General features: G+C 41.6%; 1 protein-coding gene across 1 annotated transcript; it reads right to left on the bottom strand.

Moving 5' to 3' along the window:
• Positions 1 to 52,386: 52,386 nt before the first annotated feature.
• Positions 52,387 to 114,770, bottom strand: MPZL1 (myelin protein zero like 1). The gene is made up of 6 exons (XM_082614246.1): positions 114,500 to 114,770; positions 73,477 to 73,643; positions 67,962 to 68,175; positions 67,089 to 67,221; positions 64,511 to 64,613; positions 52,387 to 55,237 (listed from the first exon to the last, which is right to left on the bottom strand). Exons 1-6 carry the CDS (start codon positions 114,588 to 114,590, stop codon positions 55,136 to 55,138), a joined length of 810 nt encoding a protein of 269 aa, XP_082470372.1. The 5' UTR covers positions 114,591 to 114,770; the 3' UTR covers positions 52,387 to 55,135.
• Positions 114,771 to 115,447: the final 677 nt, after the last annotated feature.

The following is a 115,447-nucleotide window of genomic DNA, read 5'->3' on the forward strand; positions in this document are numbered from 1 at the left end:
TCCTGTCTTACCCCTAGGTTCTTCATGACATTCATTTTTTTCTTAAATTCCATATACATGTGTTAGCATACGGTATTTGTCTTTGTCTTTCTGACTTACTTCACACTGTATGACAGACTCTAGGTCTATCCACCTCATTACAAATAGCTGAATTTTGTTGCTTTTTATTGCTCAATAATATTCCATTGTATATAGGTGCCACATCTTCTTTATCCATTCACCCAGTGATGGACACTTAGGTTGTTTCCATCTCCTGGCTATTGTACATAGAGCTGCAATGAACATTTTAGTACATGACTCTTTGAATTATGGTTTTCTCAGGGTATATGCCCAGTAGTGGGATTGTTGGGTCATATGGTAGTTCTATTTGTAGTTTTTTAAGGAAGCTCCATACTGTTCTCCATAGTGGCTGTACCAGTTCACATTCCCACCAGCAGTGCAAGAGTGTTCCCTTTTTCCCACACCCTTCGCAGCATTTATTGTTTCTAGATTTTTGATGATGGCCATTCTGACTGGTGTGAGATGATATCTCACTGTAGTTTTGATTTGCATTTCTCTAATGATTAATGATGTTGAGCATTCTTCCATGTGTTTGTTGGCAGTCTGTATATCTTCTTTGGAGAAATGCCTATTTAGGTCTTCTGCCCATTTTGGATTGGGTTGTTTGTTTTTTGTTATTGAGCTGCATGAGCTACTTATAAATTTTGGAGATTAATCCTTTGTCAGTTGGCTTCATTTTCAGATATTTTCTCCCATTCTGAGGGTTGTGTTTTGGTCTTGTTTATGGTTGTGTTTTGGTCTTGTTTATGGTTTCCTTTGCTGTGCAGAAGCTTTGAAGTTTCATTAGGTCCCATTTGTTTATTTTTGTTTTTTTTTGTTGTTTTTTTTTTCTTTTTTTTTTTTCTTTTTGCGGTATGCGGGCCTCTCACTGTTGTGGCCTCTCCCGTTGCGGAGCACAGGCTCCGGATGCGCAGGCCCAGCGGCCATGGCTCACGGGCCCAGCCGCTCCGCGGCATATGGGATCCTCCCAGACCGGGGCACGAACCCGTATCCCCTGCATCGGCAGGCGGACTCTCAACCACTGCACCACCAGGGAGGCCCCCTATTTTTGTTTTTATTTCCATTTCTCTAGGAGGTGGGTCAAAAAGGATCTTGCTGTGATTTATGTCATAGAGGGTTCTGCCTATGTTTTCCTCTAAGAGGTTGATAGTTTCTGGCCTTACCTTTAGGTCTTTAATCCATTTTGAGCTTATTTTTGTGTATGGTGTTAGGGAGTGATCTAGTCTCGTACTTTTACATGTAGCTGTCCAGTTTTCCCAGCACCACTTACTGAAGAGGCTGTCCTTTCTCCACTGTACATTCCTGCCTCCTTTATCAAAGATAAGGTGACCATATGTGCGTGGGTTTATCTCTGGGCTTTCTATCCTGTTCCATTGATCTATCTTTCTGTTTTTGTGCCAGTACCATACTGTCTGCATTCCTGTAGCTTTGCAGTATTGTATGAAGTCAGGGAGCCTGATTCCTCCAGCTCCGTTTCTCCTCTTCAGGATTGCTTTGGCTATTCGGGGTCTTTTGTGTTTCCATACAAATTGTGAAATTCTATGTTCTAGTTCTGTGAAAAATGCCAGTGGCCGTTTGATAGGGATTGCATTCAATCTGTAGATTACTTTGGGTAGTAGAGTCATTTTCACAATGTTGATTCTTCCAATCCAAGAGCATGGTATATCTCTCCATCTGTTTGTATCATCTTTAATTTCTTGCATCAGTGTCTTTTAATTTTCTGCATACAGGTCTTTGGTCTCCTTAGGTAGGTTTATTCCTAGATATTTTATTCTTTTTGTTGCAATGGTAAACGGGAGTGTTTTCTTGATTTCCTTTTCAGATATTTCATCATTAGGGTACAGGAATGCCAGAGATTTCTGAGCATTATTTTTCATCCACCTACTTTAGCAAATTCATTGATTAGCTCTAGTAGTTTTCTGGTAGTATCTTTAGGGTTTTCTATGTAGAATATCATGTCATCTGTAAACAGTGACAGCTTTACCTCTTTTTTTCTGATTTGGGTTCCTTTTATTTCCTTTTCTTCTCTGGTTGCTGTGGCTAAAACTTCCAAAACTATGTTGAATAAGAGTGGTGAGAGTGGGCAACCTTGTCTTGTTCCTGATCTTAGTGGAAATGCTTTTATGTTTTCACCATTGAGGATGATGTTGGCTGTGGGTTTGTTATATATGGGCTTTATTATGTTGAGGAAAGTTCCCTCTATGCCTACTTTCTGCAGGATTTTTGTCATCAATGGGTGTTGAATTTTGTCGGAAGCTTTCTCTGCATCTATTGAGATGATCATATGGTTTTTCTCCTTCAATTTGTTAATATGGTGTATCACGTTGATTGATTTGCGTATATTGAAGAATCCTTGCATTGTTGGAATAAACCCTACTTGGTCATGGTGTATGATCCTTTGAATGTGCTGTTGGATTCTGTTTGCTAGTATTTTGTTGAGGAATTTTGCATCTATGTTCATCAGTGATATTGGCCTGTAGTTTTCTTTCTTTGAGACATCCTTGTCTGGTTTTGGTATCAGGGTGATGGTGGCCTCGTAGAATGAGTTTGGGAGTCTTCCTCCCTCTGCTCTATTTTGGAAGAGTTTGAGAAGGATAGGTGTTAACTCTTCTCAAAATCTTTGATAGAATTCGCCTGTAAAGCCATCTGGTCCTGGGCTTTTCTTTTTTAGAAGATTTTTACTCACAGTTTCAATTTCAGTGCTTGGGATTGGTCTGTTCATATTTTCTATTTCTTCCTGATTCAGTCTTGGCAGGTCGTGCATTTCTAAGAATTTGTCCATTTCTTCCAGGTTGTCCATTTTATTGGCATAGAGTTGCTTGTAGTAATCTCTCATGATATTTTGTATTTCTGCAGTGTCCGTTTTTACTTCTCCTTTTTCATTTCTAATTCTATTGATTTGAGTTTTCTCCCTTTTCTTCTTTTTTTAATTTATTATTTATTCATTTATTTATTTTGCGGTACGCGGGCCTCTCACTGTTGTGGCCTCTCCCGTTGCGGAGCACAGGCTCCAGATGCGCAGGCCCAGCGGCCATGGCTCACGGGCCCAGCCGCTCTGCGGCATGTGGGATCATCCCAGACCGGGGCACGAACCTGTGTCCCCTGCATCGGCAGGCGGACTCTTAACCACTGCGCCACAGGGGAAGCCCTCCCTTTTTTTCTTGATGAGTCTGGCTAATGGTTTATGAATTTTGTTTACCTTCTCAATGAACCAGCTTTTAGTTTTATTGATCTTTGCTATCGTATCCTTCATTTCTTTTTCATTTATTTCTGATCTGTCTTTTACGATTTCTTGACTTCTGCTAACTTTGCGGTTTTTCTGTTCTTGTTTCTCTAATTGCTTTAGGTGTAAGTTTAGGTGGTTTATACGAGATGTTTTCTGTTTGCTTTGTGTTTTTTTTTTACATCTTTATTGGAGTATAATTGCTTTACAATGGTGTGTTAGTTTCTGCTTTATAACAACGCGAATCAGTTATACATATACATATGTTCCCATATCTCTTCCCTCTTGCGTCTCCCTCCCTCCCAACCTCCCTATCCCACCCCTCCAGGCGGTCACAAAGCACCGAGCTGATCTCCCTGTGCTATGTGGCTGCTTCCCACTAGCTATCTATTTTACATTTGGTAGTGTATATATGTCCATGCCTCTCTCTCGCTTTGTCACAGCTTACCCTTCCCCCTCCCCATATCCTCAAGTCCATTCTCTAGTAGGTCTGTGTCTTTATTCCTGTCTTACCCCTAGGTTCTTCATGACATTCTTTTTTTCTTAAATTCCATATATGTGTTAGCATACGGTATTTGTCTTTGTCTTTCTGACTTACTTCACTCTGTATGACAGACTCTAGGTCTATCCACCTCATTACAAATTGCTCAATTTCGTTTCTTTTTATGGCTGAATAATATACCATTGTATATATGTGCCACATCATCTTTATCCATTCATCCAATGATGGACACTTAGGTTGTTTCCATCTCCTGGCTATTGTACATAGAGCTGCAATGAACATTTTAGTACATGACTCTTTGAATTATGGTTTTCTCAGGGTATATGCCCAGTAGTGGGATTGTTGGGTCATATGGTAGTTCTATTTGTAGTTTTTTAAGAAAGCTCCATACTGTTCTCCACAGTGGCTGTACCAGTTCACATTCCCACCAGCAGTGCAAGAGTGTTCCCTTTTTCCCACACCCTTCGCAGCATTTATTGTTTCTAGATTTTTTGATGATGGCCATTCTGACTGGTGTGAGATGATATCTCATTGTAGTTTTGATTTGCATTTCTCTAATGATTAATGATGTTGAGCATTCTTCCATGTGTTTGTTGGCAGTCTGTATATCTTCTTTGGAGAAATGCCTATTTAGGTCTTCTGCCCATTTTTGGATTGGGTTGTTTGTTTTTTTGTTATTGAGCTGCATGAGCTACTTATAAATTTTGGAGATTAATCCTTTGTCAGTTGCTTCATTTTCAGATATTTTCTCCCATTCTGAGGGTGGTGTTTTGGTCTTGTTTATGGTTGTGTTTTGGTCTTGTTTATGGTTTCCTTTGCTGTGCAGAAGCTTTGAAGTTTCATTAGGTCCCATTTGTTTATTTTTGTTTTTATTTCCATTTCTCTAGGAGGTGGGTCAAAAAGGATCTTGCTGTGATTTATGTCATAGAGGGTTCTGCCTATGTTTTCCTCTAAGAGGTTGATAGTTTCTGGCCTTACCTTTAGGTCTTTAATCCATTTTGAGCTTAATTTTGTGTATGGTGTTAGGGAGTGATCTAGTCTCGTACTTTTACATGTAGCTGTCCAGTTTTCCCAGCACCACTTACTGAAGAGGCTGTCCTTTCTCCACTGTACATTCCTGCCTCCTTTATCAAAGATAAGGTGACCATATATGCGTGGGTTTATCTCTGGGCTTTCTATCCTGTTCCATTGATCTATAGTTCTGTTTTTTTGCCAGTACAATAATGTCTTGATTACTGTAGCTTTGCAGTATCCTTTGAAGTCAGGGAGCCTGATTCCTCCAGCTCCGTTTCTCCTCTTCAGGATTGCTTTGGCTATTCGGGGTCTTTTGTGTTTCCATACAAATTGTGAAATTCTTTGTTCTAGTTCTGTGAAAACTGCCAGTGGCAGTTTCATAGGGATTGCATTGAATCTGTAGATTGCTTTGGGTAGTAGAATCATTTTCACAATGTTGATTCTTCCAATCCAAGAGCATGGTATATCTCTCCATCTATTTGTATCATCTTTAATTTCTTGCATTAGTGTCTTTTAATTTTCTGCATATAGGTCTTTTGTCTCTTTAGGTAGGTTTATTCTTAGATATTTTATTCTTTTTATTACAGTGGTAAATGTGAGTGTTTTCTTGATATCACTTTCAGATTTTTCCTCATTAGTGTACAGGAATGCCAGAGATTTCTGTGCATTATTTTTCATCCTGCTACTTCACCAAATTCATTGATTAGCTCTAGTAGCTTTCTGGTAGCATCTTTAGGATTCTCTGTGTATATCATCATGTCATTTGCAAACAGTGACAGCTTTACTTCTTCTTTTCCGATTTGGATTCCTTTTATTTCCTTTTCTTCTGTGGTTGCTGTGGCTAAAACTTCCTAAACTATGTTGAGTAAGAGTGGTGAGAGTGGGCAACCTTGTCTTGTTCCTGATCTTAGTGGAAATGCTTTCAGTTTTTCACCATTGAGGATGATGTTGGCTGTGGGTTTGTCATATATGGCCTTTATTATGTTGAGGAAAGTTCCCTCTATGCCTACTTTCTGCAGGATTTTTGTCATCAATGGGTGTTGAATTTTGTCGGAAGCTTTCTCTGCATCTATTGAGATGATCATATGGTTTTTCTCCTTCAATTTGTTAATATGGTGTATCACGTTGATTGATTTGCGTATATTGAAGAATCCTTGCATTGTTGGAATAAACCCTACTTGGTCATGGTGTATGATCCTTTGAATGTGCTGTTGGATTCTGTTTGCTAGTATTTTGTTGAGGAATTTTGCATCTATGTTCATCAGTGATATTGGCCTGTAGTTTTCTTTCTTTGAGACATCCTTGTCTGGTTTTGGTATCAGGGTGATGGTGGCCTCGTAGAATGAGTTTGGGAGTCTTCCTCCCTCTGCTCTATTTTGGAAGAGTTTGAGAAGGATAGGTGTTAACTCTTCTCAAAATCTTTGATAGAATTCGCCTGTGAAGCCATCTGGTCCTGGGCTTTTGTTTGTTAGAAGATATTTACTCAGAGTTTCAATTTCAGTGCTTGGCATTGGTCTGTTCATATTTTCTATTTCTTCCTGATTCAGTCTTGGCAGGTCGTGCATTTCTAAGAATTTGTCCATTTCTTCCAGGTTGTCCATTTTATTGGCATAGAGTTGCTTGTAGTAATCTCTCATGATATTTTTGTATTTCTGCAGTGTCAGTTGTTACTTCTACTTTTTCATTTCTGATTCTATTGATTTGAGTCTTCTCCCTTTTTTTCTTGATGAGTCTCGCTAATGGTTTATGAATTTTGTTTACCTTCTCAAAGAACCAGTTTTAAGTTTTATTGATCTTTGCTATTGTTTCCGTCACTTTTTTTCATTTATTTCTGATCTGACGTTTATGATTTCTTCCCTTCTGCTAATATTGGGGTTGTTTTCTTCTTCTTTCTCTAATTGTTTAGGTGTAAGGTTAGGTTGTTTATTCGAGATGTTTCCTGTTTCCTTTTTTTTTTTAACATCTTTATTGGAGTATAATTGCTTTATAATGGTATGTTAGTTTCTGCTTTATAACAAAGTGAATCATTATACACACACATATGTTCCCATATCTCTTCCCTCTTGCGTCTCCCTCCCTCCCAACCTCCCTATCCCCCACCCCTCCAGGTGTTCTCAAAGCACCGAGCTGATCTTCCTGTGCTATGCGGCTGCTTCCCACTAGCTATCTATTTTACATTTGGTAGTGTATATATGTCCATGCCCCTCTCTCTTGCTTTGTCACAGCTTACCCTTCCCCCTCCCCATATCCTCAAGTCCATTCTCTAGTAGGTCTGTGTCTTTATTCCTGTCTTACCCCTAGGTTCTTCATGACATTCATTTTTTCTTAAATTCCATATACATGTGTTAGCATACGGTATTTGTCTTTGTCTTTCTGACTTACTTCACACTGTATGACAGACTCTAGGTCTATCCACCTCATTACAAATAGCTGAATTTTGTTGCTTTTTATTGCTCAATAATATTCCATTGTATATAGGTGCCACATCTTCTTTATCCATTCACCCAGTGATGGACACTTAGGTTGTTTCCATCTCCTGGCTATTGTACATAGAGCTGCAATGAACATTTTAGTACATGACTCTTTGAATTATGGTTTTCTCAGGGTATATGCCCAGTAGTGGGATTGTTGGGTCATATGGTAGTTCTATTTGTAGTTTTTTAAGGAAGCTCCATACTGTTCTCCATAGTGGCTGTACCAGTTCACATTCCCACCAGCAGTGCAAGAGTGTTCCCTTTTTCCCATACCCTTCGCAGCATTTATTGTTTCTAGATTTTTTGATGATGGCCATTCTGACTGGTGTGAGATGATATCTCATTGTAGTTTTGATTTGCATTTCTCTAATGATTAATGATGTTGAGCATTCTTCCATGTGTTTGTTGGCAGTCTGTATATCTTCTTTGGAGAAATGCCTATTTAGGTCTTCTGCCCATTTTTGGATTGGGTTGTTTGTTTTTTTGTTATTGAGCTGCATGAGCTACTTATAAATTTTGGAGATTAATCCTTTGTCAGTTGCTTCATTTTCAGATATTTTCTCCCATTCTGAGGGTTGTGTTTTGGTCTTGTTTATGGTTGTGTTTTGGTCTTGTTTATGGTTTCCTTTGCTGTGCAGAAGCTTTGAAGTTTCATTAGGTCCCATTTGTTTATTTTTGTTTTTTTTTGTTGTTTTTTTTTTTCTTTTTTTTTTTTCTTTTTGCGGTATGCGGGCCTCTCACTGTTGTGGCCTCTCCCGTTGCGGAGCACAGGCTCCGGATGCGCAGGCCCAGCGGCCATGGCTCACGGGCCCAGCCGCTCCGCGGCATATGGGATCCTCCCAGACCGGGGCACGAACCCGTATCCCCTGCATCGGCAGGCGGACTCTCAACCACTGCACCACCAGGGAGGCCCCCTATTTTTGTTTTTATTTCCATTTCTCTAGGAGGTGGGTCAAAAAGGATCTTGCTGTGATTTATGTCATAGAGGGTTCTGCCTATGTTTTCCTCTAAGAGGTTGATAGTTTCTGGCCTTACCTTTAGGTCTTTAATCCATTTTGAGCTTATTTTTGTGTATGGTGTTAGGGAGTGATCTAGTCTCGTACTTTTACATGTAGCTGTCCAGTTTTCCCAGCACCACTTACTGAAGAGGCTGTCCTTTCTCCACTGTACATTCCTGCCTCCTTTATCAAAGATAAGGTGACCATATGTGCGTGGGTTTATCTCTGGGCTTTCTATCCTGTTCCATTGATCTATCTTTCTGTTTTTGTGCCAGTACCATACTGTCTGCATTCCTGTAGCTTTGCAGTATTGTATGAAGTCAGGGAGCCTGATTCCTCCAGCTCCGTTTCTCCTTCCCAGGATTGCTTTGGCTATTCGGGGTCTTTTGTGTTTCCATACAAATTGTGAAATTCTATGTTCTAGTTCTGTGAAAAATGCCAGTGGCCGTTTGATAGGGATTGCATTCAATCTGTAGATTACTTTGGGTAGTAGAGTCATTTTCACAATGTTGATTCTTCCAATCCAAGAGCATGGTATATCTCTCCATCTGTTTGTATCATCTTTAATTTCTTGCATCAGTGTCTTTTAATTTTCTGCATACAGGTCTTTGGTCTCCTTAGGTAGGTTTATTCCTAGATATTTTATTCTTTTTGTTGCAATGGTAAACGGGAGTGTTTTCTTGATTTCCTTTTCAGATATTTCATCATTAGGGTACAGGAATGCCAGAGATTTCTGAGCATTATTTTTCATCCACCTACTTTAGCAAATTCATTGATTAGCTCTAGTAGTTTTCTGGTAGTATCTTTAGGGTTTTCTATGTAGAATATCATGTCATCTGTAAACAGTGACAGCTTTACCTCTTTTTTTCTGATTTGGGTTCCTTTTATTTCCTTTTCTTCTCTGGTTGCTGTGGCTAAAACTTCCAAAACTATGTTGAATAAGAGTGGTGAGAGTGGGCAACCTTGTCTTGTTCCTGATCTTAGTGGAAATGCTTTTATGTTTTCACCATTGAGGATGATGTTGGCTGTGGGTTTGTTATATATGGGCTTTATTATGTTGAGGAAAGTTCCCTCTATGCCTACTTTCTGCAGGATTTTTGTCATCAATGGGTGTTGAATTTTGTCGGAAGCTTTCTCTGCATCTATTGAGATGATCATATGGTTTTTCTCCTTCAATTTGTTAATATGGTGTATCACGTTGATTGATTTGCGTATATTGAAGAATCCTTGCATTGTTGGAATAAACCCTACTTGGTCATGGTGTATGATCCTTTGAATGTGCTGTTGGATTCTGTTTGCTAGTATTTTGTTGAGGAATTTTGCATCTATGTTCATCAGTGATATTGGTCTGTAGTTTTCTTTCTTTGAGACATCCTTGTCTGGTTTTGGTATCAGGGTGATGGTGGCCTCGTAGAATGAGTTTGGGAGTCTTCCTCCCTCTGCTCTATTTTGGAAGAGTTTGAGAAGGATAGGTGTTAACTCTTCTCAAAATCTTTGATAGAATTCGCCTGTAAAGCCATCTGGTCCTGGGCTTTTCTTTTTTAGAAGATTTTTACTCACAGTTTCAATTTCAGTGCTTGGGATTGGTCTGTTCATATTTTCTATTTCTTCCTGATTCAGTCTTGGCAGGTCGTGCATTTCTAAGAATTTGTCCATTTCTTCCAGGTTGTCCATTTTATTGGCATAGAGTTGCTTGTAGTAATCTCTCATGATATTTTGTATTTCTGCAGTGTCCGTTTTTACTTCTCCTTTTTCATTTCTAATTCTATTGATTTGAGTTTTCTCCCTTTTCTTCTTTTTTTAATTTATTATTTATTCATTTATTTATTTTGCGGTACGCGGGCCTCTCACTGTTGTGGCCTCTCCCGTTGCGGAGCACAGGCTCCAGATGCGCAGGCCCAGCGGCCATGGCTCACGGGCCCAGCCGCTCTGCGGCATGTGGGATCATCCCAGACCGGGGCACGAACCTGTGTCCCCTGCATCGGCAGGCGGACTCTTAACCACTGCGCCACAGGGGAAGCCCTCCCTTTTTTTCTTGATGAGTCTGGCTAATGGTTTATGAATTTTGTTTACCTTCTCAATGAACCAGCTTTTAGTTTTATTGATCTTTGCTATCGTATCCTTCATTTCTTTTTCATTTATTTCTGATCTGTCTTTTACGATTTCTTGACTTCTGCTAACTTTGCGGTTTTTCTGTTCTTGTTTCTCTAATTGCTTTAGGTGTAAGTTTAGGTGGTTTATACGAGATGTTTTCTGTTTGCTTTGTGTTTTTTTTTTACATCTTTATTGGAGTATAATTGCTTTACAATGGTGTGTTAGTTTCTGCTTTATAACAACGCGAATCAGTTATACATATACATATGTTCCCATATCTCTTCCCTCTTGCGTCTCCCTCCCTCCCAACCTCCCTATCCCACCCCTCCAGGCGGTCACAAAGCACCGAGCTGATCTCCCTGTGCTATGTGGCTGCTTCCCACTAGCTATCTATTTTACATTTGGTAGTGTATATATGTCCATGCCTCTCTCTCGCTTTGTCACAGCTTACCCTTCCCCCTCCCCATATCCTCAAGTCCATTCTCTAGTAGGTCTGTGTCTTTATTCCTGTCTTACCCCTAGGTTCTTCATGACATTCTTTTTTTCTTAAATTCCATATATGTGTTAGCATACGGTATTTGTCTTTGTCTTTCTGACTTACTTCACTCTGTATGACAGACTCTAGGTCTATCCACCTCATTACAAATTGCTCAATTTCGTTTCTTTTTATGGCTGAATAATATACCATTGTATATATGTGCCACATCATCTTTATCCATTCATCCAATGATGGACACTTAGGTTGTTTCCATCTCCTGGCTATTGTACATAGAGCTGCAATGAACATTTTAGTACATGACTCTTTGAATTATGGTTTTCTCAGGGTATATGCCCAGTAGTGGGATTGTTGGGTCATATGGTAGTTCTATTTGTAGTTTTTTAAGGAAGCTCCATACTGTTCTCCACAGTGGCTGTACCAGTTCACATTCCCACCAGCAGTGCAAGAGTGTTCCCTTTTTCCCACACCCTTCGCAGCATTTATTGTTTCTAGATTTTTTGATGATGGCCATTCTGACTGGTGTGAGATGATATCTCATTGTAGTTTTGATTTGCATTTCTCTAATGATTAATGATGTTGAGCATTCTTCCATGTGTTTGTTGGCAGTCTGTATATCTTCTTTGGAGAAATGCCTATTTAGGTCTTCTGCCCATTTTTGGATTGGGTTGTTTGTTTTTTTGTTATTGAGCTGCATGAGCTACTTATAAATTTTGGAGATTAATCCTTTGTCAGTTGCTTCATTTTCAGATATTTTCTCCCATTCTGAGGGTGGTGTTTTGGTCTTGTTTATGGTTGTGTTTTGGTCTTGTTTATGGTTTCCTTTGCTGTGCAGAAGCTTTGAAGTTTCATTAGGTCCCATTTGTTTATTTTTGTTTTTATTTCCATTTCTCTAGGAGGTGGGTCAAAAAGGATCTTGCTGTGATTTATGTCATAGAGGGTTCTGCCTATGTTTTCCTCTAAGAGGTTGATAGTTTCTGGCCTTACCTTTAGGTCTTTAATCCATTTTGAGCTTAATTTTGTGTATGGTGTTAGGGAGTGATCTAGTCTCGTACTTTTACATGTAGCTGTCCAGTTTTCCCAGCACCACTTACTGAAGAGGCTGTCCTTTCTCCACTGTACATTCCTGCCTCCTTTATCAAAGATAAGGTGACCATATATGCGTGGGTTTATCTCTGGGCTTTCTATCCTGTTCCATTGATCTATAGTTCTGTTTTTTTGCCAGTACAATAATGTCTTGATTACTGTAGCTTTGCAGTATCCTTTGAAGTCAGGGAGCCTGATTCCTCCAGCTCCGTTTCTCCTCTTCAGGATTGCTTTGGCTATTCGGGGTCTTTTGTGTTTCCATACAAATTGTGAAATTCTTTGTTCTAGTTCTGTGAAAACTGCCAGTGGCAGTTTCATAGGGATTGCATTGAATCTGTAGATTGCTTTGGGTAGTAGAATCATTTTCACAATGTTGATTCTTCCAATCCAAGAGCATGGTATATCTCTCCATCTATTTGTATCATCTTTAATTTCTTGCATTAGTGTCTTTTAATTTTCTGCATATAGGTCTTTTGTCTCTTTAGGTAGGTTTATTCTTAGATATTTTATTCTTTTTATTACAGTGGTAAATGTGAGTGTTTTCTTGATATCACTTTCAGATTTTTCCTCATTAGTGTACAGGAATGCCAGAGATTTCTGTGCATTATTTTTCATCCTGCTACTTCACCAAATTCATTGATTAGCTCTAGTAGCTTTCTGGTAGCATCTTTAGGATTCTCTGTGTATATCATCATGTCATTTGCAAACAGTGACAGCTTTACTTCTTCTTTTCCGATTTGGATTCCTTTTATTTCCTTTTCTTCTGTGGTTGCTGTGGCTAAAACTTCCTAAACTATGTTGAGTAAGAGTGGTGAGAGTGGGCAACCTTGTCTTGTTCCTGATCTTAGTGGAAATGCTTTCAGTTTTTCACCATTGAGGATGATGTTGGCTGTGGGTTTGTCATATATGGCCTTTATTATGTTGAGGAAAGTTCCCTCTATGCCTACTTTCTGCAGGATTTTTGTCATCAATGGGTGTTGAATTTTGTCGGAAGCTTTCTCTGCATCTATTGAGATGATCATATGGTTTTTCTCCTTCAATTTGTTAATATGGTGTATCACGTTGATTGATTTGCGTATATTGAAGAATCCTTGCATTGTTGGAATAAACCCTACTTGGTCATGGTGTATGATCCTTTGAATGTGCTGTTGGATTCTGTTTGCTAGTATTTTGTTGAGGAATTTTGCATCTATGTTCATCAGTGATATTGGCCTGTAGTTTTCTTTCTTTGAGACATCCTTGTCTGGTTTTGGTATCAGGGTGATGGTGGCCTCGTAGAATGAGTTTGGGAGTCTTCCTCCCTCTGCTCTATTTTGGAAGAGTTTGAGAAGGATAGGTGTTAACTCTTCTCAAAATCTTTGATAGAATTCGCCTGTGAAGCCATCTGGTCCTGGGCTTTTGTTTGTTAGAAGATATTTACTCAGAGTTTCAATTTCAGTGCTTGGCATTGGTCTGTTCATATTTTCTATTTCTTCCTGATTCAGTCTTGGCAGGTCGTGCATTTCTAAGAATTTGTCCATTTCTTCCAGGTTGTCCATTTTATTGGCATAGAGTTGCTTGTAGTAATCTCTCATGATATTTTTGTATTTCTGCAGTGTCAGTTGTTACTTCTACTTTTTCATTTCTGATTCTATTGATTTGAGTCTTCTCCCTTTTTTTCTTGATGAGTCTCGCTAATGGTTTATGAATTTTGTTTACCTTCTCAAAGAACCAGTTTTAAGTTTTATTGATCTTTGCTATTGTTTCCGTCACTTTTTTTCATTTATTTCTGATCTGACGTTTATGATTTCTTCCCTTCTGCTAATATTGGGGTTGTTTTCTTCTTCTTTCTCTAATTGTTTAGGTGTAAGGTTAGGTTGTTTATTCGAGATGTTTCCTGTTTCCTTTTTTTTTTTAACATCTTTATTGGAGTATAATTGCTTTATAATGGTATGTTAGTTTCTGCTTTATAACAAAGTGAATCATTATACACACACATATGTTCCCATATCTCTTCCCTCTTGCGTCTCCCTCCCTCCCAACCTCCCTATCCCCCACCCCTCCAGGTGTTCTCAAAGCACCGAGCTGATCTTCCTGTGCTATGCGGCTGCTTCCCACTAGCTATCTATTTTACATTTGGTAGTGTATATATGTCCATGCCCCTCTCTCTTGCTTTGTCACAGCTTACCCTTCCCCCTCCCCATATCCTCAAGTCCATTCTCTAGTAGGTCTGTGTCTTTATTCCTGTCTTACCCCTAGGTTCTTCATGACATTCATTTTTTCTTAAATTCCATATACATGTGTTAGCATACGGTATTTGTCTTTGTCTTTCTGACTTACTTCACACTGTATGACAGACTCTAGGTCTATCCACCTCATTACAAATAGCTGAATTTTGTTGCTTTTTATTGCTCAATAATATTCCATTGTATATAGGTGCCACATCTTCTTTATCCATTCACCCAGTGATGGACACTTAGGTTGTTTCCATCTCCTGGCTATTGTACATAGAGCTGCAATGAACATTTTAGTACATGACTCTTTGAATTATGGTTTTCTCAGGGTATATGCCCAGTAGTGGGATTGTTGGGTCATATGGTAGTTCTATTTGTAGTTTTTTAAGGAAGCTCCATACTGTTCTCCATAGTGGCTGTACCAGTTCACATTCCCACCAGCAGTGCAAGAGTGTTCCCTTTTTCCCATACCCTTCGCAGCATTTATTGTTTCTAGATTTTTTGATGATGGCCATTCTGACTGGTGTGAGATGATATCTCATTGTAGTTTTGATTTGCATTTCTCTAATGATTAATGATGTTGAGCATTCTTCCATGTGTTTGTTGGCAGTCTGTATATCTTCTTTGGAGAAATGCCTATTTAGGTCTTCTGCCCATTTTTGGATTGGGTTGTTTGTTTTTTTGTTATTGAGCTGCATGAGCTACTTATAAATTTTGGAGATTAATCCTTTGTCAGTTGCTTCATTTTCAGATATTTTCTCCCATTCTGAGGGTTGTGTTTTGGTCTTGTTTATGGTTGTGTTTTGGTCTTGTTTATGGTTTCCTTTGCTGTGCAGAAGCTTTGAAGTTTCATTAGGTCCCATTTGTTTATTTTTGTTTTTTTTTGTTGTTTTTTTTTTCTTTTTTTTTTTTCTTTTTGCGGTATGCGGGCCTCTCACTGTTGTGGCCTCTCCCGTTGCGGAGCACAGGCTCCGGATGCGCAGGCCCAGCGGCCATGGCTCACGGGCCCAGCCGCTCCGCGGCATATGGGATCCTCCCAGACCGGGGCACGAACCCGTATCCCCTGCATCGGCAGGCGGACTCTCAACCACTGCACCACCAGGGAGGCCCCCTATTTTTGTTTTTATTTCCATTTCTCTAGGAGGTGGGTCAAAAAGGATCTTGCTGTGATTTATGTCATAGAGGGTTCTGCCTATGTTTTCCTCTAAGAGGTTGATAGTTTCTGGCCTTACCTTTAGGTCTTTAATCCATTTTGAGCTTATTTTTGTGTATGGTGTTAGGGAGTGATCTAGTCTCGTACTTTTACATGTAGCTGTCCAGTTTTCCCAGCACCACTTACTGAAGAGGCTGTCCTTTCTCCACTGTACATTCCTGCCTCCTTTATCAAAGATAAGGTGACCATATGTGCGTGGGTTTATCTCTGGGCTTTCTATCCTGTTCCATTGATCTATCTTTCTGTTTTTGTGCCAGTACCATACTGTCTGCATTCCTGTAGCTTTGCAGTATTGTATGAAGTCAGGGAGCCTGATTCCTCCAGCTCCGTTTCTCCTCTTCAGGATTGCTTTGGCTATTCGGGGTCTTTTGTGTTTCCATACAAATTGTGAAATTCTATGTTCTAGTTCTGTGAAAAATGCCAGTGGCCGTTTGATAGGGATTGCATTCAATCTGTAGATTACTTTGGGTAGTAGAGTCATTTTCACAATGTTGATTCTTCCAATCCAAGAGCATGGTATATCTCTCCATCTGTTTGTATCATCTTTAATTTCTTGCATCAGTGTCTTTTAATTTTCTGCATACAGGTCTTTGGTCTCCTTAGGTAGGTTTATTCCTAGATATTTTATTCTTTTTGTTGCAATGGTAAACGGGAGTGTTTTCTTGATTTCCTTTTCAGATATTTCATCATTAGGGTACAGGAATGCCAGAGATTTCTGAGCATTATTTTTCATCCACCTACTTTAGCAAATTCATTGATTAGCTCTAGTAGTTTTCTGGTAGTATCTTTAGGGTTTTCTATGTAGAATATCATGTCATCTGTAAACAGTGACAGCTTTACCTCTTTTTTTCTGATTTGGGTTCCTTTTATTTCCTTTTCTTCTCTGGTTGCTGTGGCTAAAACTTCCAAAACTATGTTGAATAAGAGTGGTGAGAGTGGGCAACCTTGTCTTGTTCCTGATCTTAGTGGAAATGCTTTTATGTTTTCACCATTGAGGATGATGTTGGCTGTGGGTTTGTTATATATGGGCTTTATTATGTTGAGGAAAGTTCCCTCTATGCCTACTTTCTGCAGGATTTTTGTCATCAATGGGTGTTGAATTTTGTCGGAAGCTTTCTCTGCATCTATTGAGATGATCATATGGTTTTTCTCCTTCAATTTGTTAATATGGTGTATCACGTTGATTGATTTGCGTATATTGAAGAATCCTTGCATTGTTGGAATAAACCCTACTTGGTCATGGTGTATGATCCTTTGAATGTGCTGTTGGATTCTGTTTGCTAGTATTTTGTTGAGGAATTTTGCATCTATGTTCATCAGTGATATTGGCCTGTAGTTTTCTTTCTTTGAGACATCCTTGTCTGGTTTTGGTATCAGGGTGATGGTGGCCTCGTAGAATGAGTTTGGGAGTCTTCCTCCCTCTGCTCTATTTTGGAAGAGTTTGAGAAGGATAGGTGTTAACTCTTCTCAAAATCTTTGATAGAATTCGCCTGTAAAGCCATCTGGTCCTGGGCTTTTCTTTTTTAGAAGATTTTTACTCACAGTTTCAATTTCAGTGCTTGGGATTGGTCTGTTCATATTTTCTATTTCTTCCTGATTCAGTCTTGGCAGGTCGTGCATTTCTAAGAATTTGTCCATTTCTTCCAGGTTGTCCATTTTATTGGCATAGAGTTGCTTGTAGTAATCTCTCATGATATTTTGTATTTCTGCAGTGTCCGTTTTTACTTCTCCTTTTTCATTTCTAATTCTATTGATTTGAGTTTTCTCCCTTTTCTTCTTTTTTTAATTTATTATTTATTCATTTATTTATTTTGCGGTACGCGGGCCTCTCACTGTTGTGGCCTCTCCCGTTGCGGAGCACAGGCTCCAGATGCGCAGGCCCAGCGGCCATGGCTCACGGGCCCAGCCGCTCTGCGGCATGTGGGATCATCCCAGACCGGGGCACGAACCTGTGTCCCCTGCATCGGCAGGCGGACTCTTAACCACTGCGCCACAGGGGAAGCCCTCCCTTTTTTTCTTGATGAGTCTGGCTAATGGTTTATGAATTTTGTTTACCTTCTCAATGAACCAGCTTTTAGTTTTATTGATCTTTGCTATCGTATCCTTCATTTCTTTTTCATTTATTTCTGATCTGTCTTTTACGATTTCTTGACTTCTGCTAACTTTGCGGTTTTTCTGTTCTTGTTTCTCTAATTGCTTTAGGTGTAAGTTTAGGTGGTTTATACGAGATGTTTTCTGTTTGCTTTGTGTTTTTTTTTTACATCTTTATTGGAGTATAATTGCTTTACAATGGTGTGTTAGTTTCTGCTTTATAACAACGCGAATCAGTTATACATATACATATGTTCCCATATCTCTTCCCTCTTGCGTCTCCCTCCCTCCCAACCTCCCTATCCCACCCCTCCAGGCGGTCACAAAGCACCGAGCTGATCTCCCTGTGCTATGTGGCTGCTTCCCACTAGCTATCTATTTTACATTTGGTAGTGTATATATGTCCATGCCTCTCTCTCGCTTTGTCACAGCTTACCCTTCCCCCTCCCCATATCCTCAAGTCCATTCTCTAGTAGGTCTGTGTCTTTATTCCTGTCTTACCCCTAGGTTCTTCATGACATTCTTTTTTTCTTAAATTCCATATATGTGTTAGCATACGGTATTTGTCTTTGTCTTTCTGACTTACTTCACTCTGTATGACAGACTCTAGGTCTATCCACCTCATTACAAATTGCTCAATTTCGTTTCTTTTTATGGCTGAATAATATACCATTGTATATATGTGCCACATCATCTTTATCCATTCATCCAATGATGGACACTTAGGTTGTTTCCATCTCCTGGCTATTGTACATAGAGCTGCAATGAACATTTTAGTACATGACTCTTTGAATTATGGTTTTCTCAGGGTATATGCCCAGTAGTGGGATTGTTGGGTCATATGGTAGTTCTATTTGTAGTTTTTTAAGGAAGCTCCATACTGTTCTCCACAGTGGCTGTACCAGTTCACATTCCCACCAGCAGTGCAAGAGTGTTCCCTTTTTCCCACACCCTTCGCAGCATTTATTGTTTCTAGATTTTTTGATGATGGCCATTCTGACTGGTGTGAGATGATATCTCATTGTAGTTTTGATTTGCATTTCTCTAATGATTAATGATGTTGAGCATTCTTCCATGTGTTTGTTGGCAGTCTGTATATCTTCTTTGGAGAAATGCCTATTTAGGTCTTCTGCCCATTTTTGGATTGGGTTGTTTGTTTTTTTGTTATTGAGCTGCATGAGCTACTTATAAATTTTGGAGATTAATCCTTTGTCAGTTGCTTCATTTTCAGATATTTTCTCCCATTCTGAGGGTGGTGTTTTGGTCTTGTTTATGGTTGTGTTTTGGTCTTGTTTATGGTTTCCTTTGCTGTGCAGAAGCTTTGAAGTTTCATTAGGTCCCATTTGTTTATTTTTGTTTTTATTTCCATTTCTCTAGGAGGTGGGTCAAAAAGGATCTTGCTGTGATTTATGTCATAGAGGGTTCTGCCTATGTTTTCCTCTAAGAGGTTGATAGTTTCTGGCCTTACCTTTAGGTCTTTAATCCATTTTGAGCTTAATTTTGTGTATGGTGTTAGGGAGTGATCTAGTCTCGTACTTTTACATGTAGCTGTCCAGTTTTCCCAGCACCACTTACTGAAGAGGCTGTCCTTTCTCCACTGTACATTCCTGCCTCCTTTATCAAAGATAAGGTGACCATATATGCGTGGGTTTATCTCTGGGCTTTCTATCCTGTTCCATTGATCTATAGTTCTGTTTTTTTGCCAGTACAATAATGTCTTGATTACTGTAGCTTTGCAGTATCCTTTGAAGTCAGGGAGCCTGATTCCTCCAGCTCCGTTTCTCCTCTTCAGGATTGCTTTGGCTATTCGGGGTCTTTTGTGTTTCCATACAAATTGTGAAATTCTTTGTTCTAGTTCTGTGAAAACTGCCAGTGGCAGTTTCATAGGGATTGCATTGAATCTGTAGATTGCTTTGGGTAGTAGAATCATTTTCACAATGTTGATTCTTCCAATCCAAGAGCATGGTATATCTCTCCATCTATTTGTATCATCTTTAATTTCTTGCATTAGTGTCTTTTAATTTTCTGCATATAGGTCTTTTGTCTCTTTAGGTAGGTTTATTCTTAGATATTTTATTCTTTTTATTACAGTGGTAAATGTGAGTGTTTTCTTGATATCACTTTCAGATTTTTCCTCATTAGTGTACAGGAATGCCAGAGATTTCTGTGCATTATTTTTCATCCTGCTACTTCACCAAATTCATTGATTAGCTCTAGTAGCTTTCTGGTAGCATCTTTAGGATTCTCTGTGTATATCATCATGTCATTTGCAAACAGTGACAGCTTTACTTCTTCTTTTCCGATTTGGATTCCTTTTATTTCCTTTTCTTCTGTGGTTGCTGTGGCTAAAACTTCCTAAACTATGTTGAGTAAGAGTGGTGAGAGTGGGCAACCTTGTCTTGTTCCTGATCTTAGTGGAAATGCTTTCAGTTTTTCACCATTGAGGATGATGTTGGCTGTGGGTTTGTCATATATGGCCTTTATTATGTTGAGGAAAGTTCCCTCTATGCCTACTTTCTGCAGGATTTTTGTCATCAATGGGTGTTGAATTTTGTCGGAAGCTTTCTCTGCATCTATTGAGATGATCATATGGTTTTTCTCCTTCAATTTGTTAATATGGTGTATCACGTTGATTGATTTGCGTATATTGAAGAATCCTTGCATTGTTGGAATAAACCCTACTTGGTCATGGTGTATGATCCTTTGAATGTGCTGTTGGATTCTGTTTGCTAGTATTTTGTTGAGGAATTTTGCATCTATGTTCATCAGTGATATTGGCCTGTAGTTTTCTTTCTTTGAGACATCCTTGTCTGGTTTTGGTATCAGGGTGATGGTGGCCTCGTAGAATGAGTTTGGGAGTCTTCCTCCCTCTGCTCTATTTTGGAAGAGTTTGAGAAGGATAGGTGTTAACTCTTCTCAAAATCTTTGATAGAATTCGCCTGTGAAGCCATCTGGTCCTGGGCTTTTGTTTGTTAGAAGATATTTACTCAGAGTTTCAATTTCAGTGCTTGGGATTGGTCTGTTCATATTTTCTATTTCTTCCTGATTCAGTCTTGGCAGGTCGTGCATTTCTAAGAATTTGTCCATTTCTTCCAGGTTGTCCATTTTATTGGCATAGAGTTGCTTGTAGTAATCTCTCATGATATTTTTGTATTTCTGCAGTGTCAGTTGTTACTTCTACTTTTTCATTTCTGATTCTATTGATTTGAGTCTTCTCCCTTTTTTTCTTGATGAGTCTCGCTAATGGTTTATGAATTTTGTTTACCTTCTCAAAGAACCAGTTTTAAGTTTTATTGATCTTTGCTATTGTTTCCGTCACTTTTTTTCATTTATTTCTGATCTGACGTTTATGATTTCTTCCCTTCTGCTAATATTGGGGTTGTTTTCTTCTTCTTTCTCTAATTGTTTAGGTGTAAGGTTAGGTTGTTTATTCGAGATGTTTCCTGTTTCCTTTTTTTTTTTAACATCTTTATTGGAGTATAATTGCTTTATAATGGTATGTTAGTTTCTGCTTTATAACAAAGTGAATCATTATACACACACATATGTTCCCATATCTCTTCCCTCTTGTGTCTCCCTCCCTCCCAACCTCCCTATCCCCCACCCCTCCAGGTGTTCTCAAAGCACCGAGCTGATCTTCCTGTGCTATGCGGCTGCTTCCCACTAGCTATCTATTTTACATTTGGTAGTGTATATATGTCCATGCCCCTCTCTCTTGCTTTGTCACAGCTTACCCTTCCCCCTCCCCATATCCTCAAGTCCATTCTCTAGTAGGTCTGTGTCTTTATTCCTGTCTTACCCCTAGGTTCTTCATGACATTCATTTTTTCTTAAATTCCATATACATGTGTTAGCATACGGTATTTGTCTTTGTCTTTCTGACTTACTTCACACTGTATGACAGACTCTAGGTCTATCCACCTCATTACAAATAGCTGAATTTTGTTGCTTTTTATTGCTCAATAATATTCCATTGTATATAGGTGCCACATCTTCTTTATCCATTCACCCAGTGATGGACACTTAGGTTGTTTCCATCTCCTGGCTATTGTACATAGAGCTGCAATGAACATTTTAGTACATGACTCTTTGAATTATGGTTTTCTCAGGGTATATGCCCAGTAGTGGGATTGTTGGGTCATATGGTAGTTCTATTTGTAGTTTTTTAAGGAAGCTCCATACTGTTCTCCATAGTGGCTGTACCAGTTCACATTCCCACCAGCAGTGCAAGAGTGTTCCCTTTTTCCCACACCCTTCGCAGCATTTATTGTTTCTAGATTTTTTGATGATGGCCATTCTGACTGGTGTGAGATGATATCTCACTGTAGTTTTGATTTGCATTTCTCTAATGATTAATGATGTTGAGCATTCTTCCATGTGTTTGTTGGCAGTCTGTATATCTTCTTTGGAGAAATGCCTATTTAGGTCTTCTGCCCATTTTTGGATTGGGTTGTTTGTTTTTTTGTTATTGAGCTGCATGAGCTACTTATAAATTTTGGAGATTAATCCTTTGTCAGTTGCTTCATTTTCAGATATTTTCTCCCATTCTGAGGGTTGTGTTTTGGTCTTGTTTATGGTTGTGTTTTGGTCTTGTTTATGGTTTCCTTTGCTGTGCAGAAGCTTTGAAGTTTCATTAGGTCCCATTTGTTTATTTTTGTTTTTTTTTGTTGTTTTTTTTTTCTTTTTTTTTTTTCTTTTTGCGGTATGCGGGCCTCTCACTGTTGTGGCCTCTCCCGTTGCGGAGCACAGGCTCCGGATGCGCAGGCCCAGCGGCCATGGCTCACGGGCCCAGCCGCTCCGCGGCATATGGGATCCTCCCAGACCGGGGCACGAACCCGTATCCCCTGCATCGGCAGGCGGACTCTCAACCACTGCACCACCAGGGAGGCCCCCTATTTTTGTTTTTATTTCCATTTCTCTAGGAGGTGGGTCAAAAAGGATCTTGCTGTGATTTATGTCATAGAGGGTTCTGCCTATGTTTTCCTCTAAGAGGTTGATAGTTTCTGGCCTTACCTTTAGGTCTTTAATCCATTTTGAGCTTATTTTTGTGTATGGTGTTAGGGAGTGATCTAGTCTCGTACTTTTACATGTAGCTGTCCAGTTTTCCCAGCACCACTTACTGAAGAGGCTGTCCTTTCTCCACTGTACATTCCTGCCTCCTTTATCAAAGATAAGGTGACCATATGTGCGTGGGTTTATCTCTGGGCTTTCTATCCTGTTCCATTGATCTATCTTTCTGTTTTTGTGCCAGTACCATACTGTCTGCATTCCTGTAGCTTTGCAGTATTGTATGAAGTCAGGGAGCCTGATTCCTCCAGCTCCGTTTCTCCTCTTCAGGATTGCTTTGGCTATTCGGGGTCTTTTGTGTTTCCATACAAATTGTGAAATTCTATGTTCTAGTTCTGTGAAAAATGCCAGTGGCCGTTTGATAGGGATTGCATTCAATCTGTAGATTACTTTGGGTAGTAGAGTCATTTTCACAATGTTGATTCTTCCAATCCAAGAGCATGGTATATCTCTCCATCTGTTTGTATCATCTTTAATTTCTTGCATCAGTGTCTTTTAATTTTCTGCATACAGGTCTTTGGTCTCCTTAGGTAGGTTTATTCCTAGATATTTTATTCTTTTTGTTGCAATGGTAAACGGGAGTGTTTTCTTGATTTCCTTTTCAGATATTTCATCATTAGGGTACAGGAATGCCAGAGATTTCTGAGCATTATTTTTCATCCACCTACTTTAGCAAATTCATTGATTAGCTCTAGTAGTTTTCTGGTAGTATCTTTAGGGTTTTCTATGTAGAATATCATGTCATCTGTAAACAGTGACAGCTTTACCTCTTTTTTTCTGATTTGGGTTCCTTTTATTTCCTTTTCTTCTCTGGTTGCTGTGGCTAAAACTTCCAAAACTATGTTGAATAAGAGTGGTGAGAGTGGGCAACCTTGTCTTGTTCCTGATCTTAGTGGAAATGCTTTTATGTTTTCACCATTGAGGATGATGTTGGCTGTGGGTTTGTTATATATGGGCTTTATTATGTTGAGGAAAGTTCCCTCTATGCCTACTTTCTGCAGGATTTTTGTCATCAATGGGTGTTGAATTTTGTCGGAAGCTTTCTCTGCATCTATTGAGATGATCATATGGTTTTTCTCCTTCAATTTGTTAATATGGTGTATCACGTTGATTGATTTGCGTATATTGAAGAATCCTTGCATTGTTGGAATAAACCCTACTTGGTCATGGTGTATGATCCTTTGAATGTGCTGTTGGATTCTGTTTGCTAGTATTTTGTTGAGGAATTTTGCATCTATGTTCATCAGTGATATTGGCCTGTAGTTTTCTTTCTTTGAGACATCCTTGTCTGGTTTTGGTATCAGGGTGATGGTGGCCTCGTAGAATGAGTTTGGGAGTCTTCCTCCCTCTGCTCTATTTTGGAAGAGTTTGAGAAGGATAGGTGTTAACTCTTCTCAAAATCTTTGATAGAATTCGCCTGTAAAGCCATCTGGTCCTGGGCTTTTCTTTTTTAGAAGATTTTTACTCACAGTTTCAATTTCAGTGCTTGGGATTGGTCTGTTCATATTTTCTATTTCTTCCTGATTCAGTCTTGGCAGGTCGTGCATTTCTAAGAATTTGTCCATTTCTTCCAGGTTGTCCATTTTATTGGCATAGAGTTGCTTGTAGTAATCTCTCATGATATTTTGTATTTCTGCAGTGTCCGTTTTTACTTCTCCTTTTTCATTTCTAATTCTATTGATTTGAGTTTTCTCCCTTTTCTTCTTTTTTTAATTTATTATTTATTCATTTATTTATTTTGCGGTACGCGGGCCTCTCACTGTTGTGGCCTCTCCCGTTGCGGAGCACAGGCTCCAGATGCGCAGGCCCAGCGGCCATGGCTCACGGGCCCAGCCGCTCTGCGGCATGTGGGATCATCCCAGACCGGGGCACGAACCTGTGTCCCCTGCATCGGCAGGCGGACTCTTAACCACTGCGCCACAGGGGAAGCCCTCCCTTTTTTTCTTGATGAGTCTGGCTAATGGTTTATGAATTTTGTTTACCTTCTCAATGAACCAGCTTTTAGTTTTATTGATCTTTGCTATCGTATCCTTCATTTCTTTTTCATTTATTTCTGATCTGTCTTTTACGATTTCTTGACTTCTGCTAACTTTGCGGTTTTTCTGTTCTTGTTTCTCTAATTGCTTTAGGTGTAAGTTTAGGTGGTTTATACGAGATGTTTTCTGTTTGCTTTGTGTTTTTTTTTTACATCTTTATTGGAGTATAATTGCTTTACAATGGTGTGTTAGTTTCTGCTTTATAACAACGCGAATCAGTTATACATATACATATGTTCCCATATCTCTTCCCTCTTGCGTCTCCCTCCCTCCCAACCTCCCTATCCCACCCCTCCAGGCGGTCACAAAGCACCGAGCTGATCTCCCTGTGCTATGTGGCTGCTTCCCACTAGCTATCTATTTTACATTTGGTAGTGTATATATGTCCATGCCTCTCTCTCGCTTTGTCACAGCTTACCCTTCCCCCTCCCCATATCCTCAAGTCCATTCTCTAGTAGGTCTGTGTCTTTATTCCTGTCTTACCCCTAGGTTCTTCATGACATTCTTTTTTTCTTAAATTCCATATATGTGTTAGCATACGGTATTTGTCTTTGTCTTTCTGACTTACTTCACTCTGTATGACAGACTCTAGGTCTATCCACCTCATTACAAATTGCTCAATTTCGTTTCTTTTTATGGCTGAATAATATACCATTGTATATATGTGCCACATCATCTTTATCCATTCATCCAATGATGGACACTTAGGTTGTTTCCATCTCCTGGCTATTGTACATAGAGCTGCAATGAACATTTTAGTACATGACTCTTTGAATTATGGTTTTCTCAGGGTATATGCCCAGTAGTGGGATTGTTGGGTCATATGGTAGTTCTATTTGTAGTTTTTTAAGGAAGCTCCATACTGTTCTCCACAGTGGCTGTACCAGTTCACATTCCCACCAGCAGTGCAAGAGTGTTCCCTTTTTCCCACACCCTTCGCAGCATTTATTGTTTCTAGATTTTTTGATGATGGCCATTCTGACTGGTGTGAGATGATATCTCATTGTAGTTTTGATTTGCATTTCTCTAATGATTAATGATGTTGAGCATTCTTCCATGTGTTTGTTGGCAGTCTGTATATCTTCTTTGGAGAAATGCCTATTTAGGTCTTCTGCCCATTTTTGGATTGGGTTGTTTGTTTTTTTGTTATTGAGCTGCATGAGCTACTTATAAATTTTGGAGATTAATCCTTTGTCAGTTGCTTCATTTTCAGATATTTTCTCCCATTCTGAGGGTGGTGTTTTGGTCTTGTTTATGGTTGTGTTTTGGTCTTGTTTATGGTTTCCTTTGCTGTGCAGAAGCTTTGAAGTTTCATTAGGTCCCATTTGTTTATTTTTGTTTTTATTTCCATTTCTCTAGGAGGTGGGTCAAAAAGGATCTTGCTGTGATTTATGTCATAGAGGGTTCTGCCTATGTTTTCCTCTAAGAGGTTGATAGTTTCTGGCCTTACCTTTAGGTCTTTAATCCATTTTGAGCTTAATTTTGTGTATGGTGTTAGGGAGTGATCTAGTCTCGTACTTTTACATGTAGCTGTCCAGTTTTCCCAGCACCACTTACTGAAGAGGCTGTCCTTTCTCCACTGTACATTCCTGCCTCCTTTATCAAAGATAAGGTGACCATATATGCGTGGGTTTATCTCTGGGCTTTCTATCCTGTTCCATTGATCTATAGTTCTGTTTTTTTGCCAGTACAATAATGTCTTGATTACTGTAGCTTTGCAGTATCCTTTGAAGTCAGGGAGCCTGATTCCTCCAGCTCCGTTTCTCCTCTTCAGGATTGCTTTGGCTATTCGGGGTCTTTTGTGTTTCCATACAAATTGTGAAATTCTTTGTTCTAGTTCTGTGAAAACTGCCAGTGGCAGTTTCATAGGGATTGCATTGAATCTGTAGATTGCTTTGGGTAGTAGAATCATTTTCACAATGTTGATTCTTCCAATCCAAGAGCATGGTATATCTCTCCATCTATTTGTATCATCTTTAATTTCTTGCATTAGTGTCTTTTAATTTTCTGCATATAGGTCTTTTGTCTCTTTAGGTAGGTTTATTCTTAGATATTTTATTCTTTTTATTACAGTGGTAAATGTGAGTGTTTTCTTGATATCACTTTCAGATTTTTCCTCATTAGTGTACAGGAATGCCAGAGATTTCTGTGCATTATTTTTCATCCTGCTACTTCACCAAATTCATTGATTAGCTCTAGTAGCTTTCTGGTAGCATCTTTAGGATTCTCTGTGTATATCATCATGTCATTTGCAAACAGTGACAGCTTTACTTCTTCTTTTCCGATTTGGATTCCTTTTATTTCCTTTTCTTCTGTGGTTGCTGTGGCTAAAACTTCCTAAACTATGTTGAGTAAGAGTGGTGAGAGTGGGCAACCTTGTCTTGTTCCTGATCTTAGTGGAAATGCTTTCAGTTTTTCACCATTGAGGATGATGTTGGCTGTGGGTTTGTCATATATGGCCTTTATTATGTTGAGGAAAGTTCCCTCTATGCCTACTTTCTGCAGGATTTTTGTCATCAATGGGTGTTGAATTTTGTCGGAAGCTTTCTCTGCATCTATTGAGATGATCATATGGTTTTTCTCCTTCAATTTGTTAATATGGTGTATCACGTTGATTGATTTGCGTATATTGAAGAATCCTTGCATTGTTGGAATAAACCCTACTTGGTCATGGTGTATGATCCTTTGAATGTGCTGTTGGATTCTGTTTGCTAGTATTTTGTTGAGGAATTTTGCATCTATGTTCATCAGTGATATTGGCCTGTAGTTTTCTTTCTTTGAGACATCCTTGTCTGGTTTTGGTATCAGGGTGATGGTGGCCTCGTAGAATGAGTTTGGGAGTCTTCCTCCCTCTGCTCTATTTTGGAAGAGTTTGAGAAGGATAGGTGTTAACTCTTCTCAAAATCTTTGATAGAATTCGCCTGTGAAGCCATCTGGTCCTGGGCTTTTGTTTGTTAGAAGATATTTACTCAGAGTTTCAATTTCAGTGCTTGGCATTGGTCTGTTCATATTTTCTATTTCTTCCTGATTCAGTCTTGGCAGGTCGTGCATTTCTAAGAATTTGTCCATTTCTTCCAGGTTGTCCATTTTATTGGCATAGAGTTGCTTGTAGTAATCTCTCATGATATTTTTGTATTTCTGCAGTGTCAGTTGTTACTTCTACTTTTTCATTTCTGATTCTATTGATTTGAGTCTTCTCCCTTTTTTTCTTGATGAGTCTCGCTAATGGTTTATGAATTTTGTTTACCTTCTCAAAGAACCAGTTTTAAGTTTTATTGATCTTTGCTATTGTTTCCGTCACTTTTTTTCATTTATTTCTGATCTGACGTTTATGATTTCTTCCCTTCTGCTAATATTGGGGTTGTTTTCTTCTTCTTTCTCTAATTGTTTAGGTGTAAGGTTAGGTTGTTTATTCGAGATGTTTCCTGTTTCCTTTTTTTTTTAACATCTTTATTGGAGTATAATTGCTTTATAATGGTATGTTAGTTTCTGCTTTATAACAAAGTGAATCATTATACACACACATATGTTCCCATATCTCTTCCCTCTTGCGTCTCCCTCCCTCCCAACCTCCCTATCCCCCACCCCTCCAGGTGTTCTCAAAGCACCGAGCTGATCTTCCTGTGCTATGCGGCTGCTTCCCACTAGCTATCTATTTTACATTTGGTAGTGTATATATGTCCATGCCCCTCTCTCTTGCTTTGTCACAGCTTACCCTTCCCCCTCCCCATATCCTCAAGTCCATTCTCTAGTAGGTCTGTGTCTTTATTCCTGTCTTACCCCTAGGTTCTTCATGACATTCATTTTTTCTTAAATTCCATATACATGTGTTAGCATACGGTATTTGTCTTTGTCTTTCTGACTTACTTCACACTGTATGACAGACTCTAGGTCTATCCACCTCATTACAAATAGCTGAATTTTGTTGCTTTTTATTGCTCAATAATATTCCATTGTATATAGGTGCCACATCTTCTTTATCCATTCACCCAGTGATGGACACTTAGGTTGTTTCCATCTCCTGGCTATTGTACATAGAGCTGCAATGAACATTTTAGTACATGACTCTTTGAATTATGGTTTTCTCAGGGTATATGCCCAGTAGTGGGATTGTTGGGTCATATGGTAGTTCTATTTGTAGTTTTTTAAGGAAGCTCCATACTGTTCTCCATAGTGGCTGTACCAGTTCACATTCCCACCAGCAGTGCAAGAGTGTTCCCTTTTTCCCACACCCTTCGCAGCATTTATTGTTTCTAGATTTTTTGATGATGGCCATTCTGACTGGTGTGAGATGATATCTCACTGTAGTTTTGATTTGCATTTCTCTAATGATTAATGATGTTGAGCATTCTTCCATGTGTTTGTTGGCAGTCTGTATATCTTCTTTGGAGAAATGCCTATTTAGGTCTTCTGCCCATTTTTGGATTGGGTTGTTTGTTTTTTTGTTATTGAGCTGCATGAGCTACTTATAAATTTTGGAGATTAATCCTTTGTCAGTTGCTTCATTTTCAGATATTTTCTCCCATTCTGAGGGTTGTGTTTTGGTCTTGTTTATGGTTGTGTTTTGGTCTTGTTTATGGTTTCCTTTGCTGTGCAGAAGCTTTGAAGTTTCATTAGGTCCCATTTGTTTATTTTTGTTTTTTTTTGTTGTTTTTTTTTTCTTTTTTTTTTTTCTTTTTGCGGTATGCGGGCCTCTCACTGTTGTGGCCTCTCCCGTTGCGGAGCACAGGCTCCGGATGCGCAGGCCCAGCGGCCATGGCTCACGGGCCCAGCCGCTCCGCGGCATATGGGATCCTCCCAGACCGGGGCACGAACCCGTATCCCCTGCATCGGCAGGCGGACTCTCAACCACTGCACCACCAGGGAGGCCCCCTATTTTTGTTTTTATTTCCATTTCTCTAGGAGGTGGGTCAAAAAGGATCTTGCTGTGATTTATGTCATAGAGGGTTCTGCCTATGTTTTCCTCTAAGAGGTTGATAGTTTCTGGCCTTACCTTTAGGTCTTTAATCCATTTTGAGCTTATTTTTGTGTATGGTGTTAGGGAGTGATCTAGTCTCGTACTTTTACATGTAGCTGTCCAGTTTTCCCAGCACCACTTACTGAAGAGGCTGTCCTTTCTCCACTGTACATTCCTGCCTCCTTTATCAAAGATAAGGTGACCATATGTGCGTGGGTTTATCTCTGGGCTTTCTATCCTGTTCCATTGATCTATCTTTCTGTTTTTGTGCCAGTACCATACTGTCTGCATTCCTGTAGCTTTGCAGTATTGTATGAAGTCAGGGAGCCTGATTCCTCCAGCTCCGTTTCTCCTTCCCAGGATTGCTTTGGCTATTCGGGGTCTTTTGTGTTTCCATACAAATTGTGAAATTCTATGTTCTAGTTCTGTGAAAAATGCCAGTGGCCGTTTGATAGGGATTGCATTCAACCTGTAGATTACTTTGGGTAGTAGAGTCATTTTCACAATGTTGATTCTTCCAATCCAAGAGCATGGTATATCTCTCCATCTGTTTGTATCATCTTTAATTTCTTGCATCAGTGTCTTTTAATTTTCTGCATACAGGTCTTTGGTCTCCTTAGGTAGGTTTATTCCTAGATATTTTATTCTTTTTGTTGCAATGGTAAACGGGAGTGTTTTCTTGATTTCCTTTTCAGATATTTCATCATTAGGGTACAGGAATGCCAGAGATTTCTGAGCATTATTTTTCATCCACCTACTTTAGCAAATTCATTGATTAGCTCTAGTAGTTTTCTGGTAGTATCTTTAGGGTTTTCTATGTAGAATATCATGTCATCTGTAAACAGTGACAGCTTTACCTCTTTTTTTCTGATTTGGCTTCCTTTTATTTCCTTTTCTTCTCTGGTTGCTGTGGCTAAAACTTCCAAAACTATGTTGAATAAGAGTGGTGAGAGTGGGCAACCTTGTCTTGTTCCTGATCTTAGTGGAAATGCTTTTATGTTTTCACCATTGAGGATGATGTTGGCTGTGGGTTTGTTATATATGGGCTTTATTATGTTGAGGAAAGTTCCCTCTATGCCTACTTTCTGCAGGATTTTTGTCATCAATGGGTGTTGAATTTTGTCGGAAGCTTTCTCTGCATCTATTGAGATGATCATATGGTTTTTCTCCTTCAATTTGTTAATATGGTGTATCACGTTGATTGATTTGCGTATATTGAAGAATCCTTGCATTGTTGGAATAAACCCTACTTGGTCATGGTGTATGATCCTTTGAATGTGCTGTTGGATTCTGTTTGCTAGTATTTTGTTGAGGAATTTTGCATCTATGTTCATCAGTGATATTGGCCTGTAGTTTTCTTTCTTTGAGACATCCTTGTCTGGTTTTGGTATCAGGGTGATGGTGGCCTCGTAGAATGAGTTTGGGAGTCTTCCTCCCTCTGCTCTATTTTGGAAGAGTTTGAGAAGGATAGGTGTTAACTCTTCTCAAAATCTTTGATAGAATTCGCCTGTAAAGCCATCTGGTCCTGGGCTTTTCTTTTTTAGAAGATTTTTACTCACAGTTTCAATTTCAGTGCTTGGGATTGGTCTGTTCATATTTTCTATTTCTTCCTGATTCAGTCTTGGCAGGTCGTGCATTTCTAAGAATTTGTCCATTTCTTCCAGGTTGTCCATTTTATTGGCATAGAGTTGCTTGTAGTAATCTCTCATGATATTTTGTATTTCTGCAGTGTCCGTTTTTACTTCTCCTTTTTCATTTCTAATTCTATTGATTTGAGTTTTCTCCCTTTTCTTCTTTTTTTAATTTATTATTTATTCATTTATTTATTTTGCGGTACGCGGGCCTCTCACTGTTGTGGCCTCTCCCGTTGCGGAGCACAGGCTCCAGATGCGCAGGCCCAGCGGCCATGGCTCACGGGCCCAGCCGCTCTGCGGCATGTGGGATCATCCCAGACCGGGGCACGAACCTGTGTCCCCTGCATCGGCAGGCGGACTCTTAACCACTGCGCCACAGGGGAAGCCCTCCCTTTTTTTCTTGATGAGTCTGGCTAATGGTTTATGAATTTTGTTTACCTTCTCAATGAACCAGCTTTTAGTTTTATTGATCTTTGCTATCGTATCCTTCATTTCTTTTTCATTTATTTCTGATCTGTCTTTTACGATTTCTTGACTTCTGCTAACTTTGCGGTTTTTCTGTTCTTGTTTCTCTAATTGCTTTAGGTGTAAGTTTAGGTGGTTTATACGAGATGTTTTCTGTTTGCTTTGTGTTTTTTTTTTACATCTTTATTGGAGTATAATTGCTTTACAATGGTGTGTTAGTTTCTGCTTTATAACAACGCGAATCAGTTATACATATACATATGTTCCCATATCTCTTCCCTCTTGCGTCTCCCTCCCTCCCAACCTCCCTATCCCACCCCTCCAGGCGGTCACAAAGCACCGAGCTGATCTCCCTGTGCTATGTGGCCGCTTCCCACTAGCTATCTATTTTACATTTGGTAGTGTATATATGTCCATGCCTCTCTCTCGCTTTGTCACAGCTTACCCTTCCCCCTCCCCATATCCTCAAGTCCATTCTCTAGTAGGTCTGTGTCTTTATTCCTGTCTTACCCCTAGGTTCTTCATGACATTCTTTTTTTCTTAAATTCCATATATGTGTTAGCATACGGTATTTGTCTTTGTCTTTCTGACTTACTTCACTCTGTATGACAGACTCTAGGTCTATCCACCTCATTACAAATTGCTCAATTTCGTTTCTTTTTATGGCTGAATAATATACCATTGTATATATGTGCCACATCATCTTTATCCATTCATCCAATGATGGACACTTAGGTTGTTTCCATCTCCTGGCTATTGTACATAGAGCTGCAATGAACATTTTCGTACATGACTCTTCTTGAAATATGCTTTTCTCAGGGTATATGCCCAGTAGTGGAATTGCTGGGTCATATGGTAGTTCTATTTGTAGTTTTTTAAGGAAGCTCCATACTGTTCTCCATAGTGGCTGTACCAGTTCACATTCCCACCAGCAGTGCAAGAGTGTTCCCTTTTTCCCACACCCTTTCCAGCATTTTATTGTTTCTAGATTTTTTGATGATGGCTATTCTGACTGGTGTGAAATGAAATCTCATTGTAGTTTGGATTTGCATTTCTCTAATGATTAATGATGTTGAGCATTCTTCCATGTGTTTGTTGGCAGTCTGTATATCTTCTTTGAAGAAATGCCTATTTAGGTCTTCTGCCCATTTTTGGATTGGGTTGCTTGTTTTTTTTGTTATTGAGCTGCATGAGCTGCTTATAAATTTTGGAGATTAATCCTTTGTCAGTTGCTTCATTTTCAAATATTTTCTCCCATTCTGAGGGTGGTGTTTTGGTCTTGTTTATGGTTGTGTTTTGGTCTTGTTTATGGTTTCCTTTGCTGTGCAGAAGCTTTGAAGTTTCATTAGGTCCCATTTGTTTATTTTTGTTTTTATTTCCATTTCTCTAGGAGGTGGGTCAAAAAGGATCTTGCTGTGATTTATGCCATAGAGGGTTCTGCCTATGTTTTCCTCTAAGAGGTTGATAGTTTCTGGCCTTACCTTTAGGTCTTTAATCCATTTTGAGCTTAATTTTGTATATGGTGTTAGGGAGTGATCTAATCTCATACTTTTACATGTAGCTGTCCAGTTTTCCCAGCACCACTTACTGAAGAGGCTGTCCTTTCTCCACTGTACATTCCTGCCTCCTTTATCAAAGATAAGGTGACCATATATGCGTGGGTTTATCTCTGGGCTTTCTATCCTGTTCCATTGATCTATCTTTCTGTTTTTGTGCCAGTACCATACTGTCTGCATTACTGTAGCTTTGCAGTATTGTATGAAGTCAGGGAGCCTGATTCCTCCAGCTCCGTTTCTCCTTCTCAGGAGTGCTTTGGCTATTCGGGGTCTTTTGTGTTTCCATACAAATTGTGAAATTCTTTGTTCTAGTTCTGTGAAAACTGCCAGTGGCAGTTTGATAGGGATTGCACTGAATCTGTAGATTGCTTTGGGTAGTAGAGTCATTTTCACAATGTTGATTCTTCCAATCCAAGAACATGGTATATCTCTCCATCTATTTGTATCATCTTTAATTTCTTGCATCAGTGTCTTTTAATTTTCTGCATACAGGTCTTTGGTCTCTTCAGGTAGGTTTATTCCTAGTTATTTTATTCTTTTTGTTGCAATGGTAAATGGGAGTGTTTTCTTGATATCACTTTCACATTTTTCTTCATTAGTGTACAGGAATGCCATAGATTTCTGTGCCTTATTTTTCATCCTGCTACTTTACCAGATTCATTGATTAGCTCTAGTAGTTTTCTGGTAGCATCTTTTTTTTTTTTTCTTAGAAGTTAGTTAATTTAAATAATAGGTTATCTAATTTTATTTTATTTTATTTTTTTTTGCTTTATAACAAATTTAATCAGTTATACATATACATATGTTTCCATATCCCCTCCCTTTTGCGTCTCCCTCCCACCCTCCCTATCCCACCCCTCCAGGCAGTTACAAAGTACCGAGCTGATCTCCCTGTGCTATGCGGCTGCTTCCCACTAGCTATCTACCTCACGTTTGGTAGTGTATATATGTCCATGCCGCTCTTTCACTTTGTCACAGCTTACCCTTCCCCCTCCCCATATCCTCAAGTCCATTCTCTAGTAGGTCTGTGTCTTTATTCCTGTCTTACCCCTATGTTCTTCATGACATTTTTTTTTCTTAAATTCCATATATATGTGTTAGCATACAGTATTTGTCTTTCTCTTTCTGACTTACTTCACTCTGTATGACAGACTCTAGGTCCATCCACCTCATTACAAATAGCTCAATTTCATTTCTTTTTATGGCTGAGTAATATTCCATTGTATATATGTGCCACATCTTCTTTATCCATTCATCCGATGATGGACACTTAGGTTGTTTCCACCTCCGGGCTATTGTAAATAGGGCTGCTATGAACATTTTGGTACATGTCTCTTTTTGAATTATGGTTTTCTCAGGGTATATGCCCAGTAGTGGGATTGCTGGGTCATATGGTAGTTCTATTTGTAGTTTTTTAAGGAACCTCCATACCGTTCTCCATAGCGGCTGTACCAATTCACATTCCCACCAGCAGTGCAAGAGTGTTCCCTTTTTTCCACACCCTCTCCAGCATTTATTGTTTCTAGATTTTTTGATGATGGCCTTTCTGACTGGTGTGAGATGATATCTCATTGTAGTTTTGATTTGCATTTCTCTAATGAGTAAAGATGTTGAGCATCCTTTCATGTGTTTGTTGGCAGTCTGTATATCTTCTGTGGAGAAATGTCTATTTAGGTCTTCTGCCCATTTTTGGATTGGGTTGTTTGTTTTTTTGTTATTGAGCTGCATGAGCTGCTTATAAATTTTGGAGATTAATCCTTTGTCAGTTGCTTCATTTGCAAATATTTTCTCCCATTCTGAGGGTTGTCTTTTGGTCTTGTTTATGGTTTCCTTTGCTGTGCAAAAGCTTTTAAGTTTCATTAGGTCCCATGTGTTTATTTTTGTCTTTATTTCCATTTCTCTAGGTGTGGGTCAAAAAGGATCTTGCTGTGATTTATGTCATAGAGTGTTCTGCCTATGTTTTCCTCTAAGAGTTTGATAGTGTCTGGCCTTACATTTAGGTCTTTAATCCATTTTGAGCTTATTTTTGTGTATGGTGTTAGGGAATGATCTAATCTCATACTTTTACATGTCCCTATCCAGTTTTCCCAGCACCACTTATTGAAGAGACTGTCCTTTCTCCACTGTACATTCCTGCCTCCTTTATCAAAGATAAGGTGACCATATGTCCGTGGGTTTAACTCTGGGCTTTCTATCCTGTTCCATTGATCTATCTTTCTGTTTTTGTGCCAGTACCATACTGTCTTGATTACTGTAGCTTTGTAGTATAGTCTGAAGTCAGGGAGCCTGATTCCTCCAGCTCCATTTTTCGTTCTCAAGATTGCTTTGGCTATTGGGGGTCTTTTGTGTTTCCATACAAATTGTGAAATTTTTTGTTCTAGTTCTGTGAAAAATGCCAGTGGTAGTTTGATAGGGATTGCATTGAACCTGTAGATTGCTTTGGGTAGTAGAGTCATTTTCACAATGTTGATTCTTCCAATCCAAGAACATGGTACATCTCTCCATCTATTTGTATCATCTTTAATTTCTTTCATCAGTGTCTTATAATTTTCTGCATACAGGTCTTTTGTCTCCTTAGGTAGGTTTATTCCTAGATATTTTATTCTTTTTGTTGCAATGGTAAATGGGAGTGTTTCCTTGATTTCACTTTCAGATTTTTCATCATCAGTATATAGGAATGCCAGAGATTTCTGTGCATTAATTTTGTATCCTGCAACTTTACCAAATTCATTGATTAACTCTAGTAGTTTTCTGGTAGCATCTTTAGGATTCTCTATGTATAGTATCATGTCATCTGCAAACAGTGACAGCTTTACTTCTTCTTTTCCGATTTGGATTCCTTTTATTTCCTTTTCTTCTCTGGTTGCTGTGGCTAAAACTTCCTAAACTACGTTGAATAAGAGTGGTGAGAGTGGGCAACCTTGTCTTGTTCCTGATCTTAGTGGAAATGCTTTCAGTTTTTCACCTTTGAGGACGATGTTGGCTGTGGGTTTGTCATATATGGCCTTTATTATGTTGAGGAAAGTTCCCTCTATGCCTACTTTCTGCAGGGTTTTTATCATCAATGGGTGTTGAATTTTGTCGCATGTTTCTCTGCATCTATTGAGATGATCATATGGGTTTTCTCCTTCAACTTGTTAACATGGTGTATCATGTTGATTGATTTGCGTATATTGAAGAATCCTTGCATTCCTGGAATAAACCCTACTTGGCCATGGTGTATGATCCTTTGAATGTGCTGTTGGATTTTGTTTGCTAGTATTTTGTTGAGGATTTTTGCACCTATGTTCATCAGTGATATTGCCCTGTAGTTTTCTTTCTTTGTGACATCCTTGTCTGATTTTGGTATCAGGGTGATGGTGGCCTCGTAGAATGAGTTTGGGAGTGTTTCTCCCTCTGCTCTATTTTGGAAGAGTTTGAGAAGGATAGGTGTTAGCTCTTCTCTAAATATTTAATAGAATTCGCCTGTAAATCCATCTGGTCAGGGGCTTTTTTTTGTTAGAAGATTTTTACTCACAGTTTCAATTTCAGTGCTTGTACTTGGTCTGTTCATATTTTCTATTTCTTCCTGATTCAGCCTTGGCACATTGTGCATTTTTAAGAATTTGTCCATTTCTTCCAGGTTGTCCATTTTATTGGCATAGTGTTGCTTGTAGTAATCTCTCATGATGTTTTGTATTTCTGCAGTGTCAGTTGTTACTTCTCCTTTTTCATTTCTAATTCTGTTGATTTGAGGCTTCTCCCTTTTTTTCTTGATTAGTCTGGCTAATGGTTTATGACTTTTGTTTACCTTCTCAAAGAACCAGCTTTTAGTTTTATTGATCTTTGCTATCGTTTCCTTCATTTCTTTATCATTTATTTCTGATCTGACTTTCATGATTTCTTCCCTTCTGCTAACATTGGGGTTTTTTTGTTCTTCTTTAATTGTTTAGGTGTAAGGTTAGGTTGTTTATTCGAGATGTTTCCTGTTTCCTTTTTTTTTTTACATCTTTATTGGAGTATAATTGATTTACAATGATGTGTTAGTTTCTGCTATATAATAAAGTTAATCAGTTATACATATACATATGTTCCCATATCTCTTTCCTCTTGCGTCTCCCTCCCTCCCAACCTCCCTATCCCACCCCTCCAGGCGGTCACAAAGCACCGAGCTGATCTTCCTGTGCTATGCGGCTGCTTCCCACTAGCTATCTATTTTACGTTTGGTAGTGTATATATGTCCATGCCCCTCTCTCTCGCTTTGTCACAGCTTAACCTTCCCCTCCCCATATCCTCAAGTCCATTCTCTAGTAGGTCTGTGTCTTTATTCCTGTCTTACCCGTAGGTTCCTCATGACATTCTTTTTTTCTTAAATTCCATATACATGTGTTAGCATACGGTATTTGTCTTTGTCTTTCTGACTTACTTCACTCTGTATGACAGACTCTAGGTTTATCCACCTCATTACAAATAGCTCAATTTCATTTCTTTTTATGGCTGAGTAATACTCCATTGTATATATGTGCCACATCTTCTTTATCCATTCATCTGATGATGGACACTTAGGTTGTTTCCATCTCCTGGCTATTGTACATAGAGCTGCAATGAACATTTTGGTACATGACCCTTTTTGAATTATGGTTTTCTCAGGGTATATGCCCAGTAGTAGGATTGTTGGGTTATATGGTAGTTCTATTTGTAGTTTTTAAAGGAACCTCCATACTGTTCTCCATAGTGGCTGTACCAGTTCACATTCCCACCAACAGTGCAAGAGTGTTCCCTTTTTCCCACACCCTTTCCAGCATTTATTGTTTCTAGATTTTTTGATGATGGCCATTCTGACTGGTGTGAGATGATATCTCATTGTAGTTTTGATTTGCACTTCTCTAATGATTAATGATGTTGAGCATCCTTCCATGTGTTCGTTGGCAATCTGTGTATCTTCTTTGGAGAAATGCCTATTTAGGTCTTCTGTCCATTTTTGGATTGGGTTGTTGGTGTTTTTGTTATTGAGCTGCATGAGCTGCTTATAAATTTTGGAGATTAATCCTTTGTCAGTTGCTTCATTTTCAAATATTTTCTCCCATTCTGAGGGTTGTGTTTTGGTCTTGTTTATGGTTTCCTTTGCTGTGCAGAAGCTTTGAAGTTTCATTAGGTCCCATTTGTTTAGTTTTGTTTTTATTTCCCTTTCTCTAGGAGGTGGGTCAAAAAGGATCTTGCTGTGATTTATGTCATAGAGGGTTCTGCCTATGTTTTCCTCTAAGAGGTTGATAGTTTCTGTCCTTACATTTAGGTCTTTCATCCATTTTGAGCTTATTTTTGTGTATGGTATTGGGGAGTGACCTAATCTCATACTTTTACATGTAGCTGTCCAGTTTTCCCAGCACCACTTACTGAAGAGGCTGTCCTTTCTGCAGTGTATATTCCTGCCTCCTTTATCAAAGATAAGGTGACCATATGTGCGTGGGTTTATCTCTGGGCATTCTGTCCTGTTCCATTGATCTATATTTCTGTTTTTGTGCCAGTACCATACTGTCTGCATTACTGTAGCTTTGTAGTATTGTATGAAGTCGGGGAGCCTGATTCCTCCAGCTCCCTTTCTCCTTCTCAGGAGTGCTTTGGCCATTCGGGGTCTTTTGTGTTTCCATACAAATTGTGAAATTCTTTGTTCTAGTTCTGTGAAAACTGCCAGTGGCAGTTTGATAGGGATTGCACTGAATCTGTAGATTGCTTTGGGTAGTAGAGTCATTTTCACAATGTTGATTCTTCCAATCCAAGAACATGGTATATCTCTCCATCTATTTGTATCATCTTTAATTTCTTGCATCAGTGTCTTTTAATTTTCTGCATAGAGGTCTTTTGTCTCTTTAGGTAGGTTTATTCCTAATTATTTTATTCTTTTTGTGGCCATGGTAAATGGGAGTGTTTTCTTGATTTCATATTGAGATTTTTCCTCATTAGTGTACAGGAATGCCAGAGATTTCTGTGCCTTATTTTTCATCCTGCTACTTTACCAGATTCATTGATTAGCTCTCGTAGTTTTCTGGTAGCATCTTTAGGATTCTCTATGTAGAGTATCATGTCATCTGCAAACAGTGACAGCTTTACTTCTTCTTTTCCGATTTCGATTCCTTTTATTTCTTTTTCTTCTCTGGTTGCTGTGGCTAAAACTTCCAAAACTACGTTGAATAAGTGTGGTGACAGTGGGCAACCTTGTCTTTTTCCTATCTTAGTGGAAATGCTTTCAGTTTTTCACCTTTGAGGATGATGTTGGCTGTGGGTTTGTCATATATGGCCTTTATTATGTTGAGGAAAGTTGCCCCTATGCCTACTTTCTGCAGGGTTTTTATCATCAATGAGTGTTGAATTTTGTCACATGTTTCTCTGCATCTATTGAGATGATCATATGTGTTTTCTCCTTCAATTTGTTAATATGATGTATCACGTTGATTGATTTGCATATATTGAAGAATCCTTGCATTCCTGGAATAAACCCTACTTGGCCATGGTGTATGATCCTTTGAATGTGCTGTTGGATTCTGTTTGCTAGTATTTTGTTGAGGATTTTTGCATCTATGTTCATCAGTGATATTGGCCTGTAGTTTTCTTTCTTTGTGACATCCTTGTCTGGTTTTGGTATCAGGGTGATGGTGGCCTCGTAGAATGAGTTTGGGAGTGTTCCCCCCTCCGCTCTATTTTGTCAGAGTTTGAGAAGGATAGGTGTTAGCTCTTCTCTAAATGTTTGATAGAATTCGCCTGTGAAGCCATCTGGTCATGGGCTTTTGTTTGTTAGAATATTTTTACTCACAGTTTCAATTTCAGTGCTTGGGATTGGTCTGTTCATATTTTCTATTTCTTCCTGATTCAGTCGTGGCAGGTTGTGCATTTCTAAGAATTTGTCCATTTCTTCCAGGTTGTCCATTTTATTGGCATAGAGTTGCTTGTAGTAATCTCTCATGATGTTTTGTATTTCTGCAGTGTAAGTTGTTACTTCTCCTTTTTCATTTCTAATTTTATTGATTTGAGTCTTCTCCCTTTTCTTCTTGATGAGTCTGGCTAATGGTTTATCAATTTTGTTTACCTTCTCAAAGAACCAGCTTTTAGTTTTATTGATCTTTGGTATCGTTTCCTTCATTCCTGTTTCATTTATTTCTGATGTGATTTTTATAATTTCTTTCCTTCTGCTAACTTTGTGTTTTTTTGATCTTTCTCTAATTGCTTTATGTGCAAGGTTAGGTTGTTTATTCGAGGTGTTTCCTGTTTCTTTTCTTTTTTTTTTAATACATATACATATGTTCCCATATCCACTCCCTTTTGCATCTCCCTCCCACCCTCCCTATCCCACCCCTCCAGGCAGTCACAAAGCATCGAGCTGATCTCCCTGTGCTATGTGGCTGCTTCCCACTAGCTATCTACCTTACGTTTGGTAGTGTATATATGTCCATGCCGCTCTCTCGCTTTGTCACAGCTTACCGTTCCCCCTCCCCATATCCTCAAGTCCATTCTCTAGTAGGTCTGTGTCTTTATTCCTGTCTTACCCCTAGGTTCTTCATGACTTTCTTTTTTTCTTAAATTCCATATACATGTGTTAGCATACGGTATTTGTCTTTGTCTTTCTGACTTACTTCACTCTGTATGACAGACTCTAGGTCTATCCACCTCATTACAAATTGCTCAATTTCGTTTCTTTTTATGGCTGAATAATATTCCATTGTATATATGTGCCACATCTTCTTTATCCATTCATCCAATGATGGACACCTTGGTTGTTTCCATCTCCTGGCTATTGTACATAGAGCTGCAATGAACATTTTCGTACATGACTCTTCTTGAAATATGCTTTTCTCAGGGTATATGCCCAGTAGTGGGATTGTTGGGTCATATGGTAGTTCTATTTGTAGTTTTTTAAGGAACCTCCATACTGTTCTCCATAGTGGCTGTACCAGTTCACATTCCCACCAGCAGTGCAAGAGTGTTCCCTTTTTCCAACACCCTTTCCAGTATTTATTGTTTCTAGAATTTTTGATGATGGCTATTCTGACTGGTGTGAGATGATATCTCACTGTAGTTTGGATTTGCATTTCTCTAATGATTAATGATGTTGAGCATTCTTCCATGTGTTTGTTGGCAGTCTGTGTATCTTCTTTGGGGAAATGCCTATTTTTTGATCTTTCTCTAATTGCTTTATGTGCAAAGTTAGGTTGTTTATTCGAGGTGTTTCCTGTTTCTTAAAGTATGATTTTATTCCTATAATCTTCCCTCTTAGAACTGCTTTTGTTGCATCCCAGAGGTTGTGGGTCATCGTGTCTCCATTGTCATTTTTTTGTATGTATTTTTTGATTTCCTCTTTGATTTCTTCAGTGATCACTTCGTTATCAAGTACTGTATTGTTTAGCCTCCATGTGTTTGTAATTTTTACAGCTCTTTTCCTGTAATTGATATCTTGTCTTATAGCGTTGTGGTCGAAAAAGATACTTGATACAATTTCAATTATCTTAAATTTACGAAGGCTTGATTTGTGACCCAAGATATGATCTATGCTGGAGAATGTTCCATGAGCACTTGAGAAAAGTGTGTATTCTGTTGCTTTTGGATGGAATGTCTTATAAATATCAATTAAGTCCATCTTGTTTAATGTATCATTTAAAGCTTGTGTTTCCTTATTTATTTTTATTTTGGATGATCTGTCCATTGGTGAAAGTGGGGTGTTAAAGTCCTCTACTATGAATGTGTTACTGTCATTTTCCCCTTTTATGGGTGTTCGTATTTGCCTTTTGTATTGAGGTGCTCCTATGTTGGGTGCATAAATATTTACAGTTGATATATCTTCTTCTTGGATCGATCCCTTGATCTTTATGTAGTGTCCTTCTTTGTCTCTTCTAATAGTCTTTATTTTAAAGTCTATTTTGTCTGATATGAGAATTGCTACTCCAGCTTTCTTTTTGTTTCCATTTGCATGGAATATCTTTTTCCATTCCGTTACTTTCAGTCTGTATGTTTCTCTAGGTGTGAAGTGGGTCTCTTGTAGACAGCGTATATATGGGTCTTGTTTTTGTGTCCATTCAGCCAATCTGTTTCTTTTGGTGGGAGCATTTAGTCCATTTACCTTTAAGGTAATTATCGATATGTATGTTCCTATTTCCATATTCTTAATTGTTTTGGGTTCGTTATTGTAGGTCTTTCCCTTCTCTTGTGTTTCTTGCCTAGAGAAGTTCCTTTAGCATTTTTTTAAAAGCTGGTTTGGTGGTGCTGAACTCTCTCAGCTCTTCCTTGTCTATAAATGTTTTAATTTCTCCATCAAATCTGAATGAAATCCTTGCTGGGTAGAGTAATCTTGGTTGCAGCTTTTTCTCCTTCGTCCTGCCAGTCCCTTCTGGCTTGCAGAGTTTCTGCTGACACATCAGCTGTTAACCTTATGGGGATTCCCTTGTGTGTTATTTGTTGTTTTTCCCTTGTTGCTTTTAATATGTTTTCTTTGTATTTAATTTTTGACAGTTTGATTAATATGTGTCTTGGCGTATTTCTCCTTGCATTTATCCTGTATGGGACTCTCTGTGCTTCCTGGACTTGATTAACTATTTCCTTTCCCATATTAGGGAAGTTTTCAACTATAATCTCTTCAAATATTTTCTCAGTCCCTTTCTTTTTCTCTCCTTCTTCTGGAACCCCTATAATTCGAATGTTGGTGCATTTAATGTTGTCCCAGAGGTCTCTGAGTTGTCCTCAGTTCTTTTCAGTCTTTTTTCTTTATTTTGCTCTACAGTAGTCATTTCCACTATTTTATCTTCCAGGTCATATATCCGTTCTTCTGCCTCAGTTATTCTGCTCTTAATCCCAGCTAGAGTTTTTTTTGTTTGTTTGTTTGTTTGTTTTTTTGTGGTACGCAGGCCTCTCACTGTTGTGGCCTCTCCCATTGCAGAGCGCAGGCTCCAGACATGCAGGCTCAGCGGTCATAGCTCACGGGCCCAGCCTCTCTGCGGCATGTGGGATCCTCCCATTCCGGGGCACGAACCCGTGTCCCCTGTATCGGCAGGCGGACTCTGAACCACTGCACCACCTGCGAAGCCCGCAGCTAGAGTATTTTTAATTTCATTTATTGTGTTTTTCATTGTTGCTTGTTTCATCTTTAGTTCTAGTAGGTCTTTGTTAAATGTTTCTTGCATTTTCTCTATTCTATTTCCAAGATTTTGGATCATGTTTACTATCATTTTTCTGAATTCTTTTTCGGGTAGACTGCCTATTTTCTCTTCATTTGTTAAGTCTGGTGGGTTTTTATCTTGCTCCTTCATCTGCTGTGTGTTTTTCTGTCTTCTCATTTTGCTTATCTTACTGTGTTTGGGGTCTCCTTTTTGCAGGCTGCAGGTTCGTAGTTCCCATTGTTTTTTTTTTTATTTTTTTTATTTTTTTATTAGTTTCTGCTTTATAACAAAGTGAATCAGTCATACACATACATCTGTTCCCACATCCCTTCCCTCATGCATCTCCCTCCCTCCCACCCTCCCCATCCCACCCCTCCAGGCGGTCACAAAGCACCGAGCTGATCTCCCTGTGCCATGAGGCCGCTTCCCACCATCTATCTACCCCACGTTTGGTAGTGTATATATGTCCATGCCTCTCTTTCGCTTTGTCACAGCTTACCCTTCCCCCTCCCCATATCCTCAAGTCCATTCTCAAGTAGGTCTGTGTCTTTATTCCCGTTTTACCCCTAGGTTCTTCATGCCATTTTTTTTTTAAAATTCCGTATATGTGTGTTAGCATACGGTATTTGTCTTTCTCTTTCTGACTTACTCTGTATGACAGACTCTAGGTCTAGCCACCTCATTACAAATAGCTCAGTTTCGTTTCTTTTTATGGCTGAGTAATATTCCATTGTATATATGTGCCACATCTTCTTTATCCATTCATCCGATGATGGACACTTAGGTTGTTTCCAGCTCCGGGCTATTGTGAATAGAGCTGCTATGAACATTTTGGTACGTGTCTCTTTTTGAATTATGGTTTTCTCAGGGTATATGCCTAGTAGTGGGATTGCTGGGTCATATGGTAGTTCTATTTGTAGTTTTTTAAGGAACCTCCATACTGTTCTCCATAGTGGCTGTACCAATTCACATTCCCACCAGCAGTGCAAGAGTGTTCCCTTTTCTCCACACCCTCTCCAGCATTTATTGTTTCTAGATTTCTTGATGATGGCCATTCTGACTGGTGTGAGATGATATCTCATTGTAGTTTTGATTTGCATTTCTCTGATGATTAATGATGTTGAGCATTCTTTCATGTGTTTGTTGGCAGTCTGTATATCTTCTTTGGAGAAATGCCTATTTAAGTCTTCTGCCCATTTTTGGATTGGGTTGTTTGTTTTTTTGCTATTGAGCTGCATGAGCTGTTTATAAATTTTGGAGATTAATCCTTTGTCAGTTGCTTCATTTGCAAATATTTTCTCCCATTCTGAGGGTTGTCTTTTGGTCTTGTTTATGGTTTCCTTTGCTGTGCAAAAGCTTTGAAGTTTCATTAGGTCCCATTTGTTTATCTTTGTTTTTATTTCCATTTCTCTAGGAGGTGGGTCCAAAAGGATCTTGCTGTGATTTATGTCATAGAGTGTTCTACCTATGTTTTCCTCTAAGAGTTTGATAGTTTCTGGCCTTACATTTAAGTCTTTAATCCATTTTGAGCTTATTTTTGTGTATGGTGTTAGGGAATGATCTAATCTCAGACTTTTACATGTCCTTGTCCAGTTTTCCCAGCACCACTTATTGAAGAGGCTGTCCTTTCTCCACTGTACATTCCTGCCTCCTTTATCAAAGATAAGTTGGCCATATGTGCATGGGTTTATCTCTGGGCTTTCTATCCTGATCCACTGATCTATCTTTCTGTTTTTATGCCAGTACCACACTGTCTTAATTACTGTAGCTTTGTAGTATAGTCTGAAGTCAGGGAGCCTGATTCCTCCAGCTCCGTTTTTCGTTCTCAAGATTGCTTTGGCTATTCGGGGTCTTTTGTTTTTCCAAACAAATTTTGAAATTTTTTGTTCTAGTTCTGTGAAAAATGCCAGTGGTAGTTTGATAGGGATTGCATTGAATCTGTAGATTGCTTTGGGTAGTACAGTCATTTTCACAATATTGATTCTTCCAATCCAGGAGCATGGTATATCTCTCCATCTATTTGTATCTTCTTTAATTTCTTTCATCAGTGTCTTATAATTTTCTGCATACAGGTCTTTTGTCTCCTTAGGTAGGTTTATTCCTAGATATTTTATTCTTTTTGTTGCAATGGTAAATGGGAGTGTTTTCTTGATTTCATTTTCAGATTTTTCATCATTAGTGTACAGGAATGCCAGAGATTTCTGTACATTAATTTTGTATCCTGCTACTTTACCAAATTCATTGATTAGCTCTAGTAGTTTTTCGGTAGCATCTTTAGGATTCTCTATGTACAGTATCATGTCATCTGCAAACAGTGACAGCTTTACTTCTTCTTTTCCGATTTGGATTCCTTTTATTTCCTTTTCTTCTCTGATTGCTGTGGCTAAAACTTCCAAAACTATGTTGAATAAGAGTGGTGAGAGTGGGCAACCTTGTCTTGTTCCTGATCTTAGTGGAAATGGTTTCAGTTTTTCACCATTGAGGACAATGTTGGCTGTGGGTTTGTCATATATGGCCTTTATTATGTTGAGGAAAGATCCCTCTATGCCTACTTTCTGCAGGGTTTTTATCATAAATGGGTGTTGAATTTTGTCGAAAGCTTTCTCTGCATCTATTGAGATGATCATATGGTTTTTCTCCTTCAACTTGTTAATATGGTGTATCACATTGATTGATTTGCGTATATTGAAGAATCCTTGCATTCCTGGAATAAACCCCACTTGATCATGGTGTATGATCCTTTTAATATGCTGTTGGATTCTGTTTGCTAGTATTTTATTGAGGATTTTTGCATCTATGTTCATCAGTGATATTGGCCTGTAGTTTTCTTTCTTTGTGACATCCTTGCCTGGTTTTGGTATCAAGGTGATGGTGGCCTCGTAGAATGAGTTTGGGAGTGTTCCTTCCTCTGATATTGTTTGGAAGAGTTTGAGAAGGATAGGTGTTAGCTCTTCTCTAAATGTTTGATAGAATTCGCCTGTGAAGCCATCTGGTCCTGGGCTTTTGTTTGATGGAAGATTTTTAATCACAGTTTCAATTTCAGTGCTTGTGATTGGTCTATTCATATTTTCTATTTCTTCCTGAGTCAGTCTTGGCAGGTTGTGCATTTCTAAGAATTTGTCCATTTCTTCCAGGTTGTCCATTTTATTGGCATAGAGTTGCTTGTAGTAATCTCTCATGATGTTTTGTATTTCTGCAGTGTAAGTTGTTACTTCTCCTTTTTCATTTCTAATTTTATTGATTTGAGTCTTCTCCCTTTTCTTCTTGATGAGTCTGGCTAATGGTTTATCAATTTTGTTTACCTTCTCAAAGAACCAGCTTTTAGTTTTATTGATCTTTGGTATCGTTTCCTTCATTCCTGTTTCATTTATTTCTGATCTGATTTTTATGATTTCTTTCCTTCTGCTAACTTTGGGATGTTTTTGTTCTTCTTTCTCTAATTGCTTTAGGTGCAAGGTTAGGTTGTTTATTCGAGATGTTTCCTGTTTCTTAAGGTGGGATTGTATTGCTATAAACTTCCCCCTTAGAACTGCTTTTGCTGCGTCCCATAGGTTTTGGGTCGTCGTGTCTCCATTGTCATTTGTTTCTAGGTATTTTTTAATTTCCTCTTTGATTTCTTCAGTGATCACTTCGTTATTGAGTAGTGTATTGTTTAGCCTCCATGTGTTTGTATTCTTTACAGATCTTTTCCTGTAATTGATGTCTAGTCTCATAGCATTGTGGTCGGAAAAGATACTTGATACAATTTCAATTTTCCTAAATTTACCAAGGCTTGATTTGTGACCCAAGATATGATCTATCCTGGAGAATGTTCCATGAGCACTTGAGAAAAATGTGTATTCTGTTGTTTTTGGATGGAATGTCCTATAAATATCAACTAAGTCCATCTTGTTTAATGTATCATTTAAAGCTTGTGTTTCCTTATTTATTTTCATTTTGGATGATCTGTCCATTGGTGAAAGTGGGGTGTTAAAGTCCCCTGCTATGATTGTGTTACTGTCGATTTCCCCTTTTATGGCTGTTAGTATTTGCCGTATGTATTGAGGTGCTCCTATGTTGGGTGCATAAATATTTACAATTGTTATATCTTCTTCTTGGATCGATCCCTTTATCGTTATGTAGTGTCCTTCTTTGTCTCTTCTAATAGTCTTTATTTTAAAGTCTATTTTGTCTGATATGAGAATTGCTACTCCAGCTTTCTTTTGATTTCCATTTGCATGGAATATCTTTTTCCATCCCCTTACTTTCAATCTGTATGTGTCTCGAGGTCTGAAGTGGGTCTCTTGTAGACAGCATATATATGGGTCTTGTTTTTGTATCCATTCAGCCAATCTGTGTCTTTTGGTGGGAGCATTTAGTCCATTTACATTTAAGGTAATTATTGATATGTATGTTCCTATTCCCATTTCCTTAATTGCTTTGGGTTGTTATTGTAGGTATATTCCTTCTGTTGTGCTTCTTGCCTAGAGAAGTTCCTTTAGCATTTGTTGTAGAGCTGGTTTGGTGGTGCTGAACTCTCTCAGCTTTTGCTTGTCTGTAAACGTTTTAATTTCTCCATCAAATCTGAATGAGATCCTTGCTGGGTAGAGTAATCTTGGTTGCAGGTTTCTCTCCTTCAACACTTTAATTATGTCCTGCCACTCCCTTCTGGCTTGTAGAGTTTCTGCTGAGAGATCAGCTGTTATCCTGATGGGGATTCCCTTGTGTGTTATTTGTTGTTTTTGCCTTGCTGCTTTTAATATGATTTCTTTGTGTTTAATTTTTGACAGTTTGATTAATATGTGTCTTGGTGTATTTCTCCTTGGATTTATTCTGTATGGGACTCTCTGTGCCTCCTGGACTTGATTAACTATTTCCTTTCCCATATTGGGGAAGTTTTCAACTATAATCTCTTCAAATATTTTCTCAGTCCCTTTCTTTTTCTCTCCTTCTTCTGGAACCCCTATAATTCGAATGTTGGTGCATTTAATGTTGTCCCAGAGGTCTCTGAGTTGTCCTCAGTTCTTTTCAGTCTTTTTTCTTTATTTTGCTCTACAGTAGTCATTTCCACTATTTTATCTTCCAGGTCATATATCCGTTCTTCTGCCTCAGTTATTCTGCTCTTAATCCCAGCTAGAGTTTTTTTTGTTTGTTTGTTTGTTTGTTTTTTTGTGGTACGCAGGCCTCTCACTGTTGTGGTCTCTCCCATTGCAGAGCGCAGGCTCCAGACATGCAGGCTCAGCGGTCATAGCTCACGGGCCCAGCCTCTCTGCGGCATGTGGGATCCTCCCATTCCGGGGCACGAACCCGTGTCCCCTGTATCGGCAGGCGGACTCTGAACCACTGCACCACCTGCGAAGCCCGCAGCTAGAGTATTTTTAATTTCATTTATTGTGTTTTTCATTGTTGCTTGTTTCATCTTTAGTTCTAGTAGGTCTTTGTTAAATGTTTCTTGCATTTTCTCTATTCTATTTCCAAGATTTTGGATCATGTTTACTATCATTTTTCTGAATTCTTTTTCGGGTAGACTGCCTATTTTCTCTTCATTTGTTAAGTCTGGTGGGTTTTTATCTTGCTCCTTCATCTGCTGTGTGTTTTTCTGTCTTCTCATTTTGCTTATCTTACTGTGTTTGGGGTCTCCTTTTTGCAGGCTGCAGGTTCGTAGTTCCCATTGTTTTTGGTGTCTGTTCCTAGTGGCTAAAGTTGATTCAGTGGGTTGTGTAGGCTTCCTGGTGGAGGGGACTAATCCCTTTGTTCTGGTGGATGAGGCTGGATCTTGTCTTTCTGATGGGCAGGTCCACGTCTGGTGGTGTGTTTTCGGGTGTCTGTGGACTTATTATGATTTTAGGCAGCCTCTCTGCTAATGGGTGGGGTTGTGTTCATGTCTTGCTAGTTGTTTGGCATGTGGTGTCCAGCACTGTAGCTTGCTGGCCGTTGAGTGAAGCTGGGTACTGGTGTTGAGATGGAGATCTCTGGGAGATTTTCGCCATTTGATATTATGTGGAGCTGGGAGATCTCTGTGGGCCCGTGTCCTGAAGTTGGCTGTCCCACCTCAGAGGCACAGCAGTGACTCCTGGCTGCAGCATGAAGAGCCTTTCATCCACATGGCTCAGAATGAAAGGGAGAAAAAGTAGAAAAGGACGGAAGGACAGAAGGAAGGAAGGAAGGAAAGAAAGAAATAAAGAAGATTGGGCTTCCCTGGTGGCACAGTGGTTGAGAGTCTGCCTGCTGATGCAGGGGACACGGGTTCGTGCCCTGGTCCGGGAAGATCCCACATGCCGCGGAGCGGCTGGGCCCGTGAGCCATGGCCGCTGAGCCTGCGCTTCCGGAGCCTGTGCTCCACAACGGGGGAGGCCACAACAGTGAGAGGCCCGCGTACCACAAAAAAAAAATAAATAAATAAAAATAAAAATAAAGAAGATAAAATAAAGTTATTAAAATAAAAAATAATTAAGAAAAAAATTTTTTAAAAAAACACAGAAGGATAGAACCCTAGGTCAAATGGTGGAAGCAAAGCTATACAGACAATATCTCACACAGAAGCATACACATACACACTCACAAAAAGAGGAAAAGGGGAAAAAATAATAAATCTTGCTCTCAGAGTCCGTCTCCTCAATTTGGGATGATTCGTTGTCTATTCATGTATTCCACAGATGCAGGGTACATCAAGTTGATTGTGCAGCTTTAATCTGCTGCTTCTGAGGCTGCTGGGAGAGATTTCCCTTTCTCTTGTTTGCATAGCTCCCGGGGTTCAGCTTTGGATTTGGCCCCGCCTCTGCGTGTAGGTCGCCAGAGGGCATCTGTTCTTTGCTCAGACAGGGTGGGGTTAAAGGAGCCGCTGCTTCTGTGACTCTGGCTCACTCAGGCCGGGGGGAGGGAGGGGTACGGATGTGGGGTGAGCCTGCGGCGTCAGAGGCCGGCATGACGTTGCACCAGCCTGAGGCACGCCGCGCGTTCTCCCGGGGAAGTTGTCCCTGGATCCTGGCACCCTGGCAGTGGCGGGCTGCACAGGCTCCCCGGAAGGTAGGTGTGGATAGTGACCTGTGCTCGCACACAGGCTTCTTGGTGGCAGCAGCAGCAGCCTTAGCGTCTCATGCCCGTCTCTGGGGTCCGCGCTGATAGCTGCAGCTTGCGCCCGTCTCTGGAGCTCCTTTAAGCAGTGCTCTTAATCCCCTCTCCTCGCGCACCAGGAAACAAAGAGGGAAGAAAAAGTCTCTTGCCTCTTCAGCAGGTCCAGACTTTTTTCTGGACTCCCTCCCGGCTAGCCGTGGTGCACTAACCACTTCAGGCTGTGTTCACGCAGCCAACCCCAGTTCTCTCCCTGCGCTCCAACTGAAGCCGAAGCCTCAGGTCCCAGCCCTGCCCACCCCGGCGGGTGAGCAGACAAGCCTCTCGGGCTGGTGAGTGCTGGTCAGCACCGATCCTCTGTGCAGGTGTCTCTCCGCTTTACCCTCCGCACCCCTGTTGCTGCACTCTCCTCCGTGGCTCCGAAGCTTCCCCCCTCCGCCACCTGCAGTCTCCGCCTGTGAAGGGGCTTCCTAGTGTGTGGAAACCTTTCCCCCTTCATAGCTCCGTCCCACTGGTGCAGGTCCCGTCCCTATCCTTTTGTCTCTGTTTATTCTTTTTTCTTTTGCCCTACCCAGGTACGTGGGGACTTTCTTGCCTTTTGGGAGGTCTGAGGTCTTCTGCCAGCGTTCAGTAGGTGTTCTGTAGGAGTTGTTCCACCTGTAGATGTATTTCTGGTGTATCTGTGGGGAGGAAGGTGACCTCCGCGTCTTACTCTGCGCCATCTTCCCCTCGTCCCTCATTGTCATTTTGATTTGCATTTCTCTAATAATTAGCGATGTGGAGCATCATGTCATGTGCCTGTTGGACATCTGTATGTCTTCTTTGGAGAAATGTCTATTTATGACTTCTGCCCATTTTTTGATTGGGTTGTTTTTTGATATTTAGCTGTATGAGCTGTATATATTTTGGAAATGAAGTCCTTGTCAGTCGCATTGTTTGCAATTATTTTCTCCCGTAGGTGGTCTTTTTGTTTTGTTTATGTTTCCTTTCTTCTGCAAAAGCTTATGTTTGGGCCTCCCTGGTGGCGCAGTGGTTGAGAGTCCGCCTGCCGATGCAGGGGATACGGGTTCGTGCCCCGGTCTGGGAGGATCCCATATGCCGCGGAGCGGCTGGGCCCGTGAGCCATGGCCGCTGGGCCTGCGCATCCGGAGCCTGTGCTCCGCAACGGGAGAGGCCACAACAGTGAGAGGCCCGCGTACCGCAAAAAGAAAAAAAAAAAAAAAAAAAAAAAGCTTATGTTTGATTAGGTCCCATTTGTTTATTTTTGCTTTTGTTTCTATTATGCTAGGAGACGTATCCAAAAAAATACTGCTGTGATTTACTGACACTGTTTTTCTAAAAGTGGGTTTAAGATTAGTACAACTAGCATTAACTCATAGTGCTATACAGAATAAGAAATGCAAAGTGCCTGGCACACAGCAAGTACTTAGTAGCTATTATTACGGTTATGTCACCTTCTCTCACTTCTATTGTGGCAAACTCCTTGAGAAGCTGTGTCTTCCTTATGCTTAGCACAGTGCCTGGCATAGGATAGTTCTCAAATATAGACTTGTTGACAGATAAATCCACCTATCCATCGGCCATCTAGTCAACACTTATTGAACAACTACTAATTGCCAGGCACTGTTCTAAAGATGGATCAGTGAACAAAATAGCAAAGGTCTGGCCTCTCAGTGCTTATGTTCTAGTAGGGAAAACAGACAAGCACATATATAGTTCGACAGGGAGAAAAAAGAGCTGGGTTAAGGGGTTTAGGAAGAGCCAGGGATGGGTGAAGTTGCTCTTTCACGTATCGCGGAAGGTCTGTCTGAGAAGGTGATATGTGGGTAGACACTTAAATGAAGTGAGGGAGCAAAGCATACAAATGTGCAGAATGTGTGTTCCAGGTCGAGGGAACGGCAGGTGCAAAGGACCTGAGGCAGGCACAAGTGTGGGGTTTCTGAAGAATGAGAAGCCTGTGTGGCTGGAGCAGGATAAATTAAAGAAAGGGCTTTGATATCATCTTCCCTTGATTAAAAATGAGCACACAACACAGTCCAGTAATTGAAAAAGATGTATTAAAATATTCACAAAAATACAACAATTGAAAAAGAAAAATTAATGAACTTGATGGGTTTTTTTTTTTTTTTTTTACCTAGCTGAATACATTTGCATTGAAAAACTACAGATAGATTGAAATTTTAATCTCAAGTAATCCTTTAGGTGCCCCCTTAGAAAAATCATGTATAATTTTAAGAGGTCTCATTTTGCCAATAATCAGACATGGAAAGGACAGCCCTGCCATTTGGAAGCAACCCCGCTGTTGTCATCTGTGTCCAGGGATGAGGATGCTGGGACACAGGAAAAAGGGTCAAAAGATCTACAGGAGTTGGTGTGAGGCGTTTTGGAAAAAGCCCCAACACTGAGGTGTTCCACCGAGGTGTGAGTGGCTTCCCTCAGACAAATCAGTCACAGACCCAGAGTAAGAAGCTGGCAGCTGACCACCCTTGCCCCGCAGAGGAGGCCATGGGGAGGCAGGGGAGGGAAGGCCCACGGCTGTGGTTAGCGAAAGTGAGGGCTGGTGCTCTGGGTGGCAGCTTCACAAACATGCAGAGAAATCAGGGCTCTTGCTATCAGGAGGTGTGAGGAAGTACATATAGTAGATTCACTGGACCTCTGCGAAAGGATAAGGAGGATCCCCCTTCCTCTGCCAAAAACGACTGTATTACATATATCAGTGCAAACACTTGGTCTTACCACAACGTGTCTTCTTTCCCCCTGAAGTCCCGGATGGCTGTACAATTCTCACAGTGGGAGGGCTCACCGAGAGTATCGTCATCCTGGCATCAGCCTGAGGGGTGACATCCCAACACCAATCCCCGCCTTCCCAACACACAAAAATGTCTCCTAAAGCCCCAGGGCGCAAGGCAAAGTTGACCACTTTGCAGAACTGTCTCGGGTTGAGTGCTCCACATCCCTGTCCTGCGCGGGGCCTGTGAGCACAGAACAGGCAGACGCAGCAGAGCTGGCAGGTTTTCCTCCCACACCGCAACACACGCCAGACGCACCAGCTTCGGAGATGGCTGGTATGTGTGATGACACAGCCCGCTCCCCGCTCACGTACATATCAACGGAATGTAAGTTGGAGCATCACGCGAATAACAAATAGTCCCTCAGCAAATAAAAGACCGCACGTATCGGGCAGAGTTCGTTTTGTAGCCGTTTTGTAGCTCACACACCCTCTCTCTATGTAACCACTTCGTGCATACCTTTAAATCTAAATCCTTCTTTGTTTCCTTAAAACTCAGCCTTCAGACTCCCTCACAAAGATGACAAGACAGGTTGGGGGTGGGGAATGGCAGCTTTTAGGGGTCCTCAAAGTAAATGAGAGAAAAACTAACATTACCCGTCATCCCTACTTACCTGAACACGTCCTGGGACCCTATTGTCGGTATTCTTCCTCTAACTGTGGGCTTTCAATTTTAAATGAAAAAAAATTCTTTTAAAAAAAATCCAGAAAATGGGGGAATGACAATATAAGTGTTTAATGATTTTCACCATGCTTTTCAGTCTGAGTTAAAAAAAACATATAGGTTTGAGATGGGGTGTTGGGGGCGGTGGTCAATGGGAGAAAATAAATTGAGAAGGATGCCCAAATTGTCTAGATTTCTCCTCATCTCATTGTTTATCAGAAGAACAAAAAACCAGAAACAGAAGAGATTCTCAACGTAGAAGTACTAGCCTTGTTTGCTGATTTGAAAAATCTAGACCCTTTTTAGCCTCAAAGACCTTGGAGGCATCATGAATCTATTACAGAAGCCATGGCTGATGCTGCCCCTGCTGGAAGCATGACTGAAGCTTTATATAGAAGATTCTCTAGAGAGAGCTCTGCGATACTGGAGACTGGCAATCTAATTATTCCATTTCTGCCTACTTAAAAGGAAATGAAACTCAGCTCCTTCAGGTGTATGGGGACTCTTATTACAAGCACAAAGGACTTCAGCAAAGAATGTAACGCACCTTTTGCTCTCCAAATGGTACAGTACTCCTCAAGCCAGGCCTGGGTTCTCTACTTCAATTATGTATCGATTATGGTATTGATCTAAAAGTACCTGGAAGGAAGTGACTTCCGGCACTGATCCTTTGCTAATCTTGCTATGATGAATCCACAAATTGAGACAATATGCTTACAGGGTGTGATGTTATAGTCTACCCAACACTGAAAGCTAAAAACTGCCCTGTATTTTAGAGAGCAAAATAGCAACAAAAACTCTCACACTGTCTCCAAGTGGCATAGCGAATGGATGCTTTCTAAAAACAACTGCCAAACAGGTGGTACACCCTGGGCTAAAGGCCACCCTGAACATGCTTCCATCATAGCATCTCCACTCTCCAAGTACAATAAACGTGAAGGCGGGTTAAGCCCTTACATGAAAAGGCCATGTCTATTAGAATACTAAAAGATCTGCTACCATCTCCATTAAGGCAAACCACATCTAAATGATGGCGATAGGAATGTGTCTGAATTTTCTCAACTGTAAATGACCCTGAAGGGAAGTACAAAACCAGACAATTTACGTATATGTAGAATCATACCATCTCTGCATCATGCAATACTGGCTCCTCGCATCAGGAAGATTAAATAGAATATTTATACATATTCTTTATACACTTCTTTTTCTCCCTCTATGAATAAACATGTGCTTGTCCGTGTCCAGGTTTCCAAGGCCACACATGGTTATGAGCTACATTTTCTGCACAAGAGTCCAGTTTGGATTTGTTTCTTGCTTAGGATATGACTGGGGTCTTCTCAATTTTTCCGGATGTCCGCGTACACCACAGACTCTGACTTGTTAATCTTGTCACTGTGATGTCCGCCAGAGTGGTCTAGCTGCGCATATATGACTGGGCCCTGGAGAAGAGAAGCAGAATTAGAGGTTTGGAAAAACTGGTGGCCCCATTAGGCGCAGGGACAGAAGCAATGATTAAAGGGAATATTGTTAGGGTCTCGGAGCGAAGAGTTCCCTCTCTTGAATGTCTTCAGGTACATATGTTCCTTCTTAGGAACAGTATGTCCAGGACTGACTTTATTTTTTTCCTGGGATTGACTTTAAAACAAGATTGGGTACACTTGGTAATTGTTCAAGCTGGTACATAGAGATTTATTACATTATTCTGTCTACTTTTGTATCATCTGTTTTAAAATTTCTATAATAATATTCCTTCTCAGGAGTTACCCTTATCTTAATACCTGTCACAGAATTCCTCAACTCTCGTAATTGGGAGTCTCAAGGACAAAGATGGGCACTTCTGTCAACCCGAGACCCACTGAAATCATGACTTTCAGAATGATACAAGAAACCAACATATTCAGTGCTACTCGGAAATACAATCAATTCGAACTGGTCACTTTATACAAACAGGTACTTAAAAAAACTTCAAATATTCTTCCACGTACCTACTTACACTATAATTCTGTTAGTCTAATCTTATCATAGCCAATAAAAATATTGCTTCTTTGCTATCTAAGATCAGGTAACCATTTTTCCTGTTTTAAAATTTAAAATAACCCCCAAAGCCACAATCTGCAGAGCTATACGGAAAAGCCCTAAATGGACTAAAGTAGAAGAGGTCCTCTTCTCACCCTCAGCAGTAAGGAAGAGAGCTGTCAGGGTCCCACCCGGGACAGCGAGGCAAAGTTGCCTGGGGCAGAGCGAGTCCTCTGGCCCTTGGGGAAGGAGGGAAGGCCGAAGGTTCAAATATCAGACGGGTGGCTGTGCTTCACAACCCTTCAAGTCCCTTCCAACCCAGAGATTCTAACATTGTAAACAGCAACAACAAAATAGGCCCGTTTTAGGGGTAAAGAAAAGTTAATATAACCCAAAGTCGACTTCTCTCCCATTCCAGGGACTCTCTCTTTGAACAGTCTACTACTGTGCTTAAGCTTTCAACTTTGAAATCATAAGCTCAGTAGCCAAAAGTATGTGGTTTAAAATAAACATCCTTGAAACTGTTTTGTATGAATCTGTAATGGTGGATACATGACATATGCATTTGGTGAAACCCATAGAAATGTACAACACAAAGAGTGAACCTTAACAGAAACCACGGACTTTAGTTAATAATAATGTTTTCTATATTAATTCATCAACTGTAACAAATGTACCACAACAATGCAAGTTGTTAATAATCAGGGAAACTTTGGAGAGGAAGGAGTACATAGGACCTCTCTTTACTTTCTGTTAGATTTTTCTATAAACCTAACACTGCTCTAAGAAATAAAGTCTACTAATAAAAAGAAGAAAAAAATGCAAAAAACTAAAACAAACATCCTCACTCCCATCTAGGAGTCCCACAACCTGCATCCTTTAGTGTGTAACGTGGGCTCCTGTGGAGTTCAGGCCCCCCAACTTCTACAGAAGGCATATTTTAAAACCCCCAAGCATTAGTTTCTTTCTCTCTAAAATGGCGTTAACAATAGTATTATACATCTTAAGATGGTTGTGAGAATTACATGAGATGATATCTACAAATATTAATCATTATTCCCATGAACAAACTGTTATACAAACATACTTGAAAATATACCCAGGTTACCAGTCAAGTAAATCAAGCAGTCAAAGTCAGTGTGTTTGTCTTTAGTCAGTGTGTGATACTCTCATGCCTGTCATGGGTAACACAACAGATCACGCTGTTAATACTGCATCAAACTGAAACCCTCTATGTTCATCTCAAAAAGCTGCAAGTTAAATGTGATTCTACAAAATAAAAAGTTAAAGTTAACTATTTTAACTGTTTTCTACTTCCAGGAAAACAACGAAAAAAGTGTTTTCTAGTAAGTTAATGGATCCTTGGTAACAGCCATTTCCAACAGAACAGATCCTCAAATTAAGTTATGTAACTTCCTAGGCAATAAGACCTCATCCATTAGGAGGCTTAGGGTGTATTCATGGGGGAAGGAGTTTACACCATGTGATAGATGGTTACAAATTCTTTCCCTAACGTTGCGTCTACACCCTTACAATATAATGCTGCAGCTCCTCCCACCAAGAGTCAGAACCTGCTTCTTAACCCCTTGAATCTGGGCTGGTCTTATCACTTGCTTTGACCCACAGAATGTGGCAGAAGTAACATGTGTAAGTTCCATACCTAGACCTCAACAGGCCTTGCAGCTTCCACTGTCTCCTTGATCTTGGAACCCACAGAGCCACCACCACCATGTGAAGAAGCCCAAGCTACTGCTGGCTGATGGGAGACACACAGCCCAGTTGTCCTGTGTCTCTCTGGCCCGCCAGCTGCCTGCCAATTGTCAGCCTATAAGTGAGACCCCTGCCGGCTGTCCAGCCAACTGCAGATGCACGAACGAGCCAGCAGAGGTCAGCTGAACTGCCCTAGACCAGAAGACCAGAAAACCTGCCCAACCAACCCACAGAAGCTGGAGCCAAAATAACTGGTGGTTGTTCTAAGCCACTATCTTTTAAGGTGGTTTGTTACATAGCAATAGATAACTGATAAACTGTGCGAGTGGAAAAGAAAGAGCACAGAGAAAGCAACAAAGAAAAATAACAGAATAATCTCTGAATTGGTCAGTAAATGTTAAAACACCAGTAAGGTCTTTCATGTGAGACAGCCTTGTCCTTCATGGCAAGAGAACGCAACAATTTGCTGAAAGTAACTGGGAAAACACTGAGGGGTAAAAGGAACTCCTTCCTACTGATGGATTTAGTTTCTTCAAATTGCTTCCCACTATCTAATGTCCTCACTCCCTTTCCCCCTTAGAATGTAACGCGGCCCTCAGGTCAGGGGCTTTGTTAAATGCCCAGAACAGTCTTTGGCAGACTGTAGGTGCTGGATGAAGGGCTGGATGAAAGAGTGGATCTAGAGGAATTCTCACCAGAATCGGAGCTCAGGAATCTGCTGATGCATCTAGCTCAACCTAACACAGCTCTCTGAAGTCAGCTCCCGAGGTTGACTTGGCAGCTGTAGGTACCCTTGGTCTCTGTGGGACGTGCCTCAGGACTTTGACACTTTGAGGGCCAAGAAGACCACTGAGGACTTCAGGAGGGGCCAGTGACCCAAGATCAACTTGGAAATGTACCTGCCATCACTAAGATATTCACTTTGGGGTGTTCGAGAGTTAAAACAGTATCAACAATAACAGCTACGTTAACGGAGCTGGGTTTTTTTTGTTTTTTTTTTTGGCTGCGTTGAGTCTGTTGCTGTGCGCAGGCTTTCTCTAGTTGCGGCGAGCGGGGGTTACTCTTCATTGCAGTGCGTGGGCTTCTCGTTGCTGTGGCTTCTCTTGTTGCTGAGCACGGGCTCTAGGCGCATGGACTTCAGTAGTTGTGGCTCACAGGCTCTAGAGCACAGGCTCAGTAGTTGTGGTGCACGGGCTTAGCTGCTCCACGGCATGAGGGATCTTCCCAGACCAGGGCTCGAACCCGTGTCCCCAGCATTGGCAGGCGGATTCTTAACCACTGTGCCACCAGGTAAGTCTCTTAACGGAGCTGTTTTTACTGTACATCTTGATACTCACCTTTCCCTCATCCTCCATTTTTTTCTTTTTTTGGCGTTGCCACAAAGAATTACCATAACCAAGTGAAAAATTGCTCTGTACAGATATATTTTCCCCAACTACTTATTATACAAATAGTCTTTACTATTGAAAATGTTTCAAGAGACTTAATTGCTTGACCTAGGTCTATTCTTTTAGTTTCAGTTAGAGATGAAATTACCCGTGAACTCTACTTGCATGAAATTTATTCCAATATGAAAACATACTGGGGAAGGTGTGGCAAGAGGGTCTAGGAAAAGAGGGTTATGGAAGAGCAAGGAGACCTATCTCTGAACAGATGTTAATGTCTCGGAAGCTATTATGTCCGGAAGTACACTTTCCATGGTCTCTGTAGCCCTTTAGAATCTGAATCTGGTCCTTCAGGCATTAGGGGACTCACACCTGACAAGCTAGCACAAGTATCACTAAGAGAGAACATCTGTTTTTACCACATGCGCACTGACTGTTCACAAAACACATTTTCAGTATTTATTTCACATCACCAAATATAGATGTGAAACAGATGTGTCTTGTGACATTCTTTGAGATAAATGAAACTGATGATCAAAACGAAGTTGAAAAGCACTGGACAGGCAGGGTAGGACAAATACATGCCTTAGAGCCACACACAGATCGGGGTCTAATACCAGCTCTGCCACTAACTACTGACCTCGAGCAAGTGACTCAACCTAACTAAGCCTCAGTTTCTTCACGTGTAAAATAGGGACAGTAAAAGAACCTACCTCATAGGGCTGTTGTGAGGACTAAATGAACTAATGCACATGTTGTACTTCTGGAAACATTACATATCAACAGACTATAGTTGACAAATACATAACTGTTCTACTCACTGTCCTCCATAAATACCTGCCCCCCCCCCTTTTTTTTTTGCAGTACGCGGGCCTCTCATTGCTGTGGCCTCTCCCATTGTGGGGCACAGGCTCCGGACACACAGGCTCAGCGGCCATGGCTCACGGGCCCAGCCACTCCGCAGCACGTGTGATCCTCCCGGACCGGGGCACGAACCCATGTCCCCTGCATCGGCAGGCGGACTCTCAACCACTGCACCACCAGGGACCCCCCCCCCACCTTTTTTCTGACTGTACCACACGGCAGGCAAGATCTTAGTTCCCCAACCAGGGATCAAACCCATACCCCCTGCACTGGAGGCATGGAGTCCTAACCACTGGACCACCAGGGAATTCCCACTCGCCTTTTGTATACAAAGCATTAACCATTTCCAGAAAAGGATCTAGAAAACCAACTGTTCGTAAGATATATTCACAAAAATTATTTGAAACCAATGTCATTCAAAGCTAAGCATTACGAAGAAAGACTTGTACTTATCTTTTCCCTAATGCCAGAATACTCCAGACTCTAGGTAGCGCCTACCTAACACCCTTCCCAGCTCAACTTCCCTGTTTGCGGGAAGAGCCCTAATTTGGTTCTGGTGTGCACCTTTCCTCTGCTCAGGTAAACGACCCCACTCTCCCCTGCCCCCAGGGGTGAAGCCGATGTCCCCCTGCAGATGACTGGAAGGGGCATCAGCATGTGACCCACTCTGCCAAGAGGACTAGGAAAAGTTTGCTGGGGAGCCCCAGGTAACGATTTTCCTCCATAATAAAAACCACCCGAGGGCTTCCCTGGTGGCGCAGTGGTTGAGAGTCCGCCTGCCGATGCAGGGGACACGGGTTCGTGCCCCAGTCCGGAAGGATTCCACATGCCGTGGAGCGGCTGGGCCCGTGAGCTATGGCCGCTGAGCCTGCGCGTCCGGAGCCTGTGCTCCGCAACGGGAGAGGCCACAGCAGTGAGAGGCCTGCGTACCGCAAAAAAAAAAAAAGGATCCTGGTAAGAACAACTTCCATAAAAACCTCTGGTGCTCTGACACAGAGCTGTTTCTGACACACATACTGAAGACGGCGTGTGACGGCAAGTAAGAGCACACACCAGCATCACCTAAGGCCCTGTAGTGCTTAGGAATTTTGTGGAGTATCTGAAGCAAATGTTTTAACCCCAGGATAGCAGCCCCTGTTCCAAGTTGACCACTGAATGCAAATCTAAATAAAACAAAGATTGGAAGATAAGTCTCCAAGGGAGTCACACAGTCCACTTCCAAGCCTTGTGTGGACCGACAAAGGCTTTATAAGTTCCAGAAACAGGTAAGGCAGAAAATGTCTTTAACAAGTTGTGTAACTGTAAAATAAAAGGTACAGTATGACTTGATGAAAAATAACCAAGTAAGACAAAGGGTGCTCCAGGTACATGTCACTGAACAGAAACCGTGATTTGCAACATGTTAGAGAAGAGGCCTTCAGGGGCCTGCACTGAGCACAAAGGAAATAAACCTAGGAATCAACCATGAGGCACGCTGCGGCTTTCCACTCAAAGCTGACCTGGTGTCATACTGCAAATGCTGAAAAATGATAAAATAGATTGACACAGTGCTTGAACTGCTTCTCACTAACCTCCAGAAAATGCCACAGAGTCAGGCCTGGGCAGAACCCTGGGGGTTTACTCACAGGAAAGCTGAGCCCATCTCTGACTCAGGGACAGCAGTCACAGCAGGGTGGGGTCTTGGTGCTGAAAACAGGGCGGGCAAATCCACTTACTGAACAGGGAGCCCTCCTCTCTCCTTCCTCGGCTCCATTCCCAAGCATGAAATCAGAGGATTTCTTCCTGGAGAAATCGACTAACCCAAGCGAAAAGACCTTAGCAACGGATACTTAGGGGTCCCCCAGTGAAAGCCAGCCAGCACTTTATACAAACAGTGGAGCCTACTACCCAGTAAGCTCTGTCTCTGCACAAAGAGCTGGTGATCAGATCTGAGTGCCTTCAATACAAACAGATAACCAAGGATCGTTGGGCATTTGAGGAAAGCTTTTAACGTGAAAGACAAAAATTACAAAAGAAGGGCTTCCCTGGCGGCGCAGTGGTTGAGAGTCCGCCTGCCGATGCAGGGGACACGGGTTCGTGCCCCGGTCTGGGAAGATCCCACATGCCGCGGAGCGGCTGGGCCCGTGAGCCATGGCCGCTGAGCCTGTGCGTCCGGAGCCTGTGCTCCGCAACGGGAGAGGCCACAACAGTGAGAGGCCCGCATACCGCAAAAAAAAAAAAAAAAAAAAAAAAATTACTAAAGAAAAAAGGGAATTCAAAAGCAACAGCAAAATCCAGTAACAGAAGAAAACATTTTTTAAAAATCATAAAACAGAAGAAAAAATGATATGCTCAGATAAGACAATGCATCCATGAAAAGTACGGGTTATCAGAACCAGAGAATAAGCAATAGCTCTTGAAAATTAATAAAAAGAGAGCAGAAATTAAATATTTAATAAAAGTTGGAAGATAAAGTTACAGAAATTTTCTAGAAGAAACTGCAAAACAGAAAAAATTACGAAAACGAAAGGACTGCTCTAGATGATCTAATTGCTAACAGGAATTTCCAAAAGAGAGGATAGAAAATGGAAGGAGGACGTTTTCCAAAGAATAATGGAAGACAATAGCCTAAGACTGAAGGGCACAGTTTTCAGACTGAAAGAGCCCACTGAGCAGCCAGTAGAGTGAACACAAAAGGCCCACAATTTTAGAAAATTTCAGAGCATGAGGGATAAAAAAGATGCTAAGAGAAGGGGAATAAAACTGGTCCCACCCGAAGGAGGAGGACTCAGAACTGTATCAACTTCTTAGCATTGGAAGCTACAAAAATCAGCAATGCCTCAAAATGCTGAAGGAAAATGATTTCCAACCTGGAATCCTACCCAACCAGATTATCAGTCAAGCTTGAGGGAGGAGAATAAAAACAATTTTAGACCTGCTAAAAACAAATGTCTTACCTTACAGTTTTGGAGGTCAAAAGTCTGAAATGTGATTCACTGGGCTAAAGCAAGGTATCAGCAGGGCTGCACTCCTTCTAGGGGCTCTAGGGAGAATCTGCTTCCTTGCTTTTTCCAGCTTATGGAAGCTGCCTGCATTCCTTGGCTTGTGACCCCTTCCTTCATCTTCAAAGCCAGTAGAATAGCATCTTCAAATCTCTGGCTCTCACCCTCCTGCCTTCCTCTTATAAGAACCCTTATGATTACATTCGGCCCACATGGATAATCCAGGAAAATCTCAAGATCTGTAATCACAGCTGCAAAGTCCCTTTTGACAGGTAAGGTAACATATCCCATGGGTTCCAGGGATTAGGATGTGGACATCTTTTGGAGGTCATTATTCTGCCTACCATACGAAGCCTCAAAATTTCCATCTGCTGTGCATCCTTTCTCAAGAAGATAAGGAGGCCTCCCCAAACTCTGATGTCCGCCGCCTCAATTCAGTGAGACAGGTGAGCTGTTTCTGTTTTCCTCTCAGCACTGCGGCCTGGAAAATGCCTTGAGGAGTAAGCTGGGACGATCACAGGGCTCCCCTTATTTGTTTCCCTTCTCTTAGGAATCATGGTGCTGCACAACCTATTTTCCAACGTTCAAAGTCCATTGTTTCTTTTTTTTTTTTCCTCCCAGTTTGTTTTCAACAGGAGAGCAACGCCCATGGCACTTCAAGGACAGAAGAAAAAGTTTCCAAGGCTTCTTTAGGTATTATGCCTACCTGTAACTCTAACGCCTTTATCCACAACCCTATTCCCATTCACAATCCAAATTAGTGAACTGAGGTATACTACATAATCCGAGAGAGAGACGGTGGGAGAGACAAACAGAATGAGAGAGATGGACAGACAGATTAGGAACAAGTCAGGAGCCTGATGTTGTGAAAGACAATGCCTAGAAATCTAGGTTCTCGCCCCAATTCTGTTGCTCACTGGGTCTGTGCTTTTAGTAATTTAACATCGCAATGCCTCAGTTTCCTCACCACGTAGGACAACTGTGAACTAAGACTGTGGAATACTTCTTCCACAAAACACTGTTACCCTTTACTTCCTCTTCAATCCACCCGCCCCACTACACCCTCAATCCCGCCTCCTCAGGGCAAAGTTATAACTGGCCACATTCCTTCTAATGCTTTCTACCCCAGAAGACCAGAATTGGTACTAAGCTCTGGAATTTCTGCCATTTATAGTTACACCAGCATGGCCAAAACACAAGATTAACCTCAATGCCAGACTGCATGCTAAATTCCAAATGAAAGTTATTTCTTCTCTGTACTTTCTACAAGAAGTAGAAACTAAAGCCTTTCCTTGTTCATCGAGCCTACTAATTATTCAGATAAATGTTTACTTTCAATTTCTCCTAAAGAATTCATACAAAATAACTTTTCTGTTTTATTACCAACACCAAAATCAACTTTTTCCTGTGAATTCCATGGCTTATAGAACACCTCAGTATAGAATCTAGTTCACTAGCTTTATTTCTTTGAGCAATGAAGGAAGAAGTATTTACATCTGACAAAGTCATTTCCTAATTTTGCTTGGGCCAGTCTGTTAGTGGTGGGTTGGTGGAAACCTTTACTCAAGTCAGATTCTTCTCCACATACCTTCTTGCGTTCCTCCTAAACCAGCCCTTACGTTCCCCTCGGTTTCTCTTGCTCTCTCTCTTTCTGTCCGTTTCTCACAGCTCAGTATTCCTTCCCACACCCCACAATGTGACAGAGAACCGAACTGCAGAGCATGGCATGGTGGGCAGAACTGCCATCTGCCATTACCTGGTGAGATCCAGAAGGCAGGCTCTTTACTAGACCCTCTGTGTCGGAGGGGGACTTCCGTGGAGCCTGCTTAACCGGTGACACATTCTCTGATGTACTGCAGCTGATGAGTTGGCAATTTGGAGAATGTAAAAAAAAAAAAAAAAAAAATTAAAATAAATGGAAACAAAAAATATAGAAATGCAAGTGATGACAAAATGAAGTAGCAGATGTATAAAAACGAAACTCAACAAAACAATGAGTATCAAAACAATCACATATCTTGAAACTATTTTTTATCCCTGACGCTAATTCTTCCAAGTCAGTGAAGCTACCCCAGGGGAGGTACAGAATCCAATGTGGTGCGATCTCTTTGCCCCAGTCTACAACAATGATATCTGCTGGATGGGATTCTGGCTACAATGTACATTTATCCTTTTGCTTCTTTGGCTTTTTCCCCTACCATAAATCCTCCTCTGGGATACAGGTTTAAAGGAGCAAGCAAGCTATACCTTCTTGATAGCAATTCGCTTTTGTGATCATCAAAGGCAAACCTCTTCTGAATGTGCTTCCAAAATGACAGACCCAGATCCAGGCTCGTAGTCTGGCTTATCTCATTCCTTCCATTCCCTAGGTCCTCATAGTTTGTTTCCCCACCAATTCCGCAACCAAACCAAAGAAAATCCAGGAAGTCATGGATGATAAGAAACTGTGGAATGCCACATCACACGGGCTGAACGTTTTCAGGGGCGTCGGGGTCTTCAACAGCAAGCCCTATCTCATAAATAAACCAGGGAAAGTGAATGCCAGGAGGTAGCTCATTTGGGATTCCCTAATGGGATGTGTCTTCAGCAGAGCTTCAATCCCTTATGATGTACTTTTTAAAAATCTTAGGAGTGTGGAGAGAATCACATTTAAAGTGTCGTTACTAAGACCAAAGCATACAAAGCATTCTGCAAACTGTGCCTTCTCTGAACCAGGAGGCTATATGCCACAAACCAAAATGGTTTGAGTATTGTAACGCAGAAGAGTCTAACTCAGTAATAATACAATTCAAGTATTAAAAAACTAAAACACACACACACACAAAGGCATTTTACATGAAGAACATGTATGTTCAGATGACCATAAAACCTGACAACCCAATTTCTTTGGGATGGTACACTCAACATGTTTCTAACACAGACACATGACATATTTGTGGACAAACCATGATAGCTGTTGGGTTAGCTCAGAGCTGGCTAGTTAGTTGTCAACAAGGGAGATGGGCTGAATACATACACATGAATATTAACAGCAACGGCCAATGTGATTAGTTACCATGTGTCTAGTGGGAGTGGAAGAGGAGACCCAGCCCTGTTATAGTCCCAATGTGTCGTCTATGTCAGCTTTTCTTAAGAAGTGGAAGATAGGCAGGATCTGATCCCGGCACACCAAGGTAGAAAAGGCAGGGGAGGGGGAAAAAAAAACCAAAGTAAGAAGAATAGCAGCATTCACGATGCCATGCAGAATTCTAAGGCACACATTTCTGTGCCTTTATTAACCCAAAAAGCGTGAACTACAGAGACTGGCGTGTCACCACCCTGGATTAGTTTCATGTTGAAAACCAATGCTTCGGTTACATTTCATCATAAACCACTCACCATGCAAGGGGGCAGGTACGGTCAGCAGAATAGAAACATTCCAAGCAAATGATATCCGAATTTGAACACTTAAACTCCTTAAAACACAGCACTCCTAAAAAGTAGAGCGGCAGAGCCCAAAGCGAGAGGTCCCCACCATCCACCAGCCAGGGAGTCCAGGGCATGCAACCCTCAACCACAGTCCCTTCCGTGCACTGGGGACGCAGCTCGTGCTACATCAACTGAAACCCAGCCTCACTCTCAGTCTTACCACACGAGTTCTACCAAGCTTATACAGGCTAGCTTTCCAGCTGGAGCGGCAAAAAGAGAGGGTCCTTCAATTAGACACACACCCTATGCTCAAACGTGTTCTCTTTGAGAAGCCGCAAACAAAACCAAAGTCTACTTTTCTTTATTGCTGGTATATTTTGATGTTCAACTCTTATTAACTCAGCTTGGACGAGTCCAGCCATGCATTCGAGAATGGTCAAAGCGATAAACCTTACCAAACTACAAACAGGAAAAGCCCTGCATCATCACATCAGGTGGGGGTCAGTTATCAGCATACTCCTCTTATTATTATTATTATATTTACCTAACTGAAAAGAAGAACCTTATGAGATTATTATCTAGAGATCAAATTAAACTCATATTAGGTAAGTGATATCTGTGGCTTAATAATGCTAATTGCAGAGTGGATGATACTGAAACACAGAGCACAGACTACTGAGCAGTCCATGTCACCAAACCTAAGAAAGAAACTGAAACAGGGATTAGTGTCATAGTTCACGTTTAACAGCACGCCACTGATTTCTGCTTGCCCGTGTCAGAACATCTTCTAAGAAGATGGCTCGATTCCAACATGAAAGCTAACAGCAGCTGATTCTTCACAATTCTTTTCCCATAAAACATACAGAAGTTTTCATAAACTCTGATTCCTTCCCTCCACCCTTCCCCCCAAAAGCAGAGCCTCTTACCCGGTGTAATCCCGTTTAGAGTTTTTCCTTCTATAGAGGACAGCCAGAATCATGGTGATGAGCAGAGTGAGACCTAGGACCACAGCAGTAACTATACCCACCACCACCCAAACTGGAAACGCGGGCAAAATCTCTAGAGAGAAAGAACAAAATAGGTTTAAGGTACATTGCGACAGAAAGAAGAAATGGAATTGTATTAAGTTAATAAACAAGTGTCTTCCTTTAGCAATTACCATACCCTATTTTATTATCCAAATTATGAGATCCTAGTACCTAACTGATGACATAGGAACATTAGCTGATAAAGAATGAGCTTTAGAACTAAAAACATTTCTATATACATAATCCCTCTCAATGCTCTAAAATCAAAGAAAAGCTGGGGATGTGAATTTACCTCAATCTATTCTCCAACAAAGCAGACTTTGTCTCGAAATGAGAGAGCAGAACCTGCATTTCCTGCTTATTCTCCAAAAAAGGTGAAGAAATAGCTATACTGTTTCTGCCAATGTTAAAGCTTTCTCCTGGAGGATATTAAAACAATATTAATCTCCTTCTTTCCCAATACTCACCCCATCCAACTATAATGAATCTGGTCTTACTTCTAATTAACAGTGAAAAACTCATACTCCTTTAATCTGATCAGTATGCTCCAGACAGCAGGTTTATAAATGGAGAAATCAGCTACTCCAGTTGGAACGAGTTCCCTGACCTCCAGGCATGTTCGGTAGAGCCACAGGTCGATGGAAACAGGGAGCATAACTGTATGGCAGAAACACCCCTTTCAAACACACCCTGAAATGTAACTCTTGTGCTCTAACTAAGCATGAGATAAAGGGGACTTCATCATTACTGCAAAAATACTCAAGGAAGTACCTTTCTCTACAACATAAAGCCTAATGTGTCCTGGCTGGACAACAATGTCAGGAGGATTTTTGACATCACAGATGTAAGTGCCATTGTGTATAAACTGCATATTTTCTATGTTGATTGATGCATCTTTCTTGTCGAGGTCTCCAGCCCAGCTGATTCTGTCCTTAAATGGTGGATAATTCCCGGCATACACTTGCCCTTGGGAGTAGTGGAAAAACTGCAATTAGAAAAAAAGAACACATGAGCTATTCTTAAAGGTAGAAGTTCTAAACTCTATTATAGGCATGCTGTGAAGGGTTCTTTTAAAAAAAGGCTTCATCTGAGGAGCTCCAATCAAGATGGCGGAGTAGAAGGATGTGAAAAAAAGACTTCATCCAGAAAGAAATGCCACATCATATTACAAATCTCAAGCTATAGAACCTAAGCCAGACAGGGATTTAGAAATCATGGAGTTCAACCCTGTTTCAGTTGGAGAAATAAATGTGTACATTCTCTCTAAACCTCTCAATAGCCCAGTGGTGTAGCAATTACCACCCATATTTTTATAATAAGGAAATGGAGACTCAAAGAAACCAGTTGCCCAATGTCACAATGACAGTTAGGTAATGGATCCAGAGTCAAAGTCAGGACCACCTGACTCTTCAAAGCCAATGCTCTGATGGACACCACAATTGAGCCCAGTGAATCCAAAGGTTTCAGCCTTAACTCACAAAGCTTACCATTAAGATACGCAAAGTCATCAAGAAAAAGAAGCCTAAATATCACAGATCAGTTAATCTGATGGGTTACCCAGTCTTACTTATTGGTTTCCTACAGAAAAGTCATGGATATGTGAAAGGAACACAGCCCAGACAACCCAAAATGTTCATGTCCGCCTTTGCAGGTTCAGCCTTTAGCCCCTTTCTCTTTCCACTCTCACCCTCTCCTCAGACCTGCTTTCAGCAAAGGAACTCATTTCTCAAAGTAACTTTGTCAAACCCAGCCCCCTGGAAGTAAGGTCAGGCCTGGTGGGTGGGGATCTATCCTGATACGTGGCTTCAATCCAAGCAGCTCTGCTAGAGGCTGGATGTCTTTGTTCGTATTCACAGATGGGGCGATAGTGGGGTTGGAGAGGGTGGTGGAAATGAACATTAGTCAACCACTGAGCTGCACTGGCAATCCAAACACAACATTTTCAGAACCTTTTGTGGAAGCTGAAAACCCCTATGCAATCTCATCCATTCCTATGATTTAATGGCCACCTACATTTTGTTAACTCGCAAACCTCTCTCACGCACAGTGCTTCCTGGAGCTCTAGACCCCTAATCCAACTGCCTACTCACTCAGCTGCCTCCACCCGCCAAGTCTGCCACCTTCTCCTATTAACTCCATTTTCTGTGTATCTCATCTTGACTGATGGCTACATGCCGGTCTCCCAAACCATACATTTTGGAGTTATCGTTAATTCCTCTGTCTTCCTTCCCATCCAATTAATTTCCCAATCCTGGGACTTCCCTGGTGGTCCAGTGGTGAAGAATCCACCTTCCAATGCAGGGGATGCGGGTTCCATCCCTGGTCGGGGAACTAGCATCTCGCACGCCGCGGGGCAACTAAGCCCGCGCTCCACAACTACTGAGCTCATGTGCCTCAACTAGAGCCCGCTTGCCCTGGAGCCTGCGCACCACAACTAGAGAAGAGAAAACCCGCAGGCCACAACTAGAGAGACGCCCGTGCACCACAACGAAAGATCCTGCATACCTCAACGAAGATCCTGCGTGCCGCAGCTAAGACCTGACACAGCCAAAAATAAAATAAATAAATAAATAATCAATAAATCTTTAAAGAAAAAACAAATCCCCGATCCTGTCAATTCCATCTCCTAAGTTTCTCTGTTCTATTTAATCCCCACTGATAATACCTGATTTTTATGTCCTCAGCATCTTGGGCTCTGATCTCTTAACTGGTCTCAAGCTCCTCTAATCCATCCTCCACAATGCCTACATGATTATTGGGAAAAAAAAATTAAAAACCAGTTATCAAATATATACCCTGTGTTTAATATAACTAATGCTTGTTAGGAACTATGAAGGCTCTGAGATTTCACCCTCCCTGCATGTCTGCTGCAGGTTCACAGATGCCGGCAGAAGACACGAGACTCCTGGGAAGTCTTTGTTCTCACGAAGAAGACTTGGGAGACAAAGGACCCTATTACTTACAAACAGCCAGCAGCATGTTTTTAATCTGTGGCCCCTGCCCCCCAAGGCCCATAGGGACGGCATGGAGGGGCTTGGGTGGATGCTGTGCGTGCAGAGGCTCGGTATCACGGCTGAGGAACCCCAAGCTTAGGAAACCCACATCTTTTACAATGGCCCCAAAGGGAGACAGATTACTATCTTGGACAGTAAGCAAACCTGACCTCTGCTCCAGAGGGAGACCCCGTCTCTGCCTTCCAAAGCTAGTCACTGAACAAGAAAGGCAGCCAGGGCCTCCACTTGTAAGATGGGCAGAAATGTGAAATACCATGAAAAATAACACTCTGACACTCATAACCACGCTGCAAGGTGAGATTCACCTTGCCAGCTATTTGGCAAGTGAGGAAAGAGGCTCAGAAAACCTTAGTGACTTACTCAAGGTCACAGGTCTCGGAGACAGAATTCAAAGCTTAAGCTATTTCCATTATTTAATGCCTCTCATGTCTGATCCTATCTCGCCTGCCCCAAACCCTTCACCTCTCTTCTTTACCAGGAAATAAACCATAAACTCTTAGCTCAGCAAACAAGTCCTTCTGTCATCTGGTCTCTGCTTTCCTTCCTACCTCATCTACAAATATCCTCTGAAGCATTTCTGAAGCAGCAACACAGACCTACACTACACTCTTTCCCACCTTTGGGTCTCCGCAAACCTCTCCCTCATCAGACTGGGTGCCCGCTGAAGGCAGGGAACAAGCTGTATTTCTCTCTGTGCTCCTTGACACTTCGCACACCACAGGAACCGTATATGTTTGCTGAACCGCACTGATTAATAGCGCTTTGGTCAAACCAAAGAGAGAAATGAAACAGTAAAAAAACACACACAAAAAGGGACTAGATCTCCTTATCAACCAACATTTATTAAGTAAAAGCCACAGTGTTAAAACCATGAGGGACGCCAAAGGTGTAAGACAGATCTCTACCCTTAAAATGCTTGCATTCAAGATAAAGAAGAGAAAAACTGCCATAGCAAGGGACGTTCTCTCACAGGAGTGGCCCAGATAACATGGGCAGGGAGTTTTTTGTTTTTTTTGTTCTCCCCCCCCCCCCCCCCCGCCGGTACGCGGGCCTCTCACTGCTGTGGCCTCTCCCGTTGCGGAGCACAGGCTCCGGACACGCAGGCTCAGCGGCCATGGCTCACGGGCCTAACCGCGGAGCGGCATGTGGGATCTTCCCGGACCGGGGCACGAACCCACGTCCCCTGCATCGGCAGGCGGACTCTCAACCACTGCACCACCAGGGAAGCCCAGGCAGGGAGTTTTTAAGAAGAGCTAAAAAGGTCAAAAGAGGTCTTATGGAGGGATCACAATGTGAAGATGGGATACAACTTAAATGGCAAGAGTTCAGAAGTGGAAAAACAAAGCATAAAGCACTTTTTACTAGACTGAAGGAGATCACATGAGAGAAGAGAAGCGGGGCTAGAACGGACAAGCACTGTTTGCAATGGGAAGCTATGAGGATTCTGACTAAGGCAGTGGTGAGGTGAAAGAACTGTTTTAAGACAAGGCACCTGGTAGACTGTAGGACTGGCTTGAAAGATGGATAATTTGAAGTGGAGGAATAACCAAGGGGGTTGCCGCACAAGTCCCGGCACACAGTTTTTATCACTTAATGGAGAGCGGAGAAGCAGGAAGGCTGACAAAAAGCTAGATGCCAGAAACAAAGTAGGAAGAGCCAGCAAATGTTCTTATTTCTCAGGGTGGGTGTGAGGAAAAGAAAGGAAGAGGTAGTGGATGGGGAAGGAAGGACAACCCCCCCCACCACCCAAAACTCAAGATTTAAAAAAAAATCAGATCCCTAGAAGAACATAAATACCCAAAAAGAACTAGCACAGAAGGGAAAGAGAGGGGAGAAAAGATGAGCTCTGTTTTAGACATGTGGACCCTAATATTCCATGGACCAGAAAAGCCTTATCTGGTATGTTGGGCTTGTACTTCTCCTGAAAATCTATAAAAATGAAGAGCATCCTGCTCATTAACTATGCCCTGACATTTGGGAGTTAAAGGATCCTGTATCAGTAACTGAACATTCTGGAATTAACTATAATCAGATTGGTGTGTAAGTATAAATTGATTAGCTAAAAACATTAATCAGAAATACAGCATGTTTGGACTTCGCTGGTGGTGCAGTGGTTGAGAGTCCACCTGCCAGTGCAGGGGACACAGGTTCGAGCCCCGGTCTGGGAAGATCCCACATGCCGCAGAGCAACTAAGCCCATGCACCACAACTACTGGGCCTGTGCCCTAGAGCCCGTGAACCACAACTACTGAGCCCATGTGCCACAACTACTGAAGCCCACGTGCCTAGAGCCCGTGCTCCACAACAAGAGAAGCCACCGCAATGAGAAACCCGCGCACCGTAACGAAGAGTAGCCCCCGCTCGCCGCAACTAGAGAAAGCCCGTGCGCAGCAACAAAGACCCAACACAGCCACAAATAAATAAATAAATAATAAATAAGCAAATAAATAAATAAATTTATTAAAGAAAAGAAATACAGCATGTTCTTAATATTAAGGCTTGGGGTATGTAAATCTGCTTTGACCCACATGACAAGAATGTTTTGAGCATAAGTAAAACTGCTCTTTGAAGGAAAGAGCATCTGGGTGTCTTCCTGATGATCCTTTACTTTCTGTAGATAAAACAATGTCCCTCACTTCTAGTCTGGCAAAAGATGTCAGTGGGAAATCTTCACAAATTTAAATAATTCTTTGGACTCTCCTGGGTAAATCTGTGTGTTTCATTTTGCATCTATAGGATACATGTTCCACGTTGATGCCATATCTATGGGAAGCAAAAGAATGCCTCTGACTCTGCTTCCCCATGATGTTTGTATGGGTTCCTGCTCTCACTCTGGGACTGTTTTACCCAGAACCATACCCAACTGGACCCAGTGAGGAAGTCATATAAATTTGTAATCTCTGACTTTACCTCACTTTTCCTTCCTATTCAGACACAACACCCAAGGGGCCTTCCTTTTTATAAACCCTGAGGGACACAGGTCCACTCAAACATTTGGAAATCAGGCATACATTCCAACCCAGTATACAGATAGATAGATAGGTAGACAGAGGTATCAATGTCAGTATCAACATAGATAAGAAGCTGCATTTAAGAGATGCTGAACTTATTTTTTTGGAGAGTCTGAAGCAAGAGAAGGGCCTTGAAGCCTCTGATAACAAACTCACTCATTTTGCAAGTGCGCAGTCAGAAGGATGGATCATTCATCACATTAGAGCAGTAAAGAACCCCGTGAGGTATGACCCGCGGAGAGAGCAGACAAGCATTCCTACCGACACAGTGGTGTCAGTCCCCTCTGGCTGGAAGCTCCAGGAGACTGAGGTCAACGTGCCGGTCGTGTTAGTAGACTTGAACTTGCATGTCAGCTTCCCTTGTGTCCCATTTGCCACGAAGATTTCTTTTGGAGTATACACCTCCAGGGCCGATACACCAGCAGTCACTGGAGAGAAAGGAACAGGAAAGCTTAAGAGTAGGATTTAGCATGAATACCACTGTGCATATTTATCAGAGGACAAAGAAAAGATACAAGAACGTTACAAGATGTATAGAGTAATCCATCACCACTGTGTACTATACATTTCTGGCAGAATATTATATAGCCAGGTACTTCCTACAAGCTAAACTGCTGAGAGTCTGGGATTTTTGTTTTCTAATAAGAAGACATTTTTACTGGTTCAGTTATACCTAATATTTATGTTTTCTTTTGAATTAATAGACTATTTTTCAGAGCAGTTTGAGGTTTGCAGAAAGTAAGGAGTTCCCATATATTCCCTCTCGCTTCCCCCAAGCCCCAGTTTCCCCTATTATTAACATCTTACATTAGTGTAGCACTAACGTTGAGAATATTCTATATTTGGAATCATTCAGTAAATGTAGCCTTTTCAGATTGGCTTCCCTCACTTAGGAATATTAATTTAAGCTTCCTCCATGTCATTTTGTGGCATGAAAGCCCATTTCATTTTATTGCTGAATAATGGCCTTTGTACGGATGTACTACAGTTTATCCATTCATCTACTGAAGGACATCTCATCATGCTTCTCTGATGGTCTGTTTTTAATGATGTGGAGGCCATATTTTTACTTCTTTAAATAGTTCTCATATTCACCTGCTACATTTCAATTCATATCAAGTTGATCTTTTCTCATCTTCCATATATAAAGCAATTAAAACTATTTTAGGTAAGATATCACTTTATTTTAAAGCCATGTTTATTATTTAACTAACCCTTTTCCTATAAGGTATTTAAGGCAAAAAAAAAAAAAAAGCATAACATATCTTGCTTTCATTAGTGAAACCTTACCTACCTCTGGATTTCAGTGTGCTAGATACATGTGTACTCAAGAAATAACTGACCACACTGGGTCACATATTCATTTACTCACTGAGTTTTTTCAGTTAGCCTAAGCCCAGGACGTAGTAATTAAAATGTCTATCACTTGGCATATAAAAATAGCTCTTTTTCCGAGATCTATAATCAGAGGCAACTGCAGGAATTATTAAGGATTCCTGCTAAAATAAAATAATCTTTACGCAAAAAGAGACCCTTTCATGGACTAAAGAAGGTTAGAAAGAAACTTATTTGGCCTAAAAGTGGAAACAATTAGAGCTAATATAGAAGAGATTAAAAACACCCATTTTCAAAATAAGGTTTTTTTAAAGAAATAGTCGGGAGAGAATCCCTATCCGCAGTGTTCCAATTATTCTTAGAATGTAACAGACAAGCAGAATAAGGGAGGGTATTGTCACCCAGGACTGGCGGTCATATTCAGAATATTTTCTTCCTGAGGTCTTAACCATGACTCCAGGCTAAGGAGAACAAGAGTACTCCCCCATTCCTCCCAACCATCTTCCAAATGTTTATCCTCACGACACAATGGGCACTTTTGGCCATTCTTCTAAATAAACTGATAGCCACACTGCATCAGGCAGATTTTTTTCTGCTAAAGAGGGTGGATTATTATTATAGGGAACAATGGATTATTATTAGTGGTCCAAACCTCAAAACAAGCCCTTCTTTTAAACAAGAAGCAAACAAAAGACAGTTCCTTGCTATTGTGGGTAGGCAGAAAAGCAGCCCCAGGGCACTTGAGTTCAAAATGAAGGACAAAGCATAAAACTGGACAATCTGACCAGTTTATTCCAGGAAGCAGCACTGGTTTGTAACCCTTATTTACTCTGTGTGATTTTGACTAGTTTTCTCCACTGGGATGAGCACTGCATGGAAAGCCACAGTCTTTAAAGTCAACAAATAAAGTTTCTCAGGGATTTTCTCAAACCAGATCCCTGCCACAAGGCCTGGCTGCAAGCACTGTTACCCTGAGATGTTATTTAATGATGCAACTAGGCCAAGTGCCCAAGTTTACAGACATGGAATTTTGACCAAAAAGACCAACCAAACGCTTAAATGGGCTTTTAGACAATCTATTTAAGACAGACAATTTAATTATGCCAAAGCTGATTAATAAACAAGTGGCTTTTAAAAACAACAACATACCATCACTCTTTGGCTAATTTGGACATGCAGCTCTTAGAGCCAGGAAAATGAATTCCAACTCCAGCCAATCAGCCAGTTGCAGAAAAATAACTCCATACATAGCTAGTTAACTTCCTCTTATCCCTGGCTTTTTCTCCCACTCTTGTCATAATTCTTGGAGCTTCCATTAGTCATAGGAAGAACCTTCCAAAACCCTGATCTCTTTGTTTATCTTATCTTCTCCAATGATCTTAGCCTCAGGCCTATCCCAGCTGCTAATTCCCATAATCATACCCTAGCCCAGGGCTTCTCAACCGTGGCACTCTTGACAATCCGCCAGATTAGTCTTTGCTGTGGGGCTTGCCTGTGTGTTATAGGATGTTTAGCAGCATCCCTGACCTCTACTAGGTGTCCGTAGCAGCTTTTCTCATTCCAGCTGTGACAACCAAAAGTGTCCTTAGACAACTGCAAATGTCCCCTCCTCAGGGGCAAATTGCTCCTGGTCGAGAACCGCTGCCCGAGACCCTGTCATTAATACCTGTTCCCCCTCCACAATCTTAATTTTCAGGCTCTCTACCCTCTGATTGACCACTTCTGACTTTCCAGAACGTTTCCTCCAATACCCTGATTTTATCAATCCTTCAGCCACATTAGAACCCAGAATCCCTCAGTCCTCCAACCCTTTTACTGTCTCATCCCCAGCATGTCTCCACTTGTCCCGCTCGGATTTAGATCCACGGTGCAGCACAAGACTCATCCCCTGGCTGCACACCGTCAGCTCCCCTGCCTCTCTCTCCCGTCAGCGCATTCGCCTGGCCAGACCTCAACTCTGGTTAAGTCCACTTCTCTATCCATTCTGCATCTCTACCAGGGTGGCTGACCATAGCTGGAGAAAAGCACACAATCCCACTGACTAGTTTCATCTTAAATTCATAACCGCTAACTTCAAAGAGGACTCTTTTTTTTTTTTTTTTTTTTTTTTTGCGGTACGCGGGCCTCTCACTGTTGTGGCCTCTCCCGTTGCGGAGCACAGGCTCCGGACGCACAGGCTCAGCGGCCATGGCTCACGGGCCCAGCGGCTCCGCGGCATGTGGGATCATCCCGGACCGGGGCACGAACCCGTGTCCCCTGCATCGGCAGGCAGACTCTCAACCACTGCGCCACCAGGGAAGCCCCAAAGAGGGCTCTTAACGGTGCCCAGCAATCCTCCCACATTTCCCGACTCCATCTAGGCCCCACTCTCCTAAATGACTATTTTACACTTTCCTCTCTAACCTCAATTGTGGACCTCCCCCTGCTTCTCTCGCTCAGCTGATGACTGTGCTTCCTGTTTCCCTAAGAAAACAGAAGCAATCACAAGAGAACTTCTCTGTGTCCCCAACCACATCCTACCCTCACCTTCTGCATCTGTGGCCTGTCTTCCTATGTGGGAAGTGTCTGCACTAACCTCCACTGTGCACTGGATCTCATCTGCTCTCATGCACCCAGGGACACTGATCCAGCAAGTCTCCCTTTTTCTCCTGAATATTTCATTCTCTACTGAGTAACTGCCATCAGCCATAGAATGATATACATTTATATCCCAACTTTAGGGGGAAGAAATCTTGACCCTGCATTGCCCCACAGCTAAGATCCCTTTGCCCTCCTCTAACTTGTACATTTTGAAAGAATTGTCTGCAGTCACTGTGCACAGTCTCCCTCCTCCCACTATCTCCTGAAGAAACCCAGTTCAGGCTTTCATCCCCAGTACTCCACTAAAACTGTTCTTGTTAAGGAATCCAACGACCTCCATGTGGCTAAACCAACAGTTAATTCTCAAATCTCATCTTATTGATCTGCCTGCATTTGATACAATTGACCACTCCCTCCTTTTTCTCCAGTTTGGCCTCTGAAACATCACCCCCTTTTGATTCTCTCCTCATCTCATTACCTGCTCCTTTTCTAGTCCCCCTGACCTCTACATGCTGGACAGTCCCAGATCATCCCTCTGACCTCTTATCCAGTCATTCTCTTGGTGACCTCATCTATATATCTATCTATTTTGGCTGTACCATGAGGCATGAAGGATCTTAGTTCCCCAACCAGGGATGGAACCTGCACCCCCTGCAGTGAGAAACCAGAGTCCTAACCACTGGACCGCCAGGGAAGTTGGTAACCTCATCTAGTTTCAGGGCTTTAAATACCTCCTAAATGCCAATGACCCCTGTACACACACACACGTGTGCATACGTATTCAAACGTTTATCCAGCAATGTCACTTGGATCTAACTGGCATCTTAAATTTAACAATGTCAAGACTGAACCCGATTCCCACCTCCAAACCTGCCCTTCCACGGGCTTCTCCATTTCAGTAAAGGACAACTCCAGACTTCCAGTGGCTGAGGTCAAAGCTCTGGACACTCTCTTTCTCACAACTTACCTCTAAGCCGTCACAAAACATGTGTCTCTGCAAAAAACATATACAGAAGTTGATCTCTCCATGCTCTTTCAGTGCTACCATCTTGGTTCAGGCCATCATCATCTTTCACTCAGGTTATTTCCGTGACTTCCTAAGCTGGTTCTCTCTTCCACCTCATCCACTTAACTGCAGCCAATCCACGGAGAGGCCAGAGAGATCTTGGTAAAATGCAAGTCAGATCTTATCACTCCTCTGCTCAAAACCCTCCAAGTTCCCCACATCAGCCAGGATCAGGTCTGGGTCCTCACAGTGACCCCCAGAGCCTGATGTAAGCTAGCCCCTGGCCACCTCTCAGACTTCATCTCCTACGCTTCCTCCCTAAACATGCTGAGCAGCCACCCTGTCACCCTGTTGCTCCTCTGCCTGTGATGAGAGCCCCCAGGATAGAGAGTGCTATGGACAAGGAGACAGGACGTCATGATGACATGAGAGCTGAGAGAAGGGCATTCAACCAAGAGAACTGCTGGGAGTCAGGTGCTTTGCACAGCTGATCTCAGGCAGAAGTTTCAGCAGAGACCTGTGCTTAAAACTGCATGCGGTTACCACGCACATCATAGAAGCCCTAAGTGCTTACAGCAGTTTCTGATCAACTGCGATGAGCATGAACGCCAGCAAAGTTTCTCCTATGTGGGGACAGAGAAGGAAAGCATAGACCTCCCCCTCAGACTACATGCCATGCAGCCCAAGCCAGGGATGAATTCACTGGTTTCTTAAACAATTGGGAATGGTTTGCTTTGTCAGCCTTTTCTTTTTTTTTTAAGTGACTAGGGGTATTATGGAAGTACATAGTAAAATTATTGTGAAATTCAGATGGCTTGTCTTCAGAGTCATAAAAGAGAGTTTTAAGGGGCTAGTTAAAATGGCTAAAGAACGCAAATATAAAGAGCACTGAGATGCAGAGAAACTATTGTTCTAATCCATGTCATCCCATGTCACTGCAGACTGGACTCCCAGTCTGAATAAGATATTACATAGTTTTTTTTTTTTTAAGCCTCAGATTTACAATTATGGTATAGTGGCAAAAACCACTGTGAAAAGTATTAAAACTTCAGTTTAAAAACTCATTGATCGGGTTTCCCTGGTGGCGCAGTGGTTGAGAGTCCGCCTGCCGATGCAGGGGACACGGGTTCGTGCCCCGGTCTGGGAAGATCCCACATGCCACGGAGCGGCTGGGTCCGTGAGCCATGGCCACTGAGCCTGCGCGTCCGGAGCCTGTGCTCCGCAACGGGAGAGGCCACAACAGTGAGAGGCCCGCGTACCGCGGAAAGAAAAAACAAAAAAAACCCCTCATTGATAGGGAGGAAAATGTCTCCTGTTGAATCTTGGAAAAACCAACTGCCTCAGGAATAAAAACACAGAAATGAAATGAAATGAAATGAAATAAAAAGATTAAATGATATACACATGTTTTTACAACCGGCCAACTTTGGATTCTGAGTTACATATTAACTTACAGATAAACTTCAGAATGGTAACAGGAGCTGAGCTTACTTTCTTCCTGGGGAAGGAATCTTGCTAAGTTACACTACAGTTCAAAGGGCAAGAAAACATATAAACAAAAGCAACTCTTTTTCTGATGTGCTCTGGGAAACAAATTTCTAACATGCACCACTTTTGTTGCCCAAAAGTATCATTTAGCAGTGGAGTGATAATGACCCTCAAAGTAGGAGATCAATTCAAATGAAAAAGCCTGCAAAATCATTTGACAAGTAATCAAAAAGTTTGTGCAATCAACTCACTAAGGGTCATTTCTACAGTAGTCAAATATGATACCCCAAACTTGATATTCTTCCATTTTGGATGGAAACCTGAACAGTTTAGGGGAAAAGGGGGGGGTAGGGTGCAAATACAGAAAACAAACATCCATCACAAGCACTAAAAAAGCAAATTCAAGAATGGTTTGCCCGAAGGGCTATTTCCTGACATGATCTATTTCAATATTCTGAATTATTGAAGTAATACAATGTCAATCATGCCTTTCAATGTCAATCATGTCTCATGTTAGTACATGTCAGGGTGACCTTTACGCCAGTAAATTGAAACTCTGATACCACAAAATCATTTAAAATATACTGGAGTGGCATTATTACGAATGAACAAACACTTCATGGCCTAGTTTAAAATAACAGTGTTTCATTGTTATTGTTAAAGCAATTCCTTGCCGTGTTACTGCTGGGTCCATGTGTAATACACCCTGGTTTGTAAAAACCTTACCCTTTTAACAAACCCTGTTAAGGTTTTCCTTGAAATTGAAAGGCTTTTGTTTTGACTTTTTTTTTTTTAAGTACTTTGATGTTACCAGTATATTCTCCTCTTTAAAAGAGTACAGTCAAGCAATTTATTCAAACAGCTTTCCAGGCTATTTCTTGTTTGCTGTTGGTACACAGTGATAATCTGATATTGTAATATCTCCTAGCGCAAGCGTAAATATGACCTTTTAAAACATAGTAAAAGAGAGGGACAAAAGAGAACACTGAACACAAAATTCAGACTAGTGGTTCTGATTGGAACAGGGCTTATGGAGCAGGATATGTGCAGCACACACTGTTGGTCATGTTTAATTTCCTAGGCTAGGTAGTGAGGGCATGGGAGCTTGTTTTTTAATGTGTACTCTGCAAAGTGTATCAACATGTGTGCACACACACTCGCCCACTCTCTTTCTTTTGTATATATTTTATTTTTCATAATAAAAACTGATTTTTTAAAAAGAGAGAAAGGAAGACATCAGTAGGTGTTAAGAGATTTACTTCTTTAATTCCCGAATGCTCCAGTGAAAGCATCCAGCACATGATTCCCTCCCAGCACAGCTGTGACTCCTATAAACAGGTTTTTTTGGTGGAAAAAACGCCGGTGTCTAGTCAGAGGCCTCACGCCCCCCCAGCACCAGGCCACTCTGCAGCTGAAGGGGGCTGCTTTCTACCATGCATCAGGGCTCTTCTGGACCCACTTCAGTTGGGTGGCACAAAGTAAGGGGAGGCTAAAAAAAATATACTCTATTCAACGAGCCATAAATATTAATAAATTAAGCTTTTCATTTGTCAGGAACACGCTTTGTCTGAAGTAAGGCTTCAGGCCACAGTCTAAAAATGACTTCCTCCCAGTGTCTGCCCCACATCCCTCACCCTGTGCCCCTTTACATCCTGCCTTTCCCGTCAAGGCACCCTTCACACTCTACGAGAGGAACCTGCTGCCCGGAACCAGGGGAGGGCCAGTGGCTGTGTCCAGCTTGTTCACCAAACCAACCTCTTTACCTCGCAAATGCCTGCCCCTGTCAGTGTGCTCGACAAACATTTGTCTGAAAGTTGGAAAAAAATGAATGAATGAAAGAAGGACAGAAGAATAAAAGAGACCAACCACAACTCATTTACGCTCAGCCAGAAAAAATTATACTTGCTTCACAACCAACGGCTTCAGCATAATGCCCAACACAAAAGGAATTTCAGAGATTACTCAGGATCAAGTTTGAATGCTGACATTATCTTAGAGGAAGTTTAGATAGGTTTCCTCCAAGAGTCACCTTCCTTCCTGTTTTTTTTTTTTTTTTTTTTTTTTGCGGTACGCGGGCCTCTCACTGTTGTGTCCTCTCCCGTTGCGGAGCACAGGCTCCGGACGCGCAGGCTCAGCGGCCATGGCTCACGGGCCCAGCCGCTCCGCGGCATGTGGGATCTTCCTGGACCGGGGCACGAACCCGTGACCCCTGCATCGGCAGGCGGACTCTCAACCACTGCGCCACCAGGGAAGCCCCACCTTCCTATTTTGATGAGAAAATCCCAAAGGCAACTCATCTTTTGAAATGTTCAATTAAAAAAAAAAAAAGTTATGTACTTTTACTAACACACAGGATTACCAAATTCCTCTCAGAGCTGATTCCTTCTACTCAGGATCAATGGCCAGCTGGCCACATCTTTATCCTTAACCTTTTTGTACCAGCAAAGATCTTTCTGTTTCTCAAATGAGAGATATTCAAAAGGTCCTGAATCAGGCTAGTCATTGAACTGATCACTTGACTCCCTAAAGCCCTGGTATTTCTTGTTTGCCCTCCTCTATGTATGTACTGTTCATCTTTCTTTTCTGCTACGGCTTTCCTTCTTTCAATCAACCATTATCCATTCAAACCATGCTGGGACTCGGCTTCTGCCCTTAATGGACTGACAGTCTCGTGGAGACAAATGAACAAACAACTACAGTGCAGTGCCTGGCCCCTGGGATGCACCCGGGCTGGTGCAGAGACAGGGCACAGTTTCCACTAAAGACCAAAGTCTCCAATCAAGCAGTCAACACAAACGCCACAGTTGTAGTCAACCTGAATTGTATCATCTGTGTCCAAATGTTTGTCCAAAACTGTCCAAACATTTCTCAGTTCTTAGCAAGGAGATGAAAAGAAGACACTTTTGGGAAGAAATCAGATCATTTTACTTCTGACAGATGAGAGTGGACTAAAATGTTCAGCATAAAGAACATGTTGAAAGCTCTGGGGGCGTACCCATGGATTACAGAATAACACTCTCATGCGCCTTATGCTTCCCAGGGGCTGAAATGGCACATCAAAATTTCTACTCAAGCAAAAGACCACGGTACTGTTAATCTGTATTTCCGAGCTCTCAAATTAATTTCATCAGAAAGCCTACAGTATGTTAGAAGATATTTGAACAAAAATGTAATCCAAACCAGAAGAGGCTAATACAAAATATTACAGGAACATCAAAACAAAAGATGGTAAAGTAGGTGCCTATGTTCGATGGCAAGAGGGTACTTGTCTCCAAAAATAGGACAAAAGGTAAAGAAGCAATGGACAAACCATCACTTATTAAATGCTTACCATGGGTTACACATTATTAAACTATGGCACAGTTATTATTTTTCAGCGTCACTGTTGGGTATTACCTATTGGACGGAAGCTCAGAGAGGTTAAGGAACTTGCCCAAGTGACTTATTCAGCAGCTGTGGAGCCAGACGTTGAATCTAGGACCCTCAGACTCCAAAGCCTAGCTCTTTTCACTATGCTGATTACCAACCTTTAACAGAGTCCTTTATTCAAACAAAATCTTATGGGGAACCCAATATATAATGGAGATAGAGGTAGTTTTCATATACAAGTCAGACAAGAAGTACTCAAAACTTACAATAATAAAGTCCCAGAAGTAGAATACAACACAATGGTTCTCAACCTCGGTTATAGTTTGGAATCACCTAGAGAGCTTTGAAAATTAGTGATGGCTACTGAAACTACTCTGTATGATACTGTGTACTGATGGGTATATGTCATTATACATTTGTCCAAACCCACAAAATGTACAATACCAAGAGGGTACAACACCAAGAATGTAAACGATGGACTTCGGGTGATTATGAGGTGTCAATGTAGATTTACCCACTGTAATAAATGTACCACTCTGGTAGGGGATGTTGGTAATGAGGGAGGCTATGCATGTGTGGGGAGCAGAAGGAATATGGGTGTATGGCTATATGACCTCTCAATCTTTCTGTGAAAAATAAAGTTTATTTAAAAAAAATACTGGACTTCCCTGGTGGCGCAGTGGTTAAGAATCCACCTGCCAATGCAGGGGACACAGGTTCGAGCCCTGGTCCAGGAAGATCCCACATGCCGCAGAGCTACTAAGCCTATGCGCCACAACTACTGAGCCTGTGCTCTAGAGCCCATGGGCCGCAACTACTGAGCCCGTGTGCCACAACTACTGAAGCCCATGTGCCTAGAGCCCATGCTCCTCAACAAGAGAAACCACCGCAATGAGAAGCCTGTGCACCACAACGAAGGCCCAACGCAGCCAAAAAAAACTAAAACTAAAAAAAAAATAATAATAATAATACTGGGCTACCCTGGTGGTGCAGTGGTTAAGAATCTGCCTGCCAATGCAGGGCACACAGGTTCGAGCCCTGGCCCAGGAAGATCCCACATGCTGCGGAGCAACTAAGCCTATGCGCCACAACTACTGAGCCTGTGCTCTACAGCCCATGGGCCGCAACTACTGAGCCCGTGCACCACAACTACTGAAGCCCAGGTGCCTAGAGCCCATGCTCCACAACAAGAGAAACCACCTCAATGAGAAGCCTGCGCACCACAACGAAGGCCCAATGTGGCCAAAAAAACCCTAAAACTAAAAAAAAAAAAAATACTGGGCTTCCCTGGTGGGGCAGTGGTTAAGAATCCGTCTGCCAATGCAGGGCACACAGGTTCGAGCCCTGGTCCAGGAAGATCCCATAGGCCGCAGAGCAACAAAGCCTGTGTGCCACAACTACTGAGCCCACATGCCATAACTACTGAAGCCCGCGTGCCTAGAGCGTGCTCCACAACAAGAGAAGCCACCGCAACGAAGAGTAGCCCCCGCTCACTGCAACTAGGGAAAGCCCATGCGCAGCAACAAAGACCCAACACAGCCAAAAATAAAAACCAATAAATAAATATATTAAAAGAAGATACTGATGCCTAGAAAATACTGATGCCTAGGTCCTGCCCCTATTCCTAGGGATTCTGATTTAATTAGTATGGGGTGTGGCCTAGGCATCAGGACTTTTAAAAGGCCCTCAGGTGATTCTACACTTGTAACCACTATCCAGCACACCAATGAGATGCTGAACTCTACTTACGATACTATAATAAACAGGACCACGCCTGACGCAGATGAGCCAAGCCTTGCCTGGCATTTGATTGGATGTAGATATAGGTACGTTGACTTGTAAAATATAAGTTAGCGCACACGTGTGGACCTGAATGTTTCAAAAGACTGGGGCGATGGTCTACTACCCTCTTAATCAAATGGACACTTACAAGTTTAAATGTATACATAGAAATTACAAAAACGTGCTTTATTCTGAAGAATGCATTGGCTGCCAGAGTTAACATGGTGGTGTTTTCCAAAGTCCCCAAATCATGAATATAACTCGTGTCTGGCACATTGTTCCTTATTATTATTTTAACGGTTAAAAATATACTTTAGAGGACTTCCCTGGTGGCTCAGTGGTTAAGAATCCGTCTGCCAATGCAGGGGACACGGGTTCAGAGCCCTGGTCTGGGAAGATCCCACATGCCGTGGAGCAACTAAGCCCGTGCACCACAACTACTGAGCCTGCACTCTAGAGCCCATGAGCCACAACTACTGAAGCCTGCGCTCCTAGAGCCCGTGCTCCGCAACAAGAGAAGCCTGCGCACCGCAACGAAGAGTAGCCCCCGCACGTCTCAACTAGAGAAAGCCCGCACGCAGCAACGAAAACCCAACACAGTCATAAATAAATAAATAAAAATAAATTTATTTAAAAATATATATATACTTTAGAAACAAACAAAATGTACATCAAACATTTGGAAATTCTAAAGCACTGTTCCTGAAATCCCCTAGAAGTCTATTGAAGAGAGCTTGAAAACCACTTCTCCACTTGGTTTTGGGGAAGTTCAGGTTTACTGTAAGTGTGTAAAACCAGTTTGCTGCCATAGCAACCTGAAATTGGACAAACAGACTAACCACATTTTAACCACACAGGGGGAAGTGAAGTAAATGAGGGAGGAAATACTACAAGCTTTTTAGGTCCATAGGTACTGTCAGAGCTGATCTTCTACCTGGTAATTCTTTGGACAGGTTCTTAATTAAATGCAAATTTCTAATTTCTTATTTAAAACCCAGTTTAAAAGCTCCCTTATTGCTTCCAAGCTCTTCAAAGTAACATCCCCCCTTTCCTGCTTTACATTTGGCGAGGGCTACTGCTGGTGAGCTGGTATCAGCTTGCCCTGGCTTCCTTCAACATGCCACGCAGTTGGCATACCTCTGGGCACAGTTTGGAATGAGGCCACCTCTGAAATCCTACAGAATCTCGACTCCACCTAAACAGGACTTCAGGAAAACCCTCCCTGATCTGACCACCTCTTGCACCCCACTACTCAATGTTTCTCGTAAGCCTCTCCAGTAGGCTGCAGTCTACTGAAGCTACACCTTCAAGTGAGAAGCCAAAGCTTTTTGGTATTGAGCCCTGCAATTGTCTTGAACTCCACTATCACTCGAGACTCTGGGGGACGGAACCTCATCTTATTTGGCCTGTGCGCGCCGAACACATAAAACATTCCTGGTGACCACAAAGTTCTCAAGGAGCGTTTAAGGAGTAAACAGACCGAAAACAGCTGTATTTTTAGGATTCCTATAACGTGAAGCTTTGGTTAATGAAATGTATAAGCACCTTTAAAAAAAAAATAAAGAAACCAAGTTGCCCTTAAATGGAAGTAATCCTACTCAGTCAAACTCTCTCTGGCTCTTAGAAAACTCTGGCAAAAGAGTCCAGATTAATCAGCACCAACTTATCAATGCCCGAAAGAGTTCAAAGTGTAAATGCTCACCTCTGGACAGAAGTAAAATATGAGACAAGAATGGAAATGTGTGCCCCCTTTCCTGTTGAGGTGCAGGCTTTGTTAGAATAAAACAAAAAAAGACAATAATATCAATTAAATAACTCTTTTTTTTTTTTTTTTGCCACGCTGCACGGCATGTGGGATCTTAGTTCCCCAACCAGGGATTGAACCCGCGCCCCCTGCATTGGAAGCGTGGAGTCTTAACCACTGGACCGCCAGAGAAGTCCGAATTATTCATTTATTGAATAGCAAATAAGTGCTACATTCTATGGGGGATGCAGTCTCCTTAGATACTATGCATGAACATACACACACACACACACACGCAAGAATGTATACAGCAAACACTGAGTGCCTACTGTGTGCAGGGTCTGGGCACAAGGGAGGACATGGGAGAACAGCCTTCCAAACGAGGCTTACAGGCTACCCAGTCTGTATTTTATTTCTTGTTTACACCACCTTATTGTCCCTAAAAAAGTTCCTACTAAAGCATCTCTGTGAAGTAGCAAATAGACTACATGTAGTTAATTAATGTTGAAGTTTGAAAAATGAAGAGGTCAGGGAGTGTTTTAGGGGAAATACACTTGAATTTTATCTGGAATGCTGAGAAGAATCAAGATAGGAAGAGCATTTTGCAGAGACAAAAACATGAGATGCTGTTTCCAAATGGATTGTGTAGATTACTCTGGCTGGAGTAGAAGAAAGCTTTAAAGTTGAAAAGGTAGGCTGAGAGGTTGGAACTTTATCCTGTGGGGAAATGGGCACCACTGAATGTTTTTAAGCTGGGCAATAAGGTCAAAGTGGGCTTCTTGGCAGAGATGTGAAGAAACACAGAAAAAGGAGGGAAAGGAGAGGCATTTAGAAGATTTACTTCCTCCAACAATTTTTGTTTGGTTCATTCTGCCCCTAATACTGGACAAAGGAGAAAAACTTCCGGGAATAACTCATCCCTAAATCTTTCAAAAGCAATAATACTACTAAGAAACCAAATTATTTTTACATTTATAAACCTACAAATTGACTTTAGATATGTGAGGGATCTTTTTAAAAACTAACTACTGCATATATCTAATTTCTTTTAAATAATTAGTAATAAGGAATTCTACATGATCATATTTGTCATATGGTTGCCACAAGTTCCTTGAAGTTATTTTTTTACCACCACAACCATTTTGATGAAAATCTTGCTAAAATGTATTATTTTTCTTCTGTCTTCATAAAACAATAATACAGTGAGTGAAGATTTGCAGAGAAACAATATTTATGTAGTTTTGAAGCATTCCTCCACAAGATAGTTATTAATTACAAAGGGAAAAGATAGCTCCTTTACAGTGGAGAGATATGGCAGACACCATCTTAACTGAGGATCAAAGTTAATGTCACTAATAATGGAACCCATCGGTAACGAACATCTCCTTATATGATGTACTGAGAAGAACAGAACATTACTTCCGCGGTACTCCTGCCAAATATGCATAACCTGAATCATGAGACAAACCTGATGGAGGGACATTCTACTACATAACTGGTTTGTACTCTTCAAGAATGCTAATTTAAATTAAGGGAGGGCTTCCCTGGTGGCACAGTGGTTGAGAGTCCGCCTGCCGATGCAGGGGACACGGGTTCGTGCCCGGGTCCAGGAAGATCCCACGTACCATGGAGCAGCTGGGCCCGTGAGCCATGGCCACTGAGCCTGCACGTCCCGAGCCTGTGCTCCGCAACGGGAGAGGCCACAACAGTGAGAGGCCCGCATAACCGCAAAGAAAAAAAAAAATTAAGGGAAAAAAGACTCAGGAAGTGCTGCAGACTAAAGGTGACTAAAGAGACATGACAACTGGATGAAACACACCATTCTGGATTTTCTTCTGCTAGGGTGGACATCATTGGGGCAACTGGCAACACCCGAATAAAGTCAGATAATTACACTGTGGTTATATAAGATGATGTCCTTAGTCTTTCTTTCTTTCTTTTGGCCACAAGGCATAGCTTGTGGGATCTTAGTTCCCCGACCAGGAATTGAACCCTGGCCCACAGCAGTGAAAGTGCCGAGTCCTAACCACTGGACCACCAGGGAGTTCCCTTGTCCTTAGTCTTTAAGAAATACACATTAAAGTATTTAAGGATAAAGACAGGTGCGCGCGCACGCACACACACACACACACACACACAGTATTTAAGGAGAAAGGACCAGCATTTCTGCTGCTTTCACATAGTTGAGAGATACACACGTGAGGATTAAGAAAATGTAATAAAATGTTAACATTTGAGAAATCTGGTTGAAGGGTAGATGGTATTCTTTGCATTCTTTTGCCACTTTTCTGTAAGTCTAAAATTATATCAAAATAAAAATGGAAAAGAAATAATATACTATTTTGTTGAATTTTTGGCTAACTCTTTGGTAACTCAGGACTTGTGTGGACATCAAGAACATAATATAATTTAGTGATACCCTCTGGGGCCACTCAGATATGTAGGGCTATTTGGCCCTACCTAGCTGTCTTCAGGTAATCAGTTGTCAGCATTGCTGATGGCAGTTTGCCTTCAGCATCCTCTATTCCACCTCCTAATTAATTGCTCTAATCTATTAAGGGCTTGGAAGCTCATCTAGTTCATGTTTATTTTACAGATGAAAAGACTCTAATCCAGAAAGGGTAAGTAACTTATTGAAGGTATCCATTATCATCAAGAACAGAAAAAGGATTTGAACAATTCCAAAGTTCTTTTTGTGACATCATGCTAATTTGATCAGTGTATAAATAAGAGGATACAGTCTCTTAATAAAAAACTGTGTTACACTGAGATCAGACTTGTGGCTGCCAAAGGGGAGGTGGGAGGGGGGAAGGATGGACTGGGAATTTGGGGTTGGTAGATGCAAACTATTATATTTGGAATGGATAAACAACAAGGTCCTACTGTATAGTACAGGGAACTATGTCCAATCTCCTGGGATAAACATAAACCATAATGGAAAAGAATATTCAAAAAGAATGTAGGGACTTCCCTGGTGGTCCAGTGGTTAAGAATCTGTCTGCCAATGCAGGGGATGCAGGTTTGATCCCTGGTGGGGGAACTAAGATCCCACAGGCTGCAGGGCAACTAAGCCTGTGTGCTCTTGAGCTCGTGCACCACAAAGAGAAGCCCACACACCACCGCAACAAAGAGCCCACGTGCCGCAACAAAAGATCTGACGCAGCCAAATAAATAAATATTTAAAAAAATAAAAAGTATGTACGTGTAAAACGAGTCACTTTGCTGTACAGCAGAGATTGGCACAATGCTGTAAATCAACTATACTTCAATAAAAAAATTTTTTTAATGAAAAAAAAGAACTGTGTTACAAGTAAGACTCAGGACCTAGAAGGAATGGACTTTGCCATATTAACCTTAGCTGTCCCTTGGCCTTTTCTTTGCTTACTTTCCAGTGGCCAGATAAGTCTCTGCAGATTATCAAAGTGTTGGTGTATTTCAAGATTTTCCCCTAACCTTCTTCTTTATTTAAAAAAAAAACCCACATGTTTCAAAATCTCTGGATACTCTATCGCTTACTGAGTGGCTGGCAGAATCACCCAAAGTTTAGATTTTACCCACTTACATTCACATACACGAGAGACAACAATGCCACAAAACAGTAAGAGGAGGACACATGCTCCTAAGTCATCTGTAACTGACTATAGTTTAAAATGTACAACACAATTTTAGAGCACCTTGTTCCTCCAAAAGTATTTTTACAGATATTTTCAGATAACTGAAAGAATCTTCTGCCTCTTGACTTACTGTAAACATCTAATGGAGGGAAAGCTCTTGAAATAATTCCTTGGGGTCATTCTCCCCAGAGGACTGGCATTTACTCAAAGGCTTCTGGATGGCAAGAATTGCTTAGAACAACAAGTCTGTCAAATGGTTGAAACTGCCATTTGGAGGAGGCTGGTAGGAAATAACGTTCCAAGCCACAGTACATTTTGAAATAATTTCCAAACCCAAATGTTTATGTAAATTTCCGTCAATGGGGGGACTGCTTAAGTAAATTTGATATATCTGTACAGTTAAAAACCCTGGTATCCTAAGAAAGAATGAGGAAGTTCTTTAGTGCTGATATGAAATGATCTCCAAGACATATCATTAAATGAAAAAAGCAAAAGGTAGACACACCATATACAAAAATTAACTCAAAATGTACACTGACATTATGTAAGAGCTAAAACTATAAAATTCTTAGAAGACAACATAGTTTTTAGGTATGATATCAAAAGCATGAGCAACAAAAGAAACAATAGGTAAATTGGACTTGATCAAAATTTAAAAACTTTTGTGCCTCAAAGGATACCACCAAGAAAGTCAACCCATAGAATGGGAGAAAATATTCACAAATCATCTATCTATTAAGGGACTTGTATCCAAAATATACAAGTAATCCTTATAATTCAACAATAAAAAGACAAACTAATTAAAAGATGAGCAAAGGACTTGAATAGATATTTCTTCAAAAGAAGATATACAAATGGCCAATAAGCAAATGAAAAGGTGCTCAAACATTACTAATCATTAGGGAAAGGCAAATGAAACCACAGTGAGATACCACTTCACACCCACTAGGCTGGCTATTCAAAAACACTCGAACAAGTATCGGTGAGGATGTGGAGAACTTAGAACTCTCTACATCGTTGGTGGAAATGTAAAGTAGCGCAGCCCTTTGGAAAACAGACTGGCAGTTCCTCCGATGGTTAAACGTAGGGTTACCATATGAGTGAGCAGTTCTACTCCTAAGTATATATCCAAGAGAACTGAAAACATGCCCATCAACTGATGAGTGGAGAAACGAAGTGTGGCACATCCATACAATGGAATTTTTTTAGACATAGAAAGAAATAAAATATCGATACATGCTATGTCACAGATGAACCTTGAAAACATGGTAAGTGAAAGCTGGATACAAAAGGCCTCATACTATGTGATTCCACTTACACAAAATTTCCAGAATAGGCAAACCCATAGTGACAGGAAGTAGACTCTGGGGGCTGTGGGCAGAGGGAAATGGGGACTGACCCCACTCATGAATACAGGGTTTCATTATGGGGTAATGAGCATTCTAAAACTGGGTAGTAGTGGTGGCTGTACTATTCTGTGAATTACTAAAAAACATTGAATCCTATGCTCTAAAAGGGTGAATTTCATAGTAAGCAAACTATATCTCAGTAAAGCTGCTGTTTAAAAAAAAAAGCAAGCTGTTGAGCAATAATGTATGGGATACTACCACTTACAGATTTGCTCACATCTCCATAATGTACCTCTGGAAAGATACAATGTTAGAAAACTAACATTGGCTTCCTGGGCAAGACTGGAGACAGAGGAAGATTTTTCATTATGTACTCTTTTTTAACTTTTGAACTATGTCAACATAGTACTATTCAAAATTTTTAGTTAGAAACCAAATGAAATTAGAAAATGTTTTTAATAGACTAGTTCCTTCCACTGGTTTGACAGTGCAAAGCTCTATGCAAAACAATACACTTGGGGGCTATAGATGGTACTGAGTTACTGAAATTAGCCTGAAGTAACAGAAAAATCAGTACAGTTTCCTTTTCTATACTGTTTAATTCTGCTTCCATTAACTTTTCCCTTTTGGTCTTCTAACTCTTTATTTCTCAGTGGCTCTTTGATGAAGTAATTTTCTGTACCTCTTTTATTTGGAAACCCAAACTGAACAAATTTCTTCTATATTGGATCAAATTCCCAAACATGTTTAAAAAAAAAAAAAGCAGAAAACCTATCTAAAAAAATTTTATTATAAAACCTCCCTCTACCAGACATTATACTTTAGAGGAAATTAAGACTAATAAATGACCCTTAATTTAGGAATAAATTTAAGAATAAATGACCCTTAGGAAAAAGTCAAAAACAGTTTCGAAACACTACTTCCTACATGCTCCACTCCTAAATTTCCAACCGAGTGGATTAAAACTGCCCTCTGAAAGCCATTCTCTATTTTTCACCAGCGTTGTCACAGAGCTAGTGCAGAAACAGGTTTCCAAAACGGGCCACTGAACCCCAACTCCGCTCACAACAGGGGCAGAGGGAAATAGCCCCGCTTGATGAAGAAGTTCTCCCTTCCACTTAATTCCACACCGTCCAGCTGGAATCAGAGTGTAGTTCTGTACTTTGGAGAGTTCTGTACTGTCCATCTTATCTGACATATTGCTTTATCCACGCTCTTCTATTATTATGTCAATGCCACACACCCCCTTGATGATGCCGAGAGGGGAGAGCTGCTTTACCAGGCTGCACAGCTGTGTCAATACAGCTCGACTCCCTAGCAGGGCACACAAAGCCCTTCAAAGCCTGGCTGCAGGTTACCATTGTGGCTAGTTTATCACTCTCCCCATCTCACCCCAGATCCTACATTTCTGCCACATCAAACTTCTAACCCTTTCCCCAACACACTATCTATCTATCTACCTATCTATCCATCCATCCATCCATTTATCCTGCTGGTTCTGGTTCTGTGGAGAATTCTGACTAATACAGATTTTGGTACCAAGAATGGTTCTAGAAGAAGAGAATCTTAAGGATGAGTTTTCTGAATTGGTTCTGGGGTTTCTGGAACTGGCTCTCCACTCTGATGAGACTTAAAGACACTAATGACTATTTCCAGTAGTAAAGGGAGCACTGATAGCCATGGCACAATGTGGCCACAGAGATATGCAAAGCATCACCAGTGAATACGCCTAATCAAACACTTACAAAAGGCAAGGTTCTGGATGACCATGTATATAACACCTTTGAACATTTTTGTCAAATTAATGAGGATAATGATATTGGTTAATTGCTCCTAAAGTCACTAGACAAAGTGGGGGAAGGATGAGCTCAAGGATTCAAATTCCCAGTTCAAGTGTTCATAAATGACCAGAAAACTTCTATGTCTACCCTGAAAGGGACCCTTATCTCCTACAGCCACAGGGCTGAGACTGCTAAAAATCAAATCCAGAATTTCATCCTGAGATTGGCTGAATTAACAAAGCAATTTGAATCCCCAACTTCACAGGTGTCTACTGTTAAAGTGAGGGCACTGAGGAGTGGGGACCCTGTGGGACAACCCTGATAAAGCTGGGGACATTGAACCCCGAAATATCTTTTAACAACAATATGCTTTATACATGCTACTCGTTTGGTCTGGAATGCCACCTCCACTAACTCACTCACTCAAACTGGGTCAATGCCTGTGCTTCCTTCAAGGCAACTCCAAGATAATCACCTCTGTAAAGGCTCCCCTAACTTGGGGTCTAATCGTGGATATTTCTGAAGTTTCAATGAATTTATATTTAAAAGACATAAAGTAATAAAAAATTTAGGATATTTCATAAACTTGGAGACACCACTGAGGACAAGAAAATTATTTTATGTGTCACCGGGAAATAAAAATGCTGGCTCTGACTCACCAGTGACTGTAAAGTACATCCCAATGTCAGAAATATTAAAATGTGCAAAACTGTCTTCAAATTTTAAAAATGTAGTAAACCACAAAGCTCAAAGGTAAAGATGTTGTCTTCCATCTGTCTGTTTACCTATAACACATCTCTTGATTGTTATAGGTAAATTGTTTCCCAGTCTCTCCCAGACCTTTGGCATCTAAGATTTTGGATTTTACTCACATTTGTTTCTTCCCAATAATTAGCTCAGAACCTAAAAGCCAAGATATGCAGTGTAAAATAAGAGTCCAGCTTATTTAAATTTAAAAATAAGAGTTCCTGACATTTTGCCAAAGAACAGATGGCCAACAGGCACATGAAAAGATGCTCAACGTCACTAATTATTAGAGAAATGCAAATCAAAACCACAATGAGATATCATGTCACACCTGTCAGAATTGCTATTATCAAAACATCTTCAAATAACAAATGTTGGCAAGGATGTGGAGAAAAGGGAACCCTCCTACACTGTTGGTGGGAATGTAAGTTGGTGCAGCCACTGTGGAGAATAGTATGGAGGTTTCTCAACCTCCCTTCCAGATGACCCAGCAATTCTACTCCTGGATATATATCCGAAAAAAACCAAAAACACTAATTCAAAAACATGCATGCACCCCAATGTTCATAGAAACATTATTTACAATTGCCAAGACATGGAAACAACCTAAGTGTCCATCAACAGATGAATGTATAAGATGTGAGATTCATACACGTGTGCACGTGCGTGCATGCACACACACACATGCACGCACACACACACTCACTGGAATACTACTTAGCCATAAAAAAGAACGAAATTTGGCCATTTGCACCAACATGGGTGGACCTGGAGAGCACTATGCTAAGTGAAATAAGTCAGACAGAAAAAAATCAATACTGTATGATATCACTTATATGTGGAATCTAAAAAATATAACAATAACAAACTAGTGAATATGACAAAAAATAAGCAGACTCACAGATATAGTGGTTACCAGTGGGGAGGCGGGGAGGGGCACATAGGGGTGGGGGAGTGGGAGGTACAAACTATTGGGTGTAAGATAAACTCAAGGATGACACAGGAAATACAGCCAATATTTTGTAATAACTGTAAATGGAAAGTAACCTTTAAATATTGTACACAGATAATTTTTTAAAAAAATCAGTTAAAAAAGAGTTCCTATTTATTAAGGATCTGTCTAATGAAGTACAAAAAGAATGTGATAAAACTTAGAAATCATTAATGCCATAAAAATAAAGCTTAAAAAAAAAAGCTTCTTTGCCCATAGTGACTCAGGCAATACCCAGTATTTCAGCATCATTTTTGTTTTAATTATTTTACTTATTCATTTTTGGCTGCATTGGGTCTTTGTTGCTGTGAGCAGGCTTTCTCTAGTTGCAGCGAGCGGGGGCTACTCTTCGTTGTGGTGGGGGCTTCTCATTGCAGTGGCTTCTCTTGTTGCGGAGCACGGGGCTCTAGGTGCGCGGGCTTCAGTAGTTGTAGTGCACGGGCTCAGTAGTTGTGGTTCACGGGCTCCAGAGCGCAGGCTCAGGAGCTCCACGGCATGTGGGATCTTCCCGGACCAGGGCTCGAACCCATGTCCCCTGCATTGGCAGGCGGATTCTTAACCACTGTGCCAGCAGGGAAGCCCTTCAGCATCACTGTTAACCCACACATATTGGAGATGTTAAATTTTTCAGTGTTTTTGAAAGACACACAGGATATGCTCTTGTATCCGGGGTTCCAAAAACATTCTTAACAGAATGTGCTGAATCTTCCATTTGCAACATGAGATTAATGGTGTTTACTTAGTACAGAGACAACATTTTTGCCCCACAATATAAACAACGATAAGCACTTAAAAATATATTTGTAATAGAGAATCTGATGTTTGCTGACAACTTTCAAGCTGTTCCAATCCCCTTTCCCGAGGGGAAGCTGATAAGAAAACCCAGGTGATCCCTCCTTTGGGGGCAGATGGGAAGCTAAAACCAAGCCCCGGTCCAAAGCACAGATGGGAGCTCTGACCCCAGGCCCCATCATCTAATCAAAATAAAAGCAAAGCCAGACTTATTTCCCTGTTCTTTCAAGCCACTTTTGGACCAGCTTGAGAAGCCTGCCCTGCCCTTCCCAGAAAGCCTTATTACATGACTAACAAATCTCTTCATACCTTCTTGGTACATATGTGGCATCATCAATTCTTATATCTGAACCAAATACGGGGTGTGGGGCTGTGGTGTCCACCTCACCTCTGGAGTGATCACAGCAATATTTATTCTTGAATTGCTGGCAGCAGATATTATTCTGTTATGATTTCACTCCCAATTTAAAGTAAATAAATTTAATGATATAAATGGATACAAATGTTCACCCACTATTGTAAAGTAGCCATGATAAGGACTTTTATTAAGGCCTATATGTAAACTTATTTCAGAGGGAGGAAGTGGGAAAACCCATCTGTAAATGTGTAAGTTCTTACAGAACTCTTGGAGGGAATTCCCTGGCGGTCCGGTGGTTAGGACTTGGCACTTTCGGTGCCGTGGGACCGGGTTCGATCCCTGGTTGGGGAACTAATGTCCCGCAAGCCGTGTGGCCAAAAAACAAGCAAAGAAACCTCTTGGCTTCATCCAGATATACTTTCTAATGGATCTTATTTATCTTACACTTCAAAACTTCTCCCCCTAGTAAGGTAAGTTTTTTACAAGATATCTACACTTTTTCCTGGGAAACCACCAGTGTGGCTCTGTGGTCTGCAGCGATAGCAGCCAGAGAGCCACCTGAAATAACACGGAATAATGAAAGAACAGCCTTGGGCAAAAGCCTGTTGGTGCCTCAGCTGTTACTACTGTAAATGTGCTCTAATAATAGTGTCTACCTCATAGGGTTATTATGGGAATTAAATGAGTTAATATTTATAAAGGGCTTATTAGAGTACCTGGCCTAGGATAAGCTCCATACGTCTACTTGATAAATAAATACGCAGCTGCAAAAACATTTAGGTGTATTTGTGCAATGTGACGCTTCCGGACTCTAAAAAGTATCTATCAAAATAGACAATAGCCTCTTTTCTCTGAAAAAATTTGCATTAGTAAGGAGTCTAGAAATGTCAGTCCCATTTACTTCATGCATATTAGTTATCTCTCCAAATGGACTCTGAGCACCTTGAGGGCAGAGGTCATTCCCACCGTCCTCCACTGTACCTGCCAAGCACCTTCACAGTGTCAGGATCCCCAGGTGTACACAGCAATGCTAGTGGACTGGCTAGCTTTGAGAATGGTGTAAACAGAGCTGAAAGTAGAGGACAGAAAGGCTGCACACTCCGCCTCCATGAGATCTACTTTTTTTTGAAATGGAAGGTGTTCTAAGGTAATCTTTAAGTAAATAATGGTCAACAGTTGTTCACGCAGAGTCCAGAGACAGAGGCCAAGTGAACCGGAATCAGAGCAATGGAAAAGAAAACACTATGACTTGACTACTGGAAGCAAGAGGCATCGTTCCTTTCATTTATTTATACTCTGCCTAGTTATATGAAGGAGTTGATGTGGCTTCCTAAAAATACGTATGAACATAAACATTAAATAAAACACGGAAGCAGGATAATATCCATTAAAAGATCAGGATTGGGGGTAGGGTAACAGAACACATATATGCAGGAGATATGGTCTATATACTGGCTAAAACAAAGCTTTTCCTGGCCACCGCCTCCAGGAAAGACTTCTCATGTACCTTCTGTAGGGCACCCTGAGTAATGCAGGGGGCATGTCTTCAAGAACAACTTGGAGCAGTGCAACAGTGAGTTTTATAAAGCAGGCTCTCCTGACACCCCTTAAAAAAAAATGCTGATGACATTACACCACAACAGGATTCAAAGAAAGCAACTGTGTAAGGATCCAAAGCATGACTGTCCAAGTACAAAGCTAAACCAAGGGCAGGACGTGGAACAGCTACAGAAATAAATGGACTGCATATCACTTGAACAATCCTCTGCAAATATCACTTCCCTTAACTGGGCTCCCGATAAAAGTTGTTTGGCAAAACATTTCCTGTTATATTCTTTGCTAGTGTGGCTCTGTGTTGATTATCAAAGGTAGATCCACATTCTTGACAGTTCAAAGAACAAAGCAGGTTGACTGCAGAAACTGAGGTGCCAAATCAAACCTCTCACCTAGATCTGTGGCCATCTCGCCCATGGGTGGGAGGTGAGCCATGGGAATGCCCCTGGCAAGCAAAGCAGCACTTCTCTTAGAGAATGACTTTGGGATTGCTCCAGTATAAAGTGCAAATGATTGGTCACACTGCCAACTCCAGACCATAAAGCATAACCAATATGATTTTAGTCCAGAAACTTCCCACAGTACTTGCTAACAGTCACCCTCCACAGCCAGGAGCTACACAATTTGCAGGGCCCAAGACAGGGGTGGGAGAGGGCTTGGTACTTGGATCAGGAGGGTAAGAGGACACTGCTGAATTGCCCACCAAACTCACCAGGGTGCTGCCAGCCTAGGGGGAAGGGAATGGTCACCGTGCTGCTCCACCCAAGGATACCCCAAGGCACCTGGGGCTGGAGAACACTGGGCCAAACACCCATCCCTGGGAGGCCAGGAGGCTGCAGGACGCAAGCGTCCATGTGAGCTCAGGCTGAGCCCCACGCACACCGCACTGCCTCCTCAGACGTCACTTACAACGGACACAGTCAAAGGTAAAATTATTAAGACTCTCAAGACGGTGGCCTCAGAGCAGTAAACCCCAAGCTGGTTATAAGGTCCTTTGAGTGCGAGGTCCTGCGCGACTGTGCTGATTGCCTGCCTATGAAGCTGGCTCCAACAGCCATAAAAAGATCTGCAGGGGGCTTCCCTGGTGGCGCAGTGGTTGAGAGTCCGCCTGCCGATGCAGGGGACGCGGGTTTGTGCCCCGGTCTGGGAGGATCCCACATGCCGCGGAGCGGCTGGGCCCGTGAGCCATGGCCGCTGAGCCTGCGCATCCAGAGCCTGTGCTCCGCAACGGGAGAGGCCACAACAGTGAGAGGCCCGAGTACAGCAAAAAAAAAAATTTTTTTAATAATAATAATAATAAAAAAGAGATCTGCAGAACATTCTCACAAAGTGTCTGATTTTGAGTGATAAACCCTATCAACAAACCTATCAACTGAATGAGTTAAAAAAGACATCCCTCTATCACATTTACAACTCTCTACCATATCAAACATAGTACACATTGGTTTAAAGTTACCACTATCACCACCACCTAGAAAATGACATATCTAGAGTTTGTGCTCTAGTTACAAAATGAAACTATCTATTCTGACTCTGGTAGACTGATAACAGACTCCTTACCAAAATTCCTTAAGGCAATCCATGTATATTTATTTATTTGTTTGTTTCTTTGTTTGTGTTTATTATTATTTTTTTTTTTTTTGCGGTACGCGGGCCTCTCACTGCTGTGGCCTCTCCTGTTGCGGAGCACAGGCTCCGGACACGCAGGCTCAGAGGCCATGGCTCACGGGCCCAGTCGCTCCACAGCACGTGGGATCCTCCCAGACCGGGGCACGAACCCACGTCCCCTGTATCGGCAGGCGGATTCCCAACCACCGCGCCACCTGGGAAGCTCCACGTATATTTATTTTAAAAGTTGGAAAGTATCTTTTTCATTTGAAAGTTACTATTAATATATCTGCCCATAATACTACAATTAAGCAATATACTCTTATGCTTATATCCCAGGCTTTTGACATTATGGAAACAAGAATAATTTGATCAGACCAACAGGTTTTAAAACGTTTCAGGAAAATGACATGCACTTTAAAATAGTTCTAATGGAGAGGAACGTGGGCAGCAGGAGGGAAATTCATGAAGAAGTTACTGCAATAGTTCTGGGATAGAGCAGTGGTGACCTGGACCGGAGGAGAGAAGATGGAAAGAGAAATGGACAATCAACAGGATTTCTTGCTGATAACTTGATATGGGAATGAAGAAAAAGAATACACCAAGAATAACGCCTGAGTTTCTGGCCTGAGCAACTGAATAAGTAAAGTGCTTACAGAGCTAGAGATTTAACTGGGGAGAAGGAATAGAAATCAACCCGCATTTTTGGAAATGTTAAGTTTGCGATGCCTATGAGACCTCCAAATGGAGTCAAGTAGGGAACTGGATATGCAGGTCTGAAACTCAGAGGTCTGGGCTGTGCATAAATTTCTGAAGTTACCAGCATGCAAGTGGTACAGCACTGAAAACCACAGAAGAAAACGCCATCATGTCAGAAAATAATGTCGTGAAAGATGAGGGTCAGGCCTAAATCTGGAGGAACACCAGACCCTGTAAGGGCAGGTGTGGAGAGAAGGAAGACCCTGCCAAAGGTGGATGAAGGGGAGCAGATTGTGAGAGGGGAAGAAAACTAGAAAATGGGGTGTCAGGAAAGAAAAGAGAAGAGGAATGGCAGGGGGTCTCAGGCGATGACTACAGAAAAGGATCTAGAGAGTCTGGCAACTTGGGGTGCACTGGTGACCCTGACGTGAGACGTTTCAGCGGTGTGGAGGGGGGCAGCCTGTGAGGACGGCTGGGAAGGGCAGAGATGTGCACAAAGACGGGAGTACAGACAACTTTTCAGAAATGTAGCTAAGGAGACTGTGGGACCAAGAAAGGACCTTTAAAGATTAGAAATTCTAGAGCTTGTTTGTGTTGTACTAAGAATGATCCAAAGAGCGGCAATGACGAAAGCAACAGATCCCTGAGGAGATGAAAAGAGAGCACGGGGTTGGGGGCTGGCCAGCTGATCACAGTGGAGGGACGGAGGGCAAGGGAAGTAGGAGTATTTGAAAGGGAGTGATTACAACAATGGACCACGGACTCCAAGCTGGAGACAGAGGGAGGCGCAGAGGGGAAGTGACTAATGTCAAGAGAGTTGGAAAGAGTCACACGTCTTAATGAGTTCCAGAAAGCACTGCAGGGAGACTGGAAGGAGGTCGCACTTGAAGAGGAGGATGAGAGTTTGGAGTTGGTGCATTTTCTGGTGATGACGAGGCTCCGAGAAGACAGAGGGTAAGAGAGATGTGGCCATGGTAGAAGATGTTCTCAGTAGCAAGAACCAACTCCTCAAGAGACAGCATGCACCCAGGGACCTCCCACAGGGGACTGTGGTCAACGGGGAGATGAAGAATGAAAGGGTCAATCCAGATACTCCCCGAGAGTAAGGGACACACAGGTTCTCTGGCTGCATTCCCCAGGTATACAGCTGCTTAATGGGCTCCCTGGGGCTTCTTAGGGTATCATGGCAATGCTTATGGGAAGGCAGCACCTACTGAGAATTCCAGAGCTCAATTTCCACAGTTGTATAAGGTAAATGATACCTTCGAGTTTTAGAGAGTTTTAGTTAAAAGTTCAAAAAGCTCTTTTATTTCAAAACTTTCAATGAACAAACTTGAATAAAGTACTATAGCAAGACTCTGCCCACCCCCAACAAATATATTCAACAAACACTTACTGGGTTCCCACTATGTCCCAGGCACTTTCTGGGCCTTAGTGGAGATTTATACTCTAGTGGAAGAACCAAGAAAGAATAAACATACAGGGAAGAAATCATGTATTTTCAGCTATAAACAGTAGGGAGAATACAAACTAGAGCAATGGAGACCAGCAAATAATGGGGTTAGCGGTTGTATGCTCATTTTATTTTGTGCCGTTGCATTGTTAATTGACATGAGTGTTCAGTGTGTTTGTGTTCACTTTTGTGTACTCTGACTCCTAAGTCCAATGCTCTTCCCATTCAACATTAGTATATTATATACCTTGAGATCTGGTATAGAACTGATTACTTAAAGAAAAAAAAAAAAAAGGAAGGTCTACGAATTTTGAAAGAAGTATCAACACTCAATAGATGATGTTCGTCATCTGTAGAGAGGATCCACTCTATACGATAGGCTCTCTGTCTAGGAAAACTCTCAAGGTGCAGGAAACTATCAAGGTTTCCAATGAAGGTTTCCAGGCTGTCTCCTCGTGTCTAAAGTGTCATTGTCAGTATGTGACAGCCCTCTCCAGTGAAGAGGATGACTTAACCAATCCAATGTATCTGCCAGTTATATGCCTACCATGGAGAGAGGGGTGTTTCAGGCTATCATGGCTTGACGATCATAGCCATCATGGTCATTCAATAAACGTCCATTGAGTTGATCCCATAATCCCTGGGCAATCTTGTGGGGACAGTCTGTCTTTGGACAGGGAGAAAAATACATTAACAACTCAATCCACTTAAACATTCTAGCACCCCAGCATTTATAATGCTCACTGAACATCAATAAGCTGACATGATGTTCTTACTAGATACAATGCCCTTGAGAGCTTGGTTAGACAGTTTCCCCCCTGAGCCATATCACTGTCAAATCCAATGTCTGAACTACAAAACTGACATCTGACTGCTCCCTGGCTCTTGAGATTCCAAGTTCCAGAAGGACCTACCTCCTTAGTTTCACGCAATCTCTGCTCTAATGTTTAAAGTTCCTACATGGGGTTCAATTCAACAGTTCACCTAATATCTACTAAACACTTACTACGTTCCAGGTAGTGTGCTAAGTACTGGAGACCTAAAGATGAATAAGGCACAGTTCTGCATTCAGAGAAACAATCATATAAAAAGATGATTTCAGATGAAGTGATAGAGCAGAAGCTTAGAGGCAGGTCACTTGGCCTTGCCTCAGAATATCTGCCAGATGAGCGTGCACTTGAGATAGGAAGCTAAACAGGGGTAGCCAAGTAAATAAATAGGGAGAAGGGTCATCAGGAGGGAGAGTGAACATACCATACAGAAAATCAAGGAGACCAAAGAGTGAACCATGCAGCGATGTTGCAAACAATCAATAAAGTGCAAGGAAGGGAATGGCAGGTGACGGGGCAGAACACATGAATCAAGCTAAGGCCCTGAGCTTACCCTGGAGACTACGGGAAGGGATGGGGGGTCTTAGCGGAGGGTAGCACAATGAAGGCTGCCCATAAGAGATCCCTCTGGCAACAACTGGGAGGGTGGACCTGAGCGGAACATGACTAGCACTGGGGAGACCAGTTAGGATGCTCCCGCAGTCATCTGGACTTAGAAAGATGGGCACTTGTCCAAGTGCAATGGAAAACAAGGGGTGGATTCAGAAATAGAAGGTAAACATTGGCAGGGCTCTGATTAAACCCACGGAGGTGGGGTGAGGGAAAGGAAGGATTCTAAGATGATGTTCAAGTTCTTGTCTGAGAGAGGCAAACGGGACAGTGGGAAACAACAAGAATAAAGGCCACTGGAGGGAAGTAGAGGCAGCGTTTGGAAAGGAGAGATACATGGGGTGGAGTTTTGAACATACAAAGTTTGAGGTGCCTCTAGACATTCAAATGGACATGGGCAGTGGGTAAGAGTCTGCAGTTCAGACCACAGGAGATATATTTGGGAGTCACCATGTATTTAACAAATCTTTATCGAATGCCTTACCTGCCAGATATGAATTGCAGTAACAAGAACAAAATTGGATGAGGTCACCAAAGATGAGCACGTGATGAGACCAGCAGATGGCTGAGAGCAGAACCTTAGAATCAATGCTGGGGGACAGGCAGAGGGCGGATGCTTGGAGCAGACAGGGAAGAGAGACGAGAATCACAAGTGATGTCACAACGACAAAGGAAATAAGATCAAGGTGGTCAAAAATGTCGAGGAAGCAAAACAGTCCAGAAAGAAAAGACCTGAAATACTGATAGGGCAGTTGGTTTGGCAACCTCAGGTGACCTATATCAAAGTGTTTACTAGGTGTTTACTAGGCAGAAGTCAGATCACACTCACCTGAGGTGTGAACAGGAAGTGTTAAAACAGAGCAAGGGAGAGAACTGTTTACAGTCAAGGGAAATCAACAATTTGAGATCTCCACTTATGGCTTATCTTTTATAATTCATTACTGGTGTGGCGGTTAATTTTATGTGTCAACTTGGCTGGGCCACCAGCTGGACCAATAATCTTTGCTGAAAGACTATTGTGGATGTTTCTATGAAGGTGTGCTTTTGGATGAGATTACCACTGAATGTGGCAGACTCTGAGTAAAGCAGATTATCCTCCCTAATGTTAGGTGAGGCTCATCCAATCAGCTGAAGGTCTTAAAAAAACAAAGACTGACCTCTATGAGAAAGAATTCTACCAGCAGACTGCCTTTAGACTCCAACTATACTACTTCCTTAAATTTCCAGCCTGCCAGCCTACCCTGCAGATTTTAGACTTACAAAGCCTCCACCGTTGTGTGAGTCATTTCCTTAAAATATCTATCTATCTATCTATCTATGTACCTATCTATCTATCCATCCATCCATCCATTTATCCTGCTGGTTCTGGTTCTGTGGAGAATTCTGACTAATACAGATTTTGGTACCAAGAATGGTTCTAGAAGAAGAGAATCTTAAGGATGAGTTTTCTGAATTGGTTCTGGGGTTTCTGGAACTGGCTCTCCACTCTGATGAGACTTAAAGACACTAATGACTATTTCCAGTAGTAAAGGGAGCACTGATAGCCATGGCACAATGTGGCCACAGAGATATGCAAAGCATCACCAGTGAATACGCCTAATCAAACACTTACAAAAGGCAAGGTTCTGGATGACCATGTATATAACACCTTTGAACATTTTTGTCAAATTAATGAGGATAATGATATTGGTTAATTGCTCCTAAAGTCACTAGACAAAGTGGGGGAAGGATGAGCTCAAGGATTCAAATTCCCAGTTCAAGTGTTCATAAATGACCAGAAAACTTCTATGTCTACCCTGAAAGGGACCCTTATCTCCTACAGCCACAGGGCTGAGACTGCTAAAAATCAAATCCAGAATTTCATCCTGAGATTGGCTGAATTAACAAAGCAATTTGAATCCCCAACTTCACAGGTGTCTACTGTTAAAGTGAGGGCACTGACTGAGGAGTGGGGACCCTGTGGGAAGACCCTGATAAAGCTGGGGACATTGAACCCCGAAATATCAGTCTTCTCTGCCAGTAGAAGCAGACCCCAGCCTGAGATTAACCCTGCTTGGCTGGAGGAAACCTTAATGGCCTCCCCTGAGGCAGCTGCCTTGAAAGACACTGCTGATTGTCTCGACCACCCATCCCACTCTTTGATTCTTTGATTATCACTAGACTCAAGTCATAGAAGGTCCCTACAGGTACAAAGTGTGACCCATGAGGAGATGCACTACACTCCAAAACAACTACTTGATTTTTCTAATTCACACAGACAGAAATCAGGGAATACGTGTGGAATGGATACTAAGCATGTGGGATAATGGTGGAAGGAACATCAAGTTGAATCAGGCCAAATAGATCGATAAGAGCCCATTAAATAGATATTCTGCATTTAATGCCGCAACTCAAGGCTTTAGAAAGAGCTCTAACAGTTTGTTTTGGTTCCTTGGCTAAAACATGGACCAAGAGTGGCCCACAGTAAATGAACTTGGAATGCCAGACCCTCCTTGGCTTAATGTAGAGGAAAGGAATTTTTTTTAAATTAATTACTTTATTTATTTATTTTGGCTGCATTGGGTCTTTGTTGCTGCGTGCAGGCTTTCTCTAGTTGTGGCGAGCGGGGGCTACTCTTCATTGCACTGCGTGGGCTTTCATCGCGGTGGCTTCTCTTGTTGTGGAGCACGGGCTCTAGGCATGCAGGCGTCAGTAGTTGTGGCACGTGGCGTCAGTAGTTGTGGCACATGGGCTCAGTAGTTGTGGCTTGCGGGCTCTAGAGCACAGGCTCAGTAGATGTGGTGCACGGGCTTAGTTGCTCCACGGCATGAGGGATCTTCCCAGACCAGGGCTCAAACCCATGTCCCCTGCACTGGCAGGCGAATTCCCAACTACTGCGCCACCAGGGAAGTCCCTAGGGGAAGGGATTTAATGAAGGTTCAGGGAGATTGGAAAGTTAGAGTAGATTTGTCATTTAAGACACAATCATCCACCCTGGGAAGGTCCAGCAGACATGCCTGTCAGCATAACTATGAGAAATAAATTTGTGACAGGAGCCCCAGCATCTTTGAAGAGCCCTGGGACCACTCTTCTCTGTAAGCCAGAACTTACAGAGGGAATTGTTAACACTGATGTGATGCTTCCTAAATGCAATGGAAGGAACTGGATCCTGGAGTGTCAGGGGAAGTGGCAGCACTCAGCTGTCAAAGGCAAGGCAGGTATAGTTACCATAATGGACAACAGAGGGAAAGCAGCAACCAGAATAGTCTGACTCACAGGGACATGCAACGTTGGTCAGTTGATCATAGTGCTCCTGGAAATGATATAGATGGGCAGCCAACTAAATTCTTACTTGATCTATGTAAGCAGAAAAGTTCTAGGTCACGTGAACAAAAGTCTAACTTGAATCATACAAACAAAAAGTCACATCTCCTCCATCAATTCCCAGACTTGCGCCAGTTTACAGATCTAGAACCCCTTGAATAAAGAGGCCGAGTCCAAACTAGCATAAATTAAGAAAGGAGATTAAAGGTGATTAAGTGGCAAGCCATTAGCTTTATGTATTAGATGTGTTTCAGAAGGTAGAATTTTTCAGATTTCAGAAAATTAATACAATGCATATACTATATATTATATAACAGCCCCAGCCGGGTATAGGGCAGCATCCCATAAACAAACACATGAGTATTTCTGTATTGAAACATATAATTAGTCTTACCAAGTGGATCACGATTGAAAATAGTCTCTCATTAGTTCAGGTCAAATTTTGCAGCCAAAAGAGTTTGTACTGGGACTTCCCTGGTGACACAGTGGTTAAGAATCCGCCTGCCAATGCAGGGGATACAGGTTCGAGCCCTGGTCCGGGAAGATCCCACATGCCACGGAGCAACTAAGCCCACTCGCCACAACTAGAAAAAGCCTGTGTGCAGCAACAAAGACCCAATGCAGCCAAAAATAAATAAATTAAAAAAAAAGAGTTTGTATCAAATTTAGGAAAAAAGTTTAGAGCTTTTGAGATTTTGGAATTGCTGGTAAGAGACTGTGGACCTATAATTTGAAATGAGAATGAGAAATTGCCCCTCAGCATTTTCTGTTCTGAAATCCATTTACAAATCAGCATCACCTCTGCTTATTATTGAAATATTTTCTAATTTCTCTCGTGTATAAAGTTCAGCAAGCCTTACTGGGGTTCTTCTATACTTGCAGTCCCGGGGGGTGGGGGTGGGAGGGGAGGGAGGAATTAAATTCCAAACAGCTGAAAGTGATCAAGACCGAAAGTCCCTACTAGTTAAGAGACAAGGGCTGGAACTTCTGCTCAAGGTAGGCAGCAAGGCAGCAGGGCTACAGAACCTCTTCCAATGGGGTGGAGGGGCCAGGGAAAGGCGCCTGTGAGAAGCCTCTGGCTTGAACACCCTGAGCCTGTCTGGACATCCTGTAGGGCAAGCCTGCCAGGAGTCTAACTGCAGAAGGATCTGCAGAGCCTCCAGGGAGAACTCAGCCCAAGTGAAGAGGGAAGGTTCGGCGGCTTGTCAACACGTAGTGCCTCCTGATGAAGGGCAAGGGACCTTTCTGAGCCTCGGATGGTGTCAGACACTTGGATAAATGGATTCATGCTGTGTCCTCGCCAGAGGGAGCAGTATCAGAGTGAGAAACTGCAAGAACCACACCCTTAACAATCCCTGAAGAGCAGTCAGAGCAGGACTTTGCATCATCAGTGAGGAGGGCTTCAACACGCGGCCTCATCCCTCTAGGGTGGAGCCAGCGGCATCAAGGCATGGGGTTCTCAGCACAAACATGACCACAGAGACGAGGACATCGGTGGATGCCCCGGGACAGTTAAAAGACTCTTTGCAAACCTTTAAGACATCCTGGAAGCCGCCAAAAAAGTGGTTAGAAACTTTGAAAGAGAAATTCTATAAAAATGCAGAGTGGTTGCAAATATATGCTTTGGAGGGTTGAGTCCCAACTCTACCATATGTTAGCTATGTGATTTTGCACAAGTTACACAACCTGTCTGATTCTTAGTCTCCTCATCTGTAAAATTAATAAAAATAATAATTATCACACAGAGTTGTAAGGAGATGAGATAATGGATATAAATTGATGAGCAAAGGCCTGGCACATGGTACACACTCAATAAATGAGGGCAGAACAAAAGAAATAACATGAACCTAGCTTTACACCCAAACTTCTAAGTCATACCTGGCTGAAAAGAAAAAGATACACATAAAGATAAATAAATAAATAAATAAATATATATATATATATATAATCTGTATCTATATCTAGACGGATAGATAAAAGGTGAATTAATTAATTCAAAACTTCTCCCTCACCACTCACTCACTTTCTCTCTGCCCTTCTTACCATTTAGGAGATTTCAAATATTTGCATTTTAACACATTTTTCTCTTAGGAAGCTGAGTCCTTTGCTTATGTTTCCTAGCAACACCCTTCAGAGGAAGGTAAATAGCAATTATGACCTGGATGTGAGTAACTGTAGGAAACTGTCTGGCACAGGGTCATATAAGTTCTTACTGAAGCTTAGTCTACAATATAGCACCTTCATCTCTTAAAGTGTTATCTGGAAGAAGCACAGGAGTACGTTAAACTTACATAACTGCACACTGGGTTCTTTAATGTTTGCAGAGAAAAGAAGACATTTCTTAATTCTGATAAAAGCATTTTTAGAATGGTTTTAAATTGCACATAACGAACCCCCAGATCCCAAAGTAGAATATCTGCGTCTCAGTATAGAAAATGTTCATTGCAAATTCATTGACATTTGCTCAGTTGGTTACAGCACAGTACTAACAAACTCAAGTCAGGGATTTCATTCTAAGGGGCAATCTTATCTATAATAATAAATAACTCAGGCTCGACAAAGACATACAGCATCTCTAAAGACATACAGCATCTCTAACACCAATTAGTTAAACCTAAGAACTGGGTACAACGCATCACAGTTGTTAAAAAACTATTCAAGCCACAGGCCCTGACAGTAGATCAAAGGTATGACAAAGGATCACAATTTCTAAAGAGACTTTGAGTTTGGAAGGGAAAAAAAAAAGAAAAGAATAAATCACTGAAGAAGAATTTATCAATGAAATTATCCTTTTCATAAAGACCTAATGGGACCAAGGGAAAATTATAAGTGAATAAAAAATTACAGCAGCCCACATGCATTCAAAAAGATAATAAATAAATAAAGAGGTTTAAGGGCAAAGATATAAAGGTCCCAGGAGACAATTGCAATTTCTCAATTCAGGCACTACAAATGGTCACAAAGCCAACTGACCTCTGCCTTCTTAGCAGCCAAAATTCCAATGACTTTGGTCTAGACTCTAGGGCATTGCTAATGTCAAGCACTTGGCAAAGAGTGGAAAAGGAAGAAAGGACTATCACTCAAGATATACGAAGCCTTCATATCTCACCAGCCTTAGGGATCGAGACCCAGAGCCATCTGATACTTGAGACCTCAGGCAATGCTTTTAGTTCTTCTAATAATTAAATTTCCTTTGATGGAGGTTAAAGACCAAACTAACCTATAATGAGTTCCATGTCAAAGCAAACCACTTATTCTCTTTTTTTAAATGACACCAATGGTCTTAGCAAGATTAAAATCTTTGCAAGGTTTAGGTACACGTGAGATGCATGTCCTACACAAAGAATCCAAATTCTCAGATAAAGATACGATTCAATAAAAACACAACTGGGCTCCAGTTAAAAGATTCTAATCATCCAGGAGAAACGTGATTGTGGCTGCACTAAATCAGCCTCAGTGGTGATAGAAAGGAATGTGAGAAATATTTAGCAGGTAGACCAGCATTAACTAGGTGGAGGGGAGGCAGCAATATTTCTGAAAAACTGTGTATAGTATGTTTCTCCCAATTAGATCACATTTTAAACTCAGTAGGAAAGAGCAACCATTAATGAAATCCCACAATGGATCCTTTGTAAGTTAAAAAAACATCTATTTTGTAATGCCAGTAGTATTTCCTCTCCCTCTTTTCTTTTTTTTTTTTACTGCAACCTTTCACAATAGGTGAATAGCTTAAATGTGGTGACTGTCAGGAATTTAAACTGTCCTTTGGTATTCATTATTTTATTTGAATAGTCTGTCACCTCCCACTAGAATCTAGGCTCCCTGCGGCATCCAAGGTACCTAAAACAGTGCCTCGCACCCAGTAGGTGTTCATTTGGTTGAATAAGTGAATAAAGACTTTGTGAAAACACAAATTTGCATTTTATATACTTTTCACATATATCTCTCTTTCACTTAGTAGTGTCTTTATTTCTTTTTTTGGCAGCTTCTGAGCCTAGTGAATACCCTGGAGTTAGGGTAAAAATGAATGGTAGAATATTTAAAAAAAAAAAACAAACTAAGTTTTTGTTTTATTATCTCAACTAGTAAATAAGAAGTAAAAGGCTGTGGGAAGTGGTAATTAGATTAGTGGCCTTTCAACTACAGGGGTAGTACTTGAAGTCTACATTTGGTCAACAAGCATCAAAACATATAAAAGTTTTATTGATAAAACACTTAGATACTATAACAAACATGATAAAACAATTTTGGTATATAATAAATAGTAATTCCAAAACTATAGTAGTGCTTAAAGTGGTTGAAGAATGTTAATTCATTCCATACATTTCTGAAGAAATATGAAATAGCACTCAAAGAGTGAAAATTATCAGATAATGTATAAAAATCACACTTGGAAAAAATATTCCTTCTTTCAACAAACATTTCTTGGATACCTACTATGTGCCAGGCTAAAAATGCCTACTATGTGCCAGGCTAAATCCTAACTACGTGTGGCAAACTACTAACAAACTGTTATCAAGACACGCCTACGCCTCCTTGCCATTTAATAAATATTTATTAGTATCTATCATATCCACTACGCTAAGCACTAGGGATACTTCTATAAACAAGACCAACACTATCTCTGTCCTGGATTCTAGTGGAGGAGAAAAGAGAAGAACCACCAAATAGTGAGGAATTACAATAAGGACATAAAGGGCCAAGAAATGATAACAGGGGATCCTGCTGGATAGGGTGGTTGGAGAAGGCCTCTCTGAGGAAGTGACATTTAAGCTAAGGCCTCACTGATGAAAAGGAGACAGCTCTGGGCAGTTTTGGGGAAAGAGCACACCAGGCAGCAGGAAAAGCAAGTGCAAAGGACCTGGGGTGGGAATGAGTGTCTAAGAGCAGAAAGATGGCAGCATGGCTTGAATATAGTGAGCAAGGGGCACAAGTTGAAGTCAGAGAGGTGGGCAGAAACCAGATCACATAGACAACTATAGGCCATGGGGAGAAGTTGGGATGTCATTCAGAGAGCAACAGGAAGCCATTAAGAATTTTAAGCAACATGATCTGGTTTGCATTTTTATAAAGTCATTCTTGCAGTTGTGTGAAGAATGGACTAAAAAGGAGGCAAGAGGGGAAAATGGGGAGACCAGCTGGGAGGCTATCACAGTATCACAGGCAAGAAATGACAGTGATTTCGACTAAAATGCTAGGAGTGGACCACAGATAGAAAAAAAGTGGGTGAGAGAAATAAAAAAAGAAGTGGTTGATCCCTAGAAGTATTCTGGAGATGGGAGAACTGATTGGATGTGGGGAGTGAAGGATAGAACATTATCAAGGGCGGATCCTAGGTTTCTGGGTTGAGCAGTTAGATGGATGGTGGTGCCATTTACTGAAATGGGTGATGCAAATTACTGAGATTTATTTTTCATATACTGTGTGTTCATTCCTACCTAAGGGTTACCAAAGACATTCCCATTGCCACATTCAGTGAATCCTTGAAGTATTCACTCTCTCTTCATCTGACACAGTTAAAACTTCTTCCTTAAAACTTCACTCTCTCTCAGTTTCCAAGACACCACACTCTTCTGGTTCTTCATTTACTCAACGAGCCTCCTTGTCAGGTTCTGTATACCCCAAGACTCTGTCCTTGGCCTTCTGCTATTTCCTTCAATACACTCTTCCTTGCTGACCTCATCCAAGCAATCCATAGCTTTAACTACTACCCGCATAAAGCCTCCCAGCTCTCTATTTCCTACCAGAACTTTCTCCTCACCTCTAAAACTATCTACCCAAATGTCCCATTTCTACTGAGACATATCAGCAGCATCTTAAACTCAACATATCCAAGAGTAATTTTACCATCTTCTTCCAACACTCCTTTCCCCTCATCCATAATCTTCATCTGTGAAAAGCCCTACTTTCCAAAACTATGCCCAGCTTTCCAAGCTCAAAACCTTAGGATCATCTTACACTCCGCTCTTTCAAGTCCACATCAAACTGATTTCCAAGCCCCACCAAATCTACTTTCTAACAAGCTCATGGATATGTCCTCTCTTCCTATCCCACTGCTTTAATTCGGGTCTTCAATCCTCCTCCTCTGGATTGTTACAATAACCCTCTGCTTTCTTCAGCCTCACACCACTCTATCCCACACTTCACATCTCGATAGACACAGAAATCCTTCACAGGCTCCCCACAGCCCTTAGGATAAAATTCAGCCTTATGAATGGCAAACAAGGTCCTTTAGGAGTTAGTGCCTCTGGCTGGCTCTCCTGCCTCAATTCCCACCATCTCTCCTGCCTCAATTCCCACCATCTCTCCTATACACATTCCAACCTCTCACGACACTGACCTACCAACAGGTTCATTCATGACTCTGCCTATACTGTTTCCTCCCAACACCTACTTAGCTTAAGCATCCCTTTCTCTAGCAGCCTGAACTTCGGTCTGAGATGATGACTCTCCTTAGTGCTCTCACAGCAAACCATTAATGAAAGACTTCTCATATTGTTTATCACACTTTGTTTCTCCCACTGAACTATAAATTATGTGAGGCCAGGGACTGTCCTTCCTAGAATACTTTCGGTGCTTAATACTTAAAAAATGCTTAGTAAATGTTTGCTGAATAACTGTATCTAGATCAAACTTGAGAAGACTTTCTGTCAAACATGAACTGCTATGTACAGTTATTCATGACAAGAAAAGGTAGCCTGAAAGAAGAAACACTCGATAGTTTTCTAAAATTAACCAATAACATCAGCTGCTGACTTTCACGTATCAGCATTCATCTTTCATCACGGAAGAGTTACGTATGTCCAAGGTGCGTATAGATGTAATTCTGATGATCTTTTTGTATTAGTATCCATTAATATTCAGTTTTTCAGTTCTGCTACTTTTTAATACCTTGAGTTTAATTAAGATTACTCTGACTGCTTTTGTCCTCAGTAAAGATGGGTGTCTGCCTCTCATGCATAATAATTCTGTCTGAACACACAAGATTTCTGATACACCTTAGTTTTAAGCTATTTTCTACTTCTTCACTTAAAATATGAATATTACCACCATCACCACCACCACCACCACCAAAATACCCCCATGCTTTTAACCCTTTTTTTCCCCCTCAGTAGAGACATTTATACAGAATGGATTGTCTTACATATACAAAGTATATATTCATCTATCAACCTCCAGAGGGTGGGGGGACTTTTACGTTTATACTTTACAGCTCCTGGAATCATTCATTAAATGGTATTTTTCCTGGCTCCAAAGATTACATTAAGAACTTTTCCATGAAAGTAATTACTGAGTATACTCATGTTCAGATACTGTCATGCAACTGACATTTTGCAAAACAAAAGAAATGAACAAGTCTCCGTGGTTTTTTAGGAGTTGGCTCTCTTTATAACCATTACTTAACCACATTCTGAGACGGCAACAAGTACTCTGCTTTGAACAACACACACAAAAAAAGTCCTGTGGCAGACACCACTGCAGATGCCCGTAAAACAACTCATCCAATTCAATAAATCCAGCCTGAGGTTTACTTTATGTCTCACTCATTAAATCTGGCAAAGAAAAAAACGTGATTTTTTTTTAAAGAAAAATGAGCCTTTTAATGTCGTATGTCTTGTCAAACTACGGTGACTATGGCTGTAATTATTATGGATTGGACCAAACTCTTTTAAGCCAGGTCACTCCAGTGGTATTCCCAGCTCTTTGCTTCCTAACACAGAAGTAATGTAAATTTCTTCCTGGTGTCTGCAGACGACAGAGATGAGACAAATGAGACTCCGGGACCCTTCTATCTCAGAGGCTTAAAAAATGGGCTGGAGAGCACTGGAAATGGAACTCACAAGGTAAAACAAAACAGTCGCTTAAAAGGGAAACAATCAACAAAGGCCCTACAAATGAAAACCCTGCAACCTTCCGCCACCTCCCAAAGGTGGAGAACGCCAGAAGCCCGGGTTCCAGAACCGGAATCCCAAGCGGGCCTGGGCGACCCAGAGTCGCCCGGCGGAGACGGTGGGCGACTCAGCGAGGGCGCAATGCGGCCTCCCGCCGGGCCCGCTCCCCAGACAGCCCCCCAGGAATGAGCAAGGTAGGGAGTTCTCCCCGCCTCCTCCACACGCAGGGATCCAGGAAGAAGAAAGAGGCTCCGCGCCTCTCCAGCCCGTCGCGGGGCCCGCCGGCTCCGTTCCCCGGGCCCCAGGGCGTGCAGGCCGCGCCCCCTCCCCACCTCGGCGCCCCGCGCGCGCAGGGCCCGCCACCTGGCCCCGCCGCCCCCGCCATCCCGGCTTTACTCACAGAGCCCGAGCGCCACAGCAAGCACCGACCACAGCCAGCGCCTGCGGTCTGGGGATGCAATCAGTGTTCCGGCCCCGGCGGGCGCTGCCATCGTCCTCCGGCCGCAGCCGCCGCGGCTCTGGGCCCCGGTCCCCACTGCGGTTAGCTCGGCTCCGGCCCGGGGGCTCCGGACTCGCCGCCGCCCGAGTCTGCTAGCACCTCCACGCCGAGATCCCCGCTCGCGGCCCCAGCCGCTGCCAGCCAGCCCTCCGCCCAGACCTCGGCCCCGCGCCGGCCCCAGCTCTCCGCTCATTGGCCTGCCCCGCGCACTTTGAAGGACTCGATTGGAAGGCACCGACTGTCCATCACTCCCTCTCTCCAGGCGGGGCCCCGCCTTTTCGGTCCCACCCAGGCTCCTTATGCCGGCGTTGGAGGTCCCCGGCTGTCCGAGGCGACCGCCGCCAAGCCCTCTGCCTGCCTGCCTGCCTGCCTGCGTGGCTGTCCGCTGGTCTGTCCTTGCCCGCCCGCCCCCGCTGCCAGTGTCTCCTCTGCCTCTCTAAGGGTCCAATCCTCCAGATCTATTCATTGTGTGTCTTCGCCTGTTTCAGCTTTTCCCGGTTTCTCTGAGCCTCACCTAAAGGAAAAGAAGCAGTTCGTTTACAAAATTAAAAAAAAAAAAAGAAAGAAAAGAAAAAAAAAAGAACGAGGGCTACGATGGGGAGAGACTTCTGATTCAGTCGTTCAGATAGAACACATCTCTCCCCTTGCCCTGTCTCCAAGGCCTGTCCTTTGCCTGGATCAGATAATTTATGTGTGCATATTGAGAAATCTACTAGCTTAAAAAGAAGTCTCCATCTTGTCTGAATCTCCTCTTAGGAGACCCCTGTTTTGACTTAAGAAGGGTTGGGAACGGGGAACTCTTTCCTACTACCTGGAGCACAAATGAATGGGGTTTTGTTTGTTTTGCTT

The sequence above is a fragment of the Mesoplodon mirus genome (genome assembly GCF_964341445.2).
Source record: "Mesoplodon mirus genome assembly, chromosome: 3".
NCBI classification, from domain to species: Eukaryota; Metazoa; Chordata; class Mammalia; order Artiodactyla; family Ziphiidae; genus Mesoplodon; species Mesoplodon mirus.

What these genes read in the sequence shown, in the direction of transcription:
- MPZL1 (XM_082614246.1), bottom strand. Translation starts at nt 114,590, where the DNA reads ATGGCAGCGCCCGCCGGGGCCGGAACACTGATTGCATCCCCAGACCGC. An exon ending in GGACTGACACCACTGTGTCG is followed by an intron (nt 68,176 to 73,476) that starts GTAGGAATGCTT and finishes TTCTAATTGCAG; the next exon opens with TTTTTCCACTACTCCCAAGG. An exon ending in GCTTTATGTTGTAGAGAAAG is followed by an intron (nt 67,222 to 67,961) that starts GTACTTCCTTGA and finishes CTTTCTCTCTAG; the next exon opens with AGATTTTGCCCGCGTTTCCA.